At 45.1% G+C, this 144,179-nt stretch overlaps 1 protein-coding gene across 1 annotated transcript; it reads right to left on the bottom strand.

Moving 5' to 3' along the window:
• Positions 1-24,235: 24,235 nt before the first annotated feature.
• SPRED2 (sprouty related EVH1 domain containing 2) lies at positions 24,236-140,393 on the bottom strand. The gene is made up of 6 exons (XM_021699206.2): positions 139,819-140,393; positions 54,377-54,554; positions 46,180-46,348; positions 43,940-44,004; positions 29,538-29,687; positions 24,236-27,466 (listed from the first exon to the last, which is right to left on the bottom strand). The coding sequence occupies exons 1-6, from the start codon at positions 139,842-139,844 to the stop codon at positions 26,801-26,803; spliced, it is 1,254 nt and encodes a 417-aa protein (XP_021554881.1). The 5' UTR covers positions 139,845-140,393; the 3' UTR covers positions 24,236-26,800.
• Between the last annotated feature and the right edge of the window lie 3,786 nt (positions 140,394-144,179).

The raw sequence follows: 144,179 nt of genomic DNA, 5'->3' as shown, positions 1-144,179 counted from the left end.
TGGAGAGGGGCTTGAGGGCCAGCCTACGTGGGAGCCCAAGTTTTTGCAAATTCTGCACGTGTACATGTGTTAAATAACTTGAAGTTGAACGTGAACCAGAAAACGAAACAAAAAATAACAAAACAAAAATCAACTCATGACAATGTTAGTTTCAGCTGCTGCAAAATAAGCACATTTGAAATTGAGTTTTGCAGGAAATACCTTCCGCCCCCCACCCCACTCACTGGATAACATAATTATGCTCTGCGTGAATTATAGTTATTTAACCATCAGCTCGAGTGTAAGGTCAGGGGTCCCCTTGTTTAAAGATCACAAGCTGCATTTCCTAAATCCAATGGTGGCAGAGACAGTCAAGAGAATTTGAAAGAGATTCAACTCTGCAGTGTGCTGCTCCCCTTCACTACCGTCCCTCTTTTTAAGACTTTATTTATTGAGAGAGGGAGCGCGAGAGCACAGCAGGGGGAGGGGCAGAGGGAGAAGGAGAAGCAGACTCCCCCGCTGAGCAGGGAGCCCGATGCGGGACTCGATCCCAGGACCCTGGGATCATGACCTGAGCCGAAGGCAGACGCTTAACCCACTGAGCCACCCAGGCGCAACCCCCCCAACCTTCCCTTTTTAAAGTAGCCCTCAAAATTGGTCTGAAACCAGTGACATTAAGAAGATCACTTGTATTTTCATGGAAATCTCTAAGAGTTTTGAATCTGAAGAAATGTTCTGTAGGGCTCTAAGGCAACGTGGGGTAATGGAGCATTTCCCCAAGGGTATTCTGTGAAACCCAAGTTCTAGCAAGATGCCTTGTAACCCACGTGTGTTCTGTAGTCCAGTGAGTTAGGGAAAGAAGTCTCCCTTGCAGCATATGAAAGTCTTGGAGAAGTCCTGCGGGAAGGACAGAGTGGGCTTTAGCCAGTGCAAGTCTCTCTTCATCCTCGCCTCCTTTTCCGTCCGGCCACTGCCCATTCATACCAGGCAAAGCCCATCCGGAGGATGGTGGACCCAGCCAGTAGCATAGACCCAGTAGCTGTGGTCCCTTTTCCTCAACTGAAACAACTGGTTTCAAGGTGCCTGAAATGGCTATTATTCCAGTCTCTTCCTCAAAGGTTCACTTTAGAATTAAGACTTGAGGCTTTTACCTAATTTTTTTCCATATTTGAAGAAGCGTCACAATGCCGGAGCAGCAGAGAGGAGGATGAAGACGGTGACTGAAAACACAAGTACAGCAGACAAAACCTAGCAACTGGGAGTTTCCCCTGGGTTCACTGCTCAGCGCTGGTGCTCTGCTGGTGGACACTGGCCCGATGCCTGAGGCCACCAAGGCTCCTTTGAACTCTCTTCCCACGTTGAGGGACTTTTCTACATCGTCAGTGCTGCCTCCTCAAGACAGGAGTCGCTGTCGCCATCCCAGCCTTTCTTCCAGCAGAGATCTGCCCATGGACGCTCACTCCCACTTGGAGAGCAGATCTCCAGCAGATCCTCTCCGGCGGGGGGCGCAGCACAGGCCTGGGGCTTTGGGACACCAGTGCCCATTGCCCGACGTGGGCGACAGAGGCCCCGCTGAAGGCCCCGCTCCTTCCTGGATGGTCTGTAACCGGACTCTGGCCTTCCTAGGGCTTCTGTGAGCTCCCAGGGATCCCTTAGTCATTGCTCTTCTTTTCCACTTAAACCATCCAGGGCAGCTTATGTGGTTGCAGCTGAGACCCTGACTAACACAGGCGCATCCTGCCGAATGGCTAGGATGCAATTCTGTCGTAACGAAACTAGTGCCTCGCAGGACCCCGGATGGAGTTTCCAAACATCTCGCTCAGGAGCCCAGACTGTGTTTATCCTCTCAGATGTCTGGGATAAGTGCTCTGTACACCACACATAGCAGAGGCAGCCTCAGTATTTGCCAAATTAAAGACAACGTTGTTCTTCAAGTAAGAGGCCCGACTCCGTCCTCCCCATCTGGTAGAGCGGGAATCTGACCCTAGATGTTCCTAGCGGCGGCAGGTCAGAAGAGCCGAGAGTGTACTCCGCCCTATCTTGCTGGCTTCATTTTTTCACCCCATGAATATGGTTAAGAGTAAGAACATCCTAGGGGTGACTGGGTGGCTCAGTCGTTAAGCGTCTGCCTTCGGCTCAGGTCATGATCCCAGGGTCCTGGGATCGAGCCCCGCATCGGGCTCCCTGCTCCGCGGGAAGCCTGCTTCTCCCTCTCCCACTCCCCCTGCTTGTGTTCCCTCTCTCGCTGTGTCTCTCTCTGTCAAATAAGTAAATAAAATCTTTAAAACAAACAGAGTAAGAACATCCTAAATACAGTTTCAGGAAATATGGAGATATATACAAAGGGTAACCCAGTAAGACAAATTCACGGTAGGCTTTTCCCCTGAGAGGAGCTGAGGGTACAATGGGGAGTGGGTGGGTGAGGGATTAGAATTTTGTCTGTGCCTTCTCTGGAATCAAGCACAAGTGTTAGAAACCAAGAAAGCCACTTTGAAAAGTATTTTCCTTGATGTCAGGAAACTGGGGTTATTTAATCACATAAAAAAGATTTTTAATTCCCTATCTGCCACAGCCTTAGCTCTCTGCCGGCTGCTAGAAGGAATTGCTAGAAGGAATACCACAACAATATTTATTTTTTCTCTGAGCCATTTGAGAGTAGCTGAGACACCAGGCCCCCTTATCTCTTAATCCCTGTGTGTCCTTCCGATGAACAGGATATTCTCTTACACAGCCACAATACTTATCAGATTCAAGAAATTTAATACTGTTACAATATTCTTTTTCTATTGTACACCCTACATTCCAAGTTTGTCAGTTGGCCCAGTAGGGCCTCAGAGCATTTCCCCCACTCCGGTGCAGAAGCAAATCCAACACCACAGAAAACCTTAAGATGTCGTGTCCCTTTTGTTTTCTTTATTCTGGAACTGTTCCTCGGCCATTCTCTCCCTGTTATGACATTGAAATGTTTGAAGAACAGAGACTAGTTATTTTATAGAATGTTCCTCAATGTGGGTTCCTCTCGAATAGGTTCAAGTGACGTAACCCTGGCCAGAAGACACATAAGTGATGTTGGCTGATGTCCATCTGCTAATGTTCCTCTTGATCAGCCAGTTACTGTGTGGTCAGGTTTCTCCACTGCATCCTTACCATTTTCTCCTGACTAATAAGCCCTCTGTGGGGCCGTATACCCTTCGAAGGGACAAGGACACGCCACAATAACGGAGGAGGCTACAGAGGGCAGTAGTGAAACTGGCTTGAATCCTGACTCCCATTCGTGAGCTGTGACCTTGGGCAAGTGACCTAACCTCTCAGATCCTCCATTCCCCATCTGTAAAATGGGATAACAACATTTCCCTTCCTGTCGTTGGGAGGATAAATGAGTAAGGTACTCGGCACACAGGAGGCATTCCACAAATTTAACCCACTTCTCATTCTCTTCCTCTACCTTTTTAAAGTGACTTTGGGGACAGTGCTTTGTTGCTTCCTTGCTATTGTTTTTAGAGCCATGAAGGGACACCAAGGGCAAGCAAGGAATACAATGTAACACCTACAGAAAGTGGCATGAAAGACCAGCTATGTGGGGCGCCTGGGTGGCTCAGTCAGTTAAGCGTCTGCTTTCAGCTCAGGTCATGATGTCAGGGTCCTGGGATGAAGCCCCAGGTTGGGCTCCCTCCTTGGAGGGGAGCCTTCTTATCCTTCTCCCTCTGCCCTTCCCCCACTCCCCACTTGTTCTCTCTCGGTCTCTTTCAAATAAATAGATAAAAATCTTAAAAAAAAAAAAACACCAAAAACCCAAATATGCAATAGAATCCCTGTGGGAGGAGCTTGGAGTTCTTTTGGGGAATACCAGGAGCAGGGGTTGGAGGCAGCAACACCATGGCTGTCTTAGGATGTGTGGTCACGCTCTGCTTGAGCAGCCACTGTAAGGAAAATGGCCAACAGGACAGAGTTTTTGAGACCGACATGGGCTCTGCAGCATCAAGGACCCAGGGGTTTCACCCCACGCCCAGGCCAGAGGCCGAGGCCGAGCCTGCAGAGCAGAATCTGCTCTGCCCCAGGAAAACCACGAGGCTTCTTTAAGCCTCCATTTCCTCATCTGTAAAATGAGGGGTTTTGACCAAATCTGTAGTTCTCAGTCCAGGCTGAGCATTAGAACCAGGAGGGGAATTTTAAGAAAATGTCAATTCCTGAGCCTATCCCCAGACCAATTAAATCAGAACCCAGACCAGAATTTTTCAAAAGTTCCCAGGTGATTCTACTGTAAGCCAAATTTGAGAACCACAGGCCTAAATAATCTTAAATGTCCTTCCTCGCCTTAAGTTTCTACAAGTCCATGAATGGAATATTCTGAGGAACTGAGTTTTCTGGTGAACTTAGAATTCACCACCAGAAATTCCTTCTTCTTTCTATTCCTATTTTTGATAAACATTTCTAAAGTGAATAAATCCAAATAATCTCTTTTTAAATGTTTTAATTTTAAAAAGTCCAGTGTAGGGGCGCCTGGGTGGCCAGTTGGTTAAGCGACTGCCTTCGGCTCAGGTCATGATCCTGGAGTCCCGGGATCGAGTCCCGCATCGGGCTCCCTGCTCGGCAGGGAGTCTGCTTCTCCCTCTGACCCTCCCCCCTCTCATGTGCTCGCTCTCTCTCATTCTGTCTCAAATAAATAAAATCTTTAAAAAAAAAAAAAAGTCCAGTGTAGTTAACACAGTGTTACATTAATTTTAGTTTCAGGTGTACAATATAGTGATTCAACACTTTTAGACATTACTCAGTATAAGTGAACTCTTATTCCCTATCATCTATTTCCTCCATCCCCCCACCCACCTCCCCTCTGGTAACCATCAGTTCTTTATAGTTATGAGTCTGTTTCTTGGTTTGTCTTTTTTTCCCTTTGTTCATTTGTTTCTTAAATTCCACATATGAGTGAAATCATATGGTTTTGTCTTTCTCAGACTTATTTCACTTAGCATTGTACTCTCTAGCCCTATCCACATTGTTGCAAATGGCAAGATTTCATTCCTTTTTTATGACGAGGAATATTCCATTGTATATGTATACTACCTCTTCTTGATCCATTGATCTATTGATGGACAAGTCCAAATAACCTTGAAGGTCCTTCCTACTTTAACGTTTCTATGACTACATGAAAAGGCATTCTAAGGAACTGGGGTTTTCTGGTTATTTCGAATTCCACAAAAACTTCCTTTTCAGTTTCATTCCTACTTTTGAAAACTTTTCTGAAGTATACAATTTCCTACCTAGGGAAATAAGAATAATATCTTCATATCATGGAAGCCACCACATGCCTTCTCCCTAGCCTGGACAGATATTAATAATTGATAACCTCTCCAAATTGCCTTAAAAATCCTTCTCAACCCTAGGCAGCCATGACCAATCAGCTGACACTTGAGATGAAACCTATTTGCCATTCTGGCTATGGGAAATTTAGCTCAATATTTCTTTCATGATGGGGTATCTTTCAGGGCTCAAAGGCAAGATTCTAAACAGCCTTCCCTCTACTCCAACTCCAAATTCATAAAACAGGTGGTGTAGGGGGCTGTGCTGAATGTATACGGAGTCTGGAAAACCTTTGGGTATAAATACATACAACGTTTTATAAAAGCATGGTTTCTGCCATTTACTTCTTTTACTTAAACCGAATACAGAGAAGCCAGTTTTAGGGAAATAGTACAGCAGATAGAGTAAGAACTAGAGTTCAAATTCTGATCCTGCCACTCACTAGTTGGTCACTTTGGCCAAGTTATCCAATCTCTCCTCTGTAAAATATGGCTAATAATGGTATCTACCTCATAGGGTTATCATGAAGTTTGAATGAAACAATAGACCTAAGACCCAGGGTCTGAGACACACGGAACGCTCTATAGTTGTTACCTTGTTAATACCATTTGTTGAGGGTTTCGTTGAGTTAGGATTAATGAACATTGCATGGAAGTGTTAGGGGTAGTAGAGATAATAGTAGTGAAGATAAGAGAAGTACCCCTATCTTGTGCCCCAAACACCAGCTCGTGGCAGGAACATATGAGTCTGTGCATCCAAAGTGGGTGCTTGTCAATGTAGTCTTGGGTGGCAGTGACCCACATCTGGGATGTGGTCACGGAAGCTTGGGGTAATCAACAGGAGCTATGATACCCTAGAGGGGGCATGTTGGAAATTAGGGGGTATACTTTTCGGTTGACACCCCCGTTGGTATTTGGGGAGGGGTTGGAAGCTAGGTGTCCTGCAATGTTTGGAATAGTCCCACACAATGAAAAATTATCTCCTCCCACATGGCTTTTGAATGTTCTTCCAGACGCAAGTCATTACAAATGTAAATGTAAGTGATACTTAGAACATCATAATTCTGAAAATAAGTTCTAAGAAGTTACTTGAAGAGCCCAGTAATTTAGAAGACCATTCCATAGAGAGAAGCAAGCTTAAAAGGAAGAAAGATCTTGTCTGGAAATTACTGTGTAATTTACTCACGCTCTGCAGGTGTGAGCCAGCTCTATGCATTAAGCATTTCTTACTACAAATTCTCCTGAAAAGGGTTCAATGCTGTTGGCCAGTTACTGCACAATGAAACTAACTGAAAATCTGTAACAGGGATTTGAGATTTCTTTGAACAGACTTGAGCCAGATTTAAATAACAGACTCATGAAATACAAGGATCTCGTTGAATTTCATTGTTTTACAAAATTTAAAGATATTGTTATAATATTGCCATCTATATACATATTCTATTTTTTAAATAGCACAATGGTAAGAAATCTAGGTTGTAAGAATTACACTCTAAAATTTATTTTCTAGTTGCTCATTCTTTTTCAAGAACATTATTCTGATTCCTTTTCTGGAGGTCCTCTGCACCACTAGTCCTCTCTCCCTCCATCTTCAGAGGATATAGCCCCAAGTTCTTTCTAAGTAGTAGAGATTCTGTCACTAGGGCAATAACCCCAGTCATAAAGTAGGGAACCATCCTGAGGCTGTCCTTATTTATAAATAAGTCCCAGCTCATTTAGGACTTTGAGTCTATAGCTTGCCTTAGTCTACTCTCTCTATTTTAATTATGGCGGTTTTGTTCTTTCTCTTAGATACAGGTAAGTGTTCTTAGTGTAACATTAGCTTTTATTCTGATGTCCACCCATACCTCTGCCCTTTCATTTTTCTGTTCTTGAAGAAGCACCTCTGATCTTCGTCTTCTAAATCCCAAACATCTTCCTTATCAGTAGGTGCGGGAAGCCGAAAAAATCAAGTTTGAGCCTTGATGTTTTGAAATACATGTTACTTTATTATAAATTATCATCTTTTTATTGATCCTTTTTGTTAAAAGAGTGGTTCTCAATGGGGGACGATTTTGCTCCCTAGGGGACATTTGGCAATATCTGGAGACCTTTTTGGTTGTCATGACTGGGGGTAAGGCGCTGCTGGTATGAGTGGGCAGAGGCCTGGGGGGCCGCGAGCCACCCTGCAGCATATAGGACAGTGCCCACAGGTTAAAAACCCTGTGCTGGAGTTAGGTATTACATTCATTACATCAGTCTGTGTGTAGATAGCTTATGTAATCCTTGAATTTTATTTGGGGGTATTGGGAGCAATTTATTTATTTATTTAAGATTTTATTTATTTATCAGAGAGAGAGAGGCAGAGGGAGAAGCAGGCTCCTTGCTGAGCAAGGAGCCCGATGTGGGACTCGATCCCAGGACCCTGGGATCATGACCTGAGCCGAAGGCAGAGGCTTAACCGACTGAGCCACCCAGGCGTGCTGAGAGCAATTTATAAAATATTTGTCATACAAAGAAGCTCTAAACCACTGGCATAAATCAAAATGAGAGGACATAGTCTGGGTAGACTTCTACCAAGACTTTGAACTAGATATGTAAGTAGAAAATGACTTTTTTTTTTAGATTTATTTATTTATTTATTTGAGAGAGAGAGATGTGGGGCTCGATCCCCGGACCACCTGAGCCGAAGGCAGACGCTTAACTGACTAAGCCACCCAGGCACACCAAGTAGAAAATGACTTTGAAAACCTTTCTGTCCTTTAATCTCATGTGCAAGCCAAAGGTCAAATGTGAAACTCCAGTGTGTCCCAACTGCTGAGTTTCCATCCTTCCAGCTGTATTTCTCGAATGTCGGTCACCGAACAATCTTGTTTCTGAAAATGTTTGTTCAGCACCTGGTGAATCCACAGTCTTCTCCCCTCCTGTTTTGATGCTGAGTTTTTAGAACCCTTGAGAGGGTCTAAGTCCTCCACAAGACTGGGTAGAAACACTTCCCTCTCAGTCAGCACCCAGCTCTGAGTGAATCTCTGTCACAGTTCCCAACCTAGAGGAGCACAGCTGCAAGAAGGCCACACGGGCTTCCTCCCTGTGCCACAAATATCTTGAGAAGAATGTCTCAGAATTCTGTAAAGGCGTGGCACTTAGTGAGGCTAATATGTGGGAGAAGCGAGTTTGTATATAGTACCATTTAGCAAATTCCTTCCCAAGATGCATTAGGAAGCTTTCACTACAAATGGCATCAAATAAATGAAATGGAAAATTCCAGAGTCTGTGAAACAAAACAAGGGAGAGCAGACTTTGGAGGAGTTTCTTAGGCTCTTCTGGTCAGAGGTCCTCTCTGTAAAAGGGATATGAAGCACCTGGCAGATGCCTGGCACACAAAAGATGCACCATGAGCTGCTTTTGCTTAATAAACTCACTCAAGGCTGCACAGTATAAGGGAAAGAGGGACCCACCCACGTCAGAACTGGAGCGTGCTTTAAATGAGTTACATCCACGACAGAGCCCTTCGTGTTGGCGAAGGGGCACTGGCCTTAAGCCAGCCCTATGCTCTGAGCCACTTGGGGTGGGGGCTACCTTCAAACCATCTTAAGGTAGGTCAGGAGGAGTGCTTGCTATGTTGCCAGATCATACATGCGTAATCTCATCTGATTGTCATGATAATCCAAAGTATAGGTGCTAATGTCCTCTTTAGTGGACAAGGAAAGGGAGGCTCAGAGCAGCGAAGTGATTTGTCCAGGCTCACGGGGGCAAGGGCCACGGGGCCAAGACAGGATGAGCCCAGGTATGGCTCTTACCTGCTGCCTTTGCACCTGGTCAGGGCCTCATCCCTTCCTTCTGGAGAAATCACTGCCTAGAGTGAACTCGCACACCTTTTGGGCAGGGAGGCTTTTTGAAGTCAGCCAGCCCTTCTCCAGGACTCGTTGTGCTCACTCCAGACAGGCCAGCAAGCAGCAAGCCCCCGCCCCGCCATGCACCCCCTTGGCTCCCCACTACCACATCTGCTTGGTGGAGAAATGGGTGGGGCCCAAAGAGCAGATTTACTGTGTCTCCTGCGGCTTGGGCTCCATCCCAGCCGCGCAGAATTGGAGCGATGACAAGGAGAAATGTGTTCGGCTCCAGGCTCAGTCACTGAGAATTCATCTAGCGCCTGCAGTAATAAAAGCTAAGGCTGCAGCGTGCAAGGCCCCGCGTGGCAGTTGGGAAGATGCAGAGGAGGTGCGGCCGGCAGGAGACCCGCACTTACTCTCTAGCTGCTTGCAATCTAATTGTGGAACCAAAGTGGTTCCCGGAGAATCTCGGAGAAGGAACAAGGTGGGGCAACTTTGAGATGAGGAACCCGAGAGATCAGGTGCTCTGAGGTCACACTGCTAGTGAGGAACCGAATGACAGCTGCAGATTCTGTGACACGCACATGAGCTCTTCTTTCTTTTTTTCTTTTTAAAAGCATGTAGAAAAATAAAATTAAAAAATACAGCTAAGCAGAGGCGCCCGGGTGGCTCACTCGATTACGCATGGGACTCTTGATTTCAGCTCGGGTCGTGATCTCAGGGTCATGAGTTCAAGCCTGGCATTGGGCTCCACGCTGGGCAGGGAGCTTACTTAAAAAACAAAAAAAACAGCTAAGCAAAAAAGGAAAAAACCACCCCTAATGCCACTGCCCAGAGAAACCCACCATCCCTCCCCAGCTCTCTGTTTCTCTCTGCAGATGTACACGAACATGTCCACAGCACGTGCCATTGTTTTATAGCTGGCTCATGCTCATGCTCTTCTGGAACCCTATCTCCTTTACCACATGCGGCAGGCAGGGGCTATTTAAATGGCTCCCTGCAGGGGGCTGCCCCTGGGCCGGGAGGAGGGGGCACTTCTGGCATGTTCCTCGCCCCTGCAGGTGGCCTGGGGCTCCAGGAGGGAGGAAGTCCTCTCCGCAGGGCGTCAGGAGGCAGGTAGGTGAAGGTGACCCCTGGAGAGAAGAGAAGAACCAAATGAATCCAGAGGGGTAGGAGGTTGAGATGCTGAAGGCAGTGGGTTCAAGTGCAGGGACTGCGGCGGAGGCGGAATGTAGAGGACTGTGTGGCGGCCCTCCTGTAGGCGACGGAAGGAGCAGGGGGGCGTGTGACTTCGTGGAAGGGAAAGGCCCTTCTCCGGGTTCTTGACGTAACCAAAGCAACCGGCTTTCCGGCAGCTTCCCACACACCTATTCAGAAGGCACTTCAGCCAGGAAGAAAGCAGGAAGCCAGTGTTTTCTAAGATGTATCCCACATATCCCACAAAAGTGTTCTCTGGAAAAAGGGTTGAAAAAACAGCTTGAGAAATGTGATCTACGGTCACCCTACCTCGGAGAATCACAATGCACAGAAGCTTACCTGTGGCCCCAAGAAGAAAGGAGATTGGAACCCAGTGTTTCCCAAATGTATTTTCTTAGAATAGCTTACTGTCTATGGAATTTCCCTCTTGCTCTGGGACCAGGGATGTTGGAGAAGACACCAGAGCCCTGGGCTGGGGGTCTCCCTCCTCAGGGCATCTTCCTTAGGGCAGTGGAAAGCCCCAGGCCGTGCAGGCGTCAGGTGCCCACACCCAGCCCTCGCAGGGCCCTGAAGGTGGAAGTCCATGCTCTCTAGGACTCCTCCAGCTCCAACAGTTCTGTCTCTGAAATTCATGCCAACCACATCTTCCAGAGAACACCTAGCGGGTATGGTGGCCTAGGCAGTGAAATTTGTTGGTCAAATTCTGCCATTTATTCAACAAATATTTCTTGAGTTCCTACTATGTGCCAGTTACTGTTTAAGGCATGGGGGATTGAGGAATGAATAAGATCTTTTCTTCTTGCTCTAATGGGGCAACAGCCTACGAACAAGTAACTGTCCTATATGTCACTTAAGGGCTGTGAGGAGAAATAAAGTAGTGTAAGCATAGCGTGTGGGATGGGCAAACTGAGAGGAGACACTTTTTTATTTATTATTATTTTTGTAATTTTCCCTTAACAGGATTTCTTGTTGATTAATAGAAACATGGGCTAATGAATTTCATTTGACTACTACTTAACTCTTTGTGACCCAATCTGGTGGTATTCTGTGTTTTTCTTTTTAATTCCAGTATAGTTAACATACAGTGTTGTATTAGTTTCAGGTGTACAATATAGTGATTCAACAGTTCCATATATTACTCAGTGCTCATCATGATAAGTGTACTCTTAATCCCCATCACCTATTTTACCCCTCCCCCACCCACCTCCCCTCTGGTAACCATCAGTTTGTTCTCTAGAGTTAAGAGTCTGTTTTTTGGTTTGTCTCTTTTTTTCCCCTTTATTTGTTTTGTTTCTTAAATTCCATGTGTGAGTGAAATTATATGATATTTGTCTTTCTCTGACTTAGTTCATTTAGCATTATAACTTCTAGATCCATCCATGTTCTCTCAACTGGCAAGATCCCATTCTGTTTTAGGGCTGAGTAATATTCCATTGTAGATACATATACCATATCTTCTTTATCCATTCATCTATCAGTGGGTTGCTTCCATAATTTGGCTATTGTAAATAAGAGGGATGCAATTTTAGATAAGGTAATCTGGGAAGGCTTTTCTAAAGAGGTGACATTTGAACAGAGACCTGAAGTAAGCAAGGATGAAACCCTGAAGAGATCTCAGGGCAGAGCATTTTGGGTGGAGAGAACAGCAAGTGTAAAGGTCCTGAGACAGGAACATGTTTGAGGAGCAACAAGGAGGCCAGTGCGGCTTCAGGGAGTGGAAGAGGGGGAGAGTGGTAGAAGATGAGGTCACAGAGATAGTGCAGACCAGTTCTTATAGGACTGTGTGAAGGTCACAGGAAGAACTTTGTATTTTATTTAGAGTGAGCTAGAAAGCCACTAGAGGAATTGAGCAGGGGAGTGACACATGGTATAAGGGAGAACTTCTGCTTTCTAATGGGCATGAACAATTTTCTAAATGGTAACAGCCCACTCTCTGCCTTTGAAAATAGAACTTATGAAAATTGAGTTTTTATTTGACTGAAGGAAGATCTTACAAGGCCTCCGGATTGGTCATTCATTCATTATACACGTACTGAGCATCTACTATATGCCAAGTTCTGTGCTAGGTACCAGGGATGCAAATGTGGTTGATAAGGTGATAAGACTCTTTTTTAAAATATACTTTATTTTTAGGTAATCTAAAATTACCTAATTTTAGGTAAATTAAAAACTCTGGGTGATGGGAGTCAGGCTGGGGTAGGTTAGCACTGGGCCCCCAACCTTACCTGCGCTCTCCACTCAGCCCTCGAGGCCCCAGGTCTCCCTTGTTCCGGAAGCCGGAGTGCCGCAGTGAGCCACCACAATGGAGGTTTGTCCTCCGTACGACTCTCTCAGAAAAGGCTTGGATGTCAGCCGGCAGCCGGCCCTGCGGCACTAATGAAGTTTAGGAAGTGCTTAGCTGCAAAGGGCATGGATTGGGTAATTGAACTGGTGTCAGACACATAATGGCTTCGAGAGTCTTTTCTCCCTCATTTGGTAAGAAGAGCCTTTGCCCTCACATCCTCCATAAAAGCTCAAGAAGAAAAGGATGTTCACCCAGCTGTATATCAACCCTGTCTATTGAGTAGGAGTTTTGGGAAACCATATGGAGCAGCACACTTTTTAAGAAGGCTTTGGGGACTGTTAATAGCAGGCTGGGCAGGGCACAGGAAGAGGCTACGAATGAGTGTGTTCCACAAGATGCTGCCAGGTGATAAAATATTAAAACCAATACCGACACTCACTCCTCAAGGAATGGTCTTAATGATTGTGTCAGATATCTAGGCTCTGTGGTCAAATGGACAGTGAGCTTTGGGCTTTATCAAAAATAGTTTAATGGGTGCCATGAATGGATGCCAAGAATGCCAATGGGTGCGAGACCCTGTGCTAAACTCTTATGCATTATCTCATTTAATCCTCATAACAGTCCAATGGGGGAGGCCCTTGTACTATCCCCATTTTACAGATAAAGAAACTGAGCCTTGCTCAAGATCACACAGTTGTGATGTAGCAAAGCCTGGCTTGAAATCTAGGATTGGGGTTCTAACACCAGTGTATTTTTCTTCTTTGATAAAAAACTTAAGGAAAATGGAATATGTCCATATACGATAAAAGGTAGTAGTTAAAGAGTTTATAGTGAATTAATTCTGCCCCACCAGACCCCAATCCAGATGCAGTCATCATTTCTGGCTTCTTGTACTGCCTTCCAGCTATATAGAATACACACACACGTATACATGTTTGTGTGTCTACACGTGTGTATACGAATGTTTGTGTGTTATCCACACTATCTGCGCCTTGTTTTCTTCATTAACTATGTCTTGGGAGGCTTTAGTGTCTGTACATAATAGGCTGCCTGGCTTTTAAATGGCTGCATAGTAGTTCACAGTATAGATCTATAGGAACTTAAACAGTCCACTCATTAGGGACATTTAGGACTTTCTAGAGTTTTCTGGGTTTTTTTTTTTTTTTTTTTAGCCTTTCTTGACTTTTTGTCATCAGTAGCAATATTGCAATAAGCATCCTCAGCCAAATGGCTCTGCAAATGTGTGTGAGCAACGTTGTGCTTTTGATCACAAGAGTGAGATGACATGCAGGGACAGTTGGGGTCACTCAGCGGGTCACTGGCTCAGAGACTACACTTCTGTCATCTCCAGGGTATTGGGGATAACAACCAGGGAGCCATCTAGGCTCTAGGCTTTGGGACATCCCATACATACAACCTTAGGTTTGATAGTGACAGATGTCAGCAGCGCCTGGGGCCCTAGGGACATTTCTGAATGAAAACAAGACTGTGGAGAGCAGAGGTTCCTCTCTCCAGCCACCATCTCGTCACACCCCACTTGGGGTGGCCAAGAAATGTAAGGCTCATGGGTTAAGCCTGCCACCCCAGGCAGGTGAGCCCCATCATGCCTGGCTCACTTAGGGAGGCACGGGCTGAAACCCAGAGATGGAGCGGCTTGCTCAAGGTCACACAGTAAATATGGCGGGAGGGGGCTGTGACGCGCTCTTCTGTCTCTGCACTACTCCCTGCATAGCCCTTCTGGGCCCAACACGTTCTGATTAACAGAGTTTTGCCTCTTCTCTGGTTCCAACGAAGGCTTGAGGAGCTCCTGAAGCTGCTTCTGGGCCTGGGGGAGAGGGCGCAGGCTGCCCTTTTGTCACCTTTTTGCCTTCCCTTTACACAAGTGAAGCCGGCTTTTTGTCTCATGAGGTTGATGTTTTGCCTATAAACTGCTTAGTATCAGTCAGGACATCTTTGGTGGTAATAAACAGACACCAAATTATACTGGCTTAATACCAAGATTTATTTTGTCCTTACTCATTTACTCCCTGACTCAGGCCACTCCCCGTGTCAGCTGTTCTCCCTGGAGTGACTCAGTGCCCCAATGTGCTTTCATCTCGCGGCTTGCCACCACAGTGGGCGGCCCCCATGACTGCCCGGGGGTGGGGTGCAGTGTGGGGGAGGGGAGCGTGGAACGCAGGAGGATCACTCGCTGACTCTTGAATGCCTCTCTCGGTCCCTTCCACTCCTAGCCCACTGGCCAGAACGAGGCATGTGCCCACACCTAATTGCAAGGGCCTGGGCAGTGTGGGTGTCGGGCGGGAGGGGGGGTCACATGGATAATCCTGGGAAGTACGTGTCTCTGCCCAAGTCCTGGGGCTGCTGGAGCCAGGGGACCATGGGCTGCATTAAGCAGGGCAATGACCACAGGCCTGTGGGGGCTATTGTTAATAACAGTAGATTTGGGGACCGATACTAGCTTTTAGGTGTCACTCAATTGCTAATTTATCTGCAGAGGACTTTTATTTGACAATCAGATGATTAAGAAAAATAAAACACATGTGCAGAAAACTCCACACAACAAACGTAGAGCTTAACCTTAGTAAATTTACTGTAAGGCAAATACTCTTGAGTCTCCCGCCCAAGGCAAGAAACAGAACTTAACAGAATTAACTGTTATCATTTTTGGACTTGGCACTCTGTGTCGCCAAACTCGAGTCTAATGCAGCTTTGGAAAAATGAAGCTTTGTGTTTAGTGTTTTATGCCGAGACTGTCAAATCTCGACAAGGAACTTGCAATATGCCCGCCGTGGGGATGAGGAGGCCCTCCCACCCCACAGGGAACGTGTGGACGGGGTGTGGGGAGCCTGGGGCAGGCCGGCCAGCAGTCTGGATGACGGCCACCAGAGTCTCCCTGTCTGCCCTAACGGTGCACTTGGTCCCTGGGTCAGCCTGCTTCTTGTGGCCCCGGCGCTGCCCAGGAACGCATCTGCCCTGAGAGGCAACCACACCTACCCCACTGCAGCCTGGAGGTAAGCCTGACCCCGGGGACTCCCAGCTCCGGGCAGAAGCCCCATTACCCCTGCCAAGGTATGTGTCAGCCTAGAAGCAGCACTCCATGTTTTGGGAACTTGTAAAAGCCTAATCCTAGAAAGACTGCATGTTCCTGGCTGCTGGCTCGCCCCGCCTCCAGGGAGCCCGCCGCACCTGCTGGGAGGCAGCCCTAGGCAGGACCCTCCCATCTCGATCTGTCACTGCATATTTCTAGGCTCAAGTCAGACTCGGGGAAGTATGGCTTTCTCCTCTCTCCCCGCCCTGGTCCCCTGCACCCATGAAGCCGCTGACCCAGTTTTTGATGGGAAAATGAGAATCTCCATGCAAAGTCATAGGAGAGGAGAGGGAAGCAAACAAGCCAGACACGACCCTCCTTCTGAGGAAGGGACAAGGAACTTGCGCCCTCCTGCTCTTATCAGAGCGTTTGGAACAAGCTCCCAAAATACCAGAGGCTGAGTACAGACCTCCTTCGCTGTCACCAAGAGGAATGATGAATCATACAAAACGCGCAATTTCTCTCATCCCCAAATACTGCATGGGTGTCATTTTACACGAGCGAGGTATTTTTTTTTTTAAACTACTTCTCTCTCTCTTTTTTTCCCCCTAAACCCAAAACACCAGCTGTAAAACCCACTGCTTCCTTCCCCTCCGGGTCTGCAGCGGTAGGAGGTGGTGGCGGCAGACAGCCGGGGGCCCGTGCTCTGAGTCAGGCCTCCCTCTCGGGCTTGCTGCCTGCAAAACAAACTGAAAAACTGGTGAATGGCACTTAGGGGCCCACAGGCATGCTGGGAGGCTGAAAATATTTGCAGAGGCACACGCTCTGTTCACAGAATGAAAGGCCACTATGTAAATATCGGGGCTCTGTCGGGGTGAGGCATCTTCAAAGTGGCTTCTGTTCATCACATCGAGCCAGCAAGGAAGCAAAGACGTTCATTCAAAAGCAGCACACAGGAACCCTACCACAGCTTCCTGGCCCCAGAAGGTAGACTCAGAACGGGACCGCAGCCTGGGGTCCCGTGTTTCTTTTTCTTGCGCTTTCTCCTTCGCTGCACACCGCACAGGGTGGTTTTGTGATGGCCTACAATGTCAGCTTTCAGGGCTGGGCAGACATGCTCAGTTTTCTCTCCCTTGGCGGGGGAAGGCTTTTTTGGAAGACACTCAAAAGGCAACCATAGTTACTAATGGAGCATGGCAAGCATGAGACAGAGGTAGTTATTACCCAGGCTTGACAAAAAAAGGAAAAACGTGGGATGGTTTTTGCATCAAGCCACAGATATGATTTCCAAAGACTCCCAGGTGAGTGCAGAAGCCGACCAGACACACCTGATACCCCCTTGCAGCATCCCCCACACCTCCCAGAAATCCCACACAAACGTGAAAACTGGCGACAGTCCTCTGACCACACTGGGGCCACGAGCCAAGATCCACGCAGAATTTTCACTAACCACATTGTCCACTGGGATGTGTTCAGAAGAACATTCTTGGATTTCACGCCATTTGTGTTGGCCCCTCTGAACCAGAATAGGACAGACAACCCCCAGAAGGGAAAGAAATAGTCCCTTTGTCAGTGATGATCTTCCACCTGGGCAGGCAGGAAGTATCTTCCAGGTCAGACAGTTTCCTCCTCCTCTTCTGTCTTTCTCTAAAGCAACAATGACTGTGATTTCCAGCATACAACACAGTGAAAGAAGAATGGCTAATGGCATGCATCATCATCTTCAGATGTTGACTTGCTAGAGGAAGTGTCCTCAGCGGGGAGAGAAAAGAAGGGGGCTGGGAGTGGCTGCTCAAAGGGCTGCAAGCTACCCTGGATTCCCCAGCCTCATCAGAGAGCCCAAGAGCAGAGCAGAAGAAATGACGGCTGGTTCAGAAATATCCCAGAGAATGCTCAGCAGGCACGAACTCCTGAGCTAAGCAGACTTAGATCCACAGAAGAAGCTGCCAGCACCCAAGTGGGAGGCTAAGGATGCTGCATTTACATTGTCTGATGGCCAAGGCTAAGGCCGGAGAGAGGGCTCTCCATGTGAATACCAACAAGGCAATGAAAATAGAGGCGAACCTGAAGGATAGGAGAACCGCCTCAAGACTTGGGGCAGCACCTCTTTCTGAACATTACTATTCTATAAGAAACAGATGCTAATCTTAGACAACTGCTGCCCTGTGCCTTTGGGAAGATGCAAGAAGATATGGCCTCAGGGTGCCTGGGTGGCTCAGTCAGTTTAGCGTCTGGCTCTTGATTTCCGCTCAGGTCATGATCTTGGCGTCATGGGACTGAGCCCAGAGTCAGGCTCCGCGTTGGGCATGGAAACTGCTTAAGATTCTCCCTACCTCCTTCCCCTGCCCCTCTTTCTCCCTCTCTTAAAGAAAAAATAGATATGGCCTCAATGGAACTGGCTAAAGAAGGAACTAGAAGGACCCCTCATCAGATATGATTTGTATCTATTTTCTCCCATTCAGTAGGTTGCCTTTCATTTCGTGAAATGTGCATAAGCTTTTTAGTTTGATGTAGTCCCACTTGTTTATTTTTGCATGTGTTGCCTTGACTTTTGGTGTCGAATCCGAACAGTCATCACCAAGATGCAGGTCAGGAACTTGCTGCCTAGTTTTCCAGGAGTTTTAGGGTTTCAGGTCTTACATTCAAGTCTTAATCCATTTTGAGTTAATTTTTGTGTATGGTATAAGATAGTGGTCTGGTTTATTCTTTGGCATGTGGCTGTCCAGTATTCCCAGCACCATTTATATTCTTGGCTCCTTTGTTGTAAATTAATTGGCCATATATAAGTGGGTTTATGTCCAGGCTCCTTATTCTGCTACATTGATCTATGTGTATTTTTATGCCAATACCATACTTTCAGCTTTTCATCCCCAAGTATGATGTTAGCAGTAGATTTGTCATTATGACCTGTATTTTGTTGAGGTACATTCCCTCTATACCTATCTTGTTGAGAATTTTTATTGTAAATGGATGTTGAATTTTGTCAAATGCTCTGCATCTATTGAGATGATTATATGATTTTTATCCTTCATGTTGCCAATGTGGTAGGTCCCGTCGATTGATTTATGGATATTGAACCATCCTTGCATACCTGGAATAAATTCCACTTTATCATGGTTTATGATCTAATGCTTCACTGAATTTAGTTCATTATATTTTGTTGAAAATTTTTGCATCTGTGTTCACCAAGGATATTGTTCTGTAATTTTCTTTTCTGGTGTCCTTGTCAGGTTTTTGTATTAGGGTGATGGGGCCTCATAAAATGAATTTGGAAGTGTTCCCTCCTCTTCTGTTCTTTGGAAGAGTGTGAGAAGGATTGGTATTAATTCTTCTTTAAATTTTGGTAGAATTCCCTAGTGAGGCCCTCTCTGGTCCTGGACTTTTGGTTGTTGGGAGGTTCGTGATTACTGATTCAGTCTCTTTGCTAGTAATCAATCTGTTCAAGTTTTCTGTTTCTTCTTGATTCAATCTTGGTAGCTTGTATATTTCTAGGAATGATTCTGAGATCAAGACCTGAGCTGAAATCAAGAGTCGGATGCTTAGCGGCGCCTGGTTGGCTCAGTCGTTAAGCATCGGCCTTTGGCTCAAGTCATGATCCCAGGGTCCTGGGATCGAGCCCCACATGGGGCTACCTGCTCAGCGGGGGGCCTGCTTCTTCCTCTCCCAATCCCCCTGCTTGTGTTCCCTCTCTCGCTCTCTGTCAAATAAATAAATAAATCTTAAAAAAATGAAATAAAATAAAGTCAGATGCTTAACCCATTGAGCCCCAGGTACCTTTCTCTTTCATTTGATTCTGTTCATTTGAATCCTCTCTTTTTTCTTGGTGAGTCTAAAGATTTGCCAGTCTTGTTTATTTCTTCAAAGAATCAGAACTTAGTTTCATTGATCTTCTCTACTGTCTTTTTAGTCTCCTTTTCATTCATTTCTACTCTGATCTTTGCTATTTCCTTCCTCTACTAACTTGGGGCTGATTATTCTTTTTCTAGTACCTTGAGGTATAAAGTAGGGCTTTTAATTTGAGATCGATCTTGTTTATTAATGTATGCATTTATCACTGTGACCTTCGCTCTTACAACTGCTTTTGCAGCATTTTATAGGTTTTGGCATGTTGTGTTTCCATTTTCATTTCTCCCAAGGTATTTTTTTATTTCTTTTGATTTTTTTCTTTGACTCTGGTTGTTCTGTAGCATGTTTTTAAATCTCCCAATCTTTGTGTATTTTCCAGTTTTCTTCTTGTAATTGATTTCCAGTTTCATACCATTGTGATTAGAAAATATGATTGTGATAGGATTTCACTCTTCTTAAATTTATTAAGCCCTGTTTTGTGGTCTAACAGGATTATCCTAGAGAATGTTCTGTGCGTTTGAGAATAATGTGTATTCTCTTGCTTTGGATGGAATGTTCTGTATATATCTGTTAGGGCCACCTGGCATAATGCGTCATTTAAGGCTACTGTTTCCATACTGATTTTCTGCTTGGATGAGCTATCCACTGATGAAAGTGGGCTATTAAAGCCCCATACTATTATTCTGTTGCTGCTTATTTCTTCCTTAAGGTGTGTTAATATTTGTTTTATATATTTAGGTGCTTCTATGTTGGAAACGTAAATATTTACAAATGCTATATCCTCTTGCTGGACTGACCCCTTCATCATTATGTAATGTTCTTCTTCCTCTCTTACTGTAGTCTTTTTAAAGTCTGTTTTGTCTGACATAAGTGTAGGTATACAGCTTTTCTTTGGTTTCCTTAGCATAGAATATCTTTTTCCATCCTCTCACTTTCCATCTTCGTGTCCTTACATCTGAAGTGATTCTTACAGGCAGCATATAGATGGGTCTGTAGGGACACATTATAATTAAAATGTCAAAAGTTAAAGACAAAAGAATCTTTAAAGCACCAAGAGAAAAACAACTTGTTACATACAAGGGAACCCTCATAAAAAATATCAGCGGATTTTCAACAGAAATTTGCTGGCCAGAAGGGATTGGCATGATATATTTAAAGTGCTGGAAGAAAAAAACTTCCAACCAAGAATTCTCTACCCAACAAGTTATTCAGAATGGAAGGAGAAATAAATTTCCAGATAAGCAAGAGCTAAAGGAGTTCATCACCACTCAACAGGCCTTACCAGAAATGTTAAAGGGATGTCTTTTTTTTTTTTTTAAGTTTATTTTTTTAGTAATCTCTATACCCAGTGCGAGGCTCGAATTTACAACACCAAGATCAAGAGTCATGCGTTCTTCCAACTGAGCCAGCCAGGTGCCCCTAAAGGGATGTCTTTAAGCTGAAAGGAAAGGGTGCTAATTAGTAATAGGAAAACATATGGAAGTATGAATCTCACTGGTGAGGGTAAATATATAGTAAAATTTAGAATCCTGTAATGTTGTAGAGGTTGTGGATTAATTACTTTATAAAGCTAGTACAAAGGATAAAAAAAGGTGGTAAAAAGAACTACGATAATTAAAGGATACACAAGATAAAAAGATGTAAAATGTATTAAAGACAAATTGTAGTGGGTGGGGTAAAAATGCAGAGCTTTAGGATGCATTCAAAATCAAGTTGTGATCAACCTGAAATTGACTGCTCTTATAAGCTGTCATATGTAAGCTTCATGGTAACCACAAAGCAAAAACCTATAGTAGATACAAAAAAGGGAAAGGAATATAAGAGTACCACTACAGAAAACCATCAAATCACAAAGGAAGAAAGCAAGAAAGGAAGAAAGCAGGAAAGCACAAAGAAATAAAGGAACAGAGGAACTACAAAACCGCCAGAAAACAAAATGGCAATGAGGACATACCTATCAAAAATACCATAAATGGACTGAACTAAGAGTGGCTGAGGACATATTTTTAGGTAAGAACAATGTATACTCACCCCCATCTATGTATAAATGCATAGAAAAGTCCAGAAAAACAAACAGTGCTTACTTTCGGTGGGACAGGAGAGCGTTACGGGTTGAACGGTCTCCCCCAAATTAGTAATGGAGTCCTAGCCTGTAGTACCTCAGCATTTGATCTTATTTAGAGAATTGAATCTTTACAAAGGTAATCAAATTAAAAAATTAGGTCATCAGGGTGGGCCTTTAAGCCAGTATGACTGATATCCTTATAAAAAGGGGAAATTGGGACACAAACACATACAGAGGGAAGATGATATGAACAGACGTAGGGAGAAGATGGCCACTTATAAGCCCATGTAAAAAGCCTGGAGCAGATTTTCCCCTCACATCTTGTGTTTGGACTTCTAGCCTCCATAACGGAGACAATACATTTCCGTTGTTTCAGCTACCCAGTCTGTACTTTATGGCAGCCCTAGCAACCTAACACAAGGAGACTCCCATTTTTATATTTTTGTAGCATATGACATTGTTATAATGACTATGTATAGTCTATAATCAGAGCACCCCCCTTCCATTTTTAATTCTGAAAAACGAGAGAAGAGACAGAAGAGGGGAGAAGAGGACCAGGCATGACTATCACATAACTGGTTTTATTCCTCATCAGTAAATAGGGAGCGTACCTCCTGCTACTCACCCCCACCCAACACTGCCTTCTCTCTCTTGGGGGCCACGAGCTGAGAAGATCATTGGGCCCTGATCTGCTAGGTGACAACTAGCGTCTGGTCATGCAAGATGTCCCCAGTCCCATCTCCCTTCATTGCACACATCTGGTTCAGGCCTAGACCGAGTGTGGCATTTCTAACCATCTCACCCCACAAATCAGAAAGTCCCAGGTGCCTGCAAGCAGCTCACACACTTTTACAAGCTCTGGCCCCTCATTCATGCAGAGGGGTTGCCTGCTTCAAAGCCACATTATAATAACAAGCCAAAACCAGAATTCTTCCAACAATTCTTCCCCTGGGAAGATGTCTTGCTTTTCCAGGGGTGGGGGTGGGGTGGGGGGCAGCAGGGAGGAGCAGGGGCCCAGGAGAGGAGGGCACTGACTTGCAGGGGTCAAGGCCACCAGAGGGCTGGAAGGTTTAAGATAGCAGAGCTCTGCAAGACCATGTGCTCCAATCCTGGTCAAATAGGCTGAGCCAGATCTAGCCCTCTGAGCAGAACTGCTCAGACCGAGGCCCTGGACGTTCTGGCAAGTTGCATGCATTGGTCCTGGAGGAATCCAGCCAGCCCAGTACACTTCTGCAGCTAGCCCTTGGGCTAGCAAGGAATCAAAGCCGAATTTAGAATTGCAGAGAGGTTAAGAAAAAGAAATCTTAACGTATATGTGGTAGGTCTACTCACAAAATAGCCATAATGACTTCAGCCTCCTGTGCTTCAAGAGGTTGTCCTCTCCAGTTCCTGATGTTTCCTCAGGTTTCCAGAATACAGGAGGAACTGAGGACAGGACTAGCATTTCGAAGCGCCTCCTGTATAATGCACTGCCTTTGACCTTCCCAGAGGACAGGTGGTATTCCACTTGTTCTGCCTGAAAAAACCAAAGCTCCGAGAGGTGAACTCACTTGCCCAAGGGTTAATGGCTAACAATGACAGAGACACTGAGTCAAGATTGAATTAATGGACTTCATACCTGCTTTCTCACCTGAGTGGAAATGACCCTCTTCTCGGCAGAGGTTTAAAGGAGATGACGTGTGCAGCGCGCCCAGCTCCTGGCTGAGCACGCAAGGCACCAGATGACCAGCTAATCCCGAGGCAGACTCATGGGCCCAAGAAAGCAGCGAGGACTGAGCAAGGCTCTGGACCAGTGACCCTTTTTCAAGCCCCCAGAGAGGTGAGCAGAGGTATGAGAGCAAGGCTGGGAAAGGACCAGGGCTCATCAAATTTCTTGAAAACATGTTTTCCATTGGATGTCTTCTTCCATGTTGGCTCTTCACCCCCACTATAATCTTTATGCCCCTCCTACTCCGAACAGATTTCGTGTTCTCTGATCATCTTTACATTAGTAACTTTACAGTTACTAATCTTTATGGCTTGTTTCTCTCCCCTTGCTTTCCAACTTCCAGCATCTCCTATTGTTTTTCACCTTTGCCAGTGGCTTGGAAGAGTTAAAACTAAGACAGGGGGCCCCTCTCCGTGTCTTTTTAAGGCCCCTGCTCGTTCTCTAGAGAGGAGCTGAAACATTCCCCCGTGACCCTTAAAAGACCCCACACTCTACTTCCTCTGGGGGATTGCCACTGTAACTTTTGGGCATCCAAAGAGCCCATTTGGAAGGGAAAGTGGTCCAGATGTCACTGAAACAGAACCACTCTGAGGAGACCAAGGGTCTTGCAGTGTTAACAATTGTTTTCTGTGAGAGCCCATCTCCCAAACTCCACACAAACCCACCCACCCGAGGTTCGGCGGGAATTGGTGGAAAACAACTCGGAGGAAATACAGCTGTTCCCTCTGAGGAGCACGCGTGGGGGAAGCCAGGCCTAGGACGAGGGGGTGTTCCCGGGGCTGTGACATACAGCATTCCTTTTGCTTGAGGCATCCAAGCCCAAGGAGCTGCAGTCTCCCCTCGGGAATATGACATAACCACAGCCGGGAAGGGCCTCACAAAAACAGACCAGTGTCCACGTGTCCTTCTCCAAAGAAAGCCCCTTCCGATCCTCTGTGCGAGAACTCTCGCATGCGCCGAGGCTCAACCCCCCCCAATCTCCTGCTAGACAAATACCCCAAAGTCAACGATCTGATAGGATGTGTTTATATTTACATGGTACATTTTAAAGCAATGGCTACATTGGTCATACATATTAGAAACCATAAAAAAAAGTTAGGAACTAAAATGTACATCATACACTTGTATATATATTTTTTACACAGAGGTAAAAAGGCTTATTATAAAAAAATCAATACAACAGGGTTTTTAGTATACAGGTAAAGAATGAATTATGCTTCAGGCACTTTGTTAATGTGAGCAAATAGCTTGGGGGGGGGTTGGTCAGAGGAAGCTTCCAAACAAATCTTTTGGTTAATGTTTTGTTACCACAGATACAAAAATAAAATCTGAATAATTTCTCTCAAATGATTGACGTCAGTGTGGCAAAGCTGACTGGGAAAATACTACACACTGTTCAGCTGCAGTGTGGCAATTAGAGACGTATTTACATCAGTGTCCCTACGGCTCTCCTTGTGCCCTTAACCGCTCGCTGCCTTCACAGACCAAAACGTACAGGCGGAGTAAGGTTCACTAGCATAACTCTTCAAAGGGGTGGAAAAGGACAAGGGGTAAATAACCACTAGACAGGGACTACAAACAAAAGGCGGCAGGATATGTGTGTTCCTAGTGAAATAAATAGGGGCACTTGAACTGAGGTCTAACAAACCTACATTAGTGTTGTGCTTTGTAGAGAGGAGAGACCTTGAGAAAAGGCCCTGAGGAAATGCCTCAGGATGGGGGGCTTGGTGGGGGTGGGAGCTGGTCTCTTGACAGGGTCTGGAGGCTGGCTGGAGGTCTTCTACATGTTCTCCAGGCTGGGAAGCAGTTCTCGTTTCTTCCATCACCAGACTGACAGCGCTCTGCTCCTTTTCCAAGCAGGAAGGCCCAAACCAGTCACTCCAACAAAGGAAAAACGTCTACCAACTAACTCCTAAGCACACGGAGTATTTACACCGATGATCTGACTAAAGAGATGTGATGGGCGCTCAGATGAACTGAAAACATTCCATGAAGGTAAGCATGGCTAGCACTTTCTCAATATGATTGGCAGACTGGAAAAAAGTCCCTTTCCTTGAAGACAGCTGTCCTGTGTGCAATAGAGAAGGGATGGGGGAAGTGGAGATACAGAGAGCAGGCCATGTCCTCAGCTGGCAATTACCACAGGGAAATCATGGCGGGAAGAACAGCCAGCCTTGACAAGCCTGTCCCCTACGGTCTCCATGACGTTCTGATTGTACTATGCTAGGTACCACTCTTCACTTTTCTTTCTGCAACAAGAAGATTTGGCTACTCCTTGCAATATATTAGAAAAATACTCTTTTCCAGCTAAGTAGAAGCCTCCTACATGGCAAGGCGACAGGTAGACCCAGACTGCTAACCTAACCATCTGTGCACCCGAACTGGTAAGTCTGGGATTGGAGATGCAGGAGAAAGACACTTAGGCATTGGAAGGGTTTTTACATATGGCCTTGTTTTTTTCCCCCAAGTATAAATGAAGAATTTGGTGATGGGAAATTCAGTCCAGAATGAAAACAAAAACAGAAACCCACAAACAAAATGCAACCCACCACTCTTCAGATTTAGGACATTTAAAATGCAAACCCCCCCCCCCCGGAAAATAGCCAGTGGGGGTGTGGGAGGAAGCTCCTTTAATTTTATTTACCACAACCTCAGTGTTTCTCAACTGTAACTCTTTGGAGAACACGGATGTGTGTGTGTGTGTGCGACTAGACTATTTCGTTTGCAAAACAATGAGCACAATTTCTTAGTGTTTTCTTCTAATATTGCTAAATTTTTAGAAGTGGTGGTGACACAATTTTAAAAAAGTTCTACTTTAGGGGTTATGTGGAGGCTCAGAGAGACCTGAAATCCCCCTTCTCTAGCCCTGGTCCATGAGGATGCAATGCGGTTTAAGGAATTTTCCTGATTCACACAAGTTAATCTGAAGTTAAGGCTCAATTCTCAGTCATTTTATGGGTGAATGTTTTGCATCAGTAAATAATTGACAGAATGATGATGGGCTCCAGATAGAAACTGCAGCTTCATTGGGAAATTTGGCTTTACAAAAGTTAAAGCGATCTCGTTTTGGGGTAGAAGTTTGTTAACTAGCTCACCTCCTATACATAATCTGACTGCAGGTTAAAATACTTCTGGTGGGGTTTCATCGTTCTGACATTACCTATCCGCAGGAACCTGATGCTCCTTAGCGACCAGCAAGCTGAACCAAGAGAAAGAGCGTCTGGGAAAAACCAACTATAAACCCCACCCCAAACCGCCAGTTCCGACTACAGGCGCCTTTGCACTGGAAGAGGTGGGCAGGAAAGACATGAAATCAACACATGTATAAGACAGATTGATTACAGATTGTTAATAATACCCGAGTGTCTGTGCGGAGGTTCCTGTCCTTCGAACACTGTGTGGGTGCGTGTGTGTCTGATGCAGAGTGGGTGGCTGGGGGAAGTGCAGAGTCCACCAGGCAGGCTCCCCAGGCTGGAATAGCTCCTCAAGGTACCAGGGAGCGGGGAAGAAGGTGAGAGTATGTCGGAGACAAGTTCCCTTGTGGCTGTGGGGGGAGGAGGAGGAGGGGAAGGAGGGAAACCGAGTCACACGGCCGCTTTGTGCTTCCCGCCGCAGCACCTGCACATCACTCCGCAGTGGTAGCAGGCCCGAAGGGGCAGGTAACAGCACATACAGGGGGCCAGGAAAGACAAGGCAATAAGAGCCATCCACCGGAGGCAAAACTTCTCGTCGCTAGTATCGCACGAGCACGGGTCTGTATAGTCTCCCTCGGGGTCCGACATACAGTGATAGAGCATGCTGTCCGCACACCACATACAGCTCACGCGGCGGATGCAAGTTCTCACGGAGTCGGGCGCGTCCTGACAGTGGCCCCTCCGGTTCTCCTCGTGGTTGAACATGTCCCTGCAGTACTCGCAGCGGGAGCGCTCGCCGTCCTCCTTCCGCCGCCGGGACTTGCCCCGGGACGGCTGGGTCTTGATCACGCCGCCCCCGCGCCCTTTGGGGTCCTCGCCGAGGCCAAAGTCCGCGGAGTCCACGTAGGGGTAATTGTAGTCGTGCTTGGGGACCTCGCCCTTGGCGAAGCGCACGTACGAGTCGGCGTCCTCCGACGTGTCCGGGGACTTGCCCCTCACGGGCGCGTGCCGGTAGTCCTCGTAGCCCGTCAGCCAGATCTTCTCCCTCGGGTTGATGCGCACGATCTCCTCGTCGTCGTCGGGGAAGCTCACCTGGCGGTAGGGCCTCGGCATCGGCTGCCCCGGGAGAAAGGAGACACCATTTTATAGCAGCGGCAAAAACAAACAAAATCCTCCACTTACTTGGCCTCGACAAAGGCATTTCTTGAAAAAAAAAAACAAAACGGACCCATCCTGGAATTACTGAACAGCTCCTAGGTCAGAGGTGTGTTGGAAGTTGTGATTCTGAATCCGTTCCGGGGTCGGAAATCCTTTTGTTGAGGTACTACCATCCATGAGGGAACGTGTGCAGACTGTAAAAAGGCACTTTGAATTTTTGGAAGCTGAACACACCAAGAGGGAGACGCAGAACTTGAGAGGCCTCCCTAGGCCCCTGCCCACCTCCCTTCAGTTACCTCCTCCCTCTAAGGGGACGATGACTGCGGTCCTGATTTCTAACAGCTTAGATTGCTTTCACCTGTTTCTGTACAGCATGTTCTCTTTTGCAAGACCAGCTTTTTTCCCCGTGAAACAGAAAAGCACGGGAGTGTACTGCCCCTTATAAGGGTGGCGTCTGTGGGTATCTGTATGTATGCAAACAGGTGCACACTGGGTCACAATAGAATATGCATTTTGCACTGTGGGTCATGTTCAGGAAAGCAAAAAGGGATATGAGGAGCTAGGATACAGGGGTATCTTGTCATCTGGTTGGGAAGATACAGAAAGGGTAGGAGTGCAGATCCGGAGGCTGACTGCCTGGAGTTTGAATCCTGCCAGGATCTCATAGCTGGTGAGGGGCAGGCTGGAATGTGAGCTCAAGCAGGCTAGACCCAGAGCCCCACCCCCAGCCTTCCAAACCCTCCCCTCCTGGCATTCTCCTGGAGGCGACAAAGTCATCTGGGCAGCTAGTCCTGCTATGGCTTGCAGGGAGGCCCTGTCCAGGGTGGAAGGCGCTGAAGCCATTGTTAGCAAACAGAGGCAGGTAAGCCTGCCTGGCCCAGGCACCCTCGGTGTGGCAGAAAGTGAGATTTTCTACCTCGGAGGTCCTCTGGGGATGAAGGCTTTTTAAGGGGTAAGGAACATGGCTCTGAGTGAAACCACTAGAGTAAAATTCAGACTTTGGAATTTACCAGCAAGCCTCAGATTCTCTATCAAATAGCACAGGGCTATCATGAGAATGAAGAGAATCTACACACAGTGCACACAGAACTTGTCACCATTATTGTCATTCTAATACTGTCCTAGAATTTATCACCTGGTAATTCTATCCATCACTCTCACCAGACTGTGAGCCTCTTGAGGGCAGGGACCACGTCTCACACATGTTGCCTAATTCCTGTTAGATTCCTGAGTTTCACAGACTTTGGAAAACCATAATTTCATATAAATCAAAACAAATCCTGGGAGAATAGGCTTTGCTAATTATTTTGCAAAGTAAGGACAGTCAAAAGGTCAATTCCCATCTATAGCTACCATAAAGTGATTTTTAAGAACATTTTAGTGCCAAAATATTAGGAAGCACACAATAGGATTTTTTTAGAGTTCTATAAATCTAGCTTTATGTTGAAAACAAAACTCTCACTGCCCTGTGTTCCTTTTTTTCTTTTCAAAGCAGCCTGGTGGCCACATCACCCTCTACGGGCACCAGTCCATGTCCCACAGTTTGGGAACCTGCTCCGCAAAACAGCCACTCGGTAAATATTTGTTGAATTACTGAATTCCAGATTCCAGCTACATCTCCCCAAGCAAGCCTGGGCCTGCAGCCTGCGATGCCAGGGTGCCCGAGCCAAGCGGACAGCATTCTTTAGTCCTGATCCTGGCTCCGGGCTTGCACACCAAGCCAGGAAGCCGTGTGCACAGAGGAACTCAGGAGGCAGCACGGCACTCTGGGTAAGCACATGCTTGCATCTGTAACTTGTCCCATCAAGGACTCTCTCTGAGCCCTCAGCCTTCTCCTCTATAAACCGGGGCCTCGTGGGATAATTTGTGAGGATTCAATGAGATTAAGCACAGGAAAGGTTTAGCACGGGGTCTGGCACACAGAAAACTAAGTAAGGATGTGCCACCGCCACATGGAAGGGGAAGGGGGCTGTTCCAGAATCGGGAGCTGCCCACCCCGTGCTCTCGGAAGAACCAGACGGCTGCTCACCTGTTCGAGGTGATAGTGGTCCGTGGGGTATGAGTCGTGGAGGTGGCCCAGGGTATAAATCCTCCGGTGCTCACAGGATGTGGGAGAGGAGATTGTCCGAGTAGGTTGTTCCCTCTTCTGGGAGGAATTAGAAGAACTGTCTGTAGCTGTCTGTGTAGAGGGAGGTAACCAAGAGTTAATTGAAACAAAAACAAAAACCAAACCCACATACCCAAACCGAACATGCCGTCTACCCCCACTTGTGGTGTCTTGTTGGACTTCCCGAAATCTGGAGTTTATCTTGGCTGTGGGAGGCAGAAGGACCCCTAAAGGGCCCGATTATCTAAACATGATGTGGCAGGCTCAAAGGGCAGAGAAAGCCAGCCACCTAACCCTGGAAAGTTGGGTTTGTTTTCTCAAATGTGGGAGCAGTCACCAGGCTTTGGGGAAAGGGTCTGCTACATTTGATCAAGAACGGTCACCTCATTTGTAGCCCTGGCTGCATGGGACCCTGGTGAGCAGGGGAGATGCAAACAGACAAAAACCAAACCCAAGTGTTTCTGTGTGGAGCTAATCCCAGCCTGGGAAAGTCTCAGAAATAAGGGTATCTCAAGGGTATCGTGGGCATTGGCTTTCCCGGGAGAAATTTTGTAATCTTTGGGTTGAAGGCAAGCCTTGGGGGTCACTGTAAGCTGGGAGAGAGAGAGAGAGAAAGAGAGCGAGGATCACACAGAGAATGAAGGCCCCTGTCTGTTGGTGGTGAGAGCTGCTCTCCCAGTAGAAGCGATGGGTTCAGACTGGAGGCTCTGTGACAGTGTCTTTGGAAGGTGATCAGATATTGGGATGGACTGTGGCCACCACCTTGAAAACCAGGAATCCTCAGAACCTCCTCCTCCCCTGGCTCCTTAGAGTCACAGATCCTTTTCCCTCCCAAATTGAGGAAAAGGTTTTTCTTGTATCTAGGTGTCCTATTTCTGACAAATATCAAGGAACTCCTCCTTGGCTCTTGCTTCTCAATCTCCTATTCCCCTTGTCTCATTTGCTTCTTTATCTCTTTATTTTACATGTTTTGTGTTAGCATCCTGTATCTTTTGGGGGGCAAGGTTAAAACAGACTTACGAAAATTATTTTTATACCCTCACCCCCCAACTTATAAAGTAATACATGCCAAGAAAAATGGGACCAGTATTTAGGACAAAGACAACCATAGTCCCATTATTCAACTTAACTACTGTTAATTTTTAAAATTTGGTGGATACGTGCAGCACTTCTTTGGAGGCCAACTCTTCAGATTTTTTTTTCTCTAATCCTGTTTGGTCCAAGTGATGCAAAGCTGACGCTGTTTCTGATCCCTCAATCCAGAGTGACTAATTCAGATATGGACTCATGGTCTTCTCTGATGTAATACGGAGATTTTTCATGGAGAGGTCAGAAAAAATGCTGTCTTTATCTTTGAAGTTAAGATCTAAGGGTCCTAGAAGTCTGGAATCCTGGTGAGGGCACAGGGAAAGAACCTTCTGAGGAGGAAGTGAAGCCAAACCAGGAGAAGGCAGCCCTCCCCCCCCCGCCCCCCCCGATGCCATTCAAGCTTCTGGATCCCGACAAGCCTGAATCTTGATCTACTTTAGGCTGTCCCCAGGGTGTGAGCGAATTCCCTTGGTAACTTCAGCCAGAATGCGTTGGATTCATCACTGGGGTGCACTTTCCCCTCACTTCTGCACCAGCCCCCCCGGCAGTCCCGCCAGCAGCACACTCCTGCCTCTCCTCACTCCTCTGCACAGCAGGGCAGTGGAACTGGGCACGCAGTCGGCTGCTTCTCTCCTCGGCCCCTTGGGAGCCACCCTACTGGCAAACAGCACATGCCGGATCCACTCTGGGGATGGTGCGGTCCACTCGGAGGCCCAGGGCGCCCCACCCCACCCGCCGTGGGAGGCTGTGAAGATCAGCACCCCTGTGCTTTGGTGGGGCAGGTCTGTCAAATCGTGGGGTCCCCACCTGAGCCGTCCGCTTCCCCCAGGACGGGCATCATCACTCATAACAGGTCTCTTTTTTTTCCCCCCCTCAGTACTTCAGAACTCAGGGAAGAATTGCTATTTACTCCTCAAATCCCAGTAACTGAAAGAAACCAAACTGACACACAGGAATTCTTACTTTCTCCCAACTCTGTCCTGTTTTCTGGCTCTGCCCCACTCTCTGCTCACGTCCTCAGAGGTACTGACTGCCTCCCCCTTTCCACACACAGGTGGTTGTAGATCAGCCAGAACAATAAAGCCAAGAGCTCTTCCCCGGGTCCAGCTGCGCAAGTGCAAGCCGCGTGCCAGACCTCAGCTACAGGGGCGCGGACGCAGGACGACAGGCTCCCGGCCACGCAGGGTCCTGCTGACCAGGGCAGGCAGCCCCTGCAGAGCTGGCCTGAAATGCAGCCCTGACCCCCACACCCACGGGGGCGTCCATACACAGCACTGCTGCGTCTAGCTCTCACGAGCCCTGCCGAGGCCCACTCTCCGAGGGATTTTGCCGAGATGAACACGAGCACAACCTCTCCAAGTAAAAAGGTGCGCCCTGCTTTAGGTAAACCCAGGAGATAGGGGATGATGTGTCATGATACAAAGGTTTCTAAAGATCTCAATAAATACTTCCTGAATGAGTAGGTGGGGGCCCTTCAGCGTGATTCAAATCTCAAGGGTTAAATTCTTTAAGCAGCACCCCAAGGATCGTCCTCTTGCACGTTAGAAGCTACCCATGTACTCAGCATCATGGTCACCTTGTTAATCATCTGTTCGCCCTCCTCCACCCTATTTTCTGTGACCTATGTCCAGGTTAACAATGTATAGAAAGTCATTCTGAGCCACGAGGCACACCCGTGTTTTCCTGGAGTTCATCAGCCAACCAGCAAGGGCACCTCTTATACACCCATCCTACCTCCCTAACCCCGAACTGCCTCTGCCCACTGCACAGTCAAGTGCAAAGCTTCCTGGACCCTATCAGAAAACATGAGACTGAGCAGAGCCTTTAAATATCTCCTCATCTAATGACAAATTTGTATAGGGAGCAAGAAGGCCAGAAAGCTTTGAAGCGTGTCCACAGTTCACCGCCTCCTGCAGGCAGAGCTGAAGTCCACGCCTGCACTGCTGGGGGTCTGTCTGGACTCTGGCAAGGAGAGCATGTGAGAGAGGCTGCACTGAAGCCGAGGCTTATTCCAGATCTATGGTGTCAGATCTTGCCAAGCAGTGAGTGTGACCTACAAACAAAAGCAATGTACTATCAAGGCACCTCCAAGAAACAAGGGGGGGAAATCTGCCTTTTATCCATATGTACGCCCCTTTTCTTTTTAAAATTAAGTAATCTCTATGCCCAACGTGGGGCTCAAACTCACAATCTTCAAGAGTCGTATGCTCTACGGACTGAGCCAGCCAGGCGTCCCATCCACATGTACTGCGGAACCGACTCTCCCATAACTCTGTGGTGTCCACACACGCTGGAGAAATGCAGCCCACCTAAGCTATGCGTGCGCGCGCGCGCACACACACACACACACACAGTCATAAGCAAGATTCCCGAACATCTGTTATTTGCATGCACAAGCGAATGACACCTACCAACCGACCAATCTGACATCGTCACCTTCAACTCGAAAACTCTGGCCATGTTTTAAACTCCCCGTGCCCTCCAGGGGTTGTCTCTGTCGTGGGTTTGAGCTCAAGCAGAACAGAAGCAGAGGCTTCGGTGCCGCCCCCCCATGGACAGCGAGGGCCGGCACTGCTGCTGACCCGTGGGCGCTCCTGTGTAATGTGACTTGGTGAGCAGACCCAGAACCACTGCCACCTGCAGATGTCGCCTCCGAAAAATCTTGCCTCTGGCTTTGGGTTGGACTCTGACTCAATGTCCATGCCCATTATTCAAAAGATGTCCAATGAAGAAGTTTGCAACCTAATCGGAGGCACCAAACAACAGAAATGCAATGAAGTGTTCTAACGCTAAATAACAAGGTCTCAGCTCAGGAAGACTGGATGGGAATCATCCTCTAATTATAAAGTTGTGTGATTTTGTTCAAGGTAACAAGCTTTGTGTGGCCTGATGATGAAGCCCTCTAACAGGGCACAATGCTGAGACAAGACTTTGGTAAAGAAGAACCTAGACAGAACAGGAAGGTGAGAAAAGGAATGAGGGGAGGGTGGGAGCAAGGGTCAGAGAGTCTAAGATGAAAGAGTGGGCACTGCCAACCTGAAAATCAAGAAAATAGAGACATGAGCGGCCTGAGCGAACCCACTTGGATCGTGGCACTCATTCCTTCCCTGGAAGGTTTTCAGGTTTGGGCTGGGTGCTCTGTGGGATGTGGGCTCAGACACACAAGGTGATACGGCAGGGGCAAGGCCAGGTGGCTTCCATCCTAGATGGGTGGACAACCCAGAACAAGGCTCAGGAAGAGAAAAAGAGGTTTAAGTTTACCAGTGAACATCTAATAAAATTCTTCAAAAAGAGCAAGCTTCCAAGGGCCAAGACTCTGCAGACATAAATAGTACTTACTTTGAGAGTTCAGTTATTTCTTGTAATTCCCCAGAATTTAACAACAAATGAGAGAAACACACTAGAGCTTCAGAAGTTGATACAGACTTTTCTTCTGAATAACTGATTTTAATGTCCCTATATCTGACAATAAATCACAATCCGAAATGCAAAAGATACTGCGCTGAGGCTGCCTGGTTTGGGTGGAAACCGGAATGAATGGGGAAAGGGGAGTAGAAGACCCGCGTCTGACGTTAAACCTGTGGCCGGCTCCCTCCTACTGCATGGGCGTATTTTATAAGACAGCATTTCTTACTCTTGGAACCTTGGCTAGTCTTCCCTTTCCCTTGGGTTTACCTGGAAGTTCTTGAAGCACACGCACCTGTTCGCATGCCTGGGTCTGGAGAAAGCCTTCTTCATTTGGAAGGTGAACCTCTTTGACCAAGGGAAGCTCAAGGAAGGGAGGAGGGAGAAGCACCAAGAGGCCAGAGCAGCTGAGGAGGCAGTTTGCTTAAATTACCCATCCTGGGATGGAACCCTGGCTGGTGACCAAGAGCTTTTTGGGGCATTCAGGGTGGGTCAGACCTCTGCATTTTGAAGTGAAACAAGTGTTTTCAAGGCTATGTGCATCCCTTCAGCTCCCCTTGAGTTTTCCTGCTAAATCTTTGTTTTTCCAGAAGGACCAGAATGGCGGAGGCAGCAGCAGGCTAATGCTTAAGGGTGAGGAAAGATGTGCCTGGGGCTGTTCTTTCAAGGACACTTGGAACTACTGAGGAGGCAGCTGGAGCGTCCTACTCGACTCCGTATCTGCGACTGTGAGGGGGTCGGCAACTGGCAATTTCCTTCTCCGTCTTGGGGACGGAGAGGAATGGGACGAACCCCACCTTCAGGAAGGCAAACAAGGATAGTCACTTCATCATCCCTGTGTCCCCAGGAACACACGAGCTGATAGAAGGAAACACATAGAGTCAGGAGCCAAGCACAAGGAGCAGCCGCATCAGGAGGTTAAGAGGCCAACGTGTTTTAAACAAGGCCTAGAAAAATGAAGGTAAGAAATGCTTAAGGAGCCAGACCATCTCACCCAGAAATCACACAGCCCTGTTAAGCACCAACTGCACTGTATCAAGAGAAGTGACTCCAGGCCAGGTTAGGCCAGGTGTCTTGGGACAAGCTGTTTGACTTCCCAGGGCCTCAGTTTCCTCATGTGTAAAACAAGGGGGAAGCATTCAGTGATGTCCGCGGTCTGACGGAGCTGTGAGCGGGCACGTGTAACCCTCCTCCCTCCTCTTAAGAACATTAGGGGTCCGAGGGGTTTGACCACGACTGTTGTTGCCTCGCTGATTCGAGGGCCACAGGAGTCCTTCAGATTAAGGACTGCAGCCTTGGCTGCAGATGCTGCTATTTTACGTCTTTAAAGGAGGCTACCTGGCAGTTATGACCGCAATTCGTAGTATTTTTACTGCAGTCCGCCACCAAAATAGATCTCAACAGCTGATGCAACCAACGCAATATTCGACCTTCTTTCCACTGCAAGGGCTTCGCATTTTGTTTTTTTTTTAAAAGTATGCACACACACTAAATATAAATGTATACTATTCCTCTCAGCTTCAGGCCGGGTGACCGGACTGATGACACAAAACTCTGGGCACCTCCTGCTTCTCGGAAGACAGTAAACTGGATAGTTGAGTGCCTCAGAAGGCTCCTGGCTCGGGTGGCTTAACGAGCTGTTGTTTCTAACTCTTCAGTAAAGCACGCCTTCCCCCGGGTACCTGCTAGGCCCACAGACCTGCGGCCAGCCCTTCTTCCTTCAGTAAACTGGAAGTGGTCACCCATTTTGTCGACAGGTCTTTGCGAACAGGTAGCACTGTCTCACCTGTCCTCCGGGCCTACAGAGGTTCCAGGTGTCCTCTTTCAAAAAGGCAAGAAAGCAGCCGGGCATGGGCTCTTGCGTGGTGACCCCAGCCAGCAGGCCATGTGGGTCTACGAGGCAGCTACAGGAGCAGGCGAAAGAGACGACTTTGTCCTTAGACTCTAGGACATTCTGCTCTCTGGGACCCAGAGGATAAAGTGGGCATTCTTTCATTGTGAAGAGAACAACAAAAACAAAATTCCCACTCATTGGGAAAAAAAAAAAAGTCTTAGGTTTCTGAAGTTAGGTGAAATTTTGCTATAAAAGGAAAGGACTCTGATACACCCACAGCTTGGCTTCACTGGAAGGGCTGAGGGGCTGGGAGCAGGAAGGCGGGGTTTCAGGTAACCCTGAATATGCGCTCTGTCTGAAGGAGGAAAATGGAAAGAATAGTATCCTGCCAGCCACAGCTTAAAAAGATGAGATGAGATGCATGTAAATGAAGAAAGACACAAGTGGGAGGGCTAGCAAAATGCCTCTGGGCGTCCTGAAACTGAGAGCATTGCAAAGCTTTTGTTTGAGCCTTAAGACGTATTAATTGCTTTAATTTAGCCATTGTAGGTATTACGGGGGTCGAATAAAAAGATCCTCCCCTTACTATGCAATGTGAGCTTGATCATTATTGTCATTTAGAAGACAAAGCAGCTCCCACCCATCTTCTGAGACCCTGCAGCTACCCTGTGCAGTGCTGGGTGTCAGCCAGCAGCAGTTATGGGGACGCTGCTTCCTGGTGTCGACCACAAAGCATACGGCTGACCCTCCCGCCACATGTTTGCTTTTCTTAATCATCCACCATTGATCAGCTTCACTGGCTAAACTTTGTAGAAGTAGCTTACATTTTCAACCTATCTTCTTTTTTCCGCAGCCTCTCCCCATCCCACTCTGCCCCATCCCTTGACCGTTGAAGGTAGAGACAACAGAAAACATTTTTGAGCCACTGATCATCTAAACGAGACGGGGCTTTCCAGCAGGGACCCGGGGAACCTCAGGCCTCCACTGAAGTAGTTTGGAGCCCAGGCACTCATTGAAGAGGCCGTCGTTCAGGAAGCTACTTGGGAATCTGGCATATCTAATAAGTAACATTTACTGAAACGTATTGAATACATACTTCCTCTTCTCAAAACTCTCTGAAAGGCGGCAGGCAGATGTGAAGTTTGCATTCTGGGTTGGCAGGGTAGGGAGCCTTGGTGATTTTATCTGCAGACGTGGAAGTGCCACTACGTTGCTCACAGGATGGCTGTGAGGCCCACGTGCGGAGGACCCGGCTCCAGGGGCAGCCCCACACCACAGCGCCTCTCCTTCCCCTCCCCTGGGCTGGCAAACAGAGGCCCGGAGGAAATACATTCACCTTCACGAGGCTCTGAGTTCCAGAGGATCAGCGATCACAGTTCACTACTAGCAGAACCAAGTCTGGAATGCAGGCCTCTCCCTAGCTTCCAAACTCTGCACACTTGGTTCACCCACCACTTCTTAGAAAATCCGTAAACGAACCCCCTTTATTGCAGAATTAGATTTGCCTTCAGTTTTAACGTCTGCTGGGATGGAGGAGGTAGAAAGAACTACAAGAAAAGGGAAATGTGGCGTGCTGCACTTTTTCCCCACCAAGCAAAACCTTGATAATTACAAAATGCAACGAATTCACCGTTTTCCTCCTTAAATCAAGAATGAAAACAAGCACAGGGCGCCTGGGTGGCTCAGTTGGTTAAGCGACTGCCTTCAGCTCAGGTCATGATCCTGGAGTCCCGGGATCGAGTCCCGCATCGGGCTCCCTGCTCGGCGGGGAGTCTGCTTCTCCCTCTCCCACTCCCCGTTTGTGTTCCCTCTCTCGCTGTGTCTTTCTCTGTCAAATAAATAAATAAAATCTTTAAAAAAGAAAAAAAAAAAAAAAAAGAAAAAAAAGAATGAAAACAAGCACAACTTGCAAATACTCAAAAGCCCATCTAGGACAAAACAAATTGCTTCTCAGGACTTTGGTTTCAAACACTTGCTGTAGCCACGGTTTACAAAACACCTGGGGTGGATGGGAGGTGCCTGGGATGTCATTAGGGACAACTCCTCTGAATAGCCAGAAAGTAATAAAATGCAGCTTGTGGTAAACAGGATGTCAAGGGTTCAAGCATAGGGCATGAGGAAGGAGCAAGTTTTCCAGTCTAGGCAAAACATGGCTGGAAGCGGACGGTGTTCTAAAAGATATTTTTCCTCTGTGAAGGAGGGCTGCCTGCCTAAAGTATGATGAAATGCCAAACGTAAGCCAAATACCAGCCTTTTTCAACTGGCTTCAAGGTGAGATTTTAGACCCACGCAAAATGATGTGGCTTGCTCTTCTCAATTCGGCAAAGGATGGTACCCAGGTTAATACCATTCTGGGTGCCCGGGAAGAGGAGGGATCTCATTACACAGGACGGATACCTTCAGGCACCAAGGCTTAATTAGGAATCGCTACCGAGAAGGGCTGCCCAAATCCAGAAACGATACTTAGGTGGTGGTAGTAAAAACCTAGAAGGCAGGGAAAAAATAAAACCTTATATAGGGGAGGCTTTCCTATGGTCAAGCTCTGAGTTGCTATTCTGGGGGCCTCTGGGCTGCGACACTCGCTCAGGAGGCTCCAAGTCTGTCACATGAACGGGCCACACAGGGCACGGCTCATCTATTTCTCCTCTTTTCTCTCCCCTTGCCAATTTGGGTCCCAGAGAACCCTAAAATATAATGCCTGTATTTGGTTGTTGTCTAAAAAATAGAACAGCTGAAATATCCTAAGTATAATTATTCGACAGAGGAAGAGAAAAATAGGCGTGGTGAACCGGGAAGGCCGGGGGAGGGTGTTCACGGCTCCTCCACCAGGAGCTAGCCGTGTGATCTTCGGCAAGTCACCCAGTGGACTCTGAGCTGCTTCCACAACCCAGGCTGTAAAACGAGGCGAATCCTGCTTCGCTGGCCAGGTGATAGGAACCCCAAATCCCTTCCAATTCTAAGACCTGTAATTCTCAGGAGTTGGCATGTCTACAGCTAACCTCGCCTCCCTGCAAGCCAAACATTTCCAGCTAATTATCTGCACGGTGGACATACTGCTTCCTAGCACCAGGCAGAGAAAACAGCGGGAAGAAGAGCACCTCCAGCCGCGGACCTCAACGTCTGTTGTGTCTCTTTATGTCTTTAAGCCCCCGATGGGGGGGGGGGGGGGGAAGGGGGGGGCCGGGTTTCTGGGACTAAAGGATCTCTCCCCTCCACCTTCTCCCTTGACCCCCTGGCCCCCGTTCTGAGAAAACCCCGGCACTCTTTCTTTAAAAAAAATCAACACGTGTATCATTTCATATCTCCAACAAGTTTTGCCCCCCATCTGTGTTCATGCACCAGAGAAAAATACACTTCTAGTTCTTGTGACTCCTTCTTCTTATGCTTTTCTCCATTGTTTCCAATGTTATGTGGTTATACACTACTGTTTCCCGGTTTACAGATTTAGAAATTATTTCAGGACTTCTTATTATGGAAGATGAAGACTTAGCTATTTTATACATCCCCAAGTATCTGTCTATAAAGCAAATATTTCTCCTAATCCCCAAGCTTTAGAGTCAGAATCCAGCCACTCAGCACAATGACAGCTGAAGCAGCGACAACACTTGACCACAGATTCTAGATTAGCCTGCTCTAGAAGTATGTACACATACACACTACAGCTGCGTTCTCCCAAGACCACATCAAAATTATCTTTGTCTATCTATGAAGACGCTAATAACAATTAAAAAAGGATTGCAGACTTTGGCAGCAGTAAGTAAACCACCGGGTTTTAATGGACCCAACCCTAGGGAACAGGATTTGGGAAAATTCTTCATTAAATGGCCATAAAACCCAGAGCTGTTCTAGTTCTATACAGTCTATTTTTTCTACTTCTCTTCTCCCCCCAGCCCCCTTTCCTTGCAGGCTCCGAACCCTCTGGCCTCGGAGTCCTCAACTGTAGGGAGCTTGGAGGAAGTGAGTCCTAAGTTGGGGAGCAAACCAGATCAGCTTATCCACGGAGCTAAACTGTTCCTATCTCAGGCTGACAATGGGCCTCCTCCACAAGATATGCCAAAGCACATGTCTTCTCTGCAAGACAAAAGCACAACAGAGGGAACAGACTTGAGGGTCTTTCCATTCTGTCCCTTTCAAGTCTCCCCAGCCCTGAAATGAAAGAAACTAAAAGCTGTCGGTCAGAGGCATCAACAAGAGTGTGCCAACTCTTAGCAATGCCAAAAAAACTCCTGTTAAACAGAACGCTAACCTTTCTTGTTGTCGTTGCTTTGTATTTTTTGCATTAGTCACCTTCCAAATTTTACCAAATGGCTCAGGCCTCATGTCTGCATATTTAATGCCAGGCACAGCCTTGCCATGTAGGTATTTGTGTTCACCTGTGCCAGTCACCATAACTGAGGTCCCCATGAGCAGAGGGGGCCGGGACGAGACTGTGTTGCAAGGGGGAGAGAGTTAAGGAAGGGCAAGAAGCCGCAGGAGCAGTCAAAAGCTTCCGGTGAGCGACAATGCTAGGAGCTCAGCTCCCATGTGTAGACTCAGCAGAAAACACAGCTAGAAAAACAGGACACAAAGCTACCAAGCATCCCTCAAAATCACCCAACCTTGCATGGCCCCCCAGGATAACAGTATGGCAAATGAATAAAATATGCAAACCTATGATTGTTACATACTGCATCTGGGGTTCAGACCACCTGTTTCTTGAGCACCTTTAGAGCAAAGCTTTATAGGGTTGCTGAGACTATAGTGGTGAATGTCCTGCTTCTAATTAAAGATTCATTCAGCAAATAAAAAATTTAAAAACGGAAAAAGGGCAGGCTTTCAAATGACAAGACAGAAATCATCAACAGAGTGCTTTGGAATTTTAAAGGCGACAAAACAATTGTAATCGACAGGAGGGAGAAATATCAAGACACACGAATGAATCAACAGCCCAAACTCAGAAAACCAGAACAGTTGCTCATTGGGAATCTCTGCTGGTGGCAGTGGAAGGGAACGGAGAGGCACGGGAACACTGAGCGGGCAACGGCGTTGGCAAGTGGCCACAGGGTGTGTGCGTGCACATGCCAAGCAGGACACTAATTTTCCTCTGAGGAATTACAGCATGGTTTCACAATCCTGAGGAGTCAGGAGGACAAGCTGGTTTGGGGGATAAGCAGGGGAGCTGGGAGAGTGTGAGCAGGGACAGCCCACGCTTGGTGAGTGCCCAACGGCTCTAGGGGGAGTTGGGGTGTCTCGTCCTCCACTTTATTTCCCAACATATATGCATCAACGTACTGTCCACAATGTCCTGTGTTCTTTCTAGCTCCAAGGAATCCCCTGAAGCAGAGGGAAGCCCCTGGTTCTAGTGGCAAAGATATACTCCTGGTTCTGTTCTCCCAGAAAACCCTCATAACTCTGGTCCATCCATAAGGTGGTTAGAAGGTCTTCTTGCCATTTATACTCTACCTATAATGAATGAGTTCCAAGTTCTAAATACCTGTCCTATCAATAAAAGTTCTAGAATACAACAAGCTTTGGGAAGCTGTAGACTATAGAGGAATCAATGCAGCCGCTCCCTTCCCGGGCTCCAGCTTTCGGACACCTCACTTACCTGGCCAGGAAGCCCCTGATGACCCTCCCCCACCTTAACGTCCTTACTTCTGTGGGATGAGTTCCTAACAGTCAAAGGCCTAATGATGAGGCCTGCCCTGGGGAAGGGAGGTGCCATTATTAATAGGCCCTTGTTTGTAAACAAATGCAATGAAGGCAAACAGACATCAGGGCCTGCCTGGAACACAATTAAGGGGAGCGCCTTTTCCGATGAGTTCCACTGAGTGTCTGGAAAGAGCCCTGACGTTTCCACACTTCCTTTTGGGCATTCGGCTCTACCCTAGAGCAACAAGCCGAGCCCCTGTGGATTGAAGGACAAAACCGGGAGGGACGCTGGCTTCCATCACCCCTTTCCCTCTTGCCCTCTCACGATTCTGTAAGTCACTTCTGGCAGGTAGCTGGGAAGCAGCTGTGCGTGACAGTTTTGCTCTGGGGCACAGGAAGCCACCTTTTAACCCGCCTGCTGGTGTTTGTCTCTTGAAAAACGTGACAAAGGAACAGATGTAAGCAACATGCCAACTGTTGAGACGATCTGCTCGGAGCACTATAGGAAGCCTGTTCAGAGCCACATCACACCAGCCGCTCAATGGAGAGCCAACTGAATTCATTTCCTGACACCCCTACGCACGCTCTGTTCACATCACGTTAGGATCCGCAGCCCTTGGGCGACTCACCGCGCACATCCCTGCTTCTGCCTTCGCCCCGTGCTGCCCAGCTTTGAAGCCCCTTCCTGAGCGGGGTTCAAAGGCCACTGAGGAAGAGGTCAGCCTCACCTCCTAGAGGTCTTCTCTGACCCCCAGACCCCTCCCTGTAGAGTACCCTGGACTAGAACACTTTACACAGTCAGTGCCCTTCCCCAAGCCTTCCACAGGTCAATCCAAACCATCCTGCTTTCTCCATGACAGCTCGAGGTATGGTTTACACACCTCTGTATTCCCAAAGTAGAGTTTTTCAAATCACTGGTTCCATGGTGAGTGCACTGGGAAAATACGTTTAAAGGGCTGCAGCCAATATTTAAAAATATGAAATAAAAACAGCTTATGAAAGATACTCTTGGGATAGGTCAGAAACTAGTGGAGAACTATTAGATGATTATTACAAAATTCCTATTAATTTTCCTAGGTATAGTAATGATACTGTGCTTTGTAAGAGAACACCTTATTTCTAGGAGATGCATGCTGCAGTATTAAAAGAATTAAAGCACTGAGGTGACTTACTTTCAACTGGATCGGCAAAAACCAAAACCAAAACCAAAACCACATGTGTGCACGCATTCACACATGCACAGATAAAGCAAACGGGGGAAAAATGTTTCAACTGCTGAATCTAGGTTTTCACTGTGTTCTTTCAATTTTCCTGCGGTGCTTTAAAAGTCTCGTAATAAAAAGTGGGAGAAAATGAAATGGAAGAGGAAAAAAACCAGAGTGCAGAACATGAAGTTAAGATGGGCACCTGGGTGGCTCAGTTGGTTAAGCGACTGCCTTCAGCTCAGGTCATGATCCCGGAGTCCTGGGATCAAGTCCTGCATTGGGCTCCCTGCTTGGCAGGCAGTCTGCTTCTCCCTCTGACTCTCCCCCTCTCATGCTCTCTCTCTCTCAAATAAATAAATAAATCTTAAAAAAAAAAAAAAATCTGGTTTCAGGTGTCTAAGGATGTGTGTGTTGCGCAGGTTACAATGTAAATGTATTTCTTACTGTGGGTCAAGGCCAAGAGTTTGAAAAGGCTGCCCTACGGCTTCCTCGCTGCACCAAGCACACCACAGGCTTGCAGTGGACTATTAGTTAATTAACTTCTAGAAGCACAGGACTTCAATGAAGAAGCAAGCTGAGAAATCATTTGGTCTCCAGTTATATCCCATTAACTCAAGCTGTGTCGAACTATCCAAGCCCCTTCCTGCCTTCCCATACATGGGCCTCACCTCCAATCAGCCTTCAGGCCTTTCTTATCAGATGTTTAATTACTCATCAGAAAGGCTATTCTGGCTCCCCCCACCCCCACCCGGATGCCAGGGAGGGGTCAGCAGAAGACTCTGAGTTGGGTGACCAAGTGTCCCAGTTTGCCCCGGCTTGACGCGTCTTGCAGACTTTGATGACTAGTGACTCTTGGAGTTAAAATTAGGACAGTCCCAGGCAAGCCAGATAGTTGGTCACCCTGGATCTGAGGGAAGATGTATGAGAACCTTGGACATATCGGGGAGAGCGGATGCAGTTGTGCCCTGTGGCCAATGGTACCACGGCAACATGGGCAGACCCAGTAGAGCAAAAGTTGTGACAAGACGGAGCTCTCCCTCATGGCATTCCAATAGCGACAGCAAATGCCAAACTGCGGAGTGTCTCTCACACCCTTAAACAGAACCTCTCTCCGATTATTCACCAACTAATCCGGAAAGCAAAGGGCAAAGGGAACTTACTGTAAAAACATCATCATCGCCAAGCTCAGCTTCATTATGGATGGTGGAAGATGAAGTGGTTGAGCCTAAAAAGATAAAAAAAAAGTAATAAGACGCATTTCCAAAGATGATACGTCAAAGCCAATCATTTAAAAAACATATTTTAATAAAACCACATTCCATTCCTTTCGAATGTGAGTTATCAGTAGAAATACGTAACCTGGGAATTAAGTGTTTTTAACTTATTCCTCTTTAATTGACTCTAGCTAGGATGTTCCCTAAAGTAAATCTGCCTACTGTTGTTCTCAATCCCTCAAACTTCTGGCCTGGCCACTAGAGAACAAGCACCCAGAGAGCCACCTCAGAGGGGACAGGGGGCCCTGCCCACTGCTTGGAAGCATGCACACCACGACCAGCCTCTGCCAGTGGTGACCCAGGGGAGACCCGCCACAGTCTCCGTGTAAACAGGACTTACTTTCTGGTCTTTTCATCTGCCAACAAGAGGGCTTGACTAAATAGCTTGTAGGGTCACCTCTTGTTCTGAAATGTAGACACTGGACTCAAAAACCCAGCCTGGGGGAGCTGCATTCCAAGCGGACACCATGCAAAGAGGTTTTCTCTTGCAATGTTGGGGCACCAGTGAGTTTTTGGTTTCTGCAGGCCAAAATTTGGGCTCGTGCCTGAAAACCCAGTTTATTCCATCATGGAATGATTTGGGCGTTTCGGGTTTGATTTATTTACGTGTTCATCTTTTCTTCATTCTGGTATGTAAATCCACATAACATCCTCCTTTTCCCCTAACAGTACCTGATACTGTGTGGACCAACTTGATGGACACTGTTAATGGCCAAAAGGAAAAACATACTTAAATCTGCATATGTGATAAGTATACCAACAGGGAAATTTCTTCTTTATCTTCTTTTTTTGGTTAGGTCTTTAAAAATGTGCATTCAGAAAATATTTTGCTATTCCATAAAACTGAAATTAAAAGAACTGCTCAGAAAGGAATGAGAACTCTTTAAATTTCTAACAAGGGATTGTAGGAGAAAAAAGAAGTCCTCTGCTCAATTACTACTGATCTTTCAGGAGTGTCCTTTACTAGTTTAATTTTTCTAGTCAATTGATGTTTGAGGAAAATTTGACAGAAAACAGCCAGGTAGAGTATATACAGAGAAAAATATTACAAGTAAGAGTCAAATATGTGTGTAGCTTCAGTGAATACGTGGACATACTGCACAATTCTATCAAGAATATAGGAGCTATTTTCTCTGTAAACATTTAGAAGCTATGTTTAATAACATTCTAAACATCTGCCACTTTATGTCAGACCCCTAATGTGAACACTGGTGTTTACTACCCTTTTGGCCATCACATGGTTGGGGTGAACAGACTCATGATCTAGCTAGAACTGTCTTACTACTGACATTGAGTGAGTTTTCTCTGTAAGATTTGCTTTTTGCTCTCCCCCCAAATCCACAAAGAAGAATATTACTTCAGAACACTTTAATTCTTAAACAAATGCAGCCCACGTTCTTTTGTAATTAATCTCCCCAAATTCTGAATTGGGCTTTCACGTGCCTTGCTTGAGTCTTTCTCTCTTCACAGGGCCCAGGCCATGGCACCTTTAACTCTCTGAATGAATAACTGAATGTGTTGAAGTCAAGAACTTGTGCGTTTGCATGTGTGGACTCTAGAAAAGCCCATGAGAACGGACTGCGCAAGAGTCTTCCAGGCCACAATCACATGCAATACAGTGTCTATTACCCACTCTCCCACAGACTTGAGGCCTAACCCGAACCAGGGCTCCAGGAGTCACAGATCCCCTTCCTTTTCAGAGCAGACAAACACCCTGGGCTTGCATTACAGGAAGGCAGTGGGAAGGCCTGGCACCTTCTGGGCCCATTAGAATCCACTCTCCCTTTCTAAGCCAACACGGATCAGACCAAAGCCATTTCAATAGTCAGGGGAAGGTGAAATTTGTCAAAAAGTCACTGACATGGAAGTCCAGAACTTACCTTTTCGGAACAGAGCCTAAAAATCAACTGGGATCACCCTTTACTCTGAAACCCATCTCCTTCTCCCCTGTATTGTCACTTGGAAATTGTTCTCGGTGGCTGTTCCTGAAGTTTTGGCATCTAGTGACCTAGCCCCCAGGCCTCCCCCCAGTAAACCATAAATATAGGATGGCAGACAACTGGAATAAAAAAGACCTCGGAACATTCCCATTGTTCACCTAAGAATGCAATGACAAAATTTGGTACCTTCTATAAGGTCTTCGATTGCTTTCCTCACTCCCCTGTCAAAGGCTCGAGCATCAGCAGGGCTTTGGAAAGTAAGTCCAAATTTCCTATTGTCGACCTTCCAATGATGAAAGGTTGGGTTGGCTTTGGTGTAGACCAAGTCCTTTCTTACATAGCATTCCAATACCACCTGAAGGATTGAAACACACAGGCTGGTTACTTGTGAAGGAGTTGTGATGGTGTCTGGTTACCAAAAATCCAACTAGGAACCATCCATCATTGCTGGCAACTAATGAAAACCTTCCATCCCTGCCTTCTCCTATCTATGAGTCTCTCCATCTTGAAAGAAGCCTTTGCTTTCCTTGTGGACCATCTGCTCTTTGTTGACCCCGCCCTGTTCGCCTTTGGTGATCCTCACTGTACTTTCTAGCCATCCTGGTTCTCAGTTATTTTAATTCCTCCCACCCCTCACTGGGGCGGGGTGGGGGTGGGGGGAGGTTGGTTACTACGCTGAGGGCCCAGGTCTTGGGGCTCTTGCTCTGTTTCAGATTTACTGCTTCTATGTCAGGGCCTTTGTTTTAATGGCTCTCAATCTTCCCTCCTCTGTCCTGATGGGTGTTTCCCAGTGACCTCACATGCAACATGCTGAAAAAATTAACCTGTTCTGAACTTTCTGCCAACTTCCTGTATCTAGCAATGCTGACCCTTCCCTGTTCACGTTCTCCAGCTCAAAATCTCTGTGGTTGTCTCTGTCTCTTCTGCTTTCCCTATCTCCTGTATTATTGACCATCAGGTCCACTTCATTTTTACTACAACATCTTCTAGGTCAACCTCATTTCAGTTGCCCCCACCATGATCTATTAAACTTCTATCTGAATTATTCAAACAATCTCCAAGTTTTTGGTGATGTAGGCCCAGAAATGCCTTTTACTAAGCTGTGACTTGGAGTTGATTGTTACAGACCCTTGATCATTTTATCTTTAAAATGGAAACAACACAGACACCAACATGCTTGGAAAACACTGAACTAGAAACTTAACAGGGTCACACTCATTTCCCAGGATATTCCCACCATCACATTTTACTCTTTTATTTACTCCAGTTCTTCCTGTGACCTTCACAATTTGGTACTTGATTTCACAGATTTTCTAACAGTTTCATGTGCATTAGCCTTGTGCCCCTAACCAAGCTGCAGAAGATCAAGATGTATTACAAAATAACTGCATGGCCAGCACAGTGCTGTTGTTGATAAAGATACCAGGGTTTAAGATTATACAAAGAAGCACTGCCAATCATGTGAATGTAAACGTCATTCTTCATTCATAAAAAACTCCAAAATAGCGACAATATTTATTCCTATGGCTTCATTAGGTACACCAAGATGATTTTGCGAAGTTTAATAGCTTCGATCTTGTTCTGGCAAAGCTCCACATTTAACAAAATAAGATCTTATTAATTTTAGACTAAGCGAAGGGCAAGAGTAAAGCCCTGCCTAAATTAGTATAAGTTCAAATTAGAGAATAACTTTAAATGCGTACAAGTTTCAAGAGTACATCTAAGCAAACATAAGTGCTGCCTAATAAATGGTCTCTGACTTAATAAGTATATGAATATAATAGTCACATTGGTATATCAAATGGAGGTCCCCAGCAGTTCACTTTATCCCATTGTATTGAAAGAAGACAACGGTCCCCTCACACAGTTCTATTTATGGTTAAATTGCTCTTATGGCCATTTTTCTCTAAGAATAGTGCAATGATTAAATGTCAGCCCAGCCCCATTCCAAATTGGGGAAATCCAAATAACCAAGGCTTTAACCAACAAATGTTATCTATTTTAGAATTTAATAGTCTCAATTCAAAGTCTCAAAATAAACTTTTTTGTAAAAACAAAGACTTCCAGTTTCTCCATATTTTTTTAAAGCAAACTCTACCCCAACGTGGGGCTCGAACTCATGACCCTGAGATCTAGAGTTTTATGCTCTACAGATTGAACCAGTCAGGCACCCCCTCCATGTTTTTAGGGTAAAAAAAAATTAGTCTTTGGTCAAGGTTTTCCAAGTTTAAGATCCTCCAGTGGCAAATTTTCTTAGGGAAGTTATAAAATTCTTAGAAAAGTTCAGCCACCTAAAATAAGTGAGGGGAAGGGGATCAGGTACCATCACTTTATGTCCCGTTAAACAAAATAACATCATTACATATCTAAGTTTAATGACAAAAATGAAAAAGTTCAGGTGTTTTCAACCTCACAGGTGTAAACCCTCTGGTGAAGTTTGGTATTAACTTAAAACTTGAGGAAGTCTTTAAAAAGATTATCTTTTTAAATGACATGCATGGGGAGAAAAAAAGGTGATTAAATATTGTCATTGGAAGCTTTAAAAGAATCTACACAAGAAATACATATTGTCAAAGATTTAAGTAATCTACACAAATACACGAAGGCTCCATTCTGGCTCCTCTCTCCTTCCGCACCCTCAATGCTTCTCCACTCCCAGAGTCAGCCACTGTCAGGATGGGGGACACAGAGCCAGGTCCCTTCCTGCGGCTTCTTTATACGCACCTAAGCTTGTGAGTGTTTTTAAATGTGGCCACACCTATAACTGGCTCTGCAACTTGCCTTTTATTTTCCTTGAGAACACGTCTTAGAGATAGATACAGGAAAGAAGTTTTGTTTCATGGCTCAGTAGGGATACGTTAGGATTACTCAGCCATTTTCCACACTAATGGGCATTCAGGTTATTTATTTATTTTTTTTAAGATTTTATTTATTTATTTGACAGAGAGAGACACAGAGAGAGAGGGAACACAAGGAGGGGGAGTGGGAGAGGGAGAAGCAGGCTTCCCGTGGAGCGGGGAGCCTGATGTGGGGCTCGATCCCAGGATCTTGGGATCATGACCTGGGCCGAAGGCAGACGCCGAACGACTGAGCCACCCAGGCGCCCCCAGGTTATTTTTAATCAGTCGCTTTTAGCAATGGTGCTGGAATGAACATCTTGATACATGTTCTCAAATTTTGTTCTGTGAGCTCTTGGGAGCCCTCCCTCTCTACCCCCTCCTCACTTCAGAGGGTCCAGGATGGCAAAACTATTTTCACATAGGGGCGCCTGGGTGGCTCAGTCAGTTAGGCAGCTGCCTTCGGCTCAGGTCATGATCTCAGGGTCCTGGGATCAAGTCCCAAGTCCGGTTCTCTGCTCAGTGGGGAGTCTGCTTCTCCCTCTCTGTCCCTCCCCTCTCACTCATGCTCTCTTGCTCACTCTCATGAATAAATAAAATCTTAAAAAAAAAAAAAAACTATCTCACATAGTAAGACAGTTTTTGCCATTTCTGGTGAGGGGGCCAAAGGCACAGTGAGTAAAACCTGTGTGCCATGCATGTAGGCAAGCAACAGCACCAAACTCGACGCAAATCACCAGATTCATCACTGCCGCTCGGGCCAAGTGGAAAAGGCCAGTTTTATGTCGGATTGTCCTTGATGAAGCAGTTAACAAGTATTAAGTCTTGACCCTTGAACACACAGCTTTTATCCTGTGTGGTGAAATGGGAAGCACACATAATTGGATTCTCAGATCTGCTTCTGCCTTCAAGCTGCTGTAATCCGTTGCTCTGGCTGAAATGTATGAAGAAAGGTGGGCTTTGCACAAATGCTCAGATGGAAGGGGAGGGGCACATCTAGCAGCCTGTTCACTTCTGCTGCATATGGATGAATGACTTGTGCAACTGCTTTAGTTATGACTTGAACGAACTGCCTTTCCCAGGGATCACCAGGTTTACTTGAAAGAACAACCGACAGATGAACGATGGTTATTCAGACACAGGATTTGGCAGATACTTTCTTGAAAATGGACACAGCCAGCCTGTCACTTCAAGGAAAACAACTGGAGGTATTTGTTGCCAATAATAAAATCTGAACTTTCCAGTGAAATCAGAATTTTGGACAGCTTCCCAATACTTAACAACTTTTCTAATGATGTTAAGAAATGTGATTTTTTGGTACTGCAAAATTAAATGCATCAACATTTGGAAGATCCGCTGAACTCAGTAAACCATTATTTTTTAAATGACATGATGTTAAAAAATCAGGAACGAGTAAAAGGTCCACTCAAAGTGAAAGATAAAGCAGTAGATTTTAATGTAACGGGGTATGAAACGTTCATTAATGTGGATTCGGATCACACATTTCAGAAACTACTATAAGCTGAGTTTTAGTGGGGTATTCAAGTACATTTACAATTACCTGAAAAGGCTACTGATATTTTTCTCCCTTTTTGAACTACTTATCTGTGTGAAGCTGGATTTTCCTCATACACTTCAACCAAAACAACAAACAGCAACAGCTTGAAAGGAGGAGTAGATATTAGAATCCAGCTATGTTCTATTAAGCCAGAGATTCGCAAAAATATAAAGCAATGCTACTCTTTTCTCCAATTATTTTTATTTTGGAAAATAGTTATATAGTAACTTGTCATAAACAGTTTTTTAAATTTCAGTTTTAATTTCTAATACGGTAAAAAATAAGTAGCTATAACTCATAAAACAAAATCCTTCTGGGGTCCTCAATTTTAGATTGTACAGGGATTCTGAGACCAAAAATGTTTGAGAACCATTGCTTTCTTTAAATCTTTGTGTGCAAGTCTATCACTATAGGATGGGGTTTAAATATGAAACTGCCAGGTTAAAAAGTATGTACACTTAAAATGAACATCCTGCCAAATTGCTGTTCAAAGAGCTTCAGCAGCTGGAACTCCCACCAAGCGTGTATGTATGCTCACAGACCTGCACATGTACAACGAATGGAATGACTAGCCTTTTAGAGTATGGGGTTCATCTTCGTAGGTGGTTTCTCATGGGATTTAAGGAGTAAACTTCTCTAGTTTATCTAAAATGATTCAACTCATTTTACATTTACATATAATTTCTCAGGAAAACTTAATTGTCCCCAACTTAAAAAAAAATTATCCAAATAACGATTTCTGAATGGATGTCTGGAATAGACTTTCCCCACAGAAACAACAGTAGCTCTGTTCACAGGCTTCAACATATAATTCAAATAATAACAAGAACCAATGTGTTAAATTCTAGAACTGCACTACATTGGAAAAACTAGTGATAACACTGTTTCTATCAGAAAAAGCATTTCTTGTCCTAGTTGTAATACTAGCAACTCTGATACTATCCATCAAAAACGATCTCCACCCTCTCCTCACCATTCCACCATTTAGAGTGGGTCCTTCAACAACCTACCCTATCTGCAGGCTCCCACGTGGGTTCATACCCTCCAGTGGGGCACAAGTGCTGTGTTATGGAAGCTTGGAGGCCAAAGGAGGAGTCACCACATCTCCAAAGGGTGTGTGTGTGTGTATTGTGGGACAGGGTGGGGGGATCAGGGTTAAGTACCACAGAGTAGAAGAGTCCAGAATTTCCCAGAGTACAAGGGGTGGAGAGATGGAGAAACACAACTGGGTGTGTGATTTCAGTTCAAGGGCATATAAAAGTCTAGAAGTGTAGAGTCATAGAATATAGAGGGGACAGGAAGAGAAACTGAGTGACTGAGAAACATGACGGGGGGAGGCGGGGGAACACGACGAGGGAACGAGGCACACAATCCTTGTGCAATAGCAACAAATAACAGAAGCTGGTCCACAACCAGGACTGCCCTAGTACCTTGCAGAGTTAGTGTGAGGGGACCAGGTTTTGGCCTCACAATGAAACGGTTTCCAATGCTGGCTCTGCTAATGACCACGTGCCTAGATCGAGGAAATGGATCACTCCTTGGAGCACTGAGTTTTCCCAATGCAAAGTGGAGAAAGAAGTATCTTCCTCCTTCCAAATGTTGCAGGAATTTAACTGAGGTTATTTACATAAAGGGCCCTGACCAAAATGGTAAAAGTTTACAATTATTATGTATAAGTCAGTGGTAAGATACAAGTTTATAAATACATTTCTAAAATGAAGGGGCTGGATGAGACAATCTAAAGGCAATGTTAGGTTGACATAGTCTATGACAAACTATGAAAATACCAAGAAAAAAGAGATCTAAAAAGATTTAACTGCTCAGGCAAGATAATTTGCTAGCACAAAAGTAATAATAAAAACAAAAAGGGAACAAGTGAAAAAAAATTCTATCAAAATTTTTGCTAGAAAAAGAACACTAACTAAAACAAAAAGGTAAGCAACAAATTTTAAGGGTATTTGCAGTAAATAAGGCAGATGAAGATTAATATCTTTCTTATATAAGAGGGCATGCATGGCAAGGAAAAAAATAAGGCCCCCAATAGATAAATAAACAAAAAACATTGACAGATAATTCACAGTTACAGCTGTTTAACAAACAAAAACATTGATGCCATTAGTACTCGATAACATGATACCACTGTTACTCTGTCAAATTGGTAGTGACTTAAAATACATGAACCTCCCATGTGTTAAAGGAAATTCTCATACACACTGGTAGCAGTTCTTTGTACAAGAATCCAAAGTCATAAAAATTTGACCCCCTAAATTATTCCAAGAAAATAGTAAATGTGGAAAATGAAGGTAGGTCATATGGGGGTGGGGAGGAACCTTAATATTTATAATAACCCTAAGGAGATCATCAAATAAACAATGTTACATCAACTTGATACCAGCACTGTGGAAAATTTCTTATGAGAATGTTAAGGCAAAGCAAATGAGATACAAAATTGTTGACAAGCTCTGGTCAGAGCTATGTAAAAATAAAAATATGCACATGGGGGAAAAAACTACACCAAAGGGCTAACAGCAGTTGCACACATGTGACTTTGGCTCAGTTTTAGGGTCAGAGTGACAGGGTTTCAAATACTGGTTCCAGGCCCTCAAGATGGATCACTGAGAACAAGGAGTCTTTCTGAATCTTCATTTTTTCAGTTATAATTACATAGGCTACTATAAGGACACAATGATGTGACCTAACTAAAGGGCTAGCATTGTATTTAGCACATGGTAGGCATTAGCTGAATGGTAGTTTTTTTACTTTTTATTGGTAGCGTGGTTACATTGCCTTTATTGTGATTATCTTGTAAGTAAGAATGTTTTGATTATTTGACTAATACATAGGGAATTTCCTGAATGGACACCCTTCTTAAAATGAGCTATGTTCTCTCCCTTTAAACTTTCATTCATTGCATTTTTGGAAATGAATCAAGTGTGAAAATAGCATTTCTGTTAATCTATATATAACATTTACAAATTGTTCTGTCTTATCTGTTTGGTAACTTTTTTAAACAGTAAGAAGTGGTTGCAAAAGAAGATTAAATTTGTACATTTAACTCATAAAACTCAACATGTGACACACTTGGTGTTAAGAGTCTCAAATGTAACACTGACATTTCCTGTGGTGTCTTTATATTTTCTCTGTTGGGATTCAATATGATCCTGCACATTTTGAAGCAACAGTTGGCTTTTGAGTACATGGACAGATAGGAGCGATGTTCTTCTAGGTTCAAGGCCACCAATTAAAAATAGGTTGGAACATTCAATTTTTCTTCATATCATAGATTCGTTCCTAACTCAGAACTGGACATCCAAGTTCCTTCCTGGAACTATATGTTACGAACTACCAATGCTCCACTCGTAAAAGAATAATGATCACTCTCCAAAGTACATATTTAATAAGCATGCAGAATTATTATAGACATGGGATGCCACTACTTTTTCCAAACACGTTTTATTCATTAGTGTCTGAAACAAAAGCTAAAGTATCTTTCAGATAAACAGTATTTACAAGTAACCATACGTCAGGTGACATTCTGCCTTTGCATCTGACCTTTTACCATCCAAACCTTGATAGCATGCTCCATGAACAAACACTACATTTTTAAAAACCCCGACTTCGAAGCTCACTACCGTGTGATTCATAACAAAGCACACACTTTTGTTTTGAGTATCTTGTTACAGTGACAGAAAGACAGCTTAGTTAATCAAAGACGCCAACAAGAGAGCCAAATACACGACTTCTAAGCACCTGCGGTATATGGTGTGTGGTAAAAAGTGCCTTTGCTGGGAAGCCAGGGTTACGTGTTGCATTGGCATCAGCTCCCGGGTTCTAACTTCTTAAGTTTTCACGACAGTTTGAAGTCAGAGAAATAAGGGGAGGGAAAAACAACAACAATAACCCAACCTATGAGAAGAGGGCTTACGATCAAACAATAAAGAAATCGGGTGTTGCTGATTTAACCTGTGGGTTGCATGTCTGCCATTACCAGTTTGTCTTTCTGCCGTTCACCATGGATGAGAAAGCCGCTGCGTCCGTTGCCTTCGGGGTGCATAACCTTACAGACCCCCACGCGACTGATCCCGCCTCCTTCCTGTGGGAACCATCCCCCGCTGGAGTCATCTCTGGTCATAACCACGGCCTTGACACGCACAATATAGCTGTCACTAGAACGACAACAACAAGAAGAACGGGGCATGACAATGGTCTGGTAGCTGCAGGACACGTTTCACAATTCAAGATGACCACTGGCTGGCACTTTTCTGGAGTCATCAAAAGAAAATCTAGGTCTGGCGGCAACCTTAAAAGGTGACCCTTCTCGGGGTGTCTGGGTGGCTCAGTCGTTAAGCGTCTGCCTTCGGCTCAGGTCATGATCCCAGGATCCTGGCATTGAGCCCCACATCAGGCTCCCTGCTCCACGGGAAGCCTGCTTCTCCTTCTCCCACTCCCCCTGCTTGTGTTCCCACTCTAGCTGTGTCTCTCTCTGTCAAATAAATCAATAAAATCTTAAAAAAAAAAAAAAAAAGGTGACCCTTCTCAAATTTGAGGGGAAAAAACCCCAAAAAACACTTCAACTAAATACCTTGCCAAAGTACATTTTAAAAAAGATACCCAGTAAATTTAAAGATGTTTGTGAGTCTTTGAAGATGTATGCAGGCATAATGTTCTCTAGTTTCTGGGTTTAAGTATTAATAACAAAATGAATGAGCTAAATGCTGTAATTTGTTATCCCTAAGTTAGGAAAGTCAAACCTATGAACTTAAGGGGATATTACAATTTCAACCCTTAAAACTTAGTTCGCAATGAATGACCTAGGCTTAACATTTTATAAAGCTAATCATCTTCTGATTTAGCACAAGAACAGGATAATTTCCTTCCAAATCACAAATTCACCATGCAATCGCGTATGTAGGTGGGAAAAGATTTCAGTTCCAATACCCTTTACGCATGTGTAGCCTTCTGTTTATGATTTTATTTTTTCCAGGCTAAACTTCAATTTTGCAATAACTTCTTTTGCACATTTGCCAAAAATCCTCTTTCTTCTCCAGAGACCAACTCTAGCTCTTGTCATTCTCTTCATCACTTTTGGGGAAACATATTTGGGTTTTTCAGCAAGGCCATTTAAATTCTCATTTGCTGTTTTCTTTCTTTGGATAGAATTCATTTTTTACTCATTCAAACGTATATTCACATCTTCTACATGCCAGGCACTGTGCCAGATTCTAGAGAAACAAAGATGTAGAGTAACATAGAACCCCCTCTTTCCTTGGGACTCAGGGAAGACCTCTCCTTCCCCCTATGCCAGCCAGAGCCCGGCCACTGCCATGTCCAGTCCACCAGAGACCCTTTAGACAGTCCCTCTCCTCTACACCCTTGCTCACCCACTCACCCAGATTTCCCATGATTGCCTGTGGCTCAACTTCTACTCCCCTCCACCATGCCCCCCTGCTCCCTTACTTCCTTGTCCCCTCCTCAGACTAGTCCTTTCATTTTGAAAACTGGTAAAATATATATGTGATAACATGTACCATTTTAACTGTACAATTCTGTGGCATTAAGTACATGGACACTGCTCTACAACTCTCACCACCATCCATCTCCCGGACTTTTTTCATATCCCAGACCGAAACTCCCTACCCATTAGACATTTTTTTTTTTTTTTTTTTTTTTTTTAAGATTTTATTTATTTATTTGAGACAGAGAGAATGAGCGAGAGAGAGAGAGAGCACATGAGAGGGGGGAGGGTCAGAGGGAGAAGCAGGCTCTCTGCCGAGCAGGGAGCCCGATGCGGGACTCGATCCCGGGACTCCAGGATCATGACCCGAGCCGAAGGCAGTCGCTTAACCAACTGAGCCACCCAGGCGCCCTACCCATTAGACATTTTTAAACCCCCCACTGTTCTCCCCTCTGCCCAGCCCCTGCAATCACCCTTCTACTTTCTGTCTCAATAATTTTGACTGCTCCAGGGACCTCACAGACGTTCCTTTCACTTTCTGAACCTACATGGAAATGTGCTCTGGGGCTGAGCTTCTGGGGCCCATTGACACAAGGCCGCTCTCTCTGTCCAGCCGCTCTCCTTGCTGAGGCTTGATGTGGGGCATGCTAGTCACCTCTGCTGCAGGCTACTGGTGCATGTCCTGGTTTCTCTGAAGCTCCCAAGTCTGACCATGCCACCACTACCCTCCTCTTCAATCTTCTACAGACCTCTGGGCCGCATCCCTTCCCTCATTCCTGGAAGACAGTGGCAGATGGGCCCACTGTCCCTCCATCTCTCCACCACGATCCCTGCTGTGATTCTTGGTAATTTCCTTATTCACACAGAAGTTCCGTACAATACCCTGGCCTCTCAGTTTCTGGAACTCTTCCCCAATGCCCTTGTCTTACACCCAACCTTAGGTACCCCAGCCTAGGTCACACCCATGACCTTGTCATTACTAATATCTGCACCACCTCCTTAACCTCAGTTTTAAGCAGCGTGCTCTCCAGCTGCCTCTTGCCAAATTTGTGGCTCACTCCCTCCACATTCCTACAAGTCTTCACCCCACTGGGACCAACCATCTATTGCTCTGACCCCCTTCCCCCGAACCTTCATGTTCTCACTTGATTCAGTACTCAAGTTCCAGAGTCTGTCACGACACGCTTTTGTACAAAAACGTAACATGATGCCCTCTCTTTCTTCACTGTAATGCCCGGTGAAACCCCAACCCTGGTGAAATTCTACCACCTCCTTAACTCCATGCCCTACCCAGGCTGTTGAACAGGACTTTGTTCAAAGGTCTTGTTTTAAAGTCACTAACCTCAAGTGGGCTTCTAGGTGCCCCCCAGCATGCTGCCACATTTCCCTAATCTGTCCCCAAGAAGATTATTTCACGGGCCCACCTACCTTGTCCCTCTCAGTTGATGGAGGAATTGCTTTAATTTCCCTGGGAAGACAGGCAAAGTCAGGAGGGACCTTGCACCCATGCCCCTAGCATGCCTATGACTCTGTACCAGTACTCTCGGCCTCTCCTCCTTTAACTGTGGCTAAACCATCCATAACCCAAGCCAGAGCCAACAACTCCACTTAAAATTCTTCTAGGTGCTAACAGTGCCCAAATTCACATGTCTACCCAGACCTCTTCCCTGAGCTTCAGATCAGTAAAATCAACTACCTATGTGATTTCTCTCCTTGGGCATCTGGTAGGCATATCTCAATCAACATGTTTCAGATTGAACTCTTAATTGTCCATACTTTTTTAACCTACTGGTTCTCCCTTTGAAAGATAGCCAGAATCCACGTTTTACCACCTCCATCAACACTGCCTTGATCCCAGTCACCATCACCTCTCAGACTACTGCAACCTCCTCCTAACTGGCCTTCCTACTTCCACACCCAGCCAACTTTCTAAGAAAATAGGAAGGTGGGGCGCCTGGGCGGCTCAGATGGTTAAGCGTCTGCCTTCGGCTCAGGTCATGATCCCAGGGTCCCGGGATCGAGCCCCGCATCGGGCTCCCTGCTCGGCGGGGAGTCTCCTTCTCCCTCTTCCTCTGCCTCTCCCCACTGCTCCTGCTCTCTCTCTCTCTGTCTCAAATGAATAAATAAAAAAAAAAAAGAAAATAGGAAGGTGAGTCAGATTATGATACTCTACCAAAATAAGACACCCAGTAAGCTTCCTACATTACTCTGAGTAAAAATGAAACTCAAGCACTTATCACTCTCCTCCTTGCTCATTCTACTTTAGTCCCATTGCCCCTGTCCTCCACATTAAGCACACTATGGCCTCAGGGCTTTTGCATTTGCTATCCCCCCCACACTAACTCAGCTCATTTCCTTATTTCCTCCAGGTCTCTGCCCAAGGTTATTTCATCAGAGAAGATTCTCTGTCCACTTTATATAAAGTAGTACCCTCCAATCCTCTTAAATCTTCTCATCCTTCTTTATCTTTCTACATGCTACCGAAACAACATCTGCCCTACTTGTTTGCCCACTTTTTCCAACTAGATTGTAAACTCCATAGAACCAAGGCCTTTGCTCTTTTTGTTCACTGCTACATCCCTAGAACCTACAGCAGTGTTTTTTATGTGGTAGGCTGTGGAATGAAAGGTTAATTTTTTTTTTTAATATTGTATTTATTTACTTAGAGCAAGTGAGAGAGAGAGAGAGAGCATGAGCAGGGGGAGGGGCAGAGGGAGGTGGGGAAGAAGACTCCCTGCTAAGCAGGGAGCCTGATGCAGGGCTCGACCCCAGGACCCTGAGATCATGACCTGAGCTGAAGGCAGGCGCCCAACCGACTGAGCCACCCAGGCGCCCCAATGAATGGGTTAAATGCATGAAATTTATAAACAGGTTTTAAAAAAGTTATTTGTAGCTAACAAAATCTCTGAGAAAAAATAAAGTGTTCAATACTCATTTGCTTATGAGCCACAATAGCTTAGTTGGGATAGGATAAAGATTTCATTAATAAGAAAACTAAATTTAATAATCACATGGTTTCTTTCATTAATCCATTCATCTCATGATTCAAATCCATTTTCCTTTAGATCACAGAGATTAGGAACATTTGGTAACATTTGTTTAGATTAGTTACATACAGACAAGTTGAGAATATACTTTTCCCAGCCATGTCCCATTCATTCTAGAAAAACTAAGGGTCCTCAGGATTTGTAACTCTTCAGGATGAAACACACAGCTTTCTCAGACCTTCTGTTAGTGTACGATGGGTTCATCCCAACAGGAAATGGCCAAGGTGAATAACTGAAACTCTACACACCTCTTGTTAGAACATGCTTTCTACTTTTTTTGTGTTGCAGCTGTCTGCCGTTCTCCCTTCCTTTGAGGGGATTAAGTAAACACGAAAAAGGGAAGTTTGCATGACTTATGTTGGTGCCATAAACTTACTTCCAAAAAGTATTCATTTATTGGAGATTTTAAAAAATACCCCACTCCTTGGCTCTTAGACTACAGGGGCTGCTAATTTGGGTCTTTGCTTGCAGCCTGCCGCATTGTCGATCTTGCCCTAATTCCTCCTATGCTGCTTCCAAAGAGCACTGACTCCTCTGTCATGGGGTGTGTGTGTTGGGGGCAGGGGAACAGAATCCCCCCACCCCATCCTCTGGCAACAGCCCCATCCGCCAGCATTCACTGAGGCCTCTGGCTATTTAAAACAAGGCAGGGGGATAAAGGGTTGCACTGAAAGCTGTGAAGGATGTCTGGATAATCCAGCTGCATGGCCACAGGCCAACTGCTTCCTATCTGTGGTGTATTTATGTTACTCAGGCACTTCACCCCGCCCAGAACAGAAACGACAGTGAACTCTACTACCAAAAAGGTATACGGGAGGAAAACTCCCTCCCCACCTTCCCTCTGTCTCTTTCTGGAAAGAATTTAAACATGTTTAAGCCAGATGTTGGGTTTGTTTGGGGGAGGATGGGACAGGAAGGGCAAGGGCAGATTAGTTTTTTAATTTGCACAAGGAAAATGGTGCTGGTATGCTTCAGAAGAAATTCAAAAAATGCTATTATTGTCAAAAATAACAAAACTTAAAAAAATGCTTCTGCAAGCAGCAACTGCTAAACGGGTGTAACTCATTAGGACCCGGTGAAGTTCCACACGTAGATCCAAACACCAACTGAATGGAGCCCTAGTGTCTGAACTTGAGCTAAACTCCCCCAAAGACTCAATGTCATTACATCTGGGATTTGACTACCACCCCCAAATAATATCATATTCTTTCACTGCATTATGAGTAAAAAAGTGGCTTCTATGAATTGAACTGGAGACCTGCCATTTAAACGTGGTTACTTTAAGGAGAAAGCTTTGCATTCTGAACATGGGGGCTTATCTGTAAAAATGAGACTTGTTCTGTGATCACGTCAATGTGCAAAGGAAGGAGGTGACATCTGGCAGGATGGGGGAGGCAGAGTAAGAACAATTTCAAAACTAGATTTTTATTTGGGGGTATTGATTCCAAGGGGGCACAGCAGGGTTTGGATCTTTGGCTTTTATGTTCTAGGTTCTCTTCTATATTCAAAGCAGGCCCTGTCTGGACCACGTTACAGAAGTAAACAAGGTAAACAAAGGAACTGCAGGAAATGGGGATGAGGCAGCGCCCTCTGTAAGTGTCATTCAGAGCCAGACAGGCTCAGCAGCACCCTGACCTCAGTAGCTGAAGAATCCTCTGGCAGAGAGGATCTACCCTGCTGGGATGTCCTGAGGGTTAAAAGCCGTGCTAGAGGTCAAGTGCTTGATACAGAGAAGTTTGGTAAGTTGTAGCCATCAAAATTATTTTTGCTGAAGGTCTGACTTTGATTACAAAACAGGTCCTTTAAAGACCAGCTCCCCTGGCCACTAAGGAGTGGGTTTCCAGACCGCCCGCCTTTTTCTGCTGGCCGAGAGAAGAGTAACAGGGAGGGTGTCAGGCCCTTGACAACAGAAGAAAATCCCAGACAGACCTCCAGCAATTATCAACGCAAGTCGGATTTATAAAAGACCTGGTCTGAGCCTACATTTCAGGCACACCCGTAGAGGAAAATAATTCCATTTGCCATCTGCAAACTGGCCCTGTGCTCCTGACCTTCCTCCCTGGGCTCTGGGGACGGAGACTGGAACTTTGACATCCCCCACACAGACTTCCCGGCCCCCTCCTCAGGGCCCGCCCTCATCTGATCACACGGCTGCCTTGCCGCTCTTTTCCACCCTCCTCTCCTGCACCAGACCTTGAGAGCGATTAGCCCAGATCCTAGCCTCTCAGACTCCCTCTTCCACTCGGCAGAGCCGCCAGCCGCGCCCAAATAGAACACGAGTCCTCCGGGGGAGCCGGGCACACTCTTTACTGTCATCAGATCCCACATCCCACCTCCAGTCATCCTTGTACCTAGAGACTTACAAAGTCTCTTTGATTTCCTTGATTATATATGTATATAAAATATTGTATGTATGCGGAAGCCAGAAATTGGTCATATTCTATTTAAGCAGGTGGTGGTTTCGTGAGTGGTTATTTCATTAAGTATCAACTACTTAATTTTTTAAAAGTGGACCGCTCTGGTCTTAAAAATTTCTATCCTCGGAAGTTATAGGCAAAGGAGTGATACATGACGTGGTTCTATGCATGGTGGTACCATGATTTTCAGCTCTGTGCCAGCCACTAAAGGTAGGACACTTAATGTCTACCAAAATGTGTAGTGTGTACAGTTAGGCCATTATAGGAAACAGTGGCAAGAAAAGCCCACTAAAGATGCTAGATCTGGCTGCAGCCAAGTCTGGCAAAGGCATCAGCTTTCCTCTCAAATGCTGATGAGCAGGCACTATGAAGCACAGAAGGAATTTTCTGAATCTTAAATGTTTGCTTCATAAAGAGAACTGGTTTGCAGGATATTGGATTTGGGAAGCTGAAAAGTAGGCTAAGACCACTTACGAAAAAGCCTTCCCTACAGTTACTGACCATCCATGAAAGCGGCCACGCAGTACACTTGATGGAGAGTCATACTGGGGACAGCCCTACCCCAGTATATGCTAGTAAAAGAATCCACATACTTGAACAGGTACTAACACCATGACTTTGAGCTCATGGTGTCAAAGCAGTCTGCTCGTGACTAGATGTACCGAGAGAGGAAATCTTCCTTGTGCTGCTGCTTTTCTGAAACGCCGCAGCTCATCTCGCCCTTGCAGAGAAATTCCCCCAGAGGGTTACAACGGAGCTGTTCTAGGTTTTATCTTTATGGTCAATTTAGGTACTTTAAAAATGGTATGTAATGAGTTTCCAGGGATGGAACCCCAATACATACACGTGGTACCCAAAAGGTGATGGTGGCAGTGGGTGCTTGTCTTACGATGACTTCATCCAGGAACCAATACAGGCTCGAAGCCTGGGGTCCTGGGGGAGCCCCAGAGTGGGTGTGAATAGGTTCTCCTCCTTTACAGTGTACTGGGCTCAGAATCTGTGAGTGAGCGTATGAGAAAATGTCTTAGGAATCCCCACCTTCACCTTGCATCACCAGCCAGGTCGTTCTGCTGTACTGCAAGGTCACTAAAGCCCTCCATGTCCAAGTGCTCCCCTCCCTCACCCAGAGGGGGAGGTACGGGGCACGCCCATTCTCATACTCAAATGCCACATATAAACGCAGCATCTTTGTTGTTTATGCTACCTAGCTACACTGAGGCATATAAATAGACCCACTCACCCACACACCATTTTCTACTGCACATAATAGAAAGGGTTGCTTTCTCCATTATTGTGAGGGACACTGCCAGCAAGACTGGGTGTTTGAAATAGGAATGATTATTACATTTAGTAATTTTAAAACCAATTAGATACGGCCACTAGTGTTTTTATTTTCCTACTGAAATCTTAATATAAAAATACTCCTTTAGAAAAACTACCACAAACTCGTAGTTTATAAGTAGTGATTCTGTGATTCAAAATAAAGACTCACACCTTGTTTCATACAGAGGACCGATTTAGCTTGCTATGTGCCTCTATAAAATCTTCCTTTAAGTTACAGTGCACTGGAAACAGACACATTTTCTAATCTCAAGTGCTACTTTACACTTCCCGGTCCTAAGAGCCAGAGCAGCACATGCATTGAACATTCTGGCACATTCTCTCTCGCATGGGGCCAGGGCACCTGCCCTGTAGATGCCCTTAGACATGGACGTTCTGCAGGGCTGGCCAAGGGGAGGGTACTAGGCAGTGTCCCATTCACCATTCTGCTCCCTCTTTCTTTGCTGCTGTGTCCTGTGACCCAATGGCCAAGAAAAGGAAATGAAGCAAAGACAAAAAGGAACAAAGATCAGGACTGGACATTAAACTCATAAGCTTTACAGTGGCTTAACGAGGACTTTGAGGAAATAGTTGAGGAAATACCAGAGGCACTTGGGGGTCCTCTGACATACTTGCAGCCTGGGAGCACTGCGGACAGTTCCTCTGGGCCAGTGAAATCAACAGCGGGCCAAGGCAGGGCCGAGCCTCTGCACCCCCACCTCAGCGAGAGCCCCGATGCTAGGGGCAAACCTTTGGGGTCCGTGAACAGAAGGTGGGGATGCCCATGGTGGTGCGTGGACGTGCTAGCAATTACCGTTTTGAATTTCCTTATCAGCAAGGTTTACAAGGTTACATTAAACTCACTCCACTGTACTGTACTCAAAATGAAATTTTTCATTTCAGCTCTAACTTTTATTGCCTGTAGTTTGAACACGCATGAATCCTCCACAGGAAAAGAGTGATTCAGCTGGATTCTACTTCTACTGCTCTCAGGTTGTTTTTCCTCTGTAAAAATCTTTGATTTTATTTATGTAACATAACAAATGTCTTGGAGATGGAGCTGTAGTCTTTTTTTAAAAAAACAACAAAACTTTTCCTACCAACATTTAAATTCAGCGCTTAAATTCAGCAGTCACAAGAATACTAAATATCTAATATCTGTGATGAGGAGTTGCTTACAAAGAGGGCATGATAAAGATAAGGTATGAGGGCTGTCTTGCTAATATACAACCTAAAATCGTAACACTGGGCTCTTTTAAACCTGGACAATGAAGTGTTTGAATTAAATCTTAACTTCAGCATCTGAAAAGGCAATTTTAGAAGTTGTATCGAAGATTTTTTAAAATGGCTCTTTGACAACTCTCCCTATGTCAGTATAACTTTCCTGAGCAAGTCCCTCTTGAGGTGAGTAATACACACAGCTAAAAGAAAGGCCCCGCTGAGGTCAAGCCTGACGCAATGGGGCAGGACAGGCTGAGTAGTTTATTGTGGGGGGATGCACAATCGGTGAAGAAAGTAATCATTTTTCTTGAAATTTGAAAACTATTTGCTCTAATCCCTACTAAGAGCAGAAATCCTGATTTCAACCCTGGGGGAAATTAGGGAACTGGAGATCCCTGGGCATGAGCCCTTAAATCCCAGGTGGGATTCCTGGTCAACCACTTGGGACCTCTGTATCCTTACCTGTCAAGTATCTATACAGTGGGTAATTAATTACCTTAATAGCAGGCTGTAGAATACATTTTAAATTATCTGAGTTTTAAAACACTGGTTTCCAGGAAATTAAACTCTGACAACAAAAATGTAAATATAATACAATTTTTAAATTTTTAAAAGATTACAATTCTGCTGCATTCAACAGAGTTATAAAAATTTTTTTGAAAAGATTTCTTTTGTAAAGCCCAGCACTGAGTGATTCTCTGCCCTGCCACAAGTGAGGATTATATGAGCGCAAGGGGGATAACTCACAATTAGACTCTTGCTTTCAAGGCAACTCTATACCAAACAAGGCTTCCAAACCCAACTGGACACGTCGCCAGTCTGCCTCCGCTCCTCATTCCTTTAACGTGTACGCCTAGGAAAGGAATCGTATCTGCCGTAGCTAGTTACTGAAGAAACAAGATAAACATATACATGTATATGTGTGTGTTTTATTTTAATGTTAATTCTATCCCCACATTCTGCATAGATTCTCTCGACGTCAACATGGGAATTTTAGATATACACAAACCATTTTAGCAAATGAGGGTAAGATTTTTATCACAATAGTTTATTAACATTCAAGGCATCTATTGAAGATTTCTGAGCCTTCGTCAAAAATCACCAGAGCAGGACAACTTGGACATGGGTAATCTACTTTAAAAAATAAAATTTACTCAATTGAAATAGAATGAATCTACTTCTCACAGACTGGAATGATTCTGTGCTGAAGGGCCGAGTTTCAGGGTGATCACACAGTGTGAAGTGGGGGTGAGGGCGGCCTGGGAGGAGATAGGCCGAAGTCTGAATCTAGGTTTATGATTTTGCTTTTATTGTCAGCTGCTTTGCTGAGCCCGGAGTTCAGTGGAGTTCATAATTAATCAAGATCAAAGGATTACCAACTTAAAACAAACAAAATAACCCACCCCTGAAGAACCCTTTCTTCTTCTACTTTTTACTCCGAAAGCAATAATTTTCTTTGACTTTCCCTCTGTTTTACACACCCTTCCAAAAATGGTATTTACGATCCACATTTAAACCCCCAAAGACCAGCTAATGGAAATGTTAGATTACTAAAGAAAATTAACTCTCACCACATTAAAGTATACATGTAATAGAAAAACTGGTACTTCAAAACACAAATGGCAAAGGGAGCTGTTTAAAGTTAATAATCTCCAATTCAGGTCTTTAAATTGCAGCCCTTGAACTTCCAAGTCTGACTTTCTCAGAATATCTTTGCTTTCTCATTGAATTGGAGAAAACAAAGGAAGAGAGTACCTAATGATCCCACATGCTGAGGTGTTTTCAGGGAGAAACGCACTAATATCTGCACCTACTTTGAACTACATAAAAAATAACATGGCGTCTTGGAGAGAGGGATGGACACACAGATATCCAGGCGATAAAGCAGTAATGGTAAAATGTTAGTTGCAGACAGGAGCTAGTGAGTGTTAACTATACACTTCTTTTAATTTTTCTCAACTGAAGACCTTCATAAAGAAGATGAGAGAGAAAATTTATAGTGCTACACTATTCTAAATGGAGAGCAACACTAAACCTAGAAGATGCTGATAATGGTACTAAAAAGTCAGCTTACTTCGCCTGTGGTCCAGGTCACATTTCCCATTTTTTTACCTGCCACTACCTCACTGCCCACCCTAAAGCAAACCTGGGTGAAAAGATCAGGAAATTACTTTACCAAACTATGTTAATACCAAATTCTAAATCTACAAAATCCTTTACGAGCCAGTCCTTAATAAAACCTACTCTCACACGAAGAAGGTGATAATGTAGCCTACAAGGAAGAAAGTAAGTCCACATGTTGAGCTGGCAAGAGGCTGACTAGATTTTAAGAGCCTCCCTGCTTCTGTTCCCGACAGATAGACGCCCTTTTAGATGGCAGGAATTACCAATTCATTTGTTCCCTTTCTTCTAGGCTTCCACCACCTCCTTCAACAAAGATGAAAAGCTTAACACACAAAGAAACAAACAAAGCACATGCAAGGCATCTGCTCTCCCTGAAGAATTCTGGACTTCTTTTCCCAGGTAGAGACCGGAATATAGGTGGGACCTGTAGGTGGAGTTTAGGTCTACAATCAGGACTAGTAAAGAGCCACACAAACAAGTTAGATACACACATTTTAAGCTAGAAAAAAAAATATAGAAACTCTGTATTCTAGACCCCTTACTTAGAAAACCTGTAATCCAGACAAGAGAAGGGAATTGTTCAAGGTCACTGGCATTGGGGGCAGATAAAGGACTGAGATCCTGTAAGAGCTCACACCACCCCCCACACTTTTTTAAAAAAGGTTCCTATGTTGTGGCAAATGTTTCCCATATCTAACCTAGGTGATCTAGAGGATGTAAATTATTCTCATTGGTCTCTTCAAGTTTAATGTATAGGCAACTGATGGTCAAAGGATTCATGAGGAGAAATGAGAAGGTATCACTAATAACACAGCCACGTGAACAAAATGGCAGAGCTGGGGGAGGGGCTGGGAAGTCCGACTCAAACCTTCCAGCAGTAGAGGCAATCTTCACTCTCAGACCAGTCAGTATAGCTAGTCTCCAAGGTCAGCAGACATGACCTCTACTGCACATCTCCTCCTCCCTCTTGGGTGAGACACCCCAGACTCTACGATTGATCGATCTGAGAGTGAGTCTCAGTTTCTTCCTACGTAAAACGAGGGGTAGTGTCCAGTGACCTTTGAGGTCCCTTTTCAACTGTGGCCCCCTCTTTTAACTTTGTGTAAAAAAAAAGGGGGGGGGAGGGCTTAAAGTCATTCAGCTGTGCCAGAGGGTTTAGCAAACGTAAGCCACCCAAATACTCTCTACAAAAGCAGATCAGAAAACTTGCAGCAGTAAAATGCAACCGAAAACATATTTTGACTTGGGGAAGAAAATAAAACCCTTGAAACTACAAAGACCTGAAACCACAACAAACTAACAGATATGTTCTCTTGGTACAAGTATCATTATGCAATTTTAAGGTTCTGAGGAGCAAAACAAGTCTATCGAAGTATTTCTAAAAAACAAGAAAATGATGAAAATTGAGTTTTAATAAGTTCTTTAAGATCTTTGAATAAAACAGGCACAATGTAGCCATCTAGCTGGGTTTACCCATCCACAAATGTGAGATTCTCTTTAGCCACATGGAAGAAAATCCCCAAGACATATTTATAGACCAAATGCAGGCAAAGAAGAGGAGAAGAGGGATATGATGCTCCCTTTCTCCCAAATAGTTCATCCTGTATGCTTTAATCAACTGACTCAAGACCGATTCTCCAGTACCAAATCTTCATTACCTTTAGAGAGAAAGGAAAAAAAAAATGTTAAGAAAAGGTAATGAAGCAACTGCCTAACTTAAAAATGGGACGAGACATATACTATAGACCTTGGATTACAGCAACTCGGTGCACTTCAAGGTTCATGTTTGGTTCAGGCTCCTTCAATGTCACGAATGAGTTCTGGTCTAAAAGTTTTCTTGTAAATCAGTTTTTTGAAACCGGAATGTATTTTTCCCACAGAAAAAAACATAAAATGGTGAGCATCAGGATTCCCAATCCAGTCCATGAAAGCCTAATCAAGCCCTAAAATACATGAATCACAGTTATATTCCCAAATGGTTTTGACTGCTAAGAGTCTCCTTAACAGAAGCCTTGCGGCCCACCTTCAGTGGGCATAGCCGGTTCTACTCAGCTCTGGCTAAGAGTGTTCCTATCTGATGCGGGGTGGGGGAGAAGGGGTAAGCAAGGAGGAATCCCTAGACTTCTGATTTAGGCTTCATCTGGGACCCCTGGACCTTGACCAGCCCTAAAAAGGGCCAACTTGATGATCATCTGCTAGTAAGGCTGAGAAATCTTTTCACCTAAACAGCAAGCAGACAAACCAAAAGGAAAGCATACTTAAGTTAACCAAACTCGCAATGACTGGTTTACATGCAAATGTCACAACAGTATCAGTATCAGTGCTAGAGTTTAGGAATTCCTAATTAAGTGTTACTGAGGAAACTGTTCTCTCCTTCTACGGTGGCAGTGACTGTTGGTGAACAATCAAGAAGGACAAAACAAGCTTCAGGCCGAGGGATAATCGCCCGGCAGCGAATTCTTGACTAGTTCTTCACCACGACAGAGACAGGATTTGACCTACGAGGGCAATTTCTTTCCGGGTTATTACAAAACAGCCATCCACTCAGTACATGTGCTTCTAGGAAGTTACTCTCCCGCCGGAAGAGAACAGGGCAATAAGGAGAATGTGTAGGCCAACTAGCCACCACGCTTGCTCACGGTTTAACACAATATGCTTAAAATATTATTTCATTTATGGGAGAGTATTCATTCTAGTTTCATTTCAAAAAGAACTTCCAGGGAACTCTAGGGCTATTCCCACACGACAGAGTCTACCAGCTTGTGGAAGGACTGGTAGCTATTTTATTTCAAGACTCATGACCTTCACAGATAACTGAGACCTTTGGAGGCTTTGCTGACCATCACGGACGTGCATGCCCCAGGGAGCCCAAGCAGGTGGTAGGTCATGCATCCAGTGGCGGCTAACGACTACTGTTCGAGGCAGGGCAACCGAGTGGCTGTGGCCAAACACCCAGAAAGCTTTACTGACATGGTGGCAGTCTGGAGGCCAAGCAGATGTAATTACACCACCTGGAAGTCATGCTGTCGCTGTTGGCTGCCGTTTAATATTGGAAGGAAGAAGAAAAGGGCCCCTGTCTTAATGTCATTCAAGAGGAACTCCCCACAGCTCATTTCATTCACCAGTGTGCTGTGCCACCTCCCAGGACTAAGCTCACCTCTAGGAAAGTCACGATCCCTTCAGGCACTGTGGATACGCTATTCCAGACCAAAAACCGCCACCTACCCAGCAATTTCCTACAGTAACTTGGCATATGGCAACTCTCGTGTAGACTGAAAAGGCTGGATAAACATAAGGTGACATGACACAATGACACTTTTTCTGATGTGTTTGCATATAGAAGATTAACTCTAACATTTCTTGGAAGTCAATTCCTATCTCAAAAGGCAATTAATTTCACATCTATTTTCACTGCAGTGTTATTCACAACAGCCAAGAGGAAAAGCAACCTAAATGTCCATCAAGGGATGAGTGGATAAAGAAAAGGTAGTACATATACATACAATATTTTTCAGATTAAAAAAAAAGAGAGAGAAATCTTGTCATTTGCTACAATATGGTTGAACTGTGAGGACATTATACTAAGTGAAATAAGCCAGTCACAAAATTACCAATACTGCATGATTCCACTTTCTAAAATAGTCAAATTCATAGAAACAGAAAGTAGAATGGTGATTGTGAAGGTCTAGAATAAGGGAGAAATGGGGAGTGGTTTAATGGCGATAGTTTCAGTTTTGTAAGGTGAAAAAGTTCTGGAGATCAGCTGTACAACACTGTATAATGAACACAAATGTACCACATACGCAAAAATGGCTAAGATGGTCTATTTTATTTATTTATTTGGCCATGATTAAAAAAAAAAAAAAAGACAACCAATTTGAGAAACAAAAAGAGGACACTTGAAATAAATATACTCAGGAAGGACCCCAAATACAGGAATCTGGGGCTTTGGCTAAGGAAGTTTCTATAGTCTTTAAGAAGTAAACACTGCCACTTAAAAAAACAAAACAAAACAGGGGCACCTGGCTGGCTCAGTCAGTAGAGCATGTGACCCTTGATGTCGGGATTGTAAATTCGAGCCCCATGTTGGGTGCAGGGATTACTGAAAAATGAAATCTTTAAAACAAAACAAAACCAACAACCCACAAAACTCGCCCCTAATTATCAGGTCAGCATATGTCCATTGTGCAAAATATACATCATGAGCACCCTTTAAGCTATGAAATACTCTTCTACACTATGAGGAGCAATGAACAAATTTGCAAGACCTTCACAAAGTAACTATAAAAGGAAGATCTTATGCCTCAAATATAAATGTAAATGTGGCCTACGCTTTGTTCTTTCGGATACAAGGCAAATCACATACATGAAAAACACAAACATTTCCTTTGTAATTGGTTTTACTGAGATAAAAATGGCTTTTCTTACAAAATCACATCAAAGAACAGAAGTTAAATATAATAGACTTTCTCCTAATTGTTAGCTCTAACCAATTCCCCTCATCCTTAACCAATTATATTTGAATAGAAGGCTTATGATGTTTACAATATAAGTGACAAGAATCCCTAAAAAAATATTTCATATGATGAGTCCCTTTTTATTAACCTCTGTTTCTAAGATTATTAAAACACACGCACACAATCGCAAGGATTTTCTAACAGTTCCATTTCTTCAACGTGAGGGTTAGCGCGATGTTTTTTAATATTTCTCAAAGCAGGAAAAAAAGGGGCTGTTTTATTTTTCTTTGGAACAAGTTCCTGCCAGATTTTGCACATTGCAGCTCTTTGGCGATGTGATGAGAACACATGCCCACCCACGGGCACTAATTTTGCTCTTCACCCTTCCCAAGCAGCCTTTATGACACATGCTGTCTGCACTCCATTTCATGGAATTCAAGAGGCCCAGTCAAACAGCAGGCCTCATGGGGCTACAGCAAAGGCAGGCAACCCGTCTCTTTCACTGGATGGGTACAAGGAACATGTGTTTAAAAGAAAACCACAAAAAAAGCCAAACCCAGCTTGGACATCGCCAGTGTGAAAAATCTTTACAACTGTATGAATTAACACTGAAAACTGAAAGTCATCTCTTGGGTTGAAATCTGGAAAGAGACAGTATCTTGTCACGGTTCCTTGCATACTGAGCTCTATGAAGATGATGTAGCTAACTCCCCGTGCTGCTCGCAGAGTGTGAGGCAAGGAAGGTAGAGTTGTCACGTGGGCCAAAAGCGCTTTCAGGAAGGGCTGAAGTGCCAGCCTGGTTCTCTCAAGCATTCGTTTTCTCTGTGGTGATCATTAATTACAAAGAAATGTTGGCGATTAAGAATCCACCTGGGAATGGGCATGGCTTCCATAACTGTCCCACATATACCCTAAAGACAATCTGGGCACAGATGTCAATGCAAACAAGCTGTCAGCAAATTTATACCTCTCAGGACTAAGAAAAGTTCACGCTGGTTTGATAAGTCAGTGGTCATCCACCCCATTTATGTGTCCTTAAGAGTGGGGTTTATGTCCTAAGAAGCGGTTCTGTGCTTGTCTCTGGCTTTTTTGAGCTACAACAAGAAACGTGTTATTTCCAGATAATGATACAAGATCTGCCTACAAGTGCTATTAATCCTATCCACTATGTAGGCAGGATGTCCTCCCTACAACCTCAGACGTGGGGAGGACAGTGTAATGGTAGGACAGTGGGCAGTAGACAAGAGGCAATGGACAGGCCCAGCACTCCCCTTGGGGACCATAGTTATCACCACTCATCCATGGATCATCCATCTGTACAGCAAGAAAAGATTATAAACTCACGAAACAGGTTCCTCTAAATACAAATAAGGGTTTTTTTTAAATGTTGATTATCTATAGTGATTTTTTAAATTTATTTATGTATTTTTAGTAATCTCTACACCCAACATGGGGCTCAAACTCACATCACTGAGATCAAGAGTCCCACGCTCTTCTGACTGAGCCAGCCAGGTGCCCCAATCTATGGTGATTTTAAATAAACAATGTTTTTATTAAATGGTTACTGAACTCAGTATAGCTTTGAGTCATTAAGTATAATTTTAATAGATGCTAAAGAGGGGAGGACGGGTCTTCAACTCTCAAAGATATGGAAAAACTGTCCTTGATGTTTACTAATCTGTTCCAATAAAATATCCCAGACGCTCTAAGCTTTTAGGATTCAAATACTTTCCCTGACTGCCACTCTCCTCAAGAAGAAAGCAAAATAAATAAATAAATAAATAAATAAATAAATAAATAAATAAATCCTTCGTCTGAGGTTGTCACTCTACTTGGCTCCAAAAACATGGCTTCCAAAACTATCAAATGAATTTTTTTGGTAGGGCAGTTCTTTCTGGATAGCCATCCAAGAAGTGTTAGATTCTGAAGAACCAAGAGGGAATAGCTAAAAGGTGCTTCTACGCAGAGCAATTAGTGGCTCCAGATTATAGACTCCAGTAAATCTATGAATAAAAGAAAACCCAGGAGAAATCCACTGCAAATAACGACGAATCCCCACTGCTGAAGAGGGAATGAAAGCAAGGACAGAGCTGGGCCCAGATAACAAGCATTTTTTAATTTAACACCACCCAGCACATAGTTCTGAACATAGGCAGCATCTCACTCAATACCTATTGATCACTTCCAAGTTGAATGATACGAGGCCCTTGGTACTGGCCGTGGCTCTATACTCCTTTTCCTTCAAAAGGGTAAGAAGGAATCTAACAACATGTGGTCACTGTGGACCAACAGGTCATGGTGCTTAACAGCGCAGGGGCCTCTGAGAGCCTCTGAGAGAGGTGGCCACAATCCTAGGGGTGACTGTCATTGCCAAACTGCAGTCATCAAGATGCTCTGAGTGGGTAATGAAACCAAAGCTGAATGAAATCTATGCTGTCCTAAAATGATGTGGACAGGACCTGAGTCTCAACCACACAAATCACAGGGAAAGCAGGACATTTTCACTGAGAATGCCAATACATCAAGAACTTTAGACGAAAAATTTTTTTTTTTAAAGATTTTATTTATTTGACAGAGAGAGCACAAATAGGCAGAGTGGCAGGCAGAGGGAGAGGGAGAAGCAGGCTTTCTGCTGAGCAGGGAGCCAGATGTGGGGCTCGATCCCAGGACCCCAGGATCATGACCTGAGCCGAAGGCAGCCGCTTAACCAACTGAGCCACCCAGGCGCCCCTAGATGAAATGTTTTTATACACCTGCCTGTAACCATTTTCTGTAGGCCTTAAGGGGAAAAGTATGATAAAATGGAACCTAAGATTTCAGTGAAATCAGAGCAAAGGAGCTATTCTGCCTTTAATTCACAGCTTTAAGTCACAGTATTTTTCTGATAATTTTTGACAAAGTGAAACTTGAACTGATGGCGCCCATCAAAGCAGCAAGAGAACCCCATCTACTAGAAGATCGCAAATTCAGGCTTTAGGTCAAGCTAACATTTTTATTTTTTTATTTTTATTTTTTAAAGATTTTATTTATTTATGTGAGAGAGAGAGAAGAGACAGTGAGAGAGTACAAGCGGGGAGGAGAGGGAGAAGCAGGCTCCCCGCTGAGCAGGGAGCCCAAAGTGGGGCTAGATCCCAGGACCCTGGGATCATGACCTGAGCCAAAGGCAGACGCTTAACCAACTGAGCCACCCAGGTGCCCCAAGCTAACATTTTTAAAGTAGCTTTTCTTTTACAATTAAAAAAAAAAAAAAAGCTAATGAGAAGGAATAAAAAGCTTTACTTTTAATCTGAAGTATTTTTTAATACCACCAAATGCTATTATTAAATATGCACTATATAAGCATGTATACACATACACATATAAAAATAAACACCTCAGACATGGCAGGAAAATTCTTAGCAGAACCCCCACATATTTCAAATACTGTTCTTCTTCATTATTGTCCTCTACCATAATTAGCATGTTACAGCATAACAGGTGGCTTTCATTTATAGAATGCAAAATTAATGAAATTTGGAGATGGCCCTGTCTTCAAAAACAAATTGGCCATTCTAAAAAAAAGCGTACCTCTGAATCTACAGAACAAAACAAAACAAACTCTCTTCGTGCTGGCTTTCCCTTTTATCTGAATTTCTGAATGTATTGAAATAGGTAAATGCGATACATTCAACGGACAGTTTAGAATATGCATTCCTCAAGGAAAACAAGTCATTATTATGGGCTTTACAAGAAAGGGGAAGAGAAAACAAAGACCGCCTCCATTTCCAGCTCGGTGAGCCTACATCTGTTTGATGCTCTCTGAATGATAACAGGATTCACCACCATACATGGAGCTGTTCACGAATGTTCAGTTTTGGGCCAATCTGTGGGCAGTTGTGCTATAGGTCCCGACCCAGCCATTCTGGACAGACCAGGAAAGCATAAATAGTACTACTATAAGCCAACTATAGCATCTGTCCCTAACAAGTAGGACACAAAAAGTATTTTCAAAAATATGAGGAGACACCGAATGGACTGTCAACACAAAGAGGAATGTTTAATATACTCAAATAAACAAGATCTGTGCCTTCGCGAGTCAAACATTGTTTAAATTTAGTGAGTGAAGAAAGAGAGGTCAGACAGGCGACACAGCTTCCCAATTATGCAGAACAATCCTTCAGATCATGTGGAAGCTATAATTAAATGTTGTTACCAAAACCCCCACTACCCTTTCTCCCACCTAGAAAAGTTAATGCATGAATTCAGTATGAGCAAATTATGATTTGCAAAAATTAGACATAGTCACTCAGTAGGGGAATAAAGCTTTCTTGCATTAAGTTGTGTATCTTGGGGTATAAGAAAAATCACAATATTGAAAATAAATCCAACATAACAAATAACAATAGTTACTATTAGACCATATCCTTTAACTCACCTCTGCTCACTTTTTTTTTCTTTCTTTCCTTTCTTTCTTTCTATTTATTAAAGTTTTAAGCTACCCATCCAAAAGATATACCACCTCTGTAAAAGCTGTTTCCTAGGCAGCATCTTTTAAACTCAGGGCTTAATAAAGGGGATGAGTTTACCTAAATATCTAAGGAGAAATTTGTTTTCAGAAAGGGAGATGAGTGGACAAGAGCTCTGTCCGTCCAAAGACCAGTGGTAACCTATCTGTCCTTGCATGTGAGCACATGCACATACACAAACACACACACTTCAGTTCCTTCCAGTTAGAGTCCTTTTTTTTCTCCCTTAAAAAATGTTAAATTATCAGAAAGGTTAGGCAGAAGAGAACAAGGAGAAAATAAAGTTCACGTAAACAGTAAGCACGTACCTGCCGGGTGATGCCATTTCCTCTACATTGTAGAGCCCAAGTGCTGGGTATTAGCATTATTGCTACTATAAAGCTTCTGATAAAAATGGATTGTCTCTTGCGGACCTGAGAACCAGCTGGCTGCTTGAAAAGTGGTTTCCCCCATATATGATTCAGTCTCCTTGACAAATATACTGCATCGTACTGGATGAGTCATCTGAGGGTTAGTCCGCATTTTATAGGCCTGTTGTGTCATTACTCACATTCAACATCCTGCTTCTCAAAAGTGGAAGCTGGAAGCCTGACAGCTGACAGATGCTTTTTCCAATTAAAATATTGTTTAAAAAAAAATTCCTGTAAGTTATGATTATCAATCATTGATGATACTATGAAATGCCAAGGAAGCAAATGGCACAGCTCAATACCTGAGATTACAGTGGTAGAACCACAAGTGCAAATTGCTTACCCACCCCCATCTCCAATCCAAATAATCCGGTTCAGAGCTGAGAGCGAGGACCCTCCCCCCTTTTAAGATATCAGTGAGTTAGTATAGGTGGACCCTGTTGATTCTTATGTTGTAAGGTAACCTAGCTGCAGGAGCTCTGTAAAAAGTCCATATCAAAATTTGGGTCCTGGTTAATTCTGTCAAGTGGGAGAGTGGCATTGTATTTAGAAAATGTCTACTTTTTTTTTTTTTTTTAAGATTTTATTTATTTATTTGACAGAAAGAGATAGCAAGAGAGGGAACACAAGCAGGGAGAGTGGGAGAGGGAGAAGCAGGCTTCCCGCCGAGCAGGGAGCCTGATGCGGGGCTTGATCCCAGGACCCTGGGACCATGACCTGAGCTGAAGGCAGACGCTTAACGACTGAGCCACCCAGGCGCCCCGAAAATGTCTACTTCTTAAAGAAAGTGTGTTGGGATGAGATGATGTGATAGCTGGGATTTGTTAGGAATATTTTACCAAAGCGGGGGAGGGGTAAGGAAATGTAAAATCTTGATCACTGCTGCATCTGTGTGTTAAGTAATATGGGGATTGGCTATATTAGTCTCTCTTCTTTTGAGTATCTAAAGATTTTCATGATGAAATGTTTTAAAAATAAACAAAAAAATTTTTTTCCAGTCCCTACAGTACCCAAACAAGGCACTTTTCTAGTTAGATATGAACCTATCGTATGTGTGAATGGCCACCATTCACACAGTGCAACCTTGTCACCATGGGTGTGGGAGCTTCCAGCTTGAAGGTATGACACACATGTCCAAAGGCCACTGCGAGGGCTGCATCCACCCGATGAACAAATGCCTGGTGCTCTCTCCTCCCAAGACTATCTGGTGGTTGTTCCTCATGTTTCCCTTGAGGACACAAGCCCCAGCCTCATTCATGAGCTCAATGTTGACATTACAAGGGAGAGGTTACTATTTCTAGCTTCCTTATATGGTTTTGGAAACACTCCATGAGAGGTTATGTAAGTCATATCCATAGTCCCCTTACACCAACACATCTCTTTGTAAGGTAGCAGTGTTTGCTCAACTTACTTTATGCTCAAATTGGGTTACTTAAACCATCTGAGGGAGGAAGAGAGCTCTGATTTCATGCCTGGAAAAAAACCCAGATATGGAAGCTCCAGTGTATGTTAAACAAAACCACTACTGAAATTAGTTGTTGAAAAAAATCGTCCTTGTTGATATGTTCTGAAAGTATGACAAGTCACCACAGGACACTTAAAATACAGATGTCCTATGAAAACCTAGGACCTCTGGACTGCTCCCTTTTTTTCTGAAACTAAAGGACAGGAGAGTGTGTCAGGTCAAGGCTCCCACCTCAGCTAACAGTCAAGGCCAATCCTCAAAGGACACTGCCCAAGTGGACGGAAAACATGCAGCAAATGGTTGTGACGGTCCCCACACAACGTCAGGTGACAACCTCACAAATCCAAACTGGTCAGGACTGTGTGTGGGCCTGAGCTGAAGCCTTCCTTGGTTCTGACAAATTCTTTCCTCATCAAGACTGCAAACTATAGGCTTATCAAAATACCCACTTCCAACTTAATGAAAACCTTTCACACACTTGCAAAGCATGATTTGCCTGAATGCAACAGGGAGAAATGGGAATTCATAAACTTCTGGCCTAACTTGAGTTTCTGCAACTATCTTCAAGAAGTAAGTGTAGAGTTCATTAAAGAATGTATAACTCGGGGCGCCTGGGTGGCTCAGTCGTTAAGCATCTCCCTTCGGCTCAGGTCATGATCCCGGGGTCCTGGGATCGAGCCCCATATCAGGCTCCCTGCTCGGCGGGAAGCCTGCTTCTCCCTCTCCCTCTCCCACTCCCCCTGCTTGTGTTCCCTCTCTCGCTGTGTCTCTCTCTCTGTCAAATAAATAAAATCTTTAAAAAAATAAAAAAATAAAACCTTTCCTTAACTACAGCTCAGTGGAGCTCTTTAAAAAAGAAAAGAATGTATAACTCAAATTTAACTAAAAAATATAAAAGTAGGAGTGCCTGGGTGGCTCAGCTGGTTAAGCATCTGCCTTCGGCTCAGGTCATGATCCCAAGGTCCTGGGATCGAGCCCCACATGGGGCTCCCTGCTCAGCAGGAAGCCTGCTTCTCCCTCTGCCACTCCCCCTGCTTGTGCTCTCTCCTTCTGTCAAATAAATAAATAAAATCTTTAAAAAATATATAAAAGTAATGGCAGTAATAACGTGTATACATGTGCACACACACACACACAGAGAATGAGAACACGGCAATTATGGTAAAATGTTAACAAATAGGGAACTGGATATAGAAGAGTCCTTCAGAGGCACCTGGGTGGCTCAGTCAGTTAAGCATCCGACTCCTGGTTTCGACTCAGGTCATGATCTCAGGGTTGTGAGATCGAGCCCCATGTTGGACTCCACGCTCAGCACAGTCTGCTCAAGATTCTCTCCCTCTCCCTCTACCCCTCCCCATCCACACACATGTGTACAAGGGCGGGCACACTCTCTAATAAATAAATAAATAAATACAATCTTAAATAAAACAAAAAGACTTTGCCTATCTAGTAGAGGTAACAAATTAAAAAACAGTCCTTCATACTATTCTTACAACTTATCTATGACGATGAAATACTTCAAAACAAAGTTAAACACACAAAAGAAAGAAAATACATAACGCTTTTTTTTGTTTTTTTTTAAAAAAGATTTGTTTCAGATTTAGTGACCACCATAGTTGTTGCTGCTGCCACCTCACCCATCAAAAAAAAAAAAAAAAATCTTGGACCATAAAGGAAATTTACCAAAATGTCAACATTAGGAAAGGCCTCTGGGTTAAGATTAAGGGTGTTCCTTGTAAACAATTTTATAAGAGGATCCAAAAACAAAACAAAATAACCAAACAAACATTTTGGGAAACCTACAAACTATAGCCTCGAGAATACTGTTTGTTTAGTCTTGCATTTCGTAAGTTTATTTGACCACAGGAACCCCCTCCCCCATTACCATCCCTACAAGCAAAAGAAAGCACTTTGGGAAACATTGCTGTAGATGATGGGATATAGATTTTTTCCCCCCCCGATCATTTTACTCTCCTTAGCTTTCTTCAGAACACACTACTTATTGTAACAACAAGAGGCATCCAAACTTGATTTCTGCCATCTTTAATGAACATTTCTATTTGGTAGACTCGCATGCAAATGACCATCACTGGGCAGCAAACAACTTGTAGTGTGCACTATCCAGTCTCCCTTGACCACACTAGATTGGCACACCATCAGGGGCAACTGAGGAGCCTGCACGTATGTGTATAGTGGGTTAACAGCTCATGTCAGTGTTGGTGTTAAGAGGCGAATAGCCCTGGGTGAGGCCATCCCACGGAGCAGTAGCTTGCTCCAGGCCCAGCTCTACCTCCACATTTTCAGAGCACTAGGTCTTGGGAACCTGGAAACTAGCCTGGATGCCTTTGGCCTGAGAGCCCCAGGCCTTTATATACTCAGCTCCCATGATCCTTCAGTATTTAAGAAGCGAAACTAGCTGGGAAGCATAGCAGAACATGGCTTTCATTTATTATAACTTGCTAATGGACTCATTTTAAATTTTTGCCACGTATTAATTTGTACAAGAGTTTTTAGCCATAATCTGTTTGCATGTTTTGGGTTTTTTAGGGGGCATGGGGAAAGGCTAAAGTCCAAATACTGGCTAATGTCAAGATCTAAAGATAAATGTGGATATTGATGATGTAATCTATAGGCTGTACTGTGTAGTGGTAAAAGAGCAGGAAATTGGAGTCAAGCTGTCTTGGTTCAAAATCCAGCCTGGCCCTTATTCTCAAAGCCTCTGCTCCTTTATTGGTAAAATGGGTATAATATTATTAATAACCTCACAGAATTGTTCTGAATGGGATAAATGTGATAACTCACAACAAGTACTTAGTTCAGGGCCTGGCCACATAGAGAGCATTCATTAATTTCTGCAAACAACAATGATTAGAATATTTCTAAGTTTTATAAATTTGACGGGCAGGGGTGGGCAAATTAGGGCCCGCCACTAAACATTGGTCTGTTTCTGTATCATCCGGGGCTGCTTTACAGCCACAAAGGCAGAGCTGAGCAGTTGTGACAGAAACCCTATGGCCCCCAAAGCTGAAAATATTTACCAACCAGACCTTTAAAGAAAAAGTTTGCCAACCCTGGTGATCAACAATTTAGCGGATAAAGAATTGGGTCTTTCCCCTATAGAAGTTTTGGTCGTTGGTACTTTATTCTGTTTAATGTCTCAATTTAGAAACCAGACACACAGGCGTTATTTATGGTGATGTGGTCCACGAAAGCTGGAGCTCATGCGTTCCTTACAATGCAAAACACATACCACAGTGCTCTGTCTTATGGCTGGCGGGGCTATCCAGAGGGCCTGAGGCTGCCTGTTGGCCCTTCCACCTCCATTCCTTCCTGACTGGCCCACTCAAAGAAGAAGACCTCCCTATTTCAGAGCCCAGCTGATGTGTGTGAGCCCACAGCCATGCTTCCCCTCCCCCAAGTCACATCTGCACATTTTGTCGAAACCACATGTGTCCCCAGAGCTTGAAGCAAGAGGTGAAAGATGATCTGGAAGAGGCATTCAGGAAACTGAACAAACAGAAATGAAGGATGCTTTCAAGAGGGTTGGACAGCCGCAGGCGGGATTAATACAACTTGAGGGGCCTTCAGAAATAAGGGCTGCCATAACATCATCATTGCCGACAAGAGTCCAGTAAAGAGACTGAGGGCAACCCAGAAAATGAAGAACATGCCTTAGATGCAGGTCCCAAGGCACGTCCTTGCATCCAATTGCACTGCCTGTTTTCTTTGGCAGGAAAGCTTGTTTATTTGGGGAAAATGAACCCACTGCATTAATGGATAATGCAGGTGAAGAGAGTCCTGGGACTGGTCTCTGGGAGAGGAAATTTGAACAAAAGAAACCATTCTAACCGCCTTCAGTTAGCTCCTTTATTAAAAAAAAAAAAAGGTCTTAGCCAGCTGTTTGGATAGAGATTAAGTCTGAGGTGTACTTAGATACACAGCCTGGTGGCCACTTGATGCCTTACTGGCAATTATCAACATTTTTACGAAGTCGATCCAACAGAAAATTGCATGCGTTAAATACCAACGTGGATGCTAAGGGCTGGGGCTGTTCAAGAAAGGAAAGGGGGAGGCAGATGATTTCTACTGTTACCTACTGGGAGCAGGATTTCAGAGACATACACATGACAAGCCTCACTTGAGACCAAGCCACGTTCCTGAAAGTGTAACTGGTTGGCACAAGGATAAAATAAGGCTCATGGTTACTTTGGGGATGCTCAGCTTGGTCAGAGCCAGAAGACCCTTTCAAGAGGCTGTCCAACCCTCTTGAAAGCATCCTTCATTTCTGTTTGTTCAGTTTCCTGAATGCCTCTTCCAGATCATCTTTCACCTCTTGCTTCAATCACATGCACTAGGTTCCGTGCATGTGAGCTATTACACTTAGCTGATTTTTTTTTTGAGAGAGAGTGTGCGCACACACGTGTGTGCAAAAGTGAGGGGTGGGGGGAGTGGAGGGAGAGAGAGAGAATCTTAAGCAGACTCCCCGCTGAGCACGGAGCCCGCCACTGATGACCCTGAGATCGATACCTGAGCTAAAATCAAGGGTCAGACGCTTAACCGACTGAGCTACCCAGGCACCCCAGATTTTTTTTTTTTTTTAAATAAGAAACGCTGTGATGTGAGGGCCTCTCAGGGCTAAGCTTGTGGATTTGGCAAGATTTCTTTAAGGAAAGGTTAAGGGAACTGACATTCACCCAGTGCCCACTTAGTGTGGGGCATTCCATACAGTTATATCAATATACCCACAAATTTTGTGCCTGGCCTGTGTGGAGTAAAAACAAGGGGCTGAACTATTAGGTCAATTTAGTCTAGAGTGTCTGAATTTCTCCAGCATAAGATGTTACACAAACAGGGCAGGACTGATAAAAGTGGAAGAAGGAATCCCAACTATATCAGAAACATAGGAAAGTCACTCTGGGAAATTAGGAAAGGAGCTAAGGGTTTGATTAGCAGAGAAATGGTAAGAGCATTCAGGGTTCTGCATATAATGGCCACGTTGGAGGCCAGGTGTCCATTAGAAGACCATGTTAACCCTTTAAGCCTGGACAGCAAACAGGGCAAGAGAGCCAGGCCTCGGAGACACGGGCTGCAGAGACAAACCAAACCTACATCTGGGCATGGAATTTTAAGTTCAAGGGATGAGGGTGCCTCAAGACCTGGAAAGGGAATATAGGGAGTGCCCAATGGGTGACCGGTGAGTGTATTTAACATCTGCCACGCTGAACAGTGAGGTCTCTGTTTGCAATCTGCTTAAGGTTGGAGAGCTCACTCTTCAGGACACACTCGCACCATGAGGATCCTTACACAGACTGAGTGTGCCGGACCCAAATCTGCCATCAGCCCAGCCAGCCCACTCTGTTGTTTCCCTAACTTTATGACAGAATGAGACCTGAAGCTGCTCAAAGGCTGTGTAATTCTAGGAAGTCTTAAACCTACCACTTACCATAATGTTGGTCACAAAAAACTGATCCAAGATAATGGTAGCTTCCTAGCTAAGCAAACCTTTCTTGTGGACGCCACTTCTGTCAGATGGCTATACAGATATTCAGTTGTGGAAATGGAAATCTCTTCTGAGAATTCTCCACAATGCTCCACTGTTCACCTATGTACATAGCACACATTGCTGGGGTTAGAAATCCTGCAAATTCATTCTGCTGGGAGGCAGGAGGTTGGGCTCGGCTTTACCACTAGCTTTGTGCCTTTGGGCAGAGTCACTTTTCTTGGTGCCTCAAGTCCCTTGTCTGGAAAATGCAGAGCTTAAACTAGTCCAGGCTTTGAACCTCCAGAATTTTTTTTTTTTTTTAAGAATTTATTTATCTTGAGAGAGAGAGAGAGAGAGAGAGAGAGAGCACAAGCAGGGGGAGTGGCAGAGGGAGAAGCAGGCTCCCTGCTGAGCAGAAAGCCCGATGCGGGGCTCCACCCAGGACCCTGGGATCATGACCTGAGCCGAAGGCAGACGCTTAACGACTGAGCCACCCAGGCGCCCCTGAACCTCCAAAAATTCTACAAGGCATGGACTGGTAAGAGCTACATGAGAAAACCGCTTACTAATACAAGTGGACAGAGAAGAGAGAGGACTGGAAAGAAAGCTGGCAATGCTGGTGGATCAAGACCAACAGACTGCGGGGCAAAGCTATATTCTGACCCTGGATCTAAGAGGCCAGCCTAAACTAACACACCAGTTTAAAAGGATGTGGCTCTCACCCCAAAGCTAGAACTGTCTTCCTTACCAACAATGCTGGTCAACAATAGCAGCTAATGTCAACACTGGCCGTGGCTGCATCATATGCAGGCATCGAGCCTTACAATTTCACAGGACTTTTATCCCAGACAAGAGACCGGAGGTAGGAAATGGACTCTAGTACATTTTCTTCTGTCTTCATGGCAATCGGTGCCATGATTACAGCATTTTGTTGTGACTTGCATGTCCCCCTTGCTATTGGACTTGAGACTCTCAAGAAAAGATGTTTTTTTTCATTTTTGTAGTTCAATGTCTAACAAATGGTAAACCCTTAGTAGACCAGAGTTTCTTTCATTTCATTCAACACACACAGGTTAACTTTTATTGGCTTAAATAGGGGGTGGAGATAAAAATTATATGGAGGGAGGAAATGACAAAAAGGTACTAGCAAGGGGCACCTGGGTGGCTCAGTTGGTTAGGCAACTGCCTTCGGCTCAGGTCATGATCCTGGAGTCCCTGGATCGAGCCCCACATCAGGCTCCCTGTTCGGCAGGGAGTCTGCTTCTCCCTCTGACCATAACCCCTCTCATGTGCTCTCTCTCTCTCAAATAAATAATAATAAAATTAAAAAAAGGTACTAGCAAACTTTTGTAGTGTATTTTCTTCTTCATTACAAAACGTGTTAAGTTCATTGTAGAATACTTAGAAAATGCAAAGGAAAACATTCACCTGAAATGACATCCAGGTGGTAGAAAGTAAGAGCATTAGAGGCATCTACAGTGATGGGGGCATGTTTACTAATTTAACATATTTGTCACTCTCTGAACCCCATTACAAAAATAACCGGGAAACATTTCCCTATTTTTCTATTTATTCATTTCTTTCTTTCTTTTTTTTTTTTAGATTTTATTTATTTGACAGAGAGAGACACAGTGAGGAGGGAACACAAGCAGGGGGAGTGGGAGAGGGAGAAACAGGCTCCCCGCTGAGCAGGGAGCCCGATGCCTGACTCAATATCCAGGACCCTGGGATCATGACCTGAGCCGAAGGCAGACGTTTAACGACTGAGCAACCCAAATAGAGAGGCGCTCCCTCTATTTATTCATTTCTGATAAAAACAAAAGATATTGTATATAAGGCTTAATAAGATTTTTTTAGTTCTTTGATTCAGCACCCCAGGGGGGGGGCAAATAATTTATGGGTTTCACATCTATGGACCTTAGATATTAACTAAAGAACTAGGAGAGCAGCCTAGAATCCTAAAACAAACCTTTTTAGTTCTAGACCAATCACATCTGACATATGAGGAAACTAAGGCCAGTGGCCAAGTTTTTTGTTCAAATTTAGCTGTAGGAGCCAGAACTGGGCTCGTGACTTTTGACTCCAAGTCTATGTTACCTACCTAGCAAAACCCAAAATCATCCCTCAATTGTCACACTGCTAACTTTTGGTTTCTGAAAGGCAATCAGAAATGATTCCAGAACAAGAGAAGTAGATGACAGTGTCCAGAATATTTACCTGCACTACAATTCTCAGGCGCCAGGCTAAATAAATCACCAGAAGGGCAGCCAAAGCTACTGATTACTCTGAAAATTGTTTCCGACTTTGCCATAAGCATTTTAGTTCTATCAGAAATTTTAAAAAATGGGCCAATGAATCTGAGTTAGGGCTTGCTGGTCAAGAGAGTGCAAAGTGATCAGATAGGCTTACAGATCACTGACTTTGGTGCCACCTTTCAAAGGATCTTCCCCTCTCGGGAATCCCTAAGAGTGGTCATGATAAAACTTGCTCAGAGAGGAAAGGGGAGAATCCAAAGTACCTCACCAAGAGAAGAACCTGGCCCTCTGTGATAGTTAAGGTGAGTGCCTTATAGGGGAAGCTTATATATGCATAATTGACAAGAGAACAGAAGCCAGAGTCTACATACATTTAAAGAAAGAGGCTCTTCTTCTCAATGAACACATGCACCCTGGAGTTGGCCAAGATTTGGGGACCGACTATCCATGTGCCTCTCCTGGTCTGTCGTTACCCTTGACAGGACCCTGGTATTTTTTTTTTTTTTTTAGATTTTTATTTATTTATTTGACAGAGAGAGAGATAGCGAGAGCAGGAACACAAGCAGGGGGAGTGGGAGAGGGAGAAGCAGGCTTCCTGCCAAGCAGGGAGCCCGATGTGGGACTCGATCCCAGGACCCTGGGATCATGACCTGAGCCAAAGGCAGACGCTTAACGACTGAGCCACCCAGGCGCCCAGGGCCCTGGTATTTAAAGATGCAGTACACACTCATCTTTCAACATGGACTGTGAATACTAGCCAACTACCTCATTTAGTGCTCCATCACAAATACAGTGATCCTTCCCAAGACTGGAGGAAGAGGGGAAAGGCTGTATGCTTGGCCTCCTACAGAGCTGCCAAGGGTAATTATCACCACATGCGATTTTCATCATGTATATAGCTCTATTCGAAAGAGGAAAAGACCTTTACATGAGAAAACAAATCCCTGATCAAACCTCAACCTGATCAGTACTCACTCCTAGAACAGTACTCACTGTAGTATTCATTCAAGGAAGAAAAGGGACCAAGGAGGGCTTACTCAGTCTCTTCACTTAGTTGCCATATAGAAGGACGGCCTTCAAGTTTTATTAAAATTAGTTACCAGACGGCTAAAACAGAATAGTGAGGAGAATGGACAATGGATGTAGGTCCCACCTAGTTTATAGACACAAAACCAAAGAGTAAGCCCCAGATGCACAAACTGGAATAGAACATAAAAGGTACATTTGTGGCAGGGCCAAGAATAAGTCCTGAGTGTCCTTGAATTTCATCTTCCAGAATACTTTAAAACAAAGTTCACTCCAAGCATGTTCTTTGCTTCAAGTCTCCCCCAAAGATTCTCTCTGCCCCTCTTTCTCCACTCAAGAGGGAGAAAACAGTTCCATGCATTCCATTTGTTTGTTTCCTGTGAGCACTAATACTAAGAATGTGTCAAATGAGCAAGTCTTAACTTTAGAACATTCCTAGCTACCAGGGTGGGACCAGTTCAGCTCAAAGGGATTTTGCTACCACTCAGTAGAAGCTGGAAATAAATACAAACACACAGACAATATGGCACATGGGATGCCAAGGGAAAAACAAAAGACTGTGCAGATAGAAAAGAAATGCGAAGGGAAGCCACCCCAATCCCCCTACCCAGGGGCCCACAGCTTCTCCTACAATACCTCCTCCTCCTCCTCCTACGAGGGCAACCAACTGTGCTGGAGGACACAGCAGCCGACCTTCCCTAGCCTCTCCCCATCCTCTCTGGTTAAACTTCAGACGTCAGCTCAGTTTTTGTTTTTGTTTTTTAATTTTTATTTTTTAAAGATTTTATTTATTTATTTGACAGAGAGAGACATAGCGACAGAGGGAACACAAGCAGGGGGAGTGGGAGAGGGAGAAGCAGGCTTCTCGCTGAGCAAGGAGCCCGATGCGGGACTCGATCCCGGGACTCCGGGATCATGACCTGAGCCGAAGGCAGACGCTTAACGACTGAGCCACCCAGGCGCCCCCTCAGTTTATATTTCAGGGTGAGGAAGGGCGAAAGCCCATGGGCTTCAGAAAAGAAGCAAATACTTATAATCTGCTGTTGAGCAGGGCATCATGGGAAAGATATGGCACACATTCCATGGACTGGTCATAGGCTCACTGATCCATTTCAGAACACACCAGATTCTTGAGGTGTTTAAGTACAGATAAGGAATGGTCAGAAGCTTGTCTAAGATTAGCTGGGGCATGATAAGCCATCAAGTTATCTGCAGGATATAAATTTAATTGTTCTGCATAGGTAACATACTCATGATTCATAAATCAAAATATAAAAAGGTATACTCCCTTGGGGCACCTGGGTGGCTCAGTTGGTTAAGCACCTGCCTTTGGCTCAGGTCATGATCCCAGGGCCTGGAATGGAGCCCCACATCGGGCTCCCTGCTCAGCAGGGGTGGAGGGGCTGCTTCTCCCTCTCTCTCTGCCCCTACCCCCATTCTTGTTCTCATTCTTTCTATCTCTCTCTCAAATAAATAAAATCTTAAAAAAAAAAAAAAAAAGGCATACTCCCACCACATTCCACCTGCCCTGGTCCTTCTCCCACCCAACAAACCAATAGTAACCATCTTTTAAAAGTTTTCTGTGTATCCTTCCAGGGTTTATACAAATATATTATTCACATGTTCTGGACCTTGCTTTTTTATCTCCTCGGGACCTTTCCATATGGGAACATAGAACTAATTTATTCCCCTTTTACATCTGTACAATATTCCACCATAAAGATATGCTATGATTTAACTAGTCCCTTATTAAAGGGCATTTAGGTTTTTCTGAACCTTTTGCTAATGAAAACAATCCTGTGACGAACAACTTTAGAGATCAGTGTTGCCTTTATATATTAAGATGCTTGTTTACTGCTCTGTAACTAACCTGGCCATGGTACAGAGAAAGAAGGAATAAAAACCTTGCAACTGCAAATCCATCTTAAGTCAAGACAAAACCCTTCTAAAGCAAAAAAAACGGTTATAGAAATATGAGATTCTGATTTGATATGATGCATACGGAGTAGACACACAAGCAGATATTTGGGCAAGGAGCCAGAGTTCAATTATTTAGGTTGCCCATTCTCCATCCTTATCTTTCTCCTGCTCACTCACCCTAAAGACTTGCCACCCACTCATCCCAGGGGCCATCCAGTCATCTGCCCCTTTAAGAAATCCTAATAGCATTCTAGCTCTTAGAAGACAGACACTGTGCCAACTCGGCGACTGGTGAGGTAGCTTTCTTTCTGCCCTCGGAGGGCAGAAAGTAACCCTCTCCTCCCCTGGTCATCATCTGGACCTGAACCCAGAGGTCCAGCTGGAGGGGAAGCCTCACAGAACCATCTGCACCCTAAGGAAGCAGGGCTGAGCTGTTGGCCGGTCCCTGCATCAGAGCACAAGTCCCAGGTGAATCCCAAGAGAACCAGCACGGCAGGACCCCTCAGCAGAGCCCAGAGAGGAGCCCAAGAGGCAGTTCCAGCCCTTCCCAGCCACTGCCTTCAGCAAAGGAGCAGGAAATTCGAAACTGTCCACAGAGTTGACTCATACTCTCTTTCTACAAGCAGCCTGAGGTTCTATTCTAAGTTCACCAAAGGGACTATGCCTTCAGGCAGAAGCAGAGCAGCACAGAAGTGGTTGTGATGGGGGCCTCCACGACAGGTCAAGGGCTCACCAGAAGGGCTATGGAAGGTAAGGAGCAAAGAGAGGCCATCGCGTAAACATCAGATGAGCCGAACGCCATTTACAGCTTTTATCAGACCTGCAGATGCGTCATTACCTATGTGTGCACACAATGACGGTTTAATTACCTCGGGGTGCAAGTCAAACTATTAAAAATGAATTATACTTATTTGGACCCTAATTGGAACAAACCAGATGTATAAGTGCATTTTCGTGACAAATTGGGAGAAAAGTGAACACGGATTTGCTATTACATGAGATCAAAGAATTACTGTTCATTTTCTTAGGTGTGATAATGGTACTGTGGTTTTTTTTTTTTTTTTTTTTAAGTCATTATCTCTTAGAGATGCATAGTGAAGTATTTATGGGTGAAATGATGTCTGGAATTTGCTTTAAAATACTCCAGCCCACCCCCTACCTCCCCAAAAAGTGTGTGTGGTGAGGCAAAGGAAACAAGAATGACTGCTGGGTGAGGAGTACCTGGGATCCCCTACACTATTCTCTTTACCTTTGTCTAAGACGTTTTGTAAGAAAACAGGTTATCATCACAGCTATATGCCACAGAGACCTCCCTCACTACTGACTGCAACAGGCAGTTCAACCCCTAGAGCTAGTAACACGCTGGCCCCAAATGATTTGTAGAGGATAGAGCTAATGACCTCGCCAAAGCAAGTCAACTCAGGAGGGAACTGTACCAGAAGACTTTTCATCACATCACCTAAAGCACTGCTTCTCAAACTTGGCTGCACACTGGAATCACCTGGGAGTTTTGCTCTCCCCTCCCTTTTTAAAACAGTGGTACCTAATTTAATTGTTTGGGACACAGCCTGTATTTCTAGATTTTTCAGAGTTCCCCAGGTAATTCTAATGGGCAGCAAAAATTGAGAATCAGAGCTCCGAGAGCCTAACGGGATGGTTCAAGGAAAGTCAGGGGTTAAGTGTGAGAGGTCAGCGGCCGCCACACACTCACTGCTGGAGCCTGCCTGTGACCCCGCTGGCCTAGTCCTTGGTCTCGCCGGGGACCTCAAGTCAGGGATCCAGGCCAAGCTTCCCTGAATGATCAGTGCAATCAAGGATGTCACTAGGACTATAGGAAAAAGTAGGGACTTGGCAAAGAGCTGAAAACCTGAAGGTGGGCCTCCTTTAAATCCAAACAAGAAATGACCTATAATCAATATCAAGTTCATATTGAGCATTCCATTGGGTGTTTCCTTATATTCACCTGAGCATTAAGTGCCAGTGTGCATCTTGCTGAGGCTAGCCTCTGTTAGCTACAGAAAAGCTTTTGTTTTAAGAGGCAGAAGGGTCTTGGGCCGCTTAATCTGTTAGAGCTGCTGAGTACTGAAGAGATGGCCTTATTCAAAGCAGAGAGGAACTGGCAATTCTCCTTTCAGGAGAACAAGCCTCACCTCACCAAGGACTGGGACATTTCCCTGCAGCAGGTGGCATATTCTGATGTACGACTGTGGGCTTCTGCATGGCAATGGGGTTAATTATGGTGTCATTCCCCAGGCCCTGGGAGAGGTGGAAGGTCTGCATCTGCTGGGGCTCTTCACATATGCAACTCTTATGACCCCTTCTCACAACAACCCTGAAGTGGAATTGGGTTCCAATTTCCCAGATGAGGGAAATGAAGCCTAGGCAATTCTAGTTATGACACCAGAGGCAACCCAGCAATAGAGAGCAGCACTGGAGTTCGACCAGCCAAATGCTAAAGCCCTATGTTCTTTCCACAGCCAAGATAAACTTTAGGATAGACTGAACATGGCACCTCTAATTTCCACCTGTAGGAAATAATCTAAAGGTTGCTTGGGGGCCCAGCCCTTCTGGATGAACCTATTAGTCATCATGAGCCTCAAGATACAAAACTCTTGAACTTTCTTCCATCATTTTCCATGGGGATATGCATTTTCCTCCACCCCCAGTGAGTGCCAGCTCAGTGGTGCTTTCTAGCCACTCAGCCATCCATGGCAATACAGAAGAAAGAGGAAGGATTCTCTCATGCCCAGCTTTAAAGTCTTGGTGGAGGACACCAACCTGAGGGCCTTCCCTTGACACATGCTGACGCTTTCAGCTTTGAATTCTGTGTATCACAAAGGGTAAAAAGACGTGGAAGGCAAGTCAACACCCAAAGCCAGGTTTTGGCCTCTACTCCTTGGATGCACGGAACCTTCTGCTCCTGGCCCCATTACCAGCTACACAAGCCCCAAATGCCAACTCAGCAGCAGGTGTTACTTACTACACTAGGTGCCTCTAAGGCTTTTGCTCTGCAGCCTCTGCTAGTGTTCCAAAGATGCTGTCCCAAGTCAAGAGCTGCCTGGAACCCTTCTTCTGGGGCTGCCTTCAAGGCTAGTCTTATAATAAATAAGCCAACCACCAAAATGTAAAACAAAACAAACCTAACCCTTACTTTTTAGTTAAAACACCATTTTTTAACCCATAGCAGATCTATCACCAAAGCTTATTCTCGACTTACTAACCAAATTTAGCTCTAATGAACTCAAGGCCATTTCCACACTTAAAATCTATTTTCACAATTTAATTTTTTAAAGAGATTTTATTTGAGAGAGAGTGCACACGTGCACAAGTGGGGGTGGGGTAGAGAGAGAGAGAGAGAGGGAGAAGGAGACTCCCCGCTGAGCAGGGAGCCCGACGCCAATGCTGGGCTCGATCCGATCCCAGGACTCCAGGGTCATGACCAGAACTGAAGGCAGATGCTTAACTGACTGAGCCACCCAGGTGCCCCTACTTTCACAATTTAAATACTTAATATAATCATCTTTTTTTCATCTGGGAGTTCCAAAAAGGAAAGGCTTCTGAAAATGTTTCGAGCAAATCGTTGGGAGATCAAGATATGCATATTGCTTCCTGAGGTGAGGTCATAGCTTTGAAAGATACAATAGTCAAGTACAAAGGTATTCAGATACAAAGGTGTAAATTCTGATGTGTTTGCCTTAAAACAACAAAAAACTCAGGCCACAGGATCATATTTTCTGGTACATTCTGTATAGGACTCTAATCCATCATGCAGCATTAAATGGCATTAATGAACATATCATAGTGAAATGTTAACTGACATTTACCTGATGTGCCAAGTAATTATGCCTTTGTGTGCCCTCTTTAATTTGCACAGCAGTTATCTGAGACAGGTACTGAGTATCCCCATTTTACAATTGAGGAGACTGCCACCCAGAGAGCAAAGAGCCCAACCCCTAAAGCCATTGAGAGGTAGGATGAAGAGAACAGCCTGATTCCAGAACATACAGTTCTTAACCCCTTGCTTATTTCCAAACCTCACCAAATTAGCCAGCCAGCCATGGAGTTGCCCTTTCTGCAAATAACATAAACCTGTAAGACACCTTGGGGAGGCCAATGGAATAGCTTTTGAGACAGCCTGGGACCCTCCACTGGAGGCAACAGCCACGTGGGGAGAAGGCTCTGCAGCACATAGCATTTTTTTTTTTTTTTAAGATTTTATTTATTTGAGAGAAAGAGAGACAGAGACAGAGCGAGCATAAGTGGGGGAATGGGCAGAGGGAGAAGCAGATTCCCCGATGAGCAGAGTTAGACGTGGGGCTCAATCCCAGGACCATGACCCAAGCCGAAGGCAGACGCCCAACCAACGGGAGCCACCCAGGCACCCCAGCACATAGCATTTTAAAAGCCATGTGATTAATAAAAGAACAAGAACCATATGCTCCTCTCAATGGATGCAGAAAAAGCATTTGACAAAGTACAGCATCCTTTCTTGATTAAAACTCTTCAGAGTGTAGGGATAGAGGGTACAGACCTCAATATCATAAAAGCCATCTATGAGAAACCCACAGCGAATATCATTTCTCAATGGGGAAAAACTGAGAGCTTCCCCCCTAAGGTCAGGAACACGGCAGGGATGTCCACTATCACCACTGCTATTCAACATAGTATTAGAAGTCCTAGCCACAGCAATCAGACAACAAAAAGAAATCAAAGGCATCCGAATCAGCAAGGAAGTCAAATTCTCACTCTTTGCGGATGATATGATACTTTATGCGGAAAACCCAAAAGACTCCACCCCAAACCTGCTAGAACTCATACAGGAATTCAGTAAAGTGGCAGGATATAAAATCAATGCACAGAAATCAGTTGCATTTCCATACACCAACAAGAAGACAGAAGAAAGAGAAATTAAGGAGTTGATCCCATTTACAACTGCACCCAAAACCATAAGATACCTAGGAAAAATCTAACCAAAGAGGCAAAGGATCTGTACTCAGAAAACTATAAAATACTCATGAAAGAAATTGAGGAAGACACAAAGAAATGGAAAAACGTTCCATGCTCATGGATTGGAAGAACAAATACTGTGAAGATGTCAATGCTACCTAGAGCAATCTACACATTTAATGCAATCCCTATCAAAACACCATCAACTTTTTTCAAAGAAATGGAACAAATAATCCTAAAATTTGTATGGAACCAGAAAAGACCCCGAATAGCCAGAGCAATGTTGAAAAAGAAAAGCAAAGCTGGCGGCAACACAATTCCGGACTTCCAGCTCTATTACAAAGCTGTCATCATCAAGACAGTATGGTATTGGCACAAAAACAGACACATAGATCAATGGAACAGAATAGAGAGCCCAGAAATGGACCCTCAACTCTATGGTCAACTCATCTTCGACAAAGCCGGAAAGAATGTCCAATGGAAAAAAGACAGTCTCTTCAACAAATGGTGTTGGGAAAATTGGACAGCGACATGCAGAAGAATGAAACTGGACCATTTCCTTACACCACACACAAAAATAGACTCCAAATGGTTGAAAGACCTCAGTGTGAGACAGGAGTCCATCAAAATCTTAAAGGAGAACACAGGCAGCAACCTCTTTGACCTCAGCCGCAGCAACTTCTTCCCAGAAACATCGCCAAAGGCAAGGGAAGCAAGGGCAAAAATGAACTATTGGGACTTCATCAAGATAAAAACCTTTTGCAAAGCAAAGGAAACAGTCAACAAAACCAAAAGACAACCGACAGAATGGGAGAAGATATTTGCAAATGACATATCAGATAAAGGGCTAGTATCCAAAATCTACAAAGAACTTATCAAACTCAACACCCAAAGAACAAAGAATCCAATCAAGAAATGGGCAGAAGACATGAACAGACATTTTTCCAAAGAAGACATCCAAATGGCCAACAGACACGTGAAAAAGTGCTCAACATCGCTTGGCATCAGGGAAATCCAAATCAAAACCTCAATGAGATACCACCTCACACCAGTCAGAATGGCTAAAATTAACAAGTCAGGAAATGACAGATGTTGGCAGGGATGCAGAGAAAGGAGAACCCTCCTACACTGTTGGTGGGAATGCAAGCTGGTGCAGCCACTCTGGAAAACAGTATGGAGGTTCCTCAAAACGTTGAAAATAGAGCTATCATACGACCCAGCAATTGCACTACTGGGTATTTACCCCAAAGACACAAATGTAGTGATTGAAGGGGTACGTGCACCCCAATGTTTATAACAGCAATATCCACAATAGCCAAACTATGGAAAGAGCCAAGATGTCCATCAACGGATGAATAGATAAAGAAGATGTGGTCTACATATACAATGGAATATTATGCAGCCATCAAAAAACCCCCAAAATCTTGCCATTTGCAACAACATGGATGGAACTAGAGGGTGTTATGCTAAGCAAAATAAGTCAATCAGAGAAAGACAAATATCATATGATCTCACTGATATGAGGAATTCTTAATCTCAGGAAACAAACTGAGGGTTGCTGGTGTGGTGGGGATTGGGAGGGATGGGGTGGCTGGGTGATGGACACTGGGGAGGTTATGTGCTATGGTGAGGACTGTGAATCATGTAAGACTGATGAATCACAGACCTTACCTCTGAAACAAATAATACATTATATGTTAAAAAAAAAAAAAAGATAGCAGGAAGGGAAAAATGAAAGGGGGAAATCGGAGGGGGAGATGAACCATGAGAGACTATGGACTCTGAGAAACAAACTGAGGGTTCTAGAGGGGAGGGCGGTGGGGGGATGGGTTAGCCTGGTGATGGGTATTAAGGAGGGCATGTATTGAATGGAGCACTAGGTATTATATGCAAATGATGAATTATGGAACACTACATGAAAAACTATTGATGTAATGTATGGTGATTAACATAATAAAATAAAATTTAAAAAAGTAAAAAAATAAAAAAATAAAACCCATGTGAGAGGGTGTCCTCCTAGCAAAGCTCTGAGACACTCACAGTACTCCTCAACTTTGAGCCCCGCTTTTGCAACAACCCAGAATCAAACCCTCCCTGGTGTCGTGTCCAAGCCTGCACCAGCAGACATGTTGATAAACAAATGCCTGCACAGAATGGAACAACGCATTCATGGGCTCATCTGGGCACCGCAGAGTGCCACCCTATGGTTATGCCCTCAGCTCTGGAGTCCTATAACCCAAGTTGTACTCCCTGCCCCATTGATTTCTAGCCATGAGATCTCAGGGAACTTATCTCATCTTTCTAAACTCAGTTTCTCCATCTGCAAAAGGGGAAACAATGGTTCCTACTTTGGGGTATACTAGAGTCTGTGATGCCAATTAACTGTATATGTAAGAAAGACATTGCACAGAACAGGCACTTAAGAAATGCTGGTTCTCGTGTTGACTATTCCAGCAAAAGTTCAGTATTCGATGGACAGAAGTGTGGACAAAATTCGTCAACACTATGGAGCCCCTTGGTGCAGGGCTGCTGGGACAGCTGAGGACAGAAACCCCCTCCCTGGGCACAGATGCCCAAGCAGAGAAATTTCACCATGTAAGAGCCTTTGGTAAATGATAACTGTACAATCCAACAGGTTCCTGGCCTTCTGAAGTCAATGTGAAACTCCTGCCTGCAAGAGGGAATTATTTCAGGCTTTCAAATACCAGTGGGATTCCCCACTCCCCTCTTCCTGAAATGCCACCCCGACATTAGGAGGTTGCCTGTGGTTCTGTACTGCGGTCCTTGTCAGAGCAGGACTTTCCTAAGCTTCAAGCCCACCACTCCAAAGGTGGACCAGTCTGAAATAGCGGCTTCTCCAGCCTAACTGGGTCGTTCCTGCAGTGACAGCTACTGGAGCCCAACCTGGGGACAGAGAAGAATCTAAACAAGAGCACAAAACAAAACTGTAAGATCCTATGGACAACACCATCCCTGCAGGTCCCATGCTGACAGGAGGAGTTCTGAATTTGGGGGGGCAGCGAGGAGAGGAAGCTTCCAGGAAGGAGGCTAGTCTGCAAAGCAGGCTAAGAGAAAAAAAATGAAGCCAGGAGGGGTGCTTTGGAAAGGATTTTTTAAAATTCCTGCTGCTGTTTATGAAGTTATTAACTCTTTGCTTAGAAGGAGGCTGTCCCACCCACTGCCATAGACCGTCTACGGTTAGGGCTGGTCCCCTCAGCCAGGCCACCAGGGAGAGGGGCCTCCCCTCCCCTCCCCTCCAGCCTCTGAGAATGCACTGCCTTCAAAGCCACAACTAGCAGCTGATCACACCATATAGACTAGCAGCAGCACCGTCCTGTGGAAATGTAATGTGAGCCCCCTGTGCAATTACCATTTTTCTAGTAGTCACATTAAAAAATAAACAGGCAAAACTAAATAGAGTAATATAGTTGACATAATCCGATATAGCTGAAATATTTTCGTTTCCACAAGTAATCAAAATGATTTACTAATGAGAAATTATTTTACATTCTTCTTCTTCTTCTTTGTAGTAAGTCTTCAAAATCCAGTGTGTTATTTTACACTTAGGGCACATCTCAGTTCACACTAGCCTCGTTCAGAGTGCACCACAGCCCAGGTGGCCCGGGGCTACGGTGTTGGACGGTGTGGGCTGAGAGCAGTGGGCCGTGGTCTGGCACAGAAATTCCCAATCCAATCACCTGGATCGCCAAGGGGGAGGGGCGATGCCCTGTGCAAAATAGGACATCCCTGCCCCACCTCCGAAGGCCTCAGGAAAAGGCAGCTAGCTGGCTTCCCTCCAAGTTCCGCTGCGGCACAAGCCACCACCCACGCAGCCCGGTCCCCACGGCCTCTCTGCAAGAGTCACACAAGACGGCTTACATTTAAAAAAAATACTCACCAGCATGCTGGCCTGGGATCTGTAAGCACAGAAAGGTAGGAGACCAAAGATTGTCTCCCAGAGGCAGGTGGACTTCCTGAGCCAGTGAGTGATAACGCCCACGCCTACGTACCCAAGCTTGTCTGTCTACCGGGTCTGAACTTGGCCCAAGCTTCAACATGGCTTTTCTCTTCTTCTTTGTGCACAGTCATGAGCACCAAATATACTCTCATCCCCTTGTCTTTCAAAGGGCAAGGCTGGAAGATGTTTTAAGAACAAATTATGGCCCAATGAGGGGTATTTTAAATTCTTCAAAGGGGCAGAAGTATTTCTGGAGCTATTATTCCCCTGTGGATATTCAGTAGGGTGCTTAAAATTCCCTCCCATCGGGCCCTCTGCGGCAATCACTTTATCTCCTAGGGTTCTGGCCAGAAAGGAGCCATCCGCAGTCTGGAGGAGGTGAGCTGAGTGAGGGCGCCTACGAACACCCACCGCCGGTCACTGCTCGCCCCTGCCGGCATTTCCCATGTGCTGGGATAGACCCTTATGGTCTGGCCTTCTCGCTGTGGTGCCTCATTGAAATCTCTCAAAGGAAAAGTCTGACACACCAGTATGGAAAAGTTCTCTTATCATTTGGAGAAAATAATTTAGGGCTGGGTAGATAAACATGTACAGGAAATACTTCTATAGAGGTCTTGATCCTCTGAAGATTAATAACCCACGGAACTGGAGACCAGCCTCAAACTCGGAGGAAATAGGCAAGTTATAAAAACAGGAAGAACGGGAAGTTTATTTTTGGATGAATATTTGTTCTAGTGAAGCTCTTGATACTGACACAAACCTTGATCTGCGGGTCATTTGCTGCAGCTGAGCAGCTGTGGTGCATGTTTCCACAAGCTGTCCCACCAGAGATTTCCGGGTCTTTTTGGAAAAGGCCTCACCCCACTCCTGCAAAACATCTGCCTCGCTGCCACTGGCTCAGGGAACCCTTTCTCTGCATTCCTGCCGGCGAGCGGACTCTCTAGCCCAGCTAGAAGCCTCAGCCATCTCCTACAACCCTCTCCACTTTTGGCCCCAGTGCCTGAAGGCGGCCCATCTCCACCAGCTGTGGGGACCGGAGCTGTGCTGGTGTCTGCCACGTCTGTAGTTCCAGCACGACGTGCTCAGCCTCCCTCCCTGGACTGCCAGCCTCCCTGGTTCTCCTCTACAACCCTGTCGCCACACCTTGCATGGCTCCCACTGCTCCTAGACAGAGCTCTTGGGAGTCGGACTCAACCCACCTTGACAGCCCCACCTCCACAGGCAGGACTGACTACATGATTCACAGGGCCCACTGCCAAAGCAAAAATAGAAACATTAAGAATTTCAGGACAGCAACGGCAAAGCATTAAACCAAGCAAGGTGGGGCCCTGGGTTTAAGGCTGAGTGCGAGGCCCGCAGGCTGCACAACTCAGGCAGGCCCCTCTGTCGGTCTCCTTGAGACCAGCCCAGAATGCAGAGGACACTACCACTCCTGAAAAGAACCCTTCTCACCGCTCTTCACCCTCACTGAAATTCGTCCCTCCCCTCAAAGAAGACTTCAAAACAAGGAAATTGGCTTCCAACCTCTTTTTTTGTTTGTTTTTATTGAAATTCCAGTCAGTTAACATACAGTGTAATACTCGGTTCAGGTATACAAGGTAGTGACTCATCACAGCAAGTGCCCTCCTCCATCCCCTCCCCGGCTTCCACCCAAGTGACCCATTCACGCACCCCTCCCACCGAGCTCTCTGGTCCTGACTTATAGCATGGTTATTTACTTACCTGGCCCTCCTCCACCTGGGACTTACACCAACAGTCCCAGGGCTCCGAGTTCACGGCTCAGTCACATGTGTGCCCTCCATTCCCACCTTTCCAGAACAGAAGTTGGTACAACACGAGGACCTCTACAGATTTCTACTGAACGGCCACTAGGACGACCGCTCTCTCCTTCTAATGGCCACTCATGGGGCCTCCTCAGGACCTTGCCAAGTGATCAGTTAAAGGAAAAATTTTTAAAGCTCCCTGAAGATCTTGCTAAGAGAAGATGCCCGGGCGCTCCAGAGACAGAATTACACAACGAGCTTGAGGGCATCTGAACAGGAACTTCCATTAACCACCATTATGAAACCTACTGGCCAGACACAAAGGCTGCACACGTTGACTTTGGCAGTGGCTTCACAGGTGACCCAGCTGGTGCAGTGGCAGAAATCTCACCACCTCCTTGGCCGCTGCCAGCACCGTGGGGGGCATGAAAGAAGGATGGTAAACAGGAGAGCCAGCACTGCCTTCTTTTCATCTTATTCCATCTGACATAAGGGTGGGGAGAGCTGAGGGGAAGAGGGTCATCAATGTTTCATTCCCTGACAACTGCCACTGGGAAATAGAAGAAAGGCAGGAACCTTGGATTTTCTTACCTAGAACCTTTAAACGCAAGCTCATTTCCCTTGAAATGATGACCTCTTCAGGGAAAAGGCTTGTGAGCCCAGAAGTTCTTTTTGATCAAAGCAGCAGAATGAGGTAGTGAGCGGAAGAGATGAACCATGACCACCACTACCCCAGAAATGCGAGCCTGCTTTATTATTCTTTAAGAGGAAGAAAAACATTGGAAATCCCAAATAACTTCCTACACATTCAGGCACAGTTGATTTTTCCAGCAATTGGCACCTGATCATGCTTATGGGAGACAGTGAGGCCAAGTGGGGGATGATACCGTATCAGAAAAAGCACAGGCATTAACTCTGTGTGCCCTCTACTATTAGAAGATCTCCCCCAAATTTAGTCAAGGCACGTTCGTCCCCCCACAGGCCATCCAGTACCAGTGACAGCAATAGCAAGAGCCACCCTTTACTGAGCTGGGTTGGCTGCATCATTTGGTCTCCATCCCATCTCTGCTGGCAGGGGTCCGGACAGTCCACTTTTCTTGTTTACTGCATTCTCCATTTAGGGTGCAGCTCCCCCTTACAAATGTAAGGTCACCTCTGATTACCCAAGACCCAGAACAGTGTTGCCAATCTAGTAAGGTCTGAATGTAATCACAGATTCGTAGAAGTAGATGGTCTCCGTCCTTCCGGTATGGTTCCCAGCCAATAGAAGAAGAGAAACCAAGTAATATGCTCAGGGTGCCTAAGGGAGGACATTTCAGGTTTTGGACCTTCAGCGGTCATTCTGTGTGTTTAGAACACTTTGTTTCAGAAGTCCCGGGCATGAGAGCATTCTTCACAACCTTCACTGTACAGTCGTTTGCCCGGCCACATTTCACTCAACAAACATTGCCCACATACAGTTCTTCAAGAGCTACCTTTTTTTTTTTTTTTTTTTTAAGTTGAAGCTGGTTTCAACGTTATAGAAAAATACTTGGATTGTGAGGTACTCAGCAAATACCCTGAAGATCTAAAAACCCCAAGGTGGGGGGGCGGGCGTGGTGTGGGGACTCTTCCAGTATGATTGTGTGGCCAATATGCTAAAAACCTCATGCAGAATGGGTTAAGTGGTAGGTACTCAATTGATGCTGGTTCCCTCACTTGTTGTCACAGAACACTGGAGACCGAAATTCCAAATGGCTACCAGAACAATCTCCTCCTTAGCTGTACTCACAGCTCTTGGTTGTGCTTTCTCTTTCAGAAATACAGTCACTCTTCTCCAGCTAGGACCACGGAAAAGGGAATATAAACTCCCTCCCTCCAGAGGCTTCTAGTTTTCCTATCTAATAATTTGTAACCCTCATCAGTTTTTGCACAAAATCATGGTAAGCACACCCAAATCTCAGCTTACTGAACAGAGAACAACAGCTAAATATATTCAATTCTGATACCAATAAGTGAAAAATACAAAAATTTCAAAACATGCCAGCTAAATGCTTCAAAATTATTTTTGAAGTAAGCAGGACCCATGTTGCAAAATTAGGTAATTGTGTATATGTGAATTCCAGAGCAAACATACTACAGCATTTGGTTAAACAAAAGCAGAAATATTAAAATAATTAACCCTATGCAACACAGAATGCGTATTTGTTTCCAGTTTAGAGCTAACAGTTTAGACTGTTAACTAAAAATGCGAACTTTAACCTTAACATACACATTTACGTAAAAAGGGAACTTATAAACACTGAAAAACTAGGGAGACCAAATAGCTAAAAGCCACCATGAGTTAGCAGTGAGGTTTTAAGGACAATGCCAGGTTTAGTGCATGACAAAGCCAAAAAGAACCAGGCCAGAGACTCACCCATGAACTGTGTTCAGTCCCTTATTTTCATACTTGCTTAGGGGGAGAAGTTTAACCTGAGTGAATTCAGAGCTTACGGAACCCTGAATCTGAATCCTCAAAGTAAGAATCACAGGTCCCCCATCAGGGGCAGGGCAAGAGACTTATCAGTACCTGACAAATGAAGATGGGGTAAGGTGACACCAACCCAGGGCCCCATGTGAGCAGGCTGCCCAGCCCAGCCCAGCCCATGCCTGCCTCCCAGCTAAGGTCTCTGTTCCTACTCTATCCTGGGCCATGCTCAAATTAGCCAAGGCCCATAGGCTTGCAAACACCCTTTTCAGTGATTTCTGGAGCCCACAGAGTGAGGACCTTCAAGAAAAACTGTTTGCCTTGATGAGGGTGACTAGTCTCCTCACTTACCATGTGCTTAGGGTCTGTTACCAATGGGACAATTAGTCCCTCGGTCCCATCCAAAGACTACAGGAAGACAAGGGGGCAGGGGAAAGAGAGACATTTCATCCCCCCCCCACACACACACACACACTCCTATTGTGTTCTTGGTCGTTTCCTGGTACCCAAAACAAAACCCAAACCCTGAGCACATAGCCCAGTACCATAAATTTATATATCACATTATAATATTATATATTTAGAATATATTGTAAATTAAACAATCTCTCAGTCTAGCTCCTAGCCCACCTTCCCTATTGTCCTTGGTTTAGATAGGTAAACGGCTCTATTGGGTAGCCACACAAGCCACCAATTCAGCCAGCACCCACAGGCAGTGCCGGTGAATCATCGTGGGGAGCAGATTCTGATTCATGGAAGGGAGAGGGAGATTCTGCATTTCTAACAGCTCCCCAGAGATGCTGGCGGGAGGGAGCTGTGGGCACAGGGGCTCCGGGAAGCTTGACTGGCCCACCTGTCCCCTTCCCTCTAGCTTCTCAGGCCTCTATCCCTTTTCCCTTTGAGGATGAAAGGCCCTTTGCTTTAGGGCTCTACCCCAGTGTCAGGAATCCCCCTGGCAATTCTCCCCTGTTCTCACCCCAGCAGATGCCTCATCACCCTTTCAGAGACAGCAATACAAAGATATATCAGTCTTTTTTTTTTTTTTAAGGAGTATCTTGCCTTAGGAAACATGGTCTTTCCTTTAAACACTAAAAATTCTGAAGATACTCTAACAATTCAGAAAGAATAATTTTGTTACATTACTTCCCTCTTCCCTCCCAAAAAAGTGTGTTAAGGAGAGGGACAGTGACTCATCCTTTTGAACTTTTTGGAAGGAAGAGTATAAAGAAACTCACAGGTTCTTTGAAAATACAACACATGAGGTCCAAATATAAACTTTGTTTTAGCTTAAACACCACAGTCCCCGTAAAGAAGTACCTAAAACTTGATAGTCTGTCAAATAACATTTCTAAGATGTAAAGGCAAAAAACATTCCCTGCCCTGCCACCACCCCCCACCTCCACAGAAATGTGATTTTGTGCTTCTACCTCATGGGTGAAGAATGCCAGTACCCTCTCATTGTTCCATTAATGTGACAAAACAAACAATTAAGCAGAAACTCTGGCGGAGTTCTCAGCAAGGTACAAGTTCAGACAAGAGCTGAAGGTATTTCTTTTTGGTAAAGAAACGGAGTTGCTCTAACTTGAATGAGGGTTAGGACGCTCTTTACCATGCACGGATTTTGAAGGAGCTAGGAATTCTGCAGGAGTAAAACTGCGTTGTAAGAGAAAACTGAAATACAGTTTAAAAACCTGGACAGTAAAGCAAATTTGTCGAAGAAATGCTTAAAACAGATCAGCAAAAAGAAAATCTACAACCTGTGATCTACCACCCAGAGATCACCAATGGCTAACAAGCAACAGGCAGTCACTGGGGTCTTAGTTGAGCAAAAGGGAGGACGGACATCCTAATATACTTCACTCTGTCCCCATGTTCCGGCTCATCTGGAAATGTGCACAGAGTCCAGAACCATCGTGGAAGATTCCAGCACCTACAGAAATGTCTAATGGTCTGGGCAGAGGAGCCGAAATCACCTTCAGAGATGAGAACGGCCAAGGAGCCAGACTCAGCGAAGTCAAGGAAAAGGAGAAGTGTTTCCAGAAATAACTAAAGCTGCACCTGGACCCAGCCCTATGCCACAAGATCATGTGGCAAAACTGAAAGAACTCTATCACCAGAGGCCAGCGACTCTGCTATGGAAATCCCCACCCCAGGCTCTGGACGGGGAAGGTGTTTCCTCTGCTTGAGGTCAGTGGCAGTCCCGGCATGGCGGGGGCTGGAATGGAGAGCAGCAGTAAGTCGAGGACGGCCAACTCAGCGGCCTGGTATGGGCGAGAAGGACAGGAACATCAAGAGGGGCAGCAATGGAAGTGGCTGGAGCAGGGGGAGGGGGTGGGAGTAGTCTGCAGACACACAGGTGGTGGGTAACAGCCCAGGCGGCCTGAGCGCAGATCGACTCTGTCAAGAGCCGTGGGACCCTGTGCGAATTACCTGATTTCTCTATGCCTCTGTAAATGGGGATGTGATAACAGTACTTACTTCACAGGCTGGAATGATTAAAGAATGCTAACCACCAAAAGCATTTAGAACTATACTGGCCACATGTAAGCACCATTTAAGTTTTTGCATATTTACTTTTGCCTGGGTTTTCTAAAATAAGCCATATGAATTTATCACCAGAAAATCTATTGCTTGACTCCTACACAGGCCCCCATCAGCTTGTCACTTGTCACTTTATCTTTGGCCCTTCCTGCCAAATGGCACAAATTCATCTCAATATGCATACATGTACACTAGAGTGACCAACTGTCCAGGGCAGGACTTTCGGTGCTAAAATCAGGGCAGTGCTGGGCAAAATGAACAGCTGGTCATCTTAATATATACATAAAAGAATAAAGAAGAACACAAGAGACATGCCTATAACACCACAGCTCAAGAATGACCATAACCAGTACTAACAGTGTGATAGAGTTCCTTCTGATCCTTTTGTTACACACGTTTTAGGCAAAATTTGGATGGTGATCTAGATAGGGTTCTGTGTCCTGTTTTCAGCCAATGCTGTATTAATAGTATTAATTCTTTAAACATACTGAGGCTGCATACTATCTGGTCGTGCGGATGATCCATGTGGTTTAACCACTCCCCTATGCTCTCTTATCAACATTTTCAACTCCCGTAACTTTAAACACCACTTCCCATAAATGGGTTTTCATATGATTATGATCTTCAAGTTTCTAGAAGAAATTTTGAAGAAAGATGATAAACTTAAAAAAAATAGATATATATTACCAAATTGCTTTAAAGAAAAAGTGCATTAAATTCTACTCTCAACAGCAATATATGAAAAATGTCCCCTCACCAAAGCCATATCAGCATTTAAAATTTTTTCTATTTGATAATTAATAGGAATTGAAATATGCTATTGTTTCATTGCATTACTTTAATAATTTGTGGGGTTAACTTTTTATTTCATGTTTAGCCAACTCTCTTTTTCTTTTAACCAGTTAGCTTGGCATTTTTAAAGTATTAATTTGTCTGTTTTTCTAGTGGTTGTCTTATGTATTTTTTGGTAATTTCCTAAATTCTTCACAGTTTTGTATTAACTCCATAAATCACAATTAAGGCAGACTTGTGTGTGTGTGTGCATATTTGTCTGTTAAATTTGTCTATGGTATCACACAAACAAAAGTTTGGAAACTTATAAGTGATTCTTCTGTAATTCCTTCCAATACTTTTATGTGTGGGCAATCCTTCTTTTAGAGCGAAGTTAAATATCCACCGATGTGTTTGGTTTATTTTTTTAAGCTTTTTCTTTTCTTTTATATTTACCTCATAGTTTTGAAATAAAATATGAGGTGAGGCTCTACATTCAAAGGAAATCATAAAACCCATGGTACAATAGCCTTGTGTTGAAATGAGGAAATTGTTAAGAAATTAAATCCACAGGATACAAACTGGGGATTTACATGAGACCCACTCTCAGTAATGAATCAGCTCATTAAAAAGCTGTACTTGACAATGAATAGGATTAATCAGAACATGCCAGGGACACTCAATCCTCTTCCTACCCCAGACCCTACCTCCGTCTTCCTAAGTGTTGTTTTGGTGGGTTGTTGGGAGCTGAGCAGAAAGGAAGGGGGATAGAAGCAGAGTCAGAATGAGACTGGGGTCCTTCAGGCACTTCTGGCCCCAGACCTCAATGGCCAAGAGATTCTACTTCTGCCACTAAATAACAGAAAATAAGGAAGAGTGAGAGGCCTGTCAAGAGTTTAAAACAGATCTCTCTACCTCCTTTTCAAAAAGCAAAAGATCCCAGAACTAGCTATTTTTCTTACACAAAGTTATTGCTACAGAGATAAAAACAAAGCAACGGGTTATCCAAAATAATGTTGAACGAAGCCTTCCACCACCTTTCAGACAAATGCACAAAGATGCAGGACTATTGTGGGAATATGTGGGAAATGTAGGAAATGTTGCACCTCTCCCCAACCTGCTCCTCCAGCTTCATCCCTAACTCCTACCTACTTTCCCAAATCCAGAGCCAAAGAGTACAATTTTATTTTACCCATCCCTGTTGGGTGAATAATCATAGTTTTTTTTTTCCTTTCCCTTTGCAATCATAAACATAATAAAGAGATTTACCAGATAGAAAGGTGATTTTTTTTTTGGTGTCTCCTGGTCTGTGGCCCACTTCTCCAAACAACTATCTCAAATACTCATTCTCTCATACTACAGGGCATTTAGGCTATTTTTTCTATTTTTTTTTTTTTGGAGAAAAAAAAAATTCAAATAAAATAAATATAAAATAAATAAAAATAAATTAATTCATTTAATCATTCAATAATTACCACTGCCAATTGTCAGACTACTTCTGATAATGAAAGCAGAAAGCCAGGGTGCAGTCAGAGAAATCTGGGTTCCAATCCCAGCTCTGGCATTTACCAGCTGGGGAATCCCGAGCAAGCTACTTTCTTTCTGAATCTGGGCTCTTCATCTCTAAAATGGGTTTAAAACCACACAAGGAAAAAATTGTTGTGAGGATGACTTATTATGTGTGAAAAGTACCCAGGGAAAAAAGTTATTGCATGTCAATCAATAGTGACCACTGCTTGGGAACAAAGTTGTCCCCATGCGACAGGGACCAGTGGAGGAGGGGTCTCCTCATATGTAAAAATTTTTAAAGTCCAGCAAACAATTTAAATTCTCATTTCCTCCTAGAAAGAGATCAACCACAGTTCAACAACTAAGCGATTGTACATCATTACATTTAGACAGATGACTCCACAGACAAATCCCTGCTTTTAAAATGCATAGGCTGCTGGCAGAGAGTGCTACTTTTACAGGGTGGTCATACGTGGGGGGTGGCTGTGGGCCCTTGCACAGGACCCTCATCTACGGAAACCTGGAGGCCGTCGTGGATGGACATGAACAAGGGCTTATCAGACCTCCTATTGCAAAGAAGCCTTAATAAGCCCCCAAACCAAGAATTGCCTCTGGGCCAAATCTGAGAACACACGCTATCTGAAGACTGATTTCTTACCACTGTTTCCTAGACATGCAATCAAACATTCAACTGACTCACTGGAAGAGAGCAGCACAACTCTTCCACCCCTCTCCCGGCATGTACTAAACACTCAAGGGGACAGGATGCCTTCCTACATGTGGGCACCGCAGTCCCACACCCCTGTGCATTTGTCTGTTTCTGATACTAGGATGGCTAGGAGCCGTAAGCTATCTTGCTTATTTATCTCAAGTTTCTGGCACACCAAGTCCGATCTGAAAACAGGGAGACTCAGAGAAAGGTGGAATCCAAAGGACGCAACACTCAGGTACCAGCCAGCAGGGTTTTTTCCCTTTATAGGAACTGAAAAAAAAAAATTTCTGAACACTACATTTTCGTATTAAAAAGACACTACTTCTGTGTCTTTTTCTTAGGCAAGTTTATACCAATCATAGGATTTTTATTCCTTTTCTGAACAAGGAAGATGAGAGACTGCCTTGGGTTTGGGTTGACTCTAGCAGCAAGTGTAAACTACAGCGATGTCTACGACCAGGACTTTGCCACGTCAGCAATTTCTCTCCACTACGGGCCCCTCCGGAGATACCGCCCTTGGCTGTCCATCCGTGTGCCCCGGCCTGACTGCCCTCATCCCATCCCAGGTTCTTCTCCAGCCTCAGATCCAAGTGTCCAGCACTGCAAGTCCACAGCCCCAGCTCCCCATCCTCCATACTCTTCTCTTCCCACCTTTAATCCCTGTGGACCTCAAGCATCGCTAAGTCAGGCCTCAGAGGCCTCTGCCCACTTGTGGGCAGACCGTCCCAACCTGACCCTTCACATCATTTGTGGGGTTGGAAAGGAAGGCGACTTGCTCCCTCTTTTGCTCTCACTGCCCTAGGGCTCTCTCTGGCACCTGCACCCCACAAGATGGAAGTTAGAAACCTGCCACACCAACTCTCTCACCTCGTTTAGCTGCACCCCCATCCTGTCACCCCCACAGCTCCCTCCCTCCCCTGCATCACCTCTGTCTCTCCTGGGCTCCTCTGGTGGCCCTACTAGTCTCTCTGCCTCTGACCTCAAGTCTACCTTACACACCATACTCTATTCCACTTCTAGCAAGTCATGTAACCACTCTCAACTTCCCTGTTTCCTCATGGGTAGGAAGGGGCACCCACAGAACTTTCACAGGGCTGTCAGGACCATTAAATGGCACTAGGGGTATCAGGCACCTGGTATAGTGTCTGGCACGGAGTCATGAATTCAGATCTTTTTGCCTTAGAGTTGGAAGCCCTGCTGTGGCCACGTCACACCCCATTAAATGCCTTCAATGGCTCCCGGCTGCCTACAGAGTAATTAGCTCAGCATTCAAGGTTCTTTCTTCCAAGGTTCTTTCTTCCATCTGCCCCAAGCCACTTTTTTCTAAACTTTACCTTCCCAACTACTCCTTTTCCCCTCAAATGATCTTTTGCTTAAGCTGATGCCTGTTCCATCCTAGAAGCCAACAGTTTGAGATTTGGAATCAGACTGTCTTGGGTTCAAATCCCCACTCATTTCCTACTTTATGAGTTTCCTTGGGCAAGTTATTTAAATGCTCCAGGCCTTTGTTTTCATAGCAGGAAAAAAGCTGCTATGAAGACTAAATGGGATAACCAGGGTGACACCCCAGCCAAGTGCCTCCTGGGGTATAGTGAGAGCTGAAAAAGCACCGATTACTCTTTCTTCTAATTCTCCATCATCCTCTTGCTTTTGTAGCTCCCATGTTACATACCTCTGCCTAAAACACCTCCTCTCTGAAGAGCTAAGCCTGTCCTTCAAGGCTCAACTCAAACGTCACCCTCTCTATGAGGGTTTACTTGGAACCCACCCATCTAACTCTCCTTCCCCTTCCAAATACCTACAGCACATGGCGCTATTCTTGGGCATTTCATGGTAAAAGCTTCCCGGTGGCCGTCCTACTACAAGACGTCCTCTATTTGACTGACAACATTTACGGACAGGCCCCATGTCTGATTCATCTTTGTGCTCTCCACACAGTCCTGCATATGGCAGAAAGTTGGTAAATATTTGCTGAGTGAAAGAACAAATTTTTGGAGGAAAGGCAAGAGGGAGTTCCAAGCTTTGAAGACTAAGGACCCAGCACCACAGTGTGACTGAGCAACAGGACAGAGATGGATTTGTCCTGGGACACACTAGAGAAGTAAGGAATGTTTTATTCCTACGGAGCACTGAAGCCAAACTATACAAAGTAAAGTGAAGTCAGCCTCCTCCTGTCTACTCCAAGTGAAGCATGGCTGCCTCACCAGAGCCAAGAGTGGCTGCCATTTTCAACAAATAAGTCACGCTGCCTCTGGGCGCAAACAGCCCTCAATGCTTCAGTCCCGAGAGGAGGGACTCTTGAATATCATGCACTTGAAAAATTAGATCTTTGATCCCAAGAGGCTATTCTAAACTTCTAACCAGGCCTGTCTGCTTAGCAGTTCGCTCCTTAAAAGCATGTGTTGGTAGCAAGTACAGCTGCATTCTTAATCACTTACACCCCACAACCAACTAAAGATAGCTTGAAGAGGTCTGCCATATGCCAAATTCTTCTTTTAAATAAGAACACAAGAACCGTTCATGCAAGAAAAATTAGTCATGACCATCAGAAAAGAAAAAAGGAAAAGAACTTGACTTTTTGTTTTGAATGAAACACTTAGTAGAAAAATTCTGATAGAGAAATAGATGCACATTGCATCTTGGCACCCCCATTCACCAGCTTATATGATCTTATGTGACCTGGTCAGAAGCCCAACACTGATGAGAATCCTGAAGATGATCCAGTCCTGCCAGAAATCAGCCAATGACAGTGCCAAATAATAAACCCAGCCCTCACGACCATCATACTGAATAAATGACAAGGTTAACTATTCTCATTGGCAACCAGAATGGGCTTGGATCTACCTCCTTTTTATCCAAACCCTACCAATCCATCAAGGCAAAGCTCAATTCCTTTCTCTTCTTGAAGCTTCTCTGAACTGCCAAAACCAAGATAATCTCCTCTTTCCCTCCATCAAATTCCTATAATGTTTCTGTCACCTTTTTTGGCCCTTTGCTCCCAATATAAGGTAACATGATTATATTTAATTCACAGACTCTGGCTTTTTTTTTTTTTTTTTTTAAAAGTTTTTTTTTTTGAGAGAGAGCACATGAGGGGGGGCGGGGGGGTTGGGGGCCAGCTTAAGGAGTAGGGTAGGGGCTGAGAGAGTCTCGAGCAGACTCGGCACTGGGCACAGAGCCTGACCTCACAACTCCGAAATCACAACCTGAGCAGAAACCAAGAGTCCGACGCTCAACCGACTTGGCCACCCAGACGCCCCGACTCTGGCCTTTCTAACTAGATTGCCAACTTCTTCAAGGTAGGAGTCTTAGCTAGATTTCTTTAGACATGTCTCTTCCTCCAAAGGAATAGCCCCTGACAGGCCCATGCCCAACATGGTAGAGGGTACAGGTGTGAATACTTGTCCAATAAAGCCACCGATGCACAACCCTTGTGACATCAATATTAGCACCTATCTACTGGCTTTCTCAGGTTTAGCACTCTTCCGTCACCCTGGTTCCTCCACAATTCTCCTCCTCACGCCTTCTTGAATAGTTATAGGACATTTTAATTAAATCAAGATTTGGTGATACACTGGTATAAATATTTATTTAGAGCTGACCTTGTAAAATTCGGTAGTCATATTTCTTGACTTTTTATTCCTACATGAAAAATGGCCACCTCATGCTTAGTTTTCTATATATTAAGGACTATTTCATCTGCAAACTGGGCCAGAGCTGTAGAACATTCTCTTGATAGGATCAAAAGCATTTTTGCTCTTAGTGCCATCCCTTCTGGGACCACCTGTCCTGCATCCCCACCATCTAGAAAGGTTGCTCTTAGGACCTAAATGTGTAGCTACATTGCTGGGGCTTCTTCCCTTTGTTTCTGTGTTAGACCCTATTCCCTCAATTTCATGGTGTTCTCTTGCTTTCTCCCTTGCTCTGATGCAATGTTTTTCTACCCCTGTTTTTAGTTCAGGCTGCATCTGGAAACCCTGCCTTTCAGATTCTGTAGCAAAAACTTCCATCTATCCCACCCCCAACTTTGCACCAGCCACCCAGGCACGCAGTTCGGTTTCAGCTTTCTCCACTCTGCTAAATCAGCATTCACGCCATTCCATCTTGCAAAATTTGGCTGATATCTCTCTGGGAGGTTTCTGGGTTTATACTGTTTTTATTCCTTATGTCATTTTATTAGAGCTTTGGGAGGAAGCAGAGATCTATACACTTGTTCAATTTACTACATTCAACCAGAAGTCAACAACTAAATGTTTACAAGCAGAATTACAAGGTTGGTCACCATGTCTCCTACCATTTTTTCCCCTTCTAGCATCAAATATAAAGACTTACAAGTAGCAAGAGCTCAAGAAGTATTTGCCAAAAACAGTGGGTCAATATTTTTAATTAACTACATGCAAACATTTAGACCACCCACAGATTTTTTTTTTTTTTAAGATTTTATTTATTTGACAGAGAGCGCACAAGTAGGGGGATCGGCAGGCAGAGGAAGAGGGAGAAGCAGGCTCCCCACAGAATTGGGAGCCCGACTCGGGGCTTGATCTCAGGACCCCAGGATCATGACCTGAGCTGAAGGCAGACACTTAACCGACTGAGCCACCCAGGCACCCCTCACCCACAGATTATTAACTGCAACTCAGAGGATTAAAACACACAAACATCTGCTAATTTTTTTTTTCCCCAAGGTAACTGTAAAGGCACACTGGTTTCCTAGGAGCTCAGACATCACTAGGAGGGTCAGTTGCTTTATGCAGACCTGCAGCTGCAGGACCTCACCTTCGGATACACTCTGGAAATTTCTTTATACTACAACAAAACAAAGCAAAAAATCCTTAGAAATGATTATGTTTATTATTTTACTTTTTGCCCCAACAGTAGTAAATAAACACCAATGCTGGTAGAACTCTAAAGTTCTCTGCATTCAAGATAAAGTCACAAATACTTGAGATTCCACTGTATTCGGGCACTTTCTAAGCACTATTACACACTAGAGAAAAGACAAAGGAGGTTCCTGCTCATGGACAGGGAGACAGACCATGAACGTGTAATTCAACAGACAGTGATTAAATCCTGCACAGATTTAAAACTGGATGAGGTAAGAGCGTGACCAGAGTCAGGGAAGGCATCCCAGAGGAGCTGACATTTAAACTCAGATACAATTATGAGGAAGGAGCCAATGATGGGAAAGGCAGGAGGAATAGCATTTCAGTCAGAGGGAATGGCCAATACAAAAACCCTGAGACAAGAAAAGAGCTGGCCTGCTTCCAAGAGAATGGTACCAAATGAGGAGAATGATCGATCCAGGCCAATGAAAGAATCCGGGGATTGGTAAAGCGGGTCAGAAGTTTCCAGGGAACAAGAGACATGAAACAATGTGGTTTCTGTAAAGATCATTTGACTACTCTGCAGAAAACGTATTATACAGAGGGCAAGAGTGAGGTAGAGTGCCAGAGGGCTCCAGCAGTGCTTTAGGGGAGAGATCGTGCAGCCTGACCAAGAGAGGTAACTGCAAAGAGGAAAAAAGGACAATTTTATTTTGTCACGAAGGAACCACCACTCTGTTGATGAATTAGATGCAAACAGGCAATACAGGAAAGTGGGATCAAAGATACCATGCGATTTGGGACCTGGACCACTGAGGGAATGGTGGTGTCATTTGTCAAGACAGGGAAGGTTGAGTGAGTGGGATGCCCATTTTTCAGGGATCAGAAGTTGTTTTGGACATTTAAGTTTAGATGCATGCTAGACCTCCATGTGGCGATACTTGGACACATCTGGAGTTCTGGGAATGGCCAGCCTGGAGAAATCAATCTGAGTCATCTGCACACAGACAGTATGCAAAGCCATTGGACTAGATACCACTCAGGCAAGCCTCTCTCTCTTAGAGAGGAAAAAAGGAGAAGGGGGCAGGTTTGAGCCCCCAGCACCAAAGCGGGTGAAGCCTCACTAGTGAATGAACAGTAATTCCTATCATAGTTCACTATGCAATCACAGCATCTTAAGACAAACTGGAAGTTAAACTCACACCTATATTATTGACTGAATTAGAGTAATGGGAGTCCCACAAAGTAGCTGCATCTGAAGAAATTCTCTAAAAATTAAGAAATTATTAAAATCAATAGGCATGGTACAGCTATGCAAAGAATTGTAACTAGTTTTTCTTTTGCAAGACTCCAGAAAGTGTGATTCAGGATCAACTAAAAAAAGTTAGACAGTGATGAGCACATTTGGTCAAAAACTGAGAAACAGAAATGAATCTACCATGTTTGGGGCATTTTACACTTCTGCCCAAGAATTTTATTGGCACAATCCATACCTGTTGCCAAACACTGCAACAAGTAACATTTGATTTACATCCAAAAAGCCCAAATAATTCCCCAAAGCCAAATATAAAACATCAGCCTTCACTAAAGGCTTACAGGGAATCCTACAATGTCCAAGCTTCTCGGAGCAGCTACACTCGGCTGTGCCGTACTAACCACAGGCGAACCAAACAATAGCCCTTCTAAGGAAACAGCTATTTCCAGAAGAAATTAAGTATAAAAGTCAACATTTAGAAGAAGATATGCTAGACACCTTTAGAACACAAAGAAAAGCCTCAAAATACTACAAATTGAAGTCTTGCTACTCAAAGTATGGTCCCGAGAGAGCAACAGGAATGGCATCTAACAACTTACTAGCAACGCAGACCCTGAGCCCCTCCACTCCAGACGGGCTGACTGGGAACCCAAAGCTTAGTCAAACCCCCGGGTGATGCACATGCACAGCAAAGCCCCGGGTCTAGGAGGCCTGGACGTCCCGAAACTGTGTTTTGTTTTTTTTTTTAAGATTTTTATTTATTTATTTGACAGACACACAGCAAGAGAGGGAACACAAGCAGGGGGAGTGGAGAGGGAGAAGCAGGCTTCCCGCCGAGCAGGGAGCCTGATGCGGGGCTCAATCCCAGGACTTGGGATCATGACCTGAGCCGAAGGCAGATGCTTAACGACTGAGCCACCCAGGCGCCTCCCAGCACTGGTTGCGCACTGTGATCATCAGGTGAATATCAACACGACTTCAGAAGCAGCAGCAAAATCAGTTTCTGAAAAAGGGATGTTCATGCTCCCCTTAATTGTTTTAAGGATTGTGTGTAGGTAGGCAACCCTGTCAAATGAAGTTAAAATCTGTAATCAAATATACTCACAAAATTAATCACATATATTAAGTATATTAATAAACTGCATGGTGAGTAGGTATAAAAACAAGTTTCTACAACTTAACTATGACCAAACCAAATGTTTTAAAAGTCTTTCTCCTCTCTTTACTGAATGGCTAAACAGTTTCAGTAATGGCAATTTTCTCAGGGAGTTTCTCAAGGAGCATGTATAATTTAATGTAGATAGTCATTCATACTGTTCCCCTATTCGTTCATTTGGCAGATGCTGCCGGCCTCCTATCATGCCAGGCACTGCACACGACGAACAAACCAGGCCAATGCCCTGACCTCTCAGAACTAAATAAACCCTACTATGCACAGAATGGACCCTCAGGCTTTGGGGAGCTAGAAAGTCAACAGATCCAAGTTTGGGAACACAAGATCACAGAGAAGCCACCTGTATCAAAGAGTACAGGTTTTTAGGTCTACAAAACCGTGTGTCCGTTTCTTATAAATGCACACAGCTCAGTCGTCCCATGTACCACCTCCCCAGCTTGAACATCATCACCCTTTCCTTCTGCCAAACAAATCCCTCCCTCCCCAACACCTGGCCCGGGAAACCTCTGGAGGAACCTCTGTTGGACCAACCTCACTTAGCTCCAGCCATGAGCTCCCTAACAGACCTTGCGTTCTCCACTTTCTTTGGTTACACATGTGGCAGAAACACGATAAACATGATCAGAATAATGACGATAATGGCAGCTTGCTAATATTTACTTTGTGCTTTCTTCTGTGCCAGGAGTTATCTCATGTCACTGTGCATACATTGGCCCATCTTCCAGAAGAGAAAACTAAGAAAGCTTGGAGTTGATCAGCTTCTCCAGGTCACATGACTAACAAACGGCAGAATCGGGGCTCCATTTGCCTCCTTAAAGCACTTTCGGCTCGGTGGACAAGATACTGGTCCAGGGAGTCACCCAAGTACCTGTTTGATCTTTCATCACTCAAATAGCAGTTAAAAAGGGCCAGGTGCCACACATCTGCCTCGGTTTTGCCTCTTGCTTAGATCTTAGTTTATTCTGGCCTCAAATATTGCACTAAAATGTTTAATGGTGATTCTTTTTTCCTTCATCACAAACTTGTCACAAATGCAAACTGTGAATGACTGTCCAAATGAGCAGGACCAAAACTGCCCCCCTCCCCCAATTATATCCAATACACACACCTGAACTTAATGGGACTTCAACACACCCCCAAAAGATTAATCAGCACCACAGGGCTCCAGAGAACACAAAAGGCTATTTTGTGGGAGTAATGCCGCACTGCAATCTTCTCTTCTGTGATTACACCTCATTTTATAACAATGTTCAGACATTTGGTTGGAGCAAGTATAGTAATTACATTTCTCACTTTGAACTAATTTAAGCAGCTACATCTGAGCTCCTCCACAAGTCCTCAGGCTTATCCACCCTCCTCCTCCTCCTCTCCCCCTACCCGCCAAGGGCACTCCTGTTTGAGGAGGCCCAGGACCTCTTTGCGGAGTGACTGTTGCCCTTTCCTTCAGGAACTCTTCCAAAGTCCTACCGAATCCCCCCCCGCTGACCCCTGCAATGGACAGCAGCCCACATCCCTTTCTCCCAGACACTCATCTGGATGATCCCTGTGGGAAGAGAAAACAACCAGGCCAACCACACTCTCGCTACGCAATTGTGTGACCTGGGTTTAGCTCCCGAGCCTCAGGATCTTCATCTGTAACATGGTGCTTCCAGCCGAGATGTTGTTGATGGACACTCCCTGGAGCGGCTAACGCTGACCTTAAGTCAGGAGAGCAAGCACCTCAGCCCTGGGCAAAATGCCAGAGCCACAAACACCATCCCAGCAGCAGAAAACCCTGAACTTGCACCCCCAGAGAAAATGTGAGAAAACAGGATTTCCTAGTCCTCTCCACCCAAACCTACAAACTTTCTAATCCTCCAACACCCTTCTTATTATTCTCTCTTCATGGTGGTCAAGAATAATCAGTTGAAATGTTAAAAACAGCAACACCAGCCATGTGCCCCCTTCCTCCTTCCCTTAAATGCAAGAGCCTAGTTTTGCTTGGTGGGACCCAATGTTCTATCTGCTCCTGTCTGTGCACCCGTCTGTCTCCAAGACTGCGAGAAGCTTTTAGAGAGACGGTGACAGGGGCCTAAATGGTTGTGGAAATGAAGTTGGTCCTTATACTGTCTGTGAACTGCACCTGAAATGTCCTGACTTTTTAATCTCTGGGGGGGGGGGGGGGTTGTGGACAGGGGATGGAAGGTTGGGGGCAGGTAGCACCACACACTTCAGAATGTGTCATTTCACCTTTTCTGGGCTAGGCAAATCAGCCCTCCTTGACTGCAGGTGAGAGACAGGCCAGAAATAGTTAACATCAAATTCTCCTTTGTTGGGAGCAAACCTGTTCTGCCAGAATGGCCTGATAAAGGGAGCCACCACTTCCTTCGAGATAAGATCCACCTTTCCTGAGAGCTCAGACCCACAAGTGAGGCAAGGCTCTCCACCAAGCCACTTGCCCGGGCGGCTCACATGGGCTTCCATTCCAAGTCACTGGACACTACTTGGGGCAGTGGAAAGTTCAGTCTCTTTCTCAAATGGGGCACTCAGCTCCTTTATTCATAGCTCAAAGTCCCACCCTGGAAAGTCTCTGACCTCACAGCTAATGTGAACTGACCATGAGAAAACTCACAAATCACAACTTAACAGCTGAGGTGGCTACACATCTGTATGTGTGTGTGGTGGTGGTAGGGGGGAGAATAGGATTAATACCTGAATTTAAGGAAAAGCCCGCATGCAATGAAAAACTATCAAACGATAATCTTTGGGCCATTTAAATTATCCTCATCAAGTAAAGATGCCGTGCGAGGGGGCTCTCATCTATTGCTATGTGGCCACAGATGCAAGAGAGCTGCTGGTAAATCAAAGAGGTGGATACACAGCATGCAAAGTTTCTCTCAGCTCAAGGCTGGGGGCGGGGGTGCTGCCTATTTAAAGCAATTTTATGCTGAGTCTTTGTGTACAGTGACTGTCACACACACCCGCATTCATGTGCTTTGCAAATCTAGATTTTGGTGTCTGGTTTGCTTAAATCAAAAGATCAACTGGCATTTATTCTCTCTGGCTGGCTGACTCACTTGTCCTTGATCTCTGAAGACATCGCATCCCCTCATGCTTCACTTTAGGGACACAGGTAACCCCAGAACTCCATTTTGAGAACATTTCTCCCTTTGATTCTTGGGAGTGTCTTCAAATACTACTAATACAAGAAAGTGCAACACTCTAGTAGTCATTTTCTTCTCCAGAAAAACAAAATTACTGAAAGCCGGGTAAGGAAGCCAGAGGACTAAAAGGGACAGGAAAAAAAAAAATGTTATCAAAAGGTTTATGACCTAGCCCATGTGTGGAGGGTAACTCCCCGATACGCCACCCACCCAGGCCGTGCCCCCTCTCTTCCTCTTTCCTGTTTCTTTGCCAGAGTCCCCTTCGGAACGCTGCATAGTCACAAATCCTTGGCACAGCCTAGGAGAATCTCAGTATTCAATGAACCAAATGGATGAGGAGTTCTAGATCCTCCACGCACATTCACTTGGCTTAGACAGGATTAATCAGTGTGCTTTCAGTTCCAGAGATAGTTGGATAGTTTCTCACAAGACCAGTTGTAGGCGCCCCTCTCTTCTCTTGCTGGTTCCCTCTTTCGAGCTGCTTACCAGAGGGGCATGATCCTTCCCTTCTGTTCAGCCCTTAGGCCCCGTCGACAAGATGGAACTGCTTTCTGGAAGCCAGTCACATTCACGTATTAGGTACCTCCGATGTGCCAGACGCCACAGCAGACCGTCATGTGCTATGTCTAACTGAATCCTCACAAGCCTCCTAGGATTAGTACCATTTAAGAGACGAAAATGCCAAAGTTTGGAAAGATGAAAAATGCAATATAAAGGGCAGTCAGAATTTGAAACTGGCTGCCCCGCCTCAGAGGCGGAGACCGTTTTCATGATGCCACTGCGATTCCCCATCTGCCTTCTTCTCTGAACTGGTCACAGAGCGCTAGACAAATTGCACTGACCAGAACCCGAGCCCCCTGCCAATGCTTGCGTACAAGATGCAAGGCCAGAGGCCCAGGAACTGGGTCAGATTTTTTGAAATTCTTCTTCGGCCCACAGATATCGCCCTACAATTGACTTTCATAATCAGCCTTCGCTTTTCAGCCACACCCTACACAACACACAGTGGTTATCTCAAAATTCGTAGATGCTATTGACAGAGCACCTCTTCACAGACCCATCAATTTATGTACATACATCATTTGAATTAAAAAAACAGCCCAGAAAAGTAGGTACTGTGGTCCCTTTTTTACATGTGAGGCTTTGAAAAGTTCAGTTAATTTACCCCCGGTCTCGCGGCTAGTAAGCAGCAGAGTGGAGTCCACAGCTAGGTCTACTTTAGGCTAGAGGTGCACCACCTCACAGCAGGCACTGGCCACATATGGCCACGAGCCCTGCAAACAGCCCGGCCCCATGAGATGTGGTGCAAGTGGAAGACACTGCATTTCAAAGACGTGATAGGAAAAAAAATGCAGAATATTGCACTAATTTTTAATACTGATTACATGTTGAAATAATTTAGATGTATTGAATTAAAATTAAAATCACCTGTTCGTATTTAATTTTTTCTTTACTGCCACCAGAACATCTAAAACGACTTACGTGACTCACATTGTACTTCTACTGGACAGCACTGGTCTAAATCCTCTGGTTTTTACCAAGAAGCCCCTACTGCCTTCCTATAACGTAGCTCTGAGCAATACGCACCTCGGACATCATTTAAAAAAAAGAATAAAGAGCCTCACCTCTAGTAATGGGAATTTTGTTTCCTGATGAAGACTAATAATAATTTTAAATGCGGGGATGAAAAAAGGGTTCTAACTCATGTGCTGATGCCAGGGAATCTGCACGTAGCCTGCACCGGAGGTCCCTCCTCCCTGCCCACGCTGGGCTCTTCGGCATGCTGGCGGCATCTGGTATACCTTCTCAGGCAGAGGCTCTTTTCACATCACTGTTTGTACTCCCCATTCCAGTTCTTAACCTAACTAAAAATGGTTCCCAAATCAAATCAAAAGAGGAACTAGCTTTTTCCTCCTAAGGATGGGGCTTTTACAGGTAAGAAGTTAGGTTGAAAAACGTCACGCACGGAGTCTCCGGTGAAACCAGGAGCCTGCTGCACTTCCATACCTTTCCCCCGAGGAATGGTTGTCAGCGTGCGGTGCCCAGATGGTGTCGGGATGCGGTCCCAGCCGCCGCAGGAGGACCTGAGGCTTCCCTGAGCCTTCACTGGGGAAAATCTGCCAACGGAGGCTCCTGACCTACTGCAACTGCTAACTTAAAGGGCTTGTTCTCTCTCAGGGTCGTCAATTTGTTATAATCATCATCATCAGCTGCAGGAGATGCCCATTTCTAAACTGATTGCTTTCCATGTACCAGGCGCTGTGTGAAGCACGTGATCCACATTATCTCAACTAATCTTCCTGCAATTCTTCTGAGCAACTGTTCTCTGGAAACGAGGAAATCCCAGCTCTGGACTTAGCTCCGGACCCAGGCAAGACTCATTCGACCACAGGCTCTGAAAGCAACACTGCAGAAGCCTGAGTGGCCCTGCCCTTCTTCCCTAGCCTTCCTGCGATCTCCCCTCCACTTGCCATGGGGAGGGCGAGTCGGTCAGCTGCAAAAGTGCTAACATGGCATCCTTTCATAGTTACTTAAATTACATGCTTTTAAACGCACGCCCACACGATGACATGACAAATGGCACGTTCACCTGTATGCTGCAACTGGCCACACGTGTAGAGGTTATGTGACGTGACTTGTAAAACTAAGCTACAACAGGGGACAAAAGTTACGGATGGAATGTTGGCCTCAACAGCTCACTTCCTTGCCTTAATTGGTGTCTATCTTGGTGTTAATTGACTGAGTTAAGAACCTTTCATAGAAGTCGAGGAAAACTGACCTTTGGAGCGCCTTTGGTGACTTGTTGGGTAAATATGTCTTTATGGACTTCATAAAATGCAGATTGTGTAAACACATACTCAGGAACTATTAAAAGCACTGAGTGGCTGGAGTAAGGCTCAAAGGTGGCCTTTAAGATTCCTGAGTACTCAGTAGTTGGACAATTAGGAAAATGAACATCAAGGATGTAATTACAATTTAGGAAGTGGATCTCCTGGCTTGCAGTCAGAGGAATCACCTGGGGAGCTTTTCAAAGATGCAGATTCCCTGGGCCATACCCCAGAGAGGCTGATCCAGGACGTCTGGCGGTAGGGGTGGGGGGGGGCTGCAGACACGTGCATTTTTAACAAGCCAGCTAGACTACAGATGGACTAGGTGGCCCAGGACCAGTTTTGAGAAACACCAATTTCAATGCTATTAGCAGCTCATTCCCCTCCTTGCCTGTCTTTCTGCACCCGTGCCAGAGAATACCATCCAGGGAATACAAAACACTAGAGTACCTCACCTAGAAGTGGAGATTTCCTTCGGGAAAGGAGGGAATGCTCGTCCCTATCTGCGCCCAGCACACCAAGAGCCAAGAGGATACCTAAGTGCTCAGGCTAGCACAAAGAGGGCCTCCCTTTTGCCCTGTCACAGGGACAGAGGTCTACTGCTCTAAAGCCCACAGCAGCTGAGGGTGACCAATATATCCAGCGTCAGGCTCAGCATGAGCAGCATGAATTTTCGATGCAAACAGCCTGGTGCCTTTATACGGACCATGGCCCCCCACCACCCTAGACTGCATGAAGAGAGGCAAATATCACAATGTCTAAGAGTCGGCTGCATCTGGAAAAGCACCTCCAATTCTGGGCCCCCATTTTATGAGAGAGAGGGTTGAACCTGAACACTGATAAGGACACCGGGATAATGTCTGGCCAGCAGAAGACAGCAAGCACTGCCTTCATGTATCAGCAGGGCGGTCAGAACTGCTGTGGACAGTGGTTCCATAGAAGAACTCGCCGACAATCAGAGCTGCATGCCCAAGTCACTGGGCACGCAGGGTCCTTATCACAGAAGTGTCCTAGTAGAAGCTGAAGGGCCATCCAGCGTGGTGGAACAGGGCATGCTTCTCAGCTCCCTGAATTGGTAAGATCTTCGGATCCTTTCAATCCTGGGAGGGGGAGGAAAAGGGGGGGGAACTTTCATATGGACAACTGTGCCCTCGACCATGAATAACCCTATCCCCAAGAGCTTATCACAGCAGCTCATTATAACATTTGTTTTTTCTAGTGGACACAGAGATTACCAAATTAAGTATCAAATGTGGTGATGTGGTGACTTAAGTTTTCCCAAGGCCAGCAAGTGTCAAATCTATAAACAGTTTATGAATGAGTATAAATTTTCAACAATCAAGAATGAGTACTTGTTGGTAAGAGTTACTGTGTAGTTTATTGAAAAATTCACAAAATCTATATAAAAAGTTGCCAATATTCCCGCTCTAGGGGCACGCCACCTCAGAAATGCTAACAATCCAATTTACACCAACATGCTACTAGTAAAACTACGTAAAGAGAGAAACATCAACTCTTAAAAACACCAAAAAAGGGCCTGACATTGTCAAGGAGCAGGTTGTTTCCTCATAGCCGTGCACTATGGCACACATTCACTCTCACACATCTGAATTAAGTGATTCTTAATTTCACCCGCCAGTTTAGCAATCTGCTGGTCTCCAAATAGGGGAAAGGAGGAGGGGCAGACTGGCTTGTTTGGTTTTTACACGTGTGTTAGCACACTTTTTGCATCATTATCCCACATGGTTGTCACAACATCCGGATCAGCATTCTTGTTCTACCTGAGAAGCACCGAGCCTCTCTGGATGCCAAGTGCTTGCCCAAGGCCATATCGGTTGGTCACTATGTAATGAGCTGACCCTCAACCCTGGTCTCCCTGGCTGGGAGGGGCTCATTGCCCCACCACCCAAAATCAAAACCAGTGCTGGTGGTAGCGCTCCTGCAAAGCTGTTTGGATCTTTAGCCCTTTCTCAGAGATTCCAACCCCTTGTCAAGACACATTAGTCTAGGGCGCCTGGGTGGCTCAGATGGTTAAGCGTCTGCCTTCGGCTCAGGTCATGATCCCAGGGTCCTGGGATCGAGTCCCGCATCGGGCTCCCGGCTCAGCGGGGAGCCTGCTTCTCCCTCTGACCCTCTCCCCCTCATGCTGTTTCTCTCTCGCTCGCTCTCTAAAAAAATAAAAAAATAAAATCTTTAAAAAAAAAAAAGACACATTAGTCTAGGGGGCACCTGGGTGGCTCAGTCGTTAAGCATCTGCCTTCGGCTCAGGTCATGATCCCAGGGTCCTGGGATCGAGCCCCACATCGGGCTCCCTGCTCGGCGGGAAGCCTGCTTCTCCCTCTCCCACTCCCCCTGCTTGTGTTCCCTCTCTCTCGCTGTCTCTGTCAAATAAATAAATAAAATCTTTAAAAAAAGACACATTAGTCTGGAAAGAAATGCAGGAACCTTTAGAAGCCACACGACTGAGTGCCGCTGGAATAATCTCAAATTCAAATTCATCTGCCTCAAACATCCGTGAAGGGAGCTTTTTTGAGGGGAGGAGCAGAGAGGGGATGTAGGGGACTAAGGGTAGACCGGGAACGAGCAATCTACAAGAGGATTCTAAATAGAAGATTCAGAGTCTGAGGTGCACAGGCCCAGACGGTCATGCTCAAGCTGCCATTTTTCTGGAGTTCTTATTAAGCCATTAGCTGACTTCAGTCCCATTTTTGTTTTGGTTTGATTTTTTTTTTTAATTGTGGCAAAATACACATAACATAAAATTTACCGTTCTAACCATTTTTAAGCATATGGTTCAGTGGCATTGAGTACATTTACATTGTTGTTCAAGACTGTGTCCCATTTTCTCCTAGTTCTGGGTGACAAGCTACAATCTTAAAACCTGGCATCAGTGTTTGTCAGAGACATCTGTTTTAAGTCACTGTATTTTTATTTCTAGGTAAAAGCATATGATTCTATAACTTTATTTTCCTTTAAATTCGAGCAAATAACGGTCTCACGTTGATTTTTGCATTCAAAAATCAAATGCAAAAACTATTCTTGTTTCCTGCAAAATAACTGGTTCCACTCCACTAAAGAAAACAAAACAAAACCTATATTTACTACTTTAACTATTAAAATAGCTAAATATGTATCCTAAAAGCAACTGCATTACATCACCAAGTTAATAGGGCGCTCAAGGTTTTAGCAAAACCTTTTTAAAAAATAATAAAAAACAGTCATAATTTTGGGCAGCTGTAGGTGAGTTTTCATATGCTTTAGAATTTTTTTATTAAATAAAAGACCTCTTGGATCAGCAAGTAGAATTTATTTTTTGTCTCTTACGATCTCGCTTCACATGTACCATTAATTTGGTATCTTCCTCCCTTAATAATGATTTGTTATCCAACTTAAATGAGTTGGAATTAAGAGAGAAGGGAAAAGGAGGAGGAACACTTCTCAGAACATTCCCATTTACAGATATGGAGGTGTGTTGCCTTCTGAATACCCTCCAAAATGGCATAGTAGGATAAATTAATGGTAGTGACAAGCTGGGGAGGTGTGGGGGGGTGTCTTTATTTATTTTTTTAGATATAATTGACATATAACATTATGTTACTTTCAGGTGTATGACATGATTCGATATTTGTATATACTGTGAAATGATCACCACAATAAATCTAGTTAACATCTGTCACCCAGGATCTTTAAAAAGAGAAAATTTTCCCTAGCCATCTTGGTTGGTTACGACCCTCTAGGTTTGGTTGGGCATTCCCCACTTCCCCTCTTCCAAATCCTGATTAGTCTAAGGCATGTTAGAATCTCCTGGATTTACTTTAATAATGACACACAGAGTGGAGGTGAAATTCGAATTCAATTCATCTAGGGATGAGAAAGGTTTAAGACTGGAAAGTAGGAAGGGCCATGCATCCTAAACCAACCCCAGATATGCTCCACCCTTAGGGCCTCTTGTTATATTGATAAATTGTCCTTGTTAGGACAGTTGGGGTTGGGGGGAGGTCTGTTTCAGGTTGCACGCCAGGGGTGGTGGGTGGTCCACACCTGTCTAATTCTCCTGGTCACTGCTGTGCTGCTCACTGTGGAATAAGAGGAATGTGGAAGGGGGATCCATCATTTACAACCAAACAACCCACATGCTTTGGATGATCCAGAAGCACTGAACTAGGAGCCTGAAACTCCACATGGGAATCTTCAGGCTCACAAGGGACCCTTTTACTTTATGAGTGAGAAGAATGCCCAGCTGAGGGGGATTAACAAGAAGAAACAAAAGGGAGGGGTGGATAGAAGCCCAAGAGAAAGAAAGTTTTTAAAAATACAAGTTTCCTATCCTACACAAGCAGTAGAAATCTTGTTATCCCAGGGGGAGTCCTGACTGAAGACTATGGTTTCAAAGCAGGAATGGGAAATGGATTAAGTTTCACTGTGGCAAAGTAGGATGTGTCCTCCCAGCCTGTCTGTGGGACCTTTGGCTCATGGGGATAGTGTCTTGGTTTGGAGATTATTTTCATTCTTCCTCAAGCCTCGGTGTCTATAAGCCCTTGGCTACAACACTACCTGTGTTTGGTACAGAGGATAATCCCAACTTTATCTGGGTTCAACCTATGGGGGCAGTGACCTTACAAAAACTTAAAGTAGAAAGCTACCATAAAAATGCTCTTATATGACCAGGTGGTCAACTGTTTCCTTCCCTCCTTAGCTGTAACAGCACCTGTTGGCTTAGAAGCATGCAGTGTTCTCACACTAATGTGCCAAAACCGCCACCCTTCCCATCCTGGCATCCACCTACCCCCACCCCACGAGACTGCATATCAAATATTACTTCCTGCTGTCTATTACCACATTGCCTTGGCAGTTAACATCAAAAGCAAACACATGGGGAAAACAGAAGGCACTGGAGCTAGGGAGGAAGAACAAGCAGAGGTAATGTTTCAAAACTTTCTTGCTGGTGCCCAGGGGCAAAAACCTTGGAACATCACATGTATTTCAATTTTTCATCTAAGGGCTCATCTCCTCTCTCCCAGAAGGGCAAGCTGAAAGAGGCCTCCTCTTTCTCTACTCCTAACCGTTTTGTCCCTGAAACACAACACGTGGAAGTCAGACCTCAGGACTCCTACCTGCTGTCTGCAGGTGAGCCACACAGGGACAGCATTTGGCAAGCTCATCCATTGCAACCTATTGCGCAAGAGCTGATCAAAGCTAGCAATCTGTTCAGTGTTGATGGTTCACCATCTACATGGACCACGTTAACCCGAATTATTTCTACCATCTTTATCCTGTCTCCTGGGGGTTCCACAACTTGAAGACAGCACTTGTCATGAATGTTTAACATAGTGCCCAAAACAGGACTGGAACCAAGGCCAGATGACATCTGCTCACTGACATATCCCAAATCACAGACTAGCGTGGTGACCCCAGTATACTCATTCGACCTCCCTGGACTGCAATTTACATGTAAAAGAAGGGAGCCGAGATGGTATTTTCCTAAGATCCTCTCCAGTTCTATAATTTTATGACCTAATTGCAACCATTTTACTCTACTGAGGAAGGGCAATATATCCTGTGCATCACAAGGGCAATTTCAACAGATCAGTGCTGTGTTTCTGCAGAAGTAACAATAGTAAAAACAAACAAAAAAACACTTACTTGGGTTATTCCCAAACTGTAAGTTTGATCTACAAAGTAATGTTCTGAATTTCACAGCACACTTGACCATCTTCCAATAAGCATAACGACACCCTCCTTGGGACAAAACTTTTTACAGCAATACCTACTGCATTTCATTAAGGCCAGAGAGAAAAGTCCTGCCCAGGTATGGCAAAGCAACAATTATTAGCAGCCTCCTTGACTCCAGCCTCACCTGCACTCTCTAACTAGTTCAACTAATTTGAATTTACCAACATATCACATCATCACCTCTTTGTTTCAAAATCTTAAACAGCTCTGTCCTACCTAAAGAACAAATGTCCAAAGACCTGCTTTGTTAGCCTGGCACTCAACTTCTAAAGTTAATCTCAGCCAACTCAACCAGCTCTTTCTCTGAGCTCCCCCAGCATAAACCTAGAAAAGGAGTTTTCTACCTGTGGAAGAAACCTTTGGACAAGAGATGCCTCCTCCCTATACGGCTTGACCTGTGCCTCCCCACAAAATACCACCACCATCCCTACCTGAGTTCTCTAAAATTCAAGACCTACCCCGTTGAAAGTGAACTCTTCCCTGACTGGTGCAACAAGAAGTATTTTAATTTCTGCTTTGTATTTTTCTCTGTTTTAAAAAAGAATTCTGTGGCAATAAACACAAGAAAAGATGCTCAACATCACTAATCATCAGGCAACTTAAAACCACATAAGATATTACCTTACACCTGTCAGAATGGCTAGTATCAAAATAACAAGAAATAACAAATATTGGCGAGGATGTGGAAAAAAAGGAACACTCACGCACTGTTGGTGGGAATGTATATTGGTGCAACCACTATAGAAAACAGCATAGAGGTTCCTCACAAAAATTAAAAATAGAAATATCATACAATCTAGTAATTCCACTACTGGGTATTTACCCAAAGAAAACAAAACTCTAATTCAAAAAGATATATACACTCCTATATTCATTGTAGTATTATTTACAATAGCCAAGATATGGAAGCAATTCAAGTGTTCATCAATAGATAAATGGATAAAGATGATGTGGTACACACACACACACACACACACACACACACACCCACCCACCATGGAATATTAGCCATAAAAAGGAAGGAGATTTTGCCATTTTCAACAACATGGATAGACCTAGAGGATATTATGCTAAGTGAAATAAGTCAGACAGAGAAAGACAAATAGCAAATGATTTCACTTATATGTGGAATCTAAAAAACAAAATAAACAAAGCAGAAACAGACCCATAAAACACAGAGAACAAAATGATGGTTGCGGAGGGAGGTGGGGTGGAGGAATGGGCAAAAGGGTGAAGGGGAGTGGGAGATACAGGCTTCCAGTTACAGAATGAATAAGTCACAGAGATGAAAGGTACAACATAGGGAATACAGGTAATGGTGTTGTAGGGTGACAGATGGCAGCTACACTTGTGGTGAGCACAGCATAAGGTACAGAGCTGCTGCATCACTATGTTGTACACCTGAAACTAATGAGACATTGTGTGTCAGTTATGCTTCAATTAAAAAAATATATACTATGCTTGTAAATAAATACGAATAAGATTTTTTAACATTAACTCTCCCTGAAATATTTGGAACTAGAAGAGTCCTTCAATATTGTTACGTTGGGCGCCTGGGTGGCTCAGTTGGTTAAGCGACTACCTTCGGCTCAGGTCATGATCCTGGAGTCCCGGGATCGAGTCCCGCATCGGGCTCCCTGCTCAGCAGGGAGTCTGCTTCTCCCTCTGACCCTCCTCCCTCTCATGCTCTCTGTCTCTCATTCTCTCTCTCTCAAATAAATAAATAAAATCTTAAAAAAAAAAATATTGTTATGTTATTCCACTCCTTTATTTTAGAGATGAGAAAGCAGAGTCCGGAGAAGCTCGGCATCTTAGGTCACATAGCAGGCTGGTGGCAAAGAAGGAATGGGAACCTAAGTTTCCTGACTCCCAGAGCTCTGTACATGTTAACAGGGTAGCCATCTTCTTTGCTGCTTGGTATCCATCCGAGAGCTTCACAGCACAAGTATTGGATAATGCCGGCCTCGGGAGCTAAAAAGGGCAAGAACTGAAGACAGAGAAGACTCATGCCCCCAGCACTCCCTCCTTTAATCAGAAGATCCAACATCATGCCAAGTCTCTAGGGGAGATGTCCTGACTCATTTTCAACTTCTCTTCCTCCAACTAAACTTGGCCCTTACTTTCCCCGGGCCTTCCAACCAATCCGCCCTGGGGTAGGAACACACCCTCTTGCGTATGCATCCCCTACAGAATGACCACACTTACATTCTTACATCCCGAAGGAGGGCCACAGGGATTCCCAATTTTCTAAGTATATACACTCAAAGGGAGAAAATTCGGATACCAGCTCCCCTCCTCAGGGATTACAGTTGCATTTGTTAATGACTGTGAGTTAAGAAAAAATATACAACAAACACCCACCGTGAATTGTGTAGTATTTTAATGAGGTCATGGTTTATTATTCTATAAATGCAGCTATGTACATTGAAATAGAGTAATAGATACAAATGGGTGACATTATGTATTTGGTTCAGACACTTGTAGTGTTTATGGGTTCTCAGACACTTGGTTGGGAACTGCTGGGTGGTGGCATCAGACCAAGACTTCAGATGGGGTATCTAAATGCTGCGGGGGGGGGGGGGGGTCTTTAGCCTCTCATCACCTTCCTGTCAAAGAAAAATATGACAGGCTAATGAAGACACAACCAGAGGGTCATCAGTTCATTTCAGATTTCCCACCACATCCGCCCCCATGTTGCAGTTTTGCTATCATAAGTGTTGGGGTATTTTTAGTACCACTGTTTTGGGGGAACAAAGGGTCTCTCACTTACTTCAGTCCTCTGGTCTATTCTTGGCTTTCCTAGCAATGCTGCCTCAAGTGGAAAGCCCCATCCAGATTCACATTCCAGTCTTTTCCCCATCTCTCACCAGGAATCATCTCTAAAGAGTAAGCACTGACAAGTGATGGATAATTTGCATTTTAACCCTATTCAAATTTGGGTAAATGGTTTAATATGCATGCTAATATTCCATCATTATTCCAATTAAGGAAACTATTATGTTAAAGTGTTTAATCAGGAGAATTAAGGAGAACTCCAGACACCTAAAATTAACCTCTAATAGTCTTGACATTCATTTCATTTAGGTGCAATTTGCCAAGCTATAAGCAACTCCCTGCTTAAAACTTCTGCTTAGGCACGTGGGTATTCCTGATAAGACCTAAAAGCAATTCATTTCCTAACTAGATTGCTGTCTAAAAGAATAAACTGAAAGGGCTGCAATTTAAATACAATCAAATCCCCAAGCAGTCGCATTCCAGAAGACTTAAACACCATCATCTGGATCCCCAGGAACAACAATGCTATTCGCATCAGAAACAACACAACCACTTCCTCTTTCTCTGACCTTCTCTGTTTAATTACTTCCTGTGATTTCTTCTAGGGCCGTACACGCGCCTGCTTCCCAGGGCGGCAGGCTTTCCATACAAGACTGATTTGTCTGGAAGGTGCAGAATGCCAGCTGACCATAGACTTTACATACAGTGCTGGGATTTTGAATTTCTTTTTAAATGATGGATTTCTTGGGCCTCCTGGCATTCACCAAGAACTTTTTTTAAGCTGTAAGAAAAAATTCTTCCAGCACATTCCCATCTAAAGTCAAGCTGTATCTCAAAGCTGGAAACCCTGCCAGGGATGGAGAAGTGGCTGCTTGATAATATCTCTCCATGAATAAGCACCACCTTCTCATCCAATGAGCTTCGTCAACAGATTCCAAATGCCAAGTATGTGAAGTCGACTTTGAAGACACAGACCTGGCAGCTGTGAGCTTACTACCATCACAGCCATAGAGAGGCCCTTGCTACTCATAAATTGTTATCCATGGATCAGCAGCACCAGCAGCACCTGGAAGTTTATTAAAAATGCAGAATCTGGGGGCACCTGGGTGGCTCAGTCGTTAAGTGTCTGCCTTCGGCTCAGGTCACGATCCCAGAGTCCTGGGATCGAGTCCCGCATCGGGCTGCCTGCTAGGCAGGAAGCCTGCTTCTCCCTCTGCCTCTGCCTCTCTCTCTCTCTCTCTGTCTGACTCTCATGAATAAATAAAACATTAAAAAAAAAATGCAGGGTGCCTGGGTGGCTCGGTTGGTTAAGCAACTGCCCTCGACTCAGGTCATGATCCTGGAGTCCCGGGATCGAGTCCCACATCAGGCTCCCTGCTCAGCAGGGAGTCTGCTTCTCCCTCTCATGCTCTCTATCATTCTCTCTCTCTCTCAATAAATAAATAAAAATCTTAAAAAAAAAGTGCAGAATCTGAAGGGCACCTGGGTGGCACAGTGGGTTAAGTGTCTGACTCTTGGTTTCGGTTCAGGTCATGATCTCAGGGTCCTGGGATTGAGCCCCGAGTTGGGCTCCACACTCAGTGTGGAGTCCACTTGAGATTCTTTCTCCCTCTCCCTCTGCCCCTCCCGCTTGTGTTGTCTGCCTGTTTGTCTCTCTCTCTCTCTCTTTCCCTCGCAAATAAAGAAATCTTTTTTAAAAACGCAGAATCTGAGGCCTTACTAAATCAGAATCCTCACTTTGCAAGACTCCCAATGCAAGTTCAAGTTTGATCCTCCTCTCAAAATAGCTAGGCTAAAACACAGGTTCAGAATAGTGTGCATTATTATCCATTCTGCTCATTCACACTTTCAAGGATAAGGTGGCTAGTTCTTTTTCCCAAAGAGGTATCTGTAAAGTTGCTCTTTTTTTTTTTTTTAAGATTTTATTTATTTGAGACAGAGAGAGAGAGACAGAAGGAGCGGGAGAGGGGGAGGGAGAAGCAGACTCCCCACCAAGCAGGGAGCCCGATGTGGGGCTCGATCCCAGAACCCTGGTATCACGACCCAAGCCAAAGGCAGATACCCAACTGACTGAGCCACCCAGGCCTCCTAAAGTTGCTCTTTATATCAGTACAGAAAAGGCCACCTCTGTGGGCACTGCTTTCCTACTTCACAGAGCTGAAAAGGAATGCAAGAAAGAAATGTCACCTCACAGTTTTGCGGTATTTTCAGGATTCAGAGTGAGTTCTAACTTCATTTGCTCAACAGTAATATAAGTCAAGCTGTACACACAATTTTTTTATATAAGAAAACTAAAGCTCTACGAAGTTATGACACGTAATATTCTATAAACATGGGATCTGAAGTTAAAGGACCTGGATTAAAAATAACAAATTCTGCTCTGTGACCTCAGACAAGATACTTAACCTCTCTGAATCTTCTTGCCTGTCAGACATATTCCACCCATGTGTGAGTACACAAGTACGTGTACACACAACACACACACATACACACACACACCCCCCCTAAAAATAACTTGAAGAGCTCATTAGGGGATTCTGGGAAGGGCATGTAGTACCTTTAATGCTCCGGATGAAGAGCCCCCCCATCCCAAATTTGGGAATCCCAATGCCTGCAGCTCTAGGAGGAACCCTGCAGAATCAAGGGAAGAAAGAAAAAACAACTCTGAGAGTCAATCATCAAGGTGATGCTGTCCTCATACCCCTAGGGCATATGAAAATGCCTAGCACCTGACAACGTAAGCTCCCTAAGGCCAGAGACTCGCTCTGAGTCACAGCTCTGGTACTGTCTGGCAGATTCAGTGTCTGGTGCATTAGGTGCAGTAAGTGAATGGCCCTCAACAGCTAGCCACTCCCTTTCCTCAAGCCTCACCACCCCGGTTATTTATTTTACCGAATAAAATAATTAATACATGGCTTTGCAATTAGGGTCCAAGTATCTTTTTTTTTTTTAAGATTTTATTTATTTATTTGAGAGAGAGAGAGAGCACACGAGTAGGGGGGAGGGGCAAAGGGAGAGGGACAAGCAGACTTCCTACTGAGCGGGGAGCCCGAAGTGGGGCTTGGTCTCAGGCCTGAGAACATGACCTGAGCCGAAGGCAGACACTTAACTTACTGAGCCACCCGGGCACCCCTAAGGTCCAAGTATCTTCTAAAGTCAAGTTCGTTCTTTTTTTTTTTTTTCTTTCTTTCTTTCTTTCTTTCTTTCTTTCTTTCTTTCCTTTCTTTCTTTCTTTCTTTTTCTTTCTTTCTTCCTTCCTTCCTTCCTTCCTTTTCTTTCTTTCTTTCTTTCTTTCTCTTTGTCTCTTTCTCCCTTTCTCTCTCTCTCTCTCTTTCTTTCTAAAGATTTTATTTATTTGACAGAGAGAGAGAGACAGTGAGAGAGGGAACATAAGCAGGGGGAGTGGGAGAGGGAGAGGGAGAAGCACAGGCTTCCCATGGAGCAGGGAGCCTGATGCGGGGCTCGATCCCAGGACCCTGGAATCATGACCCGAGCAGAAAGCAGATGCTTAACCATCTGAGCCACCCAGGTGCCCCTAAAATTAAGTTCTTTAGATTCAAAGTCTACCACGCTCTGAATGGACACCTGTAGTCTAGTACCCCCTGATTCTCCTTAGTATAAAAGACATCTAAGAATGGATGGAAAGGACCTCAAAGCTAGTTTAAAAACAGCAGACTCCAGATCTGAAACCTGTTTATACACAGGTTAATGAAAAGACGACTATTAGGCCTTCAGGCCCAGAAGTAACACTGAGCCAATGCATACTCTACTGGCAGAGCAGACCCGTTTTGGAATTTGAGTCTGAGAAAAATCACAGATTTGATTTAACCTATTAAGTGAAGGAGAAAGATTTAATTACTCTATGAAGACTATATTCACACTTTGCAACTTTAAAGATCTATAAAAATGAGTAAAATTCCTGGGATGCTGATGATTAAATTAAACCCCTGATCTAACATTCACTTTGTTTCTTGGCTGAAAATATAAAACATAAACACCAACAGGGCATGAGAGGAGACAAAAACTCACTCCTCAGGGAACCTTCAGCCAACCCTCCCCCACACCAACCCAACCCATACCAAGCCTATTGACTTTTGGGAACAATCTGAATGACACTGGTGACAGGATTTCTGGACCACAGACAGGAATGGCAAGAAAGCCAAGGATGCTACCACTACAGGTAAGTACACTGACAGTAAGAGAGGAGGCCAGCTTCTGTAAGACATGAAATCTCAAAAAGATAGCCAACGAGGATCACTGAGTAAAAAGGGCCAATAGTCAGCAGGCATTACTGATATTACAGCACCAACTCAAGTGCTACTCTAGGTCCCACCAGCACGGTACCCGAAAGCCGAATAAAAAGCAGAACATGACTTCGAGGCTCTCATTCTCCTCCTAGAAACCCCCTTGGGCAGGTCACTTCAGCTCTTACAGGCCTAAAGTGAGAATCTTGTTCCTTGACTCAAAAGGTTGCTGTGAAGGAAAATATTGTGAATGGATATCCTCTACCTTGTAAATTCTGAAAATAAATCCTACCTTGCTACATGATATGAGACACTGGAGGTGGGTAAGTCCCACTGAATTCCCAATTCATCAGGCACTGTGCTGAAATGCTTTACCTTCATGATTTCATCTTCACTTTTTAACAGCCTATGAATTAGACAGCAGAGTGAGCTTCACTTACATTAACCCAGGGCTCCCGGCTTAAAACACCTGCCAGGGGCCCTTGGTCAGTAGAGGACAGAAGCACGGTATGACCCCAAAACCATCATGGCAGTCTGCCCCTCCTTGGACGTTTTGAAAAGGCAACCTCAAAATCTTTTTGGATGTAGGTACAGTAAGAATAATAGTTTATATTTTGATATAAGGTAAAATTACTTTTCAATTAATGAATATTTGCTTTAATCAATCAATAAACATTTGCAGAAAGCCTACTATGGGCTCAGCACTCTGTAAGACTATGGGCATAAGGCTTAATAAGCTATTATTCCCAACACCAGAAGGGCAGCTAACCTTTGTGCCTTCTCAGGGTGGGATGCAAATACAAACTAAGTAGTGCTTATCTGAAAAATCAATACTGGAAGCCGGAGCCAAAGCAATGCAAGGAGAAAAAGAAGAGGAATAAGTAATGAAAACGAAGAGACAAAGATGTCATTGCCAGATGAACTAGGAAAGACAATTAAAAACTTAACCTGATAATTAAGTTTAAGCACTTAGGAATGGACCACAGGGAATATATCTAAGAATGAAAACAACCAGATTTGAAAAATTATATATCAGTACACACAGGAGACAAAACCATACATTTCAGAAGCTGCCCGTGTTCTAATCCCTTCAATCGCCAGCTCTGAATGCCAGGATGAAGTCAGAATCCATTTCTTCACCTCTGTGCTCTGAAGTGAGTGCAAAAGCAGGTATTTTGTGTTTAAATAAATATTAAAGTACCCTTTGAGAGTAGCATAAATGACACGCACAATTTGCTGTCTTGTGTACCACATGCCCCATGTGAACACACTGCTGACAGTTTGCCAGAGAAATTGGTTATAAAACAGTTGGTACTTGAGTGAACTCCTATGCCAGTTACTATCAAGTATGTTACTAAGATCCTGGTCTGACTTCCTTCCCATGACACGAGACATATACCAAGCTGCAGTAACAATACTTCATGCCCGCCCAGGGTGAGCGCACAGAAAACGCTTTTTGCTCCACAGGGCACTGTGTGCACCAGTGCAAAATATTCCTTCTACTCCAGTGACCACAAGCCCTTGAAAATGCCTTAAAAAATCATCAATGTTCTAGCCTTACATATTGATTAAAAAGAAGCATTTACAAGAATTTATCAATATGACTGGTCTCAAAACAAACTAAACCAGCCCAATTTACTTGAGAAATCAAGCCAAAAAAAAACCACACACCAAAACTTGCTGCCCTGCCTCTTTTATCATCTTGTTCAGTTTCTGAGGGTTTTGCTGTCTGACTGTGTATTTGTGTCCAGCCCGGTAATATAGGAACTATGCCAATATTGGTGTTCATCAGCACAGCTGTCTCCCACTTCGAGTGCTGAGACTCCATCAGAACCCCGCAGCTACTGCAAATTGTTAATATTGTGATTTCCGCAGAGATTCTCCTGCAGAGGCAGAAACATAGGCCCTGGCTTATTGCAGTCAAGATCTTCCACTTCCCAACTCCCACAACAGTGATTGGAATCAAAATGGTTTTGAGCTGTCAATCACAGATCACCACTACCAAGACAGTGCTGCACCCAAGTCCCACAAAATGTGGTAAGGGTTTCACGTGAACGCGGAGTTTCTCAGAGGGGGCTTATACACACTAAGTTAACCAAATACAACAATTATCATTATTGTATTCGTTGGTAGGGACAAAGCATTTTAAAATAATTAAATCCATTTTTTAATTCAACAGACATTTATTAAGCAACCATAATGTGCCCAATGGTATTGGGCCAACAACTAGAAAACTAAGCAGTTGAGAGGTGATCCTGAATCCAAGAAACTCATATTCTGGTAAGAATCTAGCTGGGTATAAGCCCAACTCTAAATGGTGAGAACTGACATATACTGTGGGGGAAAATGCTATAAAGAGTCCTCAGTTTTGACGTGAAGAGTGGAGGGGAGGAAAGACTAGGAGGATCTCATAAAAGGAATGGCCGCAGAACTGGTGGGAAGGGGGAATGAGCAGAAATTAACTTGTTGAAGGGAAGGAAGAAAGAAAATTCCAGAATAAAGAGCATGAGTAAGCAGATTGTTGAGGCAGAACAGTTTTGATATTTGTACTGATTCACTTTTATATATTTTATTTGGTTAAAGGAAGTGGAAAGCAGAGGGGATCCGCTATAGCTAGAAAGGAGGGAGCACTTGCTAAATCCTCGTGAAAACAAGCCTAGCAGATGGAGAGAAGTGAAAGCCCACCACCTAGAAAGATGTACGGCCTCGAAGTAGGCACTTAACTTTATACAATGACAATGTCCTGGCTTACAAAATTTTGTTAAGGTCTTTCCAAGTGTTTTGTCTTGCTTTCAACATCTTCTGAGGAATGGACCAAGATTCCAATTCTGCATAGCCAACTCCATGTTTTTAACATTTAAGGATTCTATTCCTATGGAGTAGAAACTTCCCTTTTTAAAGGCTAATGCGAAGAAACTGGATCACTATTTGTTTTACCAGGTCTAATTTCTACAACCGTTATTTCAACGAACGTACAGCTACCATCCAGGAATAACCAACTCTTGAATTCACACTCCTATTATCTTAAGGTGTATCACAGAATTCTCAAGCCCAAGTTTATTTAAATTCACTTTAATTCAGTATGTGCCTCAGCAATTTCAGAGAAGATAAAGGAAGCAGAAAAAATTATGGCAATGACAGATTGTCACCAATTCAAAAGAATCAAGGACAGCATGACTGACAGAAACAGTGTGAGCTCGGAAGTCAGAATGACTAAGGCTGGCCAGCCTGTCCTCTCCTGAGAAGGTACCTCACAGTGGTTAAAAACAGTCCTTCCTGGGCCAGGTGGCTGGAGTCAAAGCCTAGCTCCTTCATTTACTAATGATATGACCTTGGACAAGTTACTCATCTTCTTTGGACCTCAGTTTCCCCCTCTATAAATGGAGGTAATAATACCCTATCTACCTCAGAGGACTACTGAGAAGACTAATGAGTAAAATGCTATAAAAAAAAATGTTTGCTGTCTTAGGCAAGCAACTTTACTTAAGCTTCCTCATCAGTTAAATAGGGTAACTCCAGGGCACCTGGGTGGCTCAGTCAGTTAAGCCTCTGACTCTTGATTTCAACTCAAGTCATGATCTCAGGGTCGTGATTTCAGGGTGGTGGGATCAGCCCACACCACACTGGGCTCTGCGCTCAGCGGGGAGTCTGCTTGAGAGTCTCTCCCTCAGCCCCTCCCCACCACTCTTGCGTGTGCACTCTAAATAATGAATGAGTGAATGAATAAAATCTTTCAAATAATAATAAAATAAATGGGGTAACTCCTTCTTCATAGGATTATTTGAAAATTAACAAGCTGATCCTCTAAGAAACCTATCCCAGTGCCCTGCTAAGAGCCAACACCAGACACCTGATTTATGCTTGGTGCTCAACTGTAAGCTATACATAGGATATCTCATATAATTTTCACAGCAACTCCATGAAATTGCTAAAATTCACTCCCATTTTATTCACTCAGATTAAACCAAGGTGAAAGGTAAGTAACTTGCCTTAGATTGGAAAGTGAGCAAATGGCTGAGCCTTGAGCCTTAAGTTTAAGTTAAATGCATTTAACTCAGGATCTTTAATTGGCACCTTGCTGAAATGACTGTTGTAAAAGACATTTTTCAGTCAGTTGGGCTGAATGTCAAAGACAACGGGAATGACTTAATTTTGTAAAGTGTGATGACGGTATTATGGTTTCATGGAAGAGTATTCTCATCTTTTGGGAAGTAAGCTCAAGTATTTAGATATAAGAAATTCTGATGTCTAATTTCTTTGAAATGGCTCAGTAAAAATATTTAAGTTTTTTTTGTTTAATGGAAGACCTTTCAACATTAGGAAAAACATGACTAAGAACAAAGCTTACAAGTCCATTCTCAGCAAGATATGTGTTGCTGAGAAGAGTATATGAGAGGAACAGAATAGCTAAATGGTAGGCTCATTTCTCCTGTGTTAAGCTCACTTGAGAAGGGTTTCTTCATTTTGTCAACAAATTTCCAAATCATTCATGACCATAATCAAATGCTTTAAAGATACAGACAAAATGCATATGATCAAAAAAATTTTTCCACTCTTACATACAAAAGATAATTTTCAATAGTTTGTTGATGCTTTTTACTTTTAAATTATTTTTAAAAATCTGTAGAATTGTAAAAACATGCATTTGTAGCTGAAGTGGGATCAGAGGAGAAGGGTCAGAGTATTTTCTGTATGGAAGCTATTTTTTAGGACAGTCAGCAAAAAGAGCAGACAAGCTTTCCTGAACTATCATATATTTATTAGAGAAGTTTTAAATCGACATGGAAAAGAGCATGAGAAGACAAACATTTATTATTTTTTAAAATTAGGCACTATTTTGCCTGTTTCAAGATTCTGACTTACTGTATTCTGAGGCTAAGCATATTAATTATATATCTGTACCATTTAATAAAAGCCTTAAATATGGACTATCAAGAAAATCTATTTTACCTAAGGTATAACTACTTCCCCTGTAGGTCCCCAATTTGAAGTCACCAAATTGCTTTATTTGTAACACACCTTGTCTACTTCCAAAAGGTATCTGTAGGACTTCAAACAGAAAGCCATTAGAAAGAAAATAAAAGATCAAAATTCATACTAGAGGAGGGGTAAATAAATCTAGCAAAAGCTAGGCTAACTATGACTACTATAATCAAGCAATAATTTTAGCTCTGAGCTTCCAGACAGTGGTTGCAAAAAACCCCATCAACAAAAAGGCAATCACAGCAAGCTCTGCAACCCAGAGAGAAACCTTCTTCCAAGCATTAACATTTAAAAGGAATTTTTCAGATGGGTCATTACATAAGAACTTGAATAATATAATGGACAGTGTCCACAAAGGGCAGTTTACAGCCCATGCAGCCCATGTTCTTACGGGCTTACATTTCATGTCTCATGCCAAGGTCATTACATTAAAAGTAATCCCGGGAAGGCCATTTCTGCAATGGGCTAAAGCGCCACAGCTTTCTGATTCTCTAACTGAAACCAGAACCTGTCCTCAAATACCCATTGTTTCAACTGGGCTTCTGACAGCAGTCGGGTTGGCCAGTTCCATGCTGAACTTGCTCGGAAAGCATGAAGCAGACATAGTCATTTCTTGCTGGTGATTCCACCCCAAATCCTTTTGCTTTGGCTAACAGATGGGGTAGGATGCAAAGCTGACATGCTGCGGGTGAAAAGGGAGGCCAGGCCAGTATTCCCAAGGGATGGAGCCAAGGAACCCAACGCAGGGCGAGTGGAACCAATCTCCAACAAGAATCCCGAAGTCCAGAGCAAGGCAATGGACCCTCCCTGCTACTCTGCTATTTGTGTGTGCAAGGACAAGGGAGGACCTATAAAACCACTTGTCTATTAGTCAAGTCCGAATGGGGGCAAGGCCCAGCAGCATATTTCTTCCCCAAAAGAGCAACTTTTTTTTTTCATTTTATCATTTCAAGATACACTCTATGAAGGCAAAGCAAAATGTTTAAAAAGACCAGCACAGGTGGTGGGACCGCAGCGACATGCACACCAGGCGGCATGCTCTCCAGCTGCGGGTGTCTGGCAGACCAGGGGTTACAGCAGTCAAAGATCCCTGGGGACCACAGGAAGGAAATTCCCTTTCCTAAACACCAACCCTCTCAACACCCTCTCCCGCCCAGCCTGGCAACAGCAGACGCCAAAGGATAAAGGGGCATTAAAAAAAAAAAAAAAAAGTGAAGTAGATTCTTAAGAGTAGAGCACAGCATTCTGTCACCTGCTGCAAGAAAAGCCCTCCCCGTCACCCAGCCCTGAGTCACTTCCCCTTTCTGCACTGACTTGTCAATGCTCGCAGGGGCAAGAGACCCCGGGCCTCGAGAGCAGATACTCGCAGCCCCCACGACCCCTCAGACACGCTCTCTGGGCCTCCCTCCACGGTGCGTCCCAGCGGCTACCAACCTGCTCTTTGCGCCCAAGCCAGCGCCACTGCTACCTTAGCTAATGGCAGCTCTGAATGAAAGGAGCCGAAGCAGGCTCCGGATTTATGAATGTGCAGGGGAGGAGGGGAGGGATATCATGTGACAATAAAGGAGAGCGTCTTATTCACAAAAAAAAAAAAAAAAAAAAGTGGCTGGTGGCGGGCACAGCCACTGAACAGCGGCGTCGGCCGCCGTGCGGTGATCACTCGGACCCGAAGCCGACGACCTCAGGCGCCGGGCCCAGGAGCCCTGCCTCCGCTTCTCCCCTGATTGGAAACGCCTCGGGCGGGGGTGAGAGAAAGCCAAACCCGATTCCGAGACCGCGAGGCTGGAGGGAGCCTCACCTTGGACGGGGGCTGGAAAACGGCACCGATCCCGCGGAGGGCGGCGGGTCACCCCGGAGCCCCTCCAGCGGAGCGCCCCGAGCATTGTTCCCCTCGGGCCCGCGGGCCGGGCACGCATGCCTGTGCACGCGCGCACACACACTCGCACACAGATACACACACACACACTGGCCCGCAGCACATTGCCCCACACGCTCCCGCCCGCCCCCGCAGCACACGACTCGGATCCGCCCCCGAGCGGCCCCGATCCCGCGGGACTCCTATCCCGAGCCCAAAAGCGCGTGCACACACGCTCACACGCGCCGCGGGACCCCTCCGGCGGCTCCCGCACCGCGACCTGCCTTGGGATCCCGGCTCACGCAGACCCCCGCGCAGCCCGCGCCCAGTCCTCCCCTCGCTCCGCCGTGTTTTTTATGAATGAAAATGTGGTATGCAAATGAGAGCGATTCAAGAAAACGAAATGGCGGAGCCTGGGCCCCAGTGGGCTCCCTAAGGGACCGGGGGGGCGAGCGGCGGGGCAGGAGTCACAAAGTCACTATGTGAAAACCCACCGACCCCAGGAAGCCGGAGCGGGGGTGTCAGGTCTTTCGCTCCGGCCGCGGAAGATTTCGGGGAGGAGGGAGTGTTTGTGAGTCCCCGAAAGAGCGGGGACCGCCCCGAGGTCACCCGCGCGCCCTTGGCCCCCGCCGCGGCCACCAGCCCGCCGACTCAAGGCGCGCCCCCGCCGGCCCTCAGCAGTCTTTGCCCCCTCCTCACTTCAACAACAAGGCGGGGAATCTTGCATCCCAAAGCCCACAGGCCGGCTAGTAGCTGCACCCCACGCCAAGTTCACCCAAGCAGCGTCCCCGCCTGCGTCCTCAGCCCCGTCCCCCACGCTGCCCCCGCGGGGCACCCTCGTCCCACCCCGCGGCCAAACTTACTCGTCCGGGTGTGTTTCTTCGGTCATTTTCCTGTTCACCTAGACGCCTGTCCCGCGGCGGGCAGCTTTGGTCCCTTCATCTTCCTGTCCGCTCACCCCCCTTCTTCACATCTCCGGAGATCGCCTGATTTGGTTGGGGAGGGGGAGCGGCGAGAGATGAAGGGGCGCCGCAGAAGGCAGAAGGGGAAGCAGGCGATAGGAGCGCGGGGTGAGGTTTAGGGAAGGGGTGCAAAGGCAAGCTGCGGGAGGACTGAGCGCCGCAGCGCCCGGGGCTCGGCAGGAGGGGCTCCGGAGGCTCGGCAGCGAGCAGAGGGGGAGAGATTTGGGCAGGGGACGGCGGTGGGGGAGACGAGGAGAAAAACAAGCGCGCCGTGGAGCGGCGGGGACTGCTGAGAGAAGGAGGAGAGGAGGGCCAGCCGCGGGTGGGGGCTCGGTCCGGGGTCGCCCCCGGGGGCCTGGCCAATCACGGTTCCGGGGAGCGGTCGGCGGCCGGGGGAGGTGCGCCTGGGAGGCGGTGCAGGGCGCCCCGTCCGAGCCCCATCTCTCGACTCCGCCGATTTACTCCATATTGGATTCTCACCGCCGCCAACAGGAGGAGGAAGTAGGGCGGAAGCGATGACGTCTTCCCAGCGGCCAGAGGTGGTGGAGTGCAAAAAGCTTCCTACTTGCGACCGAAAGAAAAAAAAAAAAGGGAGAAAAAAAAAAAAACTTTGTCCCGCCTACTGAGCATGCTCGGCTTCCTTTCCCCCTCCCTCCTGGCTTCCACTCCCGGAGGAGCCTCGGAGCGGAGTTGTTTGTGCGGCGTCTGTGTGGCTCCGGATCCTTTTTCGCCAACGCTCCGGGTTTTAAGAAGCCGGAGAAGAGGGAGGAGGCAGGAGCCGGGGACTCGCACACATCTGGCTCCAGTTTGGTTCCCTCCCTCCATCCAAACCCCTGGATTAAAAATGGTGGGGGACGGGGGCGGAGACGCTGAGTTGAGGGGAGGCCCAGAGGGGTGTTTGGGCTCAGAGGACCCAACTACCCTCCACAGTGCTGCGGGAGGGTGGGGACGGCACAGGTGTTTTGCCAAGATTCTGAATGGCAGAGGCTTTTCAATTGCTCATGAATCTTGTGATCTGTTTTGTCTTGCTAGTGGAGGGGGCATTTTCGAGGAATCATTGTACATTAAAAAAAAAAAAGGCAAATCCAACACAGCCCAGAAACGTTTGCATTTCAGTAGAAATGATGGACTTCTTCGGGTAAAAAGTAAACCCAAATACATTTAAAAAATTATTTAGTAAACCTCTCTCGTGTTGGAGGATGGCTCTTGTCCCAGACCCTTGAAGGCCATAGTTACTGGGCCAGGGGTTACCAGCCCAGTGGGCTTTTGCACAGATGAGGAGATAGAGAGCTTCTGGATCACCCCTCCCCCCCAGTTTGTCTTTAAATGATTTTTCTTGTTTTGGCCCCGGGACCGCGAGGCTGAGTGGGCCCATACTCTCCAAAGCAGCACTGTCTGGGCAATGGGTAAGGCTGGCTTCCTTGGCATGCAGTTGCACAGGGATCTTTACTTGGTTTGATGTTCGGCTGTTGCAGTTTTGAGATTTTTTATAGTGTTGGAACAAGGGGCTCCACACTTTTACTTGCAGTGGGTCCCACAAATTACATAGCTGTTCAGTATTTCCTTCCGGGGGTCTTGCAAGAGAGCAAGAGATAGAGTCCCTGCCCTTTCCTGCTCTCCAAGCACAGTACATTTTTCCACCCCACTGAATGTGCCAAGAGAACATGCTGAGATTTTAACCAAATAGCAGCCACTGAACAAATTAAGAAATTAAATATATGCCTCAAATGTAGTATACCTAAAGGGTATATGTATGCATTTGGAGAGCCACAAGTGTTCCAAAGATAGTAACAGTATCACCTTGAGTCAAGGAGAAACTAGTGGTTTACCCTAGGCTTCATGCCTATCACAACCATGATCTTTGTGGACATGGATTGGGGTTCACCCACCTTTGATGCTGAGTGCTGTTGTGTAGTGCTGAAAAGGGAACTAGACAAGGGAGAAACACCTGGGTTTGTTTTTTTCCTAGCAGGCCTGAGACCTTGAGTGAGACTTTTAGCAGTCCTTCAGTTTCTTTATAAAACAGGGATAACAAGGACAATCTTGTCTTTCTCAGGTTTTGAGGCCATTGAGAGTCTCTGAGAAAGCAGTGAGCAAAGGAGCATCTCATTGTTCTCTAAATCCCCATAAGGCAAAGGCGTCTATCCAGTTCTCACCTTTGGTCATTGCTTTTCTCCTGGAGGTGCTGAAAGAGATCCCACTCAGTCATTCCTGAACTTCCAGGGACAGATATTTGTCCATGTCAAAATTTTCCACCCAATGGGCATCTCTATGGCTCCACCCTCCAGTTTCAGAGTGCCCAAATGGCAAGGTGGCAGGTAAGTTGATTATTAGTTTCTACAGGTAGGCAAGTGAATCCGTGTCATCACCACTCATTCATCCAGCTCCCTGCTTATAACAGTGAATGACTGCCCCAGATGGCAGACCAGGCAGCAGAGGAGCAAAGGAAAACATTCTAAAGTCCAGGAGTCACCAGCTCCCCACTTGGATGTCCTGATGCCAAATTCCAGCAGGTCCTTAGGTTCTCTGAGCCTTGGGTAAAACACCTGTAGTGTCAGGATAATACCCACAACATAGGGCTGCTGGGAAGAATAAACGGCTACAGCGAACGTACTGTGTTAAGCAGCGCGCTGCAACTAGATGAATGGCAACCCTTTCTCCTCTGTAGCCAATTGTATTACTAAATGCCACCCTCCTTCACTCAGTTCCGTCATGTTCTTTTAAAGAAATCCTTTCAGTTCTCTTCTGCCTCGTTCATCACCCAAAAGGGGCTTTTTAATGGAAATGTTCTTAGCAGGTCACCTCTTGGTCTTCCCCATCAATTACTGCGACTCCTGCAGCTCCATCGAATAAATGGTGGTATTTGGGCGAATAACTCAGATATGTTTATTGATCTGAATATCAGGGTATTATCAAAGTCTACTAAATTGTTACCAGAATAGCGGGTATCACGGATTTAGGGCTTTAATTTAATGACATTACTGAAAGAGCTAAATACCCACATCCGTGTCTCTCCCCCACAACCAGCAAAACAGGGGGCGGGCAGCTCTGAACACGATCGATTCAAGGGTGTCGACTCAGAGTGAGATCGTACAGCTTCAAAAGTAGAGTCGATCTTCTCACAACTTCACGCACACCCAGCGGAGCCCCCAGCAGGACCCCCGCCTACCCGCCCCTCAAGCCAGAGTCGGGGGCGGGGAAGCACCCCCACCCGGGTCCTTCCGCCAGCCGCCTGGAAAGCCCGGAGCGCGGAACCGGAGCGACCCTCGGCGGCCACGGAACGGGCATGCTCAGTAGACCCGCAGGTCTGGTTTCACTCGGAAGCCGGCTGCGTCCCCCGCTCCCTACCACCCGGCACGGGCGCCGAGAGAAGCGGACATTTTATCTTTCTCCGCAACCGGCTCTCTTTCGTGTCCTTCGCCCCTTCTCTGCGTCCTGCCACCTTATTTGGGTCCGGTAGGGGCCGCGAGTGTATATCTCCCCGGGGTGGGTTTGGAAGTGGGATCTGATAAAACACTCCCCCCCCAACCCCCAGAGGGGCGCGCGCCCAGCTGGGGTGATTTGGGGAGGACCCAGTTGTGCCCTAAGGTTCGTGCGAACCGGCCCGGCCGGCCGAATCCCCCATTGCCGCGGCGCCCTCGCTCCCCGCTCCGCAAGGCGCGCGCAGCTGCGGCCCAGGCCTGTCCTCACCTCACCCCCATTCTGCCCCTTCGGTATTTCTCAATGACCGGCGCTCAGAGGACACTTCCGACGGGGGAGGGAGCGGGTATCATTAGCGCTCGGTTTATCAGTTCCTTCCGGTCTGTCCGGAGCCCAGCCCTGCGCGCTGCTCGGCAGCGCCTCGGCGTCCCGGTGCCTTTATTATGTTTAAGTAAGCGGTCGTGTGTGCCGGTGTGTGCCAAGTGAGTTTGTAGCCCAGCTGTCTCTCCCAAGACCAGCCGGCAGGAATGGAAACCCAAGCTCTCGTAATAAAGGGGATGATGCAAACTTAGAAACTGACCCGGCGCCCGGGAATGGTGCCCCCCGCCCCCCTCCCCCGGCGCGGGGCGTCCCAGTCGGGGCATGAATGGCTGGAGCCAGATTGCATAATCTACATGGTATAAATAGCCGGCGGGCGGGCCGCTGACGCGCTCGCTCGTACCGTTATCGTGCCATACTTCATGCCCCGATGCAGCTCACTCCCAGCTCATTTTCCCTTTCTGCTACACTGCTGGGATTTTAAGTAGCAGAGATGAAAGGCTCTTGTCCCTGCCTCCCTCCTC

This window comes from Neomonachus schauinslandi, chromosome 10 (assembly GCF_002201575.2).
Source record: "Neomonachus schauinslandi chromosome 10, ASM220157v2, whole genome shotgun sequence".
NCBI lineage: Eukaryota > Metazoa > Chordata > Mammalia > Carnivora > Phocidae > Neomonachus > Neomonachus schauinslandi.
Note: the sequence above shows the minus strand (reverse complement) of the source record. Positions and strands in the feature narration are given on the sequence as shown.

What these genes read in the sequence shown, in the direction of transcription:
- SPRED2 (XM_021699206.2), bottom strand. Translation starts at nt 139,844, where the DNA reads ATGACCGAAGAAACACACCCGGACGA. An exon ending in AACGGCAGAAAGACAAACTG is followed by an intron (nt 46,349 to 54,376) that starts GTAATGGCAGAC and finishes TCAATCCTTCAG; the next exon opens with GTGGTATTGGAATGCTATGT. An exon ending in AATCGAAGACCTTATAGAAG is followed by an intron (nt 44,005 to 46,179) that starts GTACCAAATTTT and finishes TTATCTTTTTAG; the next exon opens with GCTCAACCACTTCATCTTCC.